Source organism: Antedon bifida, chromosome 5 (genome assembly GCF_963402885.1).
Source record: "Antedon bifida chromosome 5, ecAntBifi1.1, whole genome shotgun sequence".
Taxonomy (NCBI): domain Eukaryota; kingdom Metazoa; phylum Echinodermata; class Crinoidea; order Comatulida; family Antedonidae; genus Antedon; species Antedon bifida.
Window position 1 is genome coordinate 7,036,264 of NC_136230.1, and position 128,943 is coordinate 7,165,206.

Here is a 128,943-nt window from a genome sequence, read left to right on the forward strand (position 1 = left end):
TGTGAAAATAAAATGATACCGAAAACAAAGAACTTGGTAAAATGTATTTTATTACCCGAAATTAAAAGCGGCACAGTACACGGATTTGCAAAGTCGAGTTGAGCCGCCAATATAATGACTAGTGTTTGAAATTTACAATGTTTAATTTGCATAGGACTTGCCTTCGCTTTTTCGTTCCATTAATCAAGGTTTGATTCAATTTTATTTTATTAATTTAAATTGATACACCGTTAATGAGAATTTGGCCTTGATTAGAAAGATAGATCAATATAAGAAAGGAGGTTGCTAAGTATTTAGCTTAACAAAATGGCTTGAAGAAGAGGAGAAATCATCAGAAAGTGGATCTGCTGGTGAGCAAGAAACAGAGATTTGGGCACAAAATGATCACCAACATCATACGGCACATACACATACAGATCATAGACATATAGATACACAGTTAATGAGATACCTTATATGCGTATTTGCTACTAATTTAATACATCACACAAATTGAGTCCGCATCCACAGTAATACAGTTTAAATTCGTGCGTTAATGAACCCGCAAAGTAGGTCTATCACGGACGAATCTTGTATATAATATTGATTAGACAACTCATTAAGAGAACAAATCGAAAAATGCTCATTATCGAAAATAATATTAGTTAAGGAAGCACAAATGCGTAATGGACACACAACAAATTTAAATTCCACTCAATGTCAATTCCAAAACAATTACGTTATAGGACAATGTTTGTAATTACGTATTTTCTTCTGCCAGTGATGATGAGCTTCAAAGCACTGAACAATTCAAAAGCAGTGATTGTGGTCACGTGCTTGTCACCTGATCACCAGCATTTCTCAACTGATCATTTAATCACATGATAATTATTTTTTAATGTTTAAAATAATATGAAATGAATTTGTTCAAAGCCGAACATCGCTCTACTTTTCAAAACAAATGAATAGAAATTAGAACGGTTGTTAATCATCAAGTCTGTACAATATATTTAAACAACTTCAAATTTCTTTTGATCTGCAAAAAAGTGTATGATTCCTCCAATAAAGGACACTTCCAATAAAACACCAGGATTTAACACCTAAAAACGAACGATGGTCTTTAATTGGGAGGTAGAGCGAAATGTGAATACAATGTGAATTAGTTTAGGTAACTGCTTCACAAACAAAAAGCGGTTGGTAGTTCAGGAAATGTTTTCATTGACCAATGTTGATTAGCAATAACTTCAGGCCAATCTGAATTTGGAGAAGGCAACACCTTGTTGTATAACCATTTGATAAATGCGTAGCAATAAGGTAGTATTGTTTGTGTATAATTTGGCTACGTTACACTCGCTGTAACTGGAGGATGATCTTCCATTTATCAATAATGGTTGTTCTTAGCTTCATACACAACAAACCAGGCAACTTGATGTCTCATCATCAACGTCCACATCTTCTTTAAATTAAAACCAATCTATCTTTCTTTATTATTTACCAAATATATTTGGTTTGTGTACCAATTCTTGTGCAACGACATACTGTTTATGAGCAATGTACATGCCAACTACACATTGGAAGAAAGCCAAACTGATAAACTGCGACTTGAAGAAGCGGCTCTTTTCTGACCAGAACTTCATCTGTTTTAGAAAAAGCTCTTTGCTGAACCCAACTTTTGGAATATCCACAGTTTTGTAACGAAGCGCTATTGAAGCGACAAGTGGAATAGATACAAAACAAGGATATAGTAAGCCTATAAATATGACAGAACAAAAAGAATTATAATCATTGAAAGTAATTGTCATTGGCTCTCAATCCATTGTTCAACTACACACCGTATGTTACAGATTTTATTGGGAATGGTACATGTGCGACAAGCACACAATATCAACATTAATACTGTTATAAAAATTTAAAAAGACAATACTAACCAAACGTAACATTCAGAGCAGCCCCACGCATCTGAGCACAAATATCACATGATAAATCACCTTCAACAATTGGTTTAGCAACATACATGGTCCACATAGGAAGAATGCTAATTGCCGGAATAACCACCATTGGAAGACTTGTAATTACCAACAATTTCCGAACCTTCAACATCCGGCGAAAATATGAGTTGGAAACAAGTCCTACCAAGCCTGCATTTATTGAAATTCCCAGTATACCCGTGTTAAATGGCCAACTTTAAAAAACAAAAAAAATTATCCTTTTTTAAAATAGCTGGGTTCTGTTTTAAACAATAAAGGAAATAATTGACGATATTTTTTACGAGACATGCACTTCTTCCACTCAACATATTCAATGTCTTACGATTTTTGGAGTACTGTATGACATATTGTATCTAGACTTTGTCCAACCTGTCTAGACTTTGCCCAACCTCTCTAGACTTGATTGAAGTGTCTTCACTTTGCCCAGTCCCACTGTCAATGGCTTTGCTCAATTTTCATTGGACCTCTGTACAATGTCATTATACTTTGGAATGTCAAAAGACTTCCACATAGTGGCATTATTATACTAAACTGTGCCATTAGAAAGGCTGCATACTGTACACTGTCATTGGTCTTTGTAATGTTATTAAACTTCTACATACAGTATGTACTAATACTACAGTATTTAGTACATAGCTCTGCCATTAGATTTCTGGCAGTGTCCTTATTTCTGGACAGTGATTGGCTATGGACTGTAGACTTACACAGCGCCTGTAGACTTTTACACAGTGTCTCTCTCTGTAGTATTTTCACAGTGACTGTAATATTTGACAGTGTCTGTAATATTTTACAGTGTCTGTAAAATTTAAGTGTCTGTAGACTTTTACAGTGTCTGCAGTCTTAGTGTCTGTAGACTTTGACAGTTTCTGTAGACTTTTACAGTTTCTGTAATATTTTACAGTGTCTGTAATATTTTACAGTGTCTGTAGTATTTAACAGTATCTGTAGACTTTAAAACCATTTCTGTAGACTTTTACAGTGTCTGTAGACTTTTACACAGTGTATGTAGTCTTTTACAGTGTCTGTATACTTTGACTGTAGTCTTTTATAGTGTATGCAAACTTTACATTGTAGACTTTTACAGTGTGCATACTTTTACAGTGTCTGTAGACTTTACAGATGTCTATACTTTTACACACTGTCTGTAGCAGACACTGTCAGTCAATCAATCAATCAAAATAACATTTATTTTCTTCAAATTATAACGGTATACAAAATGGTGTAAAGAAAGGTAATTAAATTGAAGAAGGCATGTTCAAAAAAAGCAAAAAGCTTGTGACAGACATGGCTAAACAAAGATGAGATTTAAAAAACACAGAAAAAAAAATAAAATACAGTAAATAAATAACAAAATATAAATTTACCTAACATTGGTTAAACTGAATAAGAAAATAAATTTAAAAAAATGTTGGTATAAATTAAGAACTGTTGTTAGTAGACTTTTACGGTGTCTGTAGACTTTTACAGTGCCAATGGACAAATACAATTTCTTGAATCTTGAAACTTACTGTTTCCATACTTACAGTGTCTGTACAGTATTTGACAGTGAATGTGGCAGTAGACCTTTGCAGTGTATGTAGAACTCCACAGTGTCTTTTCTTATTGCAGTTCATGGTACAGTATACTGTAGTGCAACAAGTTAAATTGAAAATTAAAAACATGAAATCATACTGTACGTACCCTTTGCCATCTTTTCTTTTTTGAAGTTTAAGAATTATTCGTTCAAAGTTTGGAAGTTCCTTATCTGGCTTTAATGAATCCATCCTAAAAAAGAATTAAGTATGAAAATACAATATTGAATTCTTTTCTGGGTGCCAGTTCCCTTTCGCACCTGCCTGGTATTTTGACTCCAAGTTTGTTTTCAACTACCTTTATCGTGAATACCACACCTCAGAATTAGGCCTCAAGTACTTTTATGAAGGAGAATCAGGGACAAAATATATTGATATTGAAATTGAACACGATTTTCACAAAAAAATGCATTAAATATACCGGGTCCTGGTATGGATTTTTTAGCCCTCTGTTATATTAATTAATATTGCTCTTTTTCATAGAAACAAAAAAAATATTGAACATTGAGTATGCAAATTCGCGAACAGTGTGTGAGAAAACGTCTGTAAAGACATCAATCAAGTTCAATGTCAATGATCAAAATTAGTTAAAATGATTTATTATTTTGTCAATCTTCTTCATAAAAGTACTAATTCTAAGGTGTGGTATTTATAGCATTTAGGATAAAGTTGGTTAACAAATTTGGAGTTAAAATACAAGGCGGGTGCGAAAGGGAACTAGCACCCTTTTCTGTTTATAGGCTTAGCTAGGTAGCCTAATAGTAGACAGGCTAGGCCTAGGCGGCATATTAGCGTTTTGGCGACCACAAACTCAAAATAAAATAGGCCTGGGCCTAGCCCTAGCCGCGCCTGGGACTAGCTAGGTAGCCTAGCCGCTAGCTAGGCTAGATTTAATAAATCACCCAACATTATTATTACATTGTATTATAAAGGCACATTAGCAAGACATGGTTTATGTACTTACTTAATTATTGGGGTTTTTTTTTTTATAAAAACATAATTTTATCTCAGCAACGAGCAACTTCTAATTCCAACGTGACTTTTTTAACAAGGAGCACGCCGCCAATCGGTCAACAGACATAGCAGCTATGTACACGTAAGTCTATTTGGACTCAGTAATATAATAACATTAGTATTCAGAATAAAGTTCCTTGTAAATAGTCACCATAATAATAAATATATGTCGGTCGTCAATCATCAAGAGGAACTCTCGACGCGGCGAAATTTAAAAACGGAGAAAGACAATTTATAATTTATTTGTGAATTCTGTAGGTTTTGTTAAATTAAGATAAATCCACAATCCCTATATGTTATAATATAAATACTCCATCATGTATTTAGGCCCTGCATTAAGCCTAGTAGGCCTATCCTGTCTAGGCTAGGCCTACTAGACTAGATAGAGGCTAGGCCTAGGCAGGCCTAGCTAAAGATAAGCACAGAAACAGGCTAGGCTAGCCTACTTTCTAGCCCTAGTTAGTTAAGGCTTTTTATTTAGTAATTTAGGCCTAGGCTAGGCGGCCTAAATTATAGTATTAGTAGCGACAGACAGGTGTTGCCGGTTGTGGTGGTGATGAGAGGAAGAGGAGGTGATTTGCCCTGCTGACTTATTATTGTAAGGGTAAGGGCCTAACTAAAACTAACCTCTAGCCTGAGCCTAGTCTAGGCCTAGTAGGCTACTCTTTATGCTATTTTGTTTGAAGTCTATGCATAATAGACCTAGGTACTGTAGTTGAGTCCTTTTTTCTTCTTAGGCTTAATCAATATTATTGGTATAGGCCTAATTGTTTTATAATGTTTGTATTGAATTGATGTATTGAATGTAACCATCAATCAATAATATAATGAATTAAATTTTTTTCATGGGGGAATGAAGATGTTATAAAACCAAAAAAAAGTGGATTAAAAACAGATATAATTATTATACACAAAAAGCCTATAAACAAAAGTACTAATTATTGATGATTTGCTACTAATAATGATAATTAAAAAACAGGCTATGATATTAAAATAACAAATGAAACCCCATATTTTTCAATAATAATGGCCATCATTTTGTGCACCATATATTTGTAAGACCGGACCATATTTGGCAGCCAAAAACAGACCGATTTTATCCAGGCCGGACCAGTTTTGGCGACTAAAAATGTCCGGCCGGACCGATTTTGGCAGCCATAAATGGTCCCTCGGACCGATTTTGGCAGCCATAAATGGTACCTCGGACCGATTTTGGCCCGGACCGATTTTGGTGTGACAGGCCTATGTTTGACACTGCTGCTAGCAGCCTAGACCTACTGTATAGTTTAGGCTCTAGCCGGTGAATATAGTAGTAGGGATATTTCTGCATACAATACATGCAAAACCAGGCCTAATTTGATATTTCCTGGTAATATACAAACAATTTTATTTCAAAATTATTTACACAGTTTTACTTTTTTTACAGTTTTTAGAACTAGGCCTAGGCCTAGATTCATTTTCATTCACTAGGCCTAGATTTGTCCAGATTGAAGCTAGTTTGAATGATTATAACTTTTCTGATGTTCTATTAGTCTAGAAACGGAAAGATCATTCAAATTGATACAAGATCTATCACCTTATTAACTGATTTGTTCATGACAGAGTTGACAATGGCCGATGGTGCAATCTTTAAGTTAGATGTCATCTACAACAGTATCAAAGATTCTCAATCCGGTTGGTATTCATAATATATAATGTTGAAAATTATTGACAGTTACTTGAATCATAATTATAACTAATTCCAAGTAAGACCAAATGAAAAAAAAAAGTTTGTTTCACATCCCCTCCCTCATCAAATTTTGGAGCAACATTTATCTTGGTCCTGTTTATCGTGGTTGTCAAACATTTCAAATTGTGTAACACTCTAACAGCAATTGAACTTTTGAACTATCATTCTCTTTTTTTTTTTATTTGACCTATTCAACAGGAAAGATGGTTAAATAATTGTTTGTTATTACTGTTTTTATATGAATAACATTTAAATTTAATTATGTATTCAAAGATATTAGAAAAGATGGTGATAATCAATAAAGCATTAACAAAGTAATTACCATATTTATTGTGTAAGCCCTCTCACAAATAGTACTCTATGAATAAATTGTTTTATCCTATTTATTTGAAAGGTTATTTTAGGGCAAGTTTAGACCATGAATTACTTGACAGTTCACTTATGTTATCAATGCCTATTAATTTACATTGCATTAGTAATTATTGCATTGACTAATAGAGCAGACATGGCAATTCTCCAATCATGGTCTCCCTCTCACTCACCCTCCAACAAGAAGACATCTAAATTCTACATTCTGGAAAAAATAAATTGTTGTCAATAGAACTTTTTTTAAATATCAAAATTATAAATTGTTAAGATTTAATTGTGTGTGGCACCTTAGTCCAATTGTTGTAGAACATCTTCTCTGTGTGGGATTTTTAGTTTTGGTTTTTTTTTTAATATTACAATACACAGATAACAAATTAAATTTGTTTCAAACTATTTAGAAAAAACTCAAAATGAAGAAAGACTCGCTGAAGCAAGAAAAACTCGGTTAAATCTTGAACACCAATTTGAATCTGGTAAGAAAACTACCGACCATATCTACAAATCTAATCAATTTAATTAACTTCTTCCTTCCAGCAAAAATACATAGACAAAATACCTCCTTTTACAAGAAAATTTATTTGATTTAATAATGTAATTTCCATAAATATCTTTCAGTAGGCTTCCAATATTATTGATTGCCTTTTTTTTTTAAGTCTCCTATTCCCAGAGGTCTGAATTTACAATGTGAACGGTTATAGTGTCATAACCATCATCTCAATAAATGAACTATATATTCATGCCCTATAACTGTTATCATACTCTAAGTTATTTCAGAGGTTATTGCAATCAATGCAATGCAATGAAGAATGATTTTTTTGAGTATAAAACACTTTTTTTTTCTGGTTTTATTCAAGTGGCTAGTAAGCATTCTCAACTACAGGAAATTCATAATCAAATGCAGAAAACTTCTAATGTTGGTCAGTATAAAGTCGCACAAACACAGTCTCAAATAGACAGGTATGAACATGTGTAATGATTAAGGTTTTGGATTTAAGAAAAGTTTTGAAATACTACATGAAAAAAGTGGAAAATGTCCAATTTAAAAGGGTGAAAGCGGATGTCCATGCCAACACCCAAACTGAAGTATGCCCTTGAACTGAAATTAGCGCTTGCCAGTTTCTCCATGGCCAACAAAAAATTAAAATAATGGGTCTTAAATAAAGTTTAACAACTTTCATTTTGATGCAAAGACTATAAATGATTAAATTGAAATACTGCACGAAAAAAGGGGAAGAATGTTAAGTTAAAAGGGTAAAAGCAGAAGTCCATGCCAACACCCAAACTGAAGTACGTCCTTGGACTGAGGTTAGCTCTCACCAGTTTTTCTTGGCTAACAAAATTAAATTAATTGGTCTTAAATAAAGTTTAACAACTGTCATTTTGATGCAAAGACAATAAAGGATTGATTATTCAAATTAAAACAATCTTAATGTAACTATTGTACCAACTTTTTAAGTCTCTAATTTATCAGTGGACCAATTTATATTAAATTGTATTGTTTCAAATTGCCAGCATTTTGATGAGATACCTATATTTATTTTAATTTAAAACCTAGATAATAATTTTATTCCTTACAGCAAATTCAATTAACCTGAAGTACTTCAATTAACCTAAAAAGTTTAATCACAAAATTTAAGTACATTTTTAGGCAATGCTTTTGGGCTTTAAGCAACTAGATTTCTTAGAATTTTTTTAGAGTTATCTCCCAACATAATTAGACTAAATTCCATAAGGGGTATTTTCATTTTCTGCTTTACATGGATTGTTATTATATAAAAGATTAAATTCAAAGCTTATTTATAGTATGAAGCCAATATCGGAAAATATGAAATTGGCAATTTTTGAATGAATGTTTATCTCAGTGGGACAAGGTAACCTATATACCTTTATCCTCGTTATTATTCATAATTCTACCCAATGCAATTTACTCTTCTCGTTCCTTGTGGGCTTTTATTCTTGTTATTTCTTTCATTTTACATCTTCTACTCAATATGCAAATTATATGGTAATTATCTATTTGAATTATTTCCTTTGGCATTTGATTGATTAAATCATTTTATATGACATGTCCTATATTTTGCTTTATGTTTGGGATAAGAGGATAAAAGACGTAGTTGAGATATATGGTGACAGCATGCATAATTGTACTTATGGGAGGTATATAAGGCTACTTAGCCTAATTTCTTCCACCCCAGCCTTGTTTCATTCCATTACCCACCCTAAGATTAAAAGAATCTTTGTACACCCATCCTACAGTAAAATTAGAAGCTTTTTGGTGAGCCTTATTAATGAAAAATAGATGATTGAAAGTGTATTTCAGTTTAAAGAAAGAACAAGTAATTAAAGTACTCTTCATTCTCTTATTTTCCACTTTTTAATCAAATTTCTGAAAATATATTTAGTATTCTGACCTCATATCATCTGTACTATGTGCCTGTAAAAGTCTATTTTGGTTTATTGAGATAATTTCCATGTACTTTACTACTCTTTTGTATCAATACTGACAGCCAGGAAGTAATAAATAAAGAGATACAAGATAAGTTGAAGAAACTTGAAAATTTGATTGAGAAAGAGCAGAATAGTCAACAGTTTCAGAGGTACTGTAATGATAACAGCCAATCAACTCCTACCTGTATGAGACTATTACTAACATCATTTTTCTGTGTAATTATAAACACTTTTTGAATAATAGTTCAAGCCTGTGGCTTCGTAGGGCTTGAAAGAACTCCCTTTTCAAACTAGTGACCAGCAGTGAAAGTGCTAGTAAATAGGCCTAACTAGTTTCAATTTTATGGCCAATTCTAAGTAGCCAGCAGGCAAATTATATTCATCTAGTAGGCTAGGCCTAAATCTATCTTTTCTTCAGTTGCTTACGATTGCAATTGTCTGTTTTTATGGAAAAAAATAACCCTTCTGTCAAAATTCTTGTACTGTAGTTCAATCCTCTTGTGTCAGATTCAGGTTCTGAGAAGGCATTATAGATTAGAGAATTCCAGATTCTTCTTTGCATTTTCTAGGGAAGAATATGAAAAGAAGCTCAGTGCAATGGAACAGGTATACCGTGATGCGTATCAAAATTATGTGAGTTTTAGACCTAGTCTACTCTACAAAACTTTTACTCAATTGTTATTTGTTTTCTCCAATTTGCAAACAAAGGTTTGCTAGTGTAGATTTTTTTGGAAACTTGTTTTCTACACTTTGCCAAAGTTTGTTAACTGGAGTCCAGCAAACTTTGGAAACCTTTTTCTTGACTAACTGTAAGTTTGAAAACAAACATTTGCTAGTGTAGACTTCTGTAAAGTTGTTTTCTTCAGTTTGCCAAAGTTTGTCAAATTGTCTGGCAAATTCTATTACAGTAATATTATATATTATAATTATTATGTTATACTCGCAGTTCATTCAGGGTCCCCCATGAGAAATTAAATTTTACATTTCAATGAAAACCTCATAAAAAAGTATTAAGTTTCATGCTAAGTTTATCATGTTTCATTCAAAGTTATGGTAACCATGACTAGTTAAAATCAGTTTAGTGTCAACATTAGTGCTCTTGCGCAACTAGTTCGGTTGAGTTGCGTTGAGTTCCGTGTGGACACAAGTTTACCTTCATTCTGTGTGAAGTGTAAATGCACTGTATCTGCACTGTATTTCAAAGATAAATAAGCATGATACCTATATCGATAATTATGAAAATTATACAAGCCGCCGTAGCATTGATGTGTAAAATACAATAAAACCATTTCCTATGTGTACATAAATCCACTAAAGACATTTTTTATTAATTTCACAGAGAGAAGATTCGTTAGCGTTGGAGATTTCACAGATCTCAAAAAGCAAAGATAATTTGTCTGAGAAAAGTATGTATATTTTTATATTTTATATAGGAACATTGCTGATTGGTTAAAAATAATGTATTGTTCATGTCTTAGTCAATTCAAACCATCTTGTTTTACAAACAATAGTTGATTTATTTTTCAATTTATTTAAATATTGTAAAATAAATATTAAAAATTTAATATTTTAAAATGATGAAATGATGGCAGTTGGTTAATGACGTAAAACCCATCTTGAAAAGACGTAACGTTCGTCTTGGACTTGGAAAGTATGGCTAATGGATGCACATTGAAATGATAATTTTGTTTCCAATAAAATGATTTAAGCCGTTTGTTTTTCCTAGCAATTCTATACATTTACATCCTTTATTTTTATCATACAAAGAAATATTTTCTAATGCATTGTAAGTGAAACTGTATTCTGTTTTAGAATTAATGACAAATTAGTATTTGAATGCCATTGGTCATTTTCATTGAAACCTATGAAGAATTTTATTTGACTAGACTAATTAGTTACGCCAAGCCGTTAATCAAGTTTTTACTGTGCTTCGATTCAGTTTAATTATTTGTCGATAATAGAGATATGAATCAATTTTAATCAAACCCACACACACAAAAGTAATAGCATCAGTAATCAGTAATATTCTCATCAGATAGGAAATATTGATACTGGATTTTAAAATGAAGAATATTGTATACAAATAATGAATGTGTTGAAATATGGAGAATATTTTCACAAGTTGTTGTTCTATGAGACGAAACGAAGAAAATATTCTCCCCATTAAAAAAAAATTTAAAAAAAAACATTCATACAGTTTTAATTAAATTTGTATTCAACTAATCCGCTGCTAACGTTAGTTAGAACCAAAGGCTAGAAAGGAGTTTATTCCATTAAAAAAGGCAGTGCTTTAATTGGGGCGCAAAGAACCGTCATGTTGAGTTTTTGAACATCCAACAGTCACCGGCCTCGCGTAGCAAAAATGTATAGAAATATTCACTAAAAGCTGCCATGTAATAGAACCATTAAATATAACGTTTATTGCACAATAGAACAAATACATTGACAATGACTGGCACTGAAACCATACGAATGACAAGTATTCACCCAAGTGTGTACTGTTATAACAGTTATATAAACATGCTATATTCCAGCAATACTTATACAAGTATTGTTAATATATGATAATGATTAGTATGATTTTAAATGGATAAATATGATGTTACAAGTTGAATGAATAATCAAATGCATTGATCATCTCAACATTTTCAATACATACTAATACAAGGTCATTTATGATTCACTGTCAACTATAACTAATGAATGAAATTTCCAACAAATGCTATTATATACAGATTCAATCTGGGACCCGTGGAATGCCTAGTATAGGTGTGACGCGGTTGATTGATTACACTATGTAATATATATAGTGTAGAGGTGAAACAGAAACTTGAGCTATAAACTAAATTAAAAGACTCATTAATGAAACATTGGTTGATAGTAACACACATTTTATTAGTTAATATGACTAATATCAGTTGGCGAAGAGTGTAAAATATATTATTTGCAATCGTACACAATTAAAATCATCTTCAGGAATGCCCTGTGCGTGAACTGTGAGCCAAGCATGTGTATGTATGCACGGAGTTGGATCTTAAAAGAATCCTAAAGCTCTGTCTACACTGTCAAACTTTATGTGAAAAAAAAAATGTGGTGTGCCCATTATTATATGGACATGATGATGTCATATCACTATCATATTTGGGGATATCACTACCATATTTGGGGATATCACTACCATATTTGGGCACATCACACTTTTTTTGTCAAACTAACACTCCCAAGGGCTATTATTTTCTGTCTTTAATGAAAAACCTCACCCAGTTGATATAAACTTATTCTTACAGATAAAATATATTTATATAATAAACAATACAAAAGGCAAATCAGAACTTGTACAGTAGGCCTATGATGTAGGAAAATAAAATGACTATTTGATGTTGCTTCTTTGCTAAAAATGTTCAGTTTAATGAATATTAGGTAACTGCATTATTTCAATAGAGGTTAACTGGAATTTTTAGTTGATATTCTGGGAAACAAGAAATAACAAAGTACAACTACTGTACAGTATATACTACTATTTTACATAAGTTTTCCAGAATAGTATCTTCGCATACTTAACCAAAATGTCAATACTAAATACCATGTTTATTATTACTAGTTGCGTGGTATCGTACCGTAAGCTGTAATTACTATACGATATTACCCTAGATCACTTTATAATAGAAAACACATGCTTTCCCTAAGGAAAAATCCTATAATTTACATGCTTTAAATTGGTGTACTGATATTTAAACATTCTAGAGAACAATTTCTGTGAGTATGTATAAAGGTATGAACAACAAGACTTAGCCCACGGGAAAAATCAGCAGTGTAGGTTGTGCTGGGTGAATAGGTTGGGAAAGCCTTCTAGTCATGTACTCCTGGATAAACAAAGTACTTTCCACATTTATATGTACATCATGCATGTACAATCTTCAAGGTTACAGATACATCATATTTATACACAAGTTCATGTACATTAATAATCTACACTCAGTTCACCCACCTTTCGTTTTATTACTCACGGAATACCGTATGCGGTGATAAAAGAACTACGAATGTAGTAGTAAAAATGAAAATGTGTTGTGAGCGATAAAATGAAACCAACCAGAAATCAGACTGTGAATGTTTACAGATTCCGTTGGTATTAGCAATCGTAAGAAAGAGAGTTCAGAGACTACATTGTGATACGATAATAAATTTGATGATGAACATAAAGATGAGTGAACCAGAATTTAAGAAGATATGAAGCCGTCTTGGGTATGCTTCATGTCAAAAAATAGAAGCATAAAATGATCTATGAATTTGAAATTTATGATTTTGTTTATTAGAATGAAGAGACTACTTCTCAACTTCTTGTTTAAAAACTTTTAATAAGTTACAGAACTAGTAACTATAATTATTCCATAATAATTTGTATACATTAGTAGTAGTATTAAAGTATTTTAATATTTTTATTTTATATATTATATGTTATAGTAAATTAATTAATGTTCAATTAGACTCACAGAGAGATGTACAATATACAACCTGGGAACTTGGTGCATTAGTTGAAAAACAAAGCTATTATGTTGAAGTGTATTGCAATATTAATGCAATGAATTGATCATTCATGGAAATCGCAGCAAAACACAACATTCATCTTTTCTTTACAGTGATTTTTTTTTTTCGGCAAAGTTTGACAAAGTAAAACATTTGATGTCATTATAATGTGGGTTTTTGGGGGTGTTTTTTCTTCTTTGTAGTTGGTCAAAGTGATACAGAAACAGACGAATTAAGAAAGTTAATTGAGGGACTAAGTTTGAAGGAGGATAAAAATGAAGACCAAGATGACATTGGTGAACAAAAACAGATCCTTTTACAGTAAGTTCTTACACATACAGTAGTCCACATATAATACAGTAGAACCCCTCCTTTGGATACCTCTACGTTCCCATAATACAAACAAGTCACAATACTGTATATGATTTAACATCATGGCCAGCCTCTATTCAGGGTACAGTTTTTTTGGCCCTGAAGGTTCTACTGTATTTGGTTCAGCCAACACTTCTTGATCCATTCTATCCACTTGAGCTACATGGGCTCAGTTTGAAATATCAGGCCCTGTACGCTAGGTCATAAATGGAGCATGGAAGGATCTTTTTAATGGAGAAGGGAATAACATTTTCGGTAGGAATTAAAAAAGCTGATATTTAGTTAGCTCAGTCCCACAATTCCATGTTGTGCTGTTGGATGGTGAAGTAACAAAATTTGGTGCAAAGTTATTTTAGGGGAAATTTTTTTTAGACTTATTTCCTTATGTCAAAATTGCTTGTGTCTATCTTTATATAGCAATATGAAATCCTTTTTTATTATATAGTATATTTACAACAAACTGATAATAACCATACTACCACTAAAATAATTTCTCAGAACCTTATGTACAGCAGCACCTGAAGAATGAAGATAGATTTTTATCACCTTCACAGTCTAGTGTGCAATAAAATATTGAAATTTTAACACAAGTCATTTATTGATGTGTCTAGATGTTTTATTGTATAATTTATCTATCTAGATGTTTTATTATATATTTATTTATATTTTATTTTTTAATAGTTCCATGTTCCAGGCTAATTTAAAATCAAAGAACGAAGAATTGGTGAAAATCCAACAAAACAGACTCAAGATAGAGCAAGAACTTACACAGTAAGTTAAACTTAAGCAGTTTCTATGGCGCTAGTTGCCATAGCTATGTAACAACTGAAAAAAAACCCTAGATGAATTATTTGCCTCATTCATGTTTTGATTCAAGCTATAATTTATTTTCCAAACATGATGAAGTACTCTGCATTTTAATGAAATCTCTTCTATAAATATAATTTCCGAAAATGACTCGTATGCATCATCTGCTTTTGAATTAACATTAATTGTATATTTTTTTGTCTTGAGAAATTTATTGGCACATAATTTTAATTTTATGAGGTTACAAAAGTGGATTAAAGCGAATAGTTGAAGCTACGGAATGTTTTGACATTCCATTGAATTCAACATTGTATTATTTTCATTGTATATTATATTTCTAATTAGAATTATAGATATAATACAGTAGTGTACAATATGTTCTATTAGATATATAAAACACATTCCTTTGTGGTAAATATTTGAACTTGAATGAAGAAGCATTTCATCTGGTTAAAAAGACAATTAAGAATTTTCTTATTTCGTACAAACCTATATAGAAAAAAAGTAGTTTGATTATATTTTAAGATAAATTTATTCTTCATCAACAATGCTATTCAGAATTGTTATGATATTAGTTTTTCATATTTAGTATTTGCTGAAATAAAAAAATGTTTGGCCTTGCTCCTTTTTCACAAATAATTAGGAGAGCTTCTATATTTGTCTTTGCTGATAGCTTTTATCTATTAAACTACCTTTCTTTTCTTTTTTTTCACCCATAATATTTTAGGTTATCTGTATTTAATTTGGGGGTAGGGTTGACAATTGTCATTGCTGTATTTTAGCTTTGATATGTTTTAAACTACCTTTATCTATTTGTTTAACCCATATTTATTTTCAGGTTATCTGAATTGAAGTCCCTGAGAGTGATTGACAGTTGTTTTGGGGGTGGGGGTGTGTTGAGGTTTGGAGGAGTGAGTGTAACAAGTAATGTTGTTGTTGTTCATTGTGTTTGTAATCTACAAACTGATGATGGTGGTTATCTATAGGAAAAATTTAACTTTGCAGATAATTAAAATAAAAACCAAACATCTATTTATTTGTTTTTTATGGGTGATCTCTTCAGTAAAAAAACGGCCCAGTACATCTATCGATCAATCAATATTAATAGGATTGTTTTCTTTTTGGTTTTTTAGCTTATCTGAATGGAAACCCCCTAGTGACCTCATGTTTGTCTTGAAGGAAGATCAACCATCACTACAAGTTTAACTACAAGCTAAGCCAAAAGGTTTCAAAATTGACAAACCAGCTTAAGATTGATGTATTTATGATGATGATTTTTAGTCTCTCTTTATAATTTTATTGTGTGAATTTCAATTTAACTTCTTTTTATATTGCTAATAATGTCTGAATTGGTGCAATATGTTTTGGAGATTTGTAAATTTTATTTATTTTAATCTAACTATTTGTGCAATTTTGTGTCAAGTAACTGATGAGTCCGCAAACTAAGGTCGACGTTTATAAGGTCTTGAAGACTTTGTTCAAAACAAAAAAATCTGTAGTATTCATTGTTGATTGGTTGTGACTTTATAATACCATCTTCATCATATTATTATTATTATTATTGATTGTGACCAAGTGTTACTTTTTTAATTTTAATGACATTCTTATAGTTTTCAGTATTTGAAATGTTATTTTATTTTATTTTAGTTGTATATTTAATGTAAATATTTTTTTCTTGTATTATTTTTTTAAAGACTAAAATAGACCTATACTACGAATTAAAATGTTAAAATATTGAGATTGAAGATGAAAAAATTGATTGTTGACATTTTGCTTATTAATATTATGAAATCATTTTGCATTTCAAATATCACATAGAACATCATACTTGACCTTGTTGTACATAGGGTCAAATCGAGTTATAAACGAGGTGGCTATAATAGATTAAGGTTTTGTTTGATGGATTGAGATGTGTTTTTTTCAAAGCTGTATACCTTTCATTAATTGAACATTCTATACTTCAATAAATCTCATCTCGTTTAAATTTCGTGCCTATCATTTAATTGCTGGATCGATATCTGAATTCAATACACCTTTATTGAACGCTTGCGTAACCTTTGAACTTTGTTAAGCGATTTAGGCTTCTAATTCGATTATCTCGAATTATCGGGCTATTTGAAGTAGGCTACTCGTTGCGTATTAAACGTTATTTACGTTTTCTTATCTTGCGAAAACCATACTTGATATGTTTAATTGATGTTGTGTTACGTATCGTATACAGAATTCGCTTTTAAGTGTAGATAGTATAAAGTTTATTTATCTTTGAGTGCTGCTGTAGGATAGAAAAAATAATAATAATGTATCCTATACATAAACTCTTTGATGTGGCTATATTCAGTAAGCTTTTATAAGATAATATCCAAATAACCATTAAGTTATATTATAAACACACATGTTCGTAATTGTAACTACTACGGAGTATAAAGTCAGATGATTTTCCCTACTCTGACGTAATTGTACCGAATGTTTGGTACATTGTGAGAACACCGTGCAAACAAATCCACAAATAATTCGCGAACCAACGACCTCCAGATCACTATCCTGATCATTGCTTCTAGACCACCAAACTAGAGTTCGATTCGAACCTGGGGGAAGCAGCGGATATGTTTAAATACGAAGCTAGTTATTCATCAATTTTCCAGTTAAAAGTGGCCAATGAATTCTGGTAATTTTCTTTCAATGAATCGTTCAGTCCTAGTTTTATTACCTTGCATTCGTTTTAATTAACAATTTTCTATTGGTAATTCCTTAATCGATCTTATATTCCTTATATCTCAACAAAATAATTATATTTTCACCTTGATCAACATAAGTAGGCCTACTATTATGTTTCTTGTGTAATTGTTAAATTACCTTGCCTGTCTTCAATTGATCCTTAAATCCTACCTAAATTAAACATTTCGTTTTCTGTACAACATTGAGATTATATGTATTATCCGTGGATTACCTATGTATTTATGTTTTAATTAATCAATACTCTGTAGATAACCTTAAAATCCCCTAAACATCTTATGCTTCATCGCTGTCCTTTTTCTTATCTTCGGTTATTCCATTCAATTGATCGTATTTATAAATAATCTTTAAATCCTAACTAACTAAACATTCCATCTTCAACAACATTGAGATTATCCATGGATTACCTATATATTTATGTTTTAATTAATCAATACTCTGTAGATAACCTTAAAATCCACTAAACATCTTATGTTTCATTCGCTGTCTTCTATAGATTGTCGGTTATTTCATTCAATTGATCCTATTTATAAATAATCTTTTTAAAGATTATTTAAAAATCCTAACTAAACTAAACAACATTCCATCTTCAACAACATTGAGATTATCTGGATTATCCGCTAAACGTCTTATATCGTTTCATACGTCTTTTTTAGATCTTCATTGCCTGTATTCTATTCAATTTATCCTTTATAAATAATCTCTAAATCCTAACATTCAATCGATCCCCCATTTAATCTTCAACAACATTGAGATTATCCGTGGATTACTATGTATTTATTTTTAAATTAATCAATGCTCTGCTGTACATAATCACTAAATCCAAGAAACATCTGTTCTTAGTAGTTCACTAGAATTATCAATGGTACAGTATTTCTTTTCCAATGGCTCTATATAAACTAAACGTCTTTAGTAAGCCGGAACACTGTATTATAAATGAAGTAAGGACATAGATAAATAAATGTAGTTTATTTCACGATGGTATTGAAACAGGTTAACAATTCAGAGAAATATTAATCATTACGATGTAGGCCTACAATATTTTGATCGTTTTCTAAATCCGATCTTACATTACTTGACAGTCAACGTTGTATTAACGAAGCATCTTTAAAGTTTATTGAAAGTGGATGAACTTTGCAACTGATAAACACTGATGAAGAATCTGTAGATAATCTCTGAATAATCTTACAAGTTGGATAGGATTATTACTACGAATAAACTGGATTGAATTTCAAAGTAATAATGATGTGTTTATGTTCTGGTAAAAGTTGATCAATTACCATAAATAATTTCTAAATATTAGTTCCTAATTTCTTCGTAATTTAATGACTTCAACTAAAGATGAACTATTTTATTATGTTCAAGATGCTTTCAAGATTAATAAGAAAATTAAATGTTTTGAGGCAGAACACCGATGATAACTATACGTTATATATCATATTTGTTAGATGACCATTCTCACCTCGATCGGTTGGTACAGTAGGCCTACTCAGAATGCGGTGCAGTCCAATGTGTAAAACAAACAAATAAAGAGAGAACAATTTTGAAAAAAAAACACCTTTAAATAATGTTTTAAAAATAGTAAACTGCAATATTTACAAGAGGAAAACATTGGCATTTCTTTAAATCGGATTATTCTTTCATGTAGAGCTTAAAATGACAAAATTTGCGAAGAAGAGTACAGTGTATAGGTCTAAAGCTCTGTCTACACTTTCAAAAAACAATGATGCCTGATGATGATGTCATATCACTACTACATTTGGGTATATCACTATACCATATTTTTCCACATCACTTTTTGTCAAACTAGTTTGATAGTGTAGACAGGGCTTTACAGCGATAACAATGTACATTCATCATTAATATTCAGGATGTTTCCACGTATGTGAAAGTGAACTATTTAAATGTACTTAGCTAAATCAGTTCATGATTTCATGTGTTGGATTAATGCCGACTTGTTTCAGACTATTAATACTTAATTATTCTCCGCGTACAACCAATGTATCTATGACAATTCTCAACACATTGTTTACTCTTAGTTCTACATTCTTGTCATGGTAACACATGGATCCATCAATTTGGTTTGTGATTTGAAATTGCAAAGTGTTCCAAAAAGTATTGCACAGGAAAATTGTCTCGGATAGATGAAAAAGATCAAACTTGAAATGGAATTGTTCTTCATCAGAAAAAAAAATATCTATTGCATGTCCTAAATTGTACGTACAGTATAATGGGACTGTATTAGTTTAAACAGCTCTAGTTTTATACAAACAATTTATTTTAGTTTAAATACTTGTAGGACTATGTTTAGACACTAGAACTTTTCCACTAATCTAAATGCATCTATCACAGTAGCAGGAGGAACCCCCACCACAGCCGCAGGGGATTGAGGACCCCAATGGAAATAAGTTTGTTTTTGATTGAACTTTCTTGGGTTATTCTCAGTTAATATTTTCTTGTACCCTTTTTAATGTATGCTCCTGTTATTTTATAATTGATTGAACTGAAATAAAATGAAGACGCCAGAAAGATGAGCTATAGATGAGATATATCATCATAATACTAGATTATAAAAATGCATTTATGGACCACATACATTTAAGAACCCATCCGATTCTCTGTACTGTATTTATATATCATAAATTATGTAATACAGCGTCACATGTGTATCTTTATGCATATAGTAAGAACCAAGTAAGCATAGTAGACAACAACATTAGTCTTATCTCACAATATATTTACACAATTAAAACGAGTGACATTTACAATACAGATTTTTTGTGTGCTAAACTGTATACATATTCATTAAATTGTTTGTTAAACTTTACTCACAAATTATTATTTATGTATATATTTAGAAATATTTGGCTTTAGGTGGAGAGAGATAATATACCACAACCTTAGTTTTAAAGGTTAAAGTCAAACGATTTAGTCAAGGCACGTTGATGAAGACATCTCATAAGGCTTCTACGAGTGGAGTCTATTATTTTATTTATAAAGTAAAAAATATATTTGACTAATGACATTAAGCTATAAAATATCTTGTAATGTAAAGAAGTGAAATATTATTATTTGGTTCAACACTGGTGCAAGACAAATTCTTTTGGAGTATTGTATGGAGCAAGCCAAATCATGGTACAGTATAAAATATCATTTCTTTAACTGTTAACTTGTTCAAACTACTGTACCGTAAACATTCAATATTGAAGAGTGTCTAATTAGTAATAAATAAAAGCTTTTAGAATACCATGTAAACACAGTCTTAATAAAGACCTCAATTGTTAAGTATGTGTTTAAATCCTTACCCTAGTTAGCGAAAGCTCTGTCTACACTATCAAACTTTATGTGACAAAAAATGTGATGTGCCCATATATGGACATGATGATGTCATATCACTACCACATTTGGGCACATCACTACCATATTTGGGCACTAGTCAAACTAGTTTGATAGTGTAGACAGAGCTTTAGAATGTATGTAAAACATGAGTGGGAGAATATCTACATTATTACACTTTAAGTACACTTTACAGTGCAAATATTGTATTTTGCATTCAAATTTACTAAATCATAAATATTTTTCATTTCAAACAATACAGTATCTATATCAGTAGACAATCAATATTAATGTAATATTTTTGTTACATAGATGAAGACATCAAAATAGTTATTGTGAATTCATAAAAATCACAGTCAATATAATTATTATAATCAAATATTTATAATCCATAGTATATTTTTGGTGTAGAGATGGAGTATTGAATACATTGTGATTTTATTCAATTTTTAGCTCTAGTCGATATAAGACACACTAGGAGACGATGCACAATTACAAGTGAGAATTGATTGATTCAACTGGAGACATTAGCTATTAGAGTACGTGGAAGAGTATTTTATCAGAAAAGATAACCATTAAAATTTGACTAATATGTCTAGATTTCAGCAACTTCTCAAATGCATTCATTCAACAGTAAAATGATAAATTTGTTTCCTGCTTATAAATAAAACATGTGCTAAAAGCACAGAGAATTTTAGTTCGATCGTAAATGGGCATCAACAATAATTAAAATATCTGTTATAAAAGAATATTGGGATAAAACTATAGGAGACAATTAGCACAATTTGTATGCATCTTACCATTGGCTAATACGTAAATCTTATTTGTGTAGATTACAACTTCTACTGCACAACAGAGGGCGACAGATGCTTCTGGGAGGTTACGATACATACTGTCAAGGCATTTTTTTTTAATTAATCACATTTTGTTTGTTTTCTTTGCAAAGAGTGTGTTTAACAATGAGAGAGGCAACAATTGATGGCTCAAAGGTAACAATTGCCATGTAGGCCTAATGTGTGATAAATATAGCAATATTTGACTGCAACAATGGTAAGGAATGGGAGAGCTCATTAAAAATAGTATCATGAAAGTAAATAAAAAATCCCAAGTAATTTTAAGACATATAATAGTTATGCAAATTGTACTTTTAACTTAACACATACACAAGGCTTAGCCAATGAATCAGCCTGCCCAGAATGTCCACCCCAGTTCCCTTAGAAAAGTAAAATATTTACAGGGGACCTTTTTGTATAATAGTTGCACTCTTTATTTACGATTTATATACAGTTCTTTTATATTAAAGTGGTTTATGTATAATAACAAATTTTAAGCCAATTTATAAAAATGTTGTGTTTCTCATGAAATTAATTTATCTTTGTATTATAAACTTTTTCATTGTGTACTATCTGGAAAGATTACTTGAAGAAGAGCAACGTAATTAACGGTCATGACTGAATCTTGTGTGTTGAGTGGTTTCCAGTCTTGATTGAATTTGACAGGGGGCGCTGTGTACTTCATTGCGCTCACCGCATGATCTTGCCAGTTTAAGTATTGCGTGAATGCGTTGAAGTTTACTTGTCCTTGCTCATTCATGTTCATTCTGTAAGAAAATCAAATTGATGAAATAGAAGGAAATGGTCAAGCGTGATGACGTCCCTAAAAATGACGTACCTTAAAATTTGTTACAAAGTGTAAACAAGCGCAATGATTTTATAAATAGCTTTACAACTTTTTTTGCTTATACACGTCAGTACATCAAGAAGGCACTGACGTGTATAAGCAAAAAATGAACGCCCTCAAGCATTTTGTTATGATTTCATACCCTTTCAATTTTCATTTTTTTCTGCATATTAATTAATCAGTCTTGATTGTCCTATTAATGCCAAGAAAGGCGTTTGAACTGTTATTAATTTGTCAGATCTGAAGAACGACTCAAACTCATGCATACATTATGCATGGATTATAATTTATGCGCATATGACAGTTTTCTTACCCGTTTAGAATGAAAAACCTTAAAATATACACATTCATTCAAGAAAATACACATCCTACAGCAAATACTGTATCTCACCAAGGAATGATAAACTGTAACATGCTCACAATAAGTCTTATTTGAGGATAGGGAGTTGAGTCCACCAGTGAATTACAACACTGGCACTAGGTCAGGATTGAACACTAGACCTCAGGAATAAAGGCATGTCAACGTCGTGAGGTGTTTTCCCGATTAATCATACGATTAAAACGGTACTGGGTACCAACTAGCGTTCGTGTTCCCATCTAATCATTCATTCATAGAAGTACTGATAAGAAGTAAATGGACCCGAGACCTGACTAATAATACAGGATTGAAGGCAAGTCTTGTATGTTAACCACCAAGCTACAGCTCCACTACAAACATTCTAGTACTTTCATATTGACTGTTTGTCATTGCACTTTTCCTAATCATTTCTGTACATCATTTTACAAGAGGTAACAGTACTATAAATATCACTTATGATTGATTAATTAGCCCATGGCAGTAATGTATTTTATTATTAATATGAAAACTGTTATCATTATAAGTAAACAAAATGCGCTGTTCAATGGCGGTATACCAGTGAGGTTACGGGTTCATTGAAACCCTCTGCCAAATTCAATAAATGAAATTCTTCAAGCTTTTGATTTTGAGGGCATAAATTTCAAAGAAATTTGATAATGACCCCTGTTCTTGGAAATATTAATGTTAGGATATATAATTAAACAAAGTGCTCCAACCCATAGTTTTTCTAATTTAGGTAAAAATATGGAATTTTACATTTTTTGGATTTCAATAATATTTGGAAGCTAAGATTAAATCTTTCTTGATTAAATTCGGTAGATCCATTCATGGTAATTTAATATCTATGGAATACATACCTTGAAAGCACCGCCCTCAACAGGTCATCAGGGATGGGTACGTGGAAAGCATGACAAGTACTTCTAATTTGATCAGGGTCAATGAACCCTGACCTGTCAGTATCATGATGGATAAATCCTTCAGTCAGTTTAGTGAAGTTCTCAAAGTTGTTCTTTCTCAGTTGCTCCTGAACAATGGACACTAGTGTGTTGAGGTCAATCTTGGTGTCTTGTGTGTCGCAGTAAAAACGAGCTAGAGTCATGATCTCATGCTCAGCAAGCTGGCTGCCACCGAGTTGCACCATTAGATTTCTGAAAGATGAAACAACATCAAACATGAATGATTTTTACTAGTAACACTTTGGAACAGCATCCCTTTGGATATCCGACAGGCTCCTAGTTCTCGTCTTTTTAAGAAACAACTAAAAACGTATTTGTTCTCTAACTAGCATTTTTATTTATTTTTGTGTATGTTGTTTGATATTCTGGAAATGCGCTTTATAAATAATGAATAATAATATGTTGTGACCTTCTGCTTCATCATGAAATGTTGTGACTCGTTAAGTTTAGACAACTACAGTAACACTGTTCGCATTTCCAGCCTGGTTAAACAACTTTACTCATTCTTTCTAATGAATTCCCGTAAAACTCTGTGCAGTAGGTTGAGAAAAAAGAAGTTGCGAAATACTGCTCAAAGTGTCACTTACCTAAATTGATCATAACCTAATTTTCCTGTATTCTGAGGATCGTTGCGATTGAAGAATTCCTTAACACGGTCTTTTTCACGTCCAGCAATACCCTTCAGTTTGGTAATTATTTTTTCAACATCCGATACTGAAAACTGTGAAACAAATGTTTTGATTTATTAATATAATAACTTTATTGTGATTTGGAATATTAAACAAATTTGTTATACATTGGATGGTAGTGGCTAAACTGGAGTTTAGCTTTTGCAACCAAATCTGGATTTAGAATCTAGCATACTACAGTAGTATAGTAAGTAGAGGGTGGGGGGAGGCGGGGAATCAGGGGCAGATTTATACACTTTATGATTTGTAATCTAGGTGGCACATACTGCATTCAATAGATACCTGCAACTCTGCTGAAAATAACTTACATCTTCGTTGTGTTTTTCCATATATCTAAATGCATACTCATCAGCTTCTATCAGTATGAAGAAATGGTTGTGGAAATTCACACGGCTACCAACATACAGATCTGAAGTGGTGTAGTACTCTGACAGATGAGTGCCAAACAGAGGCTGGCCAGGCTTCTTGATTCGGTTACGTTCCAGGAATTTACCACCAATTATGCCTAGGAAGAACAAGATTCATATCAATAACGCTTGTGAAGTTTAAAAATACTTGCATTATTTGTTCTGCACAAGTATCCAACAGGTTAGGAATATCTCATGCATTCTGAACTGACTTAATACAAAGTGGATGTGGCATCATTTGGCCATAAGAAAAACACTGTTGTGAATCAGAACCATGCCTAAAGCTCTATCTACACTATCACAATTAATGTGACAAAAAATGTTATGTGCCCATTTCTGTACACGATGATGTCATATCACTACCATATTTGGTATTCAGATTTGTGTAGGCAGAGCTTAAAACCGACAAGTGGACCCTAAAATTGGCCAATTTGCTTGCTGTTGGTTGTGGTTTTTAAAATAAAGAAATAGTACATGTTGAAAGATTGTGTGACAGAATCAACACTTGCAAAATATATTTCTCTGTTTTAAGAAGGCACTTCAGGTCAATCATTTAATACTTAACTAATCAGTTGTGATTAGCCACTGTAAAGATAATTAAATAATTCAACAATCCTTTATTAATGATGCATTATACAGTGACAACACCAATAAATTACATTATTTTGTAATTAAAATTAATATTCATGAAAAGATTGAAAAAGTATATTGGCACCGAGCCAAGGGCAATTACCCCTTTTAAAGTGAATTATTAATATATTTTATCAATTATTAAAATAGACTATTATTACTCTTTTATTATTAAATCTATCAATTTAAACTTATTCAGCTTTAGTTGGTCAAAATATTCCTAAAAACGAATTGAGAAATTGTATTACAAATTAATTTTGACGAGATATTAGCAGATGAATTATTAATACCTTAATGGTTTTTATATTTATTGTAGAACAATTTAAATGCAAATCTATATTTTATAAACTGTTTTTCTATTTCTGAACCAATCATAGCTCAGGAAATGAGTTTGTCAGATGTTCATGAGCAAATCGAACAGCTCAGCAGCTATTTTTTTCTATGCCAAGACATTGGGCTTCGCACGACTAAATTTGTCTAGTGGAAAACAGGCTTAAAGCAATACCTAGAGCAGGGGTTCTCAACAGTTTTGTAGTGTGGGCCGAAATTGTAATTTATTAATAATCTCGCAGGTCAGATAGAGCGTACTGCAATATTTGAGCAACAGGCCTGTGATGAAGAGAATTTAGTTAAATGACACCCCTAGATGGCTGGAAATGGTACCGTCACACGTAAAATTAATGATAAATGGCACCTTTAGTTGGCCGGAAATGACACTCCCATAGCGCGCTAGCAAACGGCAAAACTTTTTTTCTCGAAGGCACCGACTAAGATAACATTTGCGTTCAATGTGAACGTCAGGAGGAAGGCCAAATTGAAGGTACTGTTTACTTTAATTTCCCGCATCTGGCCCGCAGGCCGGCTGTTAAGAACCGCTGGCCTAGAGCTACCATCATGAGGTGACAATCAAGGATTAATGCTACTGTTGTGCCTTACCTGAGTTTCTCACAGGTGGTTCAAACACAGCAACTGTATCATCTGACAAGAAGTATGAGATGATGAATCGTCGGTCAACATCGATCGGTTTGTTGGTGTCCAACCGAGCAACAAAGCGTAACACATTGCTCTCTAGGCCATGTCTATAAACGAAAGAAGTGGTGTTCAATGTGTAAAACAAATTGGGTTTGCATTCAATTTATTTTAATTGAGCTTGGCAACAGATATAGCTTATATAATCAATCAACAATATCCCTTGTCAGACCATCAGATATCTAGGCTAATGCTATAAAAGCAAAATAATTTACAGGTTTTTTTTAAATACTGTAGTATTAGTTCATTACAAACTAAATACTTTAATAATATATTTTATTTACTTTAATAAATTACTTTGTTTTTCTTTTCCAAAGGTACACATTAGCTTCAAGATATTGAAAACCAATTGAAATGGAATTTAAATTACTGGTTTATGAAAAGAATAGAAGACACTTTGTAATCTGGATTTCTTAGGCCTTTGATTTTATGAGAGTTGAATTACCTGTCTTTCTCCATGAACTTGATAAAGTCTCTCCTTGGAGGCTTAGGTAAAAGACCCATGCATGAACAGAGTGAATCCTCCTCAGATCCAAATCCAGTGTATGGCGGCCATTCATGGTTGATTGGCTCTCCAGAGGACGACTGGTAATTTAATGGTTTGAATGATGCTACAATAAACAGAAAGTCAACCATCAATTCAAGCATAGCAAATGAGATATGAATTCGGCATATAAATGAATCTCACTAGCATGAGAGGCATCGACACCTGCCTGTACCATACTCTTTATATCCTTAAGGGTCTTTTCACACATGTTCCGGCACGGTTCCGATCCGGCGAATCGAACATCAATGTTTCGTTTTCACGACGCTCCACGCGGCTATGCACCAGTTGATATGCGCGTAGCCCAAGAAAACGAAACATTGACGTTCGATTGGATTCTCCGTCGCCGGACCGGAACTGGTGTGAAAGACCCTTTAGACAAGATCTTTACTCTCATTAACTCGTCTTTCAGATGGGATGTCCCACGTACATAATAAAGAATTTGTTTCCAGTTAAACGATGGAGGTTAGGACAGTACATTTACATTATGAATATAAAATAAACATTATTAATTTAATAGCAAATTCAATTCTTCAGTCAAATTCTTGCAATATAACAATATATTGATACTACCGTAGTGTAATGTAATTAATAATATAATAGCAATATTACTGTACTTACTGACACCATATTTAGTGGAATAGTATTGTTTTGTGAAGTCATCACAATCGGTGAGTGTGAGAGTGCGCCCCCACAGGTTGATTTGAGTGCCAATGCAAAGATCACTGTCATGGTAATATTCGCTGTGAACTGCACCTGTCTAATAATAGCAACAAAAAAGAAGAAGACAATCCTCATTAATATTCATATGACAATCTGACACATATTCAGTACAATCAATTGTGAACTATTTAAACTTGTGTTGTTGCAAAAACAATTGCTTGGGCTCCAGCATTTTTATGCCTCGATGAAACATTTCATTAAAAGATAGTGAAAAAGAATGTACAGTACAGGTATGTAATCATTTGAGAATAGTATGTTTTTATCATTTCAAAAAAAAAAAGAAAAATAATAAAAAGGAAGTCTGATACTTTATCAGAACTTTACAGTTTAAATCTTATATAGTTAAGGCCTTTTCAAAGTTCTCTTACCTTTAGACTATCAAGAATATATCTTCCTTTATGTCCCATCGGGCCAAACACATTAAGCACTGTTCGACCTGTGGTCTCTCCAGGCTGTGGCAGAGCTTCTGGCGCAGCCTTCGGAAGACGACCTCTTCTCAGGAACATGGGTGCAGCATCCCTCCCAGCATTCGGGCGAATGATCTCTTTAACTTCAACTGTATCATCAGCCAAGAAATAATGTAAAATCATTTCACGAGCATCTCCAAACATGCTGTCTTTATCGTCCCATAGCCCGAAGAAACGCAAGACTTGACGGTCATGGTCAAGAAACTGTTTCAGGGTGTCAACCTTCTCGTAGGGTCGTAAAGGCTGCTGCGTCTCATCCATCTGAAAGGAAAGACAAATAAAAAAATAATATTTTGTTGTTTCTACACCTAAAGACATCAATAAAATGTAATTATATATTACATATTATAATAAAAACAAAGAAAAGATTGGTCAAAACGGGACATTTTACCCAAATATGGAAGATATTCAAATATCTAATTGATAAGCCTCCTACTTACAGTTTTTCTATGTTCAGTGTGCGGGTCGTTTGGAGTGCCTACAGGTGCCTTGATCCGCACTCCCAGTTTGCGTAGAAAGTTGTATGTGAATTGATCACAGCCTGTGATTTTAAAGGTGCGTCCATACAGTGTGATCTCCTTATCTACATTAAAGTGTTCAACCGTGTAGAACTGGTCATCATTGGGTGGTGGTAGAGGAATACGATGTCGTCGGATCAATGTACCTGAAGAATATAAAACATTAACATACAATATTATCAATTAATATTATTGTGAGCTATATAATATTCTATATTGAATCATTTGTGGAAATAATATCAGAATATGCGCATTTATCATATATATTATAGAATTATTTAAATCAAAAGGAGTGTTTGGTTACATTTAACTGTTTATTTTATTTTATACATTCTGTGTTTTTGGCAAGAGTGAATAATTAATAATTAAAGACCCCTTACCTGCAATTTTGGACGTTTTTTGGAAAATAATACATATATATCACTTTAAAAACATTAAACCATGTCATTCCTTGTCTTAAATGTACGTTTTATGGTAAATTATGATAAAAAGTGAGAAACAATGCACTACCTAAGTAGCTCGCGGCGATCGACCTCTCGTGGACGGTCTTAGGCCTAGCCTAGCTAGGCTTAGTTTTGTAGGCCTAGCTGGTAAACATCGGTAACGTACGAACATCGTACGCTAGCTATATACCTAGCCTGACGTTGTATAGTTGCTGCATTAATTGTCTTTCTATTTTTGCCAGACTCCGTTGATGCAAATTGGGGAAAACCCGGTATTTTCGCTGAAAAGTTAGGAGTCTTCCATTTGTTTTGGCCTCACGATCGATCGAAAAGTGGGCGAATTACAGGTGAAAAACAAAAATATCAATCCGCGCGCAATGCATTTTGGGATTTATAGCGGGCCGCTATAATTATTAGAATCGACTTATTTTTCACATTTTTAACCGTTTAAAGACGAAAAAAGTTATCGCAATAGGACCATATAGTATTATTTTTACATTAAATATATAGTTTGTGATCTTAAATTAGATCTAAAAAACGTAGGGAAGGGGGCTTTAACAAAACTACAAAATGTTTTGGGGGACAAGTGTTGCATAAAAATTCAAATTAGTCAATTTGATTAAAAGTAATCACCTTGTGGTATGCCACTATTATTAACCTGAGGTTCAATTACTTGAATTGAGTCGTCTTCTAAGTAAAAGTAAATCTTGCATTTTCTTATTCGGTACTGCTCTTCTCGTTTCTCATGCACTGCTTCTTGGAAGTAAGCATCGAACCTCATCACTTGACGGTCGAATGCTACCCAGGCTGGGGCTGCATTGCCTTCCCCTTGTGGGATATTGCTGAGCTGTGGCTTAGGTCTTTGCCCAACAAGTCTTTGACCTCCTATTCCAGGTTTATGTTCACCAACGTACATTGAAACATCATTGCGGTTGTCGAACTGATGTGATTTTTTGAAGTTTGTTTTTCCAATCTGAAAGTTAAAATAAAAGGTAAAGCTTGTCAAGAATAAATTAAAAAAATAATTGATGTGTGCCACACACAGCTAAATGAATCTAACTTCAGTGATGTACTGATAATAATAGGCCTAGGCCTACTCTGACACCACCGGTTGAGGCCCGGCGTGGTGGTGGTGGTCAGGTGCGCGGATTTTAACTGATGATGTTGATTTGTGTAGTGGACTGCTTGAATTATTACATCAACACTTATCGACTTACATTTGAATTCAACGAGTTTCCTGGAAGGAATGGAAGTGACATCGTTGTGTTTAAATTGGTAAAATCGCAGGTATTTGTATTTCTTCTCTGTATGTTTTCAACAGCCAGATGTTTGTCTCTACAATTTGTGTTGTGAAAATGCTAGCAGCCGACAGTTTGTTGGTGAGGTTGCCATGCGACAAAGCATGATAATAAAGTAGTAGTATTAATTTATTTTTATTATTAAACCAATTATTCAAAACAATCAAGATTAAATTAATATTACATAATGATTAGTATATTATGCACGATAATATATTAATTATTTATTTTAGATGCACAAGAATAATGTCAAATAAAACTGTTAATGTACAAACATACCTAACAACAGAGGGCAGTATATATCACTTTTTTTTTTATGAAGGTTTTGATTTGACGCCCGACCCCGGCCGGCCCCCACACGTCACACACACACACACCCCGGACGCGATTTTTTTTTCCGTACGAGAGTTCCTCTATCGGTTCGTTTCGGCCTCAATCGACTCTCTTCGGTATTCGGTAAGTCAGCTCACTGATGCGTGACAACATAATACAATTTACAAACCGCGAGCTTACTACTTTCACACACAGGCTCTTAAACAGTAAAATGAATCTACACTACGAACTTTGATTGACATTAATTAATATAAATACTAGGCCTACTTAGTAATTACTTTAAGAACCCAATAGCATTTTAAAGATATTTAGGCCTAGGTCTACGACCCAATAGTAGGCCATATCAGATATTATTTTTTGCAGTTGAACGACCTTTTGTCACGAACGAGAGGCTGTTTTCTTATGGTATTATTTATAGCTAGCCTAGCCAAGCTTGTGTAGGCCTATGCCATGATGATTTGAATTTAAAATTCAAAAGTAGGAATTCCTATGCACAGTGTATGTTTTTTATACATTTTAAAATAATATCATTAACTTAATATTTATATTGTAGGCTGATGGAAATTTTACGTTAAAGATGTATTATCCCCAATCATGAAAAATAAAGATTTCAGACTTTTAATAATAGGCCATTTTAGAGTTTTAATTAAGTTACTCAATTCAATAGAAAAAAAAATGATTTCAATTATAAAAAAAACCCAAAATAAACAGTTAAATCTAACCAAAACCCATTGCCTGACATACAATTTGACTATTTGTTACTTTAAATTATAGTTTTTTTCAGTAAATAGTTTTTTTGCCAATCCAATTTTTGGGAAAAGTGAATAACTATTATGTGACATTAAAATAACATATTCAACAATAAAATGTTTACAAAAATTGGTTTTTTTTTTCAGGATGATAATATATCGTTACAATTAAAAACTTATATTTTCCAAGAGTCTAGATTCAAGAACTTAAAATGGAAATTCATTATATTTATAAGAATAAAACAAATACATAAATTTCAATTAAGTACTTTTCTACGTTGAAAAAAAAAATAACAGAGAGTTTGCAAAATGAACTAATATTTTATTTGGACTTATTTATTTTTCTTATAGATCATGAAGCCATGTATAGATTAACAAATTATAAATTTATACTGTACCACAAAGTAATTAACAATAGACATACAATTAATGAAAACAGCAATGAACAAGAATTCTAAATATTATATCAAATTACGTATGTGTTTAGTGAGTACCTTATTATCTATGTATTAACAATGCAGTATTTTAAATAAATTATAGGCCTATAACTAATATTATTGTTTATGTGTATATGTAATTTGGAAAATCATAAAAAATACATGCAAAGTAAAAACATTCAATTTACGGTACTGACACGACTACAAATACATTTAATAATAACAAATTCTTCAGGAAGCTTATGTGATACTATCATCTTATCATGAAGATCGGTTTTCTGTATTCCATATTCTTGATTTATTTGATCTTTTTTACAAAATGTCAACAATACCAATGGTTTCTGAAATTAATAAAAAAAAAACTTGTTCATTTTAATTCAAAATTTCCACCGGCCAAGATATCAATAATTATTAAATTAACACAATATTAAACGCTTTATATAATAAGCAAGCATGTGTTTCTATACATTACAACTTACAAGAATACATGTTACTAGGCCTATGTATTGTATTTGTTATGTATACATTTTTTTTCAAATGTTTACACTTAAAAACCTGAAGAAAATTGTAATTTTCTTGATAAAAACATCTGTTAGTGTTACTGTACATATAATTTCTAACCTACTACTTCATTTTATTAAAATAAAAAGTAGTACTGTAGATGGAAATGTACTACATTTTGAAGCACACGTACACGTCACGTAGGGCTATACTAGGCTAGCTAGGCCTTGCTTGTGACGACTAACAAAATAAATGCTGCTACTGTGTGTGTGTGTTTTACTGTTTGTGAATCTGATGGTACATACATTGGTTTGTGGCTGCCTATACAGTATTATATTATTAAAATTCTAGGCCTAATATTACAACTATGAGGTTCAGTACTACTATTAATATGTATTATTATATATACAGTGAGTATAGTACTCCATGGTATAGGCCTAGTATGTATAAATCTGTCACTCGTGCAAAAAAGCTGCTCACGTTTTGTCTTTGTGGTTTTTGTCACGCATCGGTGACTTACCGAAGAGTCGATTGAGTCCGAAACGAACCGATGGAGGAACTCTCGTACGGAAAAAAAAATCGCACCCCGGACCATCTCGTAAGTTCTAGAGCTGGCCTAGCCAAAGTCTAAGGCCTAGCTTAAATTGTTTCGTTTTTTTTATACATTCTATATTGATTCAGATTAACATTTCGTATATAAGAAAATAATAAATATAAGTAGTCTAGCTAGGCCTATTATATATGTATTGTATAAAGTTAAGCCAGGCGTCTGACATCGTTTTTTTCGTTTTCGACAGAGAGCGCGCGGAAAGAAGACAATAAACCAGGTACGATCTCTTAGTAAAGTCGATTGGTCCCATAAAATTTGCCTTGAGCCTGGCGCATATTAGTATTATATAAATGGCTTCCTGGACCACCAGCTATTCATTGCATGTTCTTAAGGATTGAAACAGTCCAGGCACTTCATTTATTAAAATATTAGTTTTATGAGTGAGGAGCTGGAGGCTACTTTCGGAACATCAAAAATGTAATTTGTATATAGTTAATATGCGTTTAGTTTAGGCCTAGTTAGACTAGGCCTACCTACAGTATATCAACTGTGCGCCTTTGTTAATTTACTGTACATACATGGCCTAAACTAGCTTGACCATTCTACTACATACTAGCTATACCAGGTTAGGGCAGTTTAATTAAATTTAATTAATAACCTAAAAACATATAGGCATAAAATAATGAAATATTTAATGAAATTATGTATGTTTTATAGTAAAGTTCAAAATGTTTGTATTTGTTCATCCTTGTTACTTGTAGGTACAGTAGAAGTTGATGTAGTATATCGTTTGCAAGATTTTTTTGTTTTGTTTAGAATGCCAAAGAAAGAGAAATGTCTACCAATAGCTTGTGACATCCAGACATGCTTGCAAGGTACTGTAATAATATAAAAAGTATCATCTTTATTATAGAAATAATAAGAATGCAGAGCAACCTTTATTCATACCTTTTCAGACAAAAATCAAAATGTTGATTGATGGACTAACATAAAAAATAAATACAGACTGGGGGAAAGTCTACTATGAACAATCAATCAATCGTTCGATTTATATAGCGCCATTCCAACATTCATTGCTCATGGCGCTGTAGAAAAAATCAGAAAAGGTGAGTTTTGAGTAGTGACTCAATAATGATGTGTGTTTAATGTTCAAGGGTAGGTGGTACACGTACTACCACACACACACAAATAACCTTATACCTACCCTTTAATATCACCAAATGTTCTTGTCTGCACCTACATTACTGTACCCATTTGTACTGAACCCATTTGTACTGACTGTATACATTTTAACGCTGACTGTTTAAGTTGTTGTTAACATTTAAACTATCTTTCACAGCTAATAAATACAAGGAATCTGCTTGCCAGCATATAATTGATGCCCTAATTAAATGTTGTGAAGACCAAGATAAAGATTCTGTTGTCTGTTCTGGATTCAGAAAGAAAAATACAACCAAACAATGAACTGAATATATTGGCAAGCATTAGACATCTAAGGTAATTTCTCATCAAATATAAACTGCTCGGGGGATAACCATAATAGAGTGCTAACTCTATAACATTCCTCATGACGTTGTATAGGCCTAGAGGTGCCAACATAGGACTCTAGTTGGGAATGTACCATCAAGTCTTTTCTCGCATTCAAAATCGACATTTTTGCCCTATTACAAATATTACCTATTTCTACATCCTAAACTCCTTTTTTTCATATTTTACAATTATTTTTCTTTTATTATTTTGCTCCTAATCTATTATACGATATACACAGCTTTACGCATGCACATCGAAATGCAAGCATATCATTCTATACGCAAACCCACTTTTTTAAACCAAACCAAATCATACAACGATAATACATCAACCGATTCAGTTCAAAACCAGTTTAAGGTAAATTTTAATGTATGTATTTTTATTTTTTTATTTATTTTAATTTATGTTCTGTCTACTCTACCATAAAGATATTGTGTAACCACTTTAAGTCAAGTCAATTTTTCACTAATTATTCTTCATATGCTAATCTTTAAAAAAATAAATAGCTTATTGTTTAATTCGATTCATATGAAATTTCTGGTAAAGCAAATTTAAAACTTTTCTTAATAAATAGTCCTTTGAAAAATTGAAGGGTTTTAAGAAATTCTTGATCTGTGTTGTTTTTTGAAAAGTTGTATACATCATTTTAATCCAATTTCTGTTTTATTATTTGTTTAGTTTGAAAATCGTTCAATCATGGATGTTGATCCTACACTTAAACTAGAATGCCGAAGGAATGCGTTTACTATCAGGGAAAAAGAATATTTGGTTGATCTTGTTGAAGAGCATAAGGATCTTCTGGATCCAGTGATACGCTACAACGACTCAATGACTGTGTACAAAAGAAATCAAATCTGGAAAGTAATTGGGGCGCAATACAATGAAAAATTTAAAGAAAACATCCGAGATGTTGAACAATTAAAAAGAATGTGGTCTAAGATTAAGATTCAAATCAAAAAATATATGAAAGTTCCCAGATCCAAAGCTAACATTTGGAATCTAGCAAGGGAAATGTTTAGGCAGTCATCTCAAAACGTTAAAGATGAGAACATGTCAAAAAACATTGAAACGATAGTGGCTAAAATGTCTGTAAGGAAAGATTTGTTGATTCAGACTGAGGTGGACACCAGTGCCTCACGGCACAAAAACAGTCAGTTAAATGCATCATCAGATGATGATTTGATTATTTTAAATATTGCCGAAAACCGATCTACTGGTATGTCTGGTTTGGAAGATGTTGTTGAGGTTGTAGATGACGATAGTGAACAGGTACCAAATGGATTTGGACAAATAGAATACACCACTGACAATCATGAGAAGATTGCTCTTAACGCCATTAATGATCAACCAACAGGCAGACCAACAGATGGTGTCCATGTAATACACATTGAACCAACTCCAATTCACTTCAGCAATGATTATCAAAAAGTGGTTGAACCTAACAGTCTTAGTACCAATCAACACCAAAACCAAGTGATTCTTAAACATGATCAAAACCAAGTGATTCTTAAACATGATCAACACCAAAACCAAGTGATTCTTAAACATGATCAACACCAAAACCAAGTGATTCTTAATCACGATCAACACCAAAACCAAGTAATTCTTAATCACGATCAACACCAAAACCAAGTGATTCTTAATCAGATGATACCAAAAATTGATCATGTTGCGTCATATTATCCAGAACCTACAACCTCTAAGTCCTCAGGAAGCACTGGAGAGTACACTCTCTGGCGAGACATCAACTGTGCTGATGAAGCAGCACCTGAAGCCTCTTCATCAGGTATCAGTGTTGGCAGAGTCAGAGCCTCTAAACGACGTAACTACGGCTCAGAAACAAATCATTCTTTTAACAGAGGTAAAGTTTCAAGAAATCGGCACAATTTTTATAAGAATCGATCTTTAAGAAGAAATTTAAGAAACCGCAACAGATTAAGACAACTTGAAGATTTCTATGAAGAGGAATTTCAAGACGATGATATGTCGATGGATGATAACTTTGTAAGTGAAAGTTCGTACAGGAAACGTATGCTTGAATTGGCCGAAGAAGAGCATGCACAAAAGATGCACCTGTTGAAGTTAAAATGTGAAATGGTTGAGTTGCAGAAACAAGAACTTGTCAGCAAGCTGCAAAGGTGATAGTAGTTGCAAGCTGCAACGGTAACAGAAGTCGCAAGCTGCAACGGTAACAGTAGTTGCAAGCTGCAATGGTAGTGGTTGCAATTACTGTGGTAAATGGTACATCCGAACAAGTCAGTAAAGATTTTGCAGGGATTTTTGCAACAAAAAAATGATTTTAGGTTTGCTATATAATAAAATAGTAGGTATGCATCATTGATTAGAAAAACAATTTAAGGGTGCATACAAAATTTGATATGGTGTATATAGATCAGGGGGATTTTCCAACAAAATCTGTCGGTGCTGATAAAACAAATAGTATGGGGTGTGTTACAAAAAGCTTTGGTGTACAGTTACAGATACAGTATTTTGGGATAAAGTAAGTTCTACTGTATGTTTTAAAGAAGGCTGCAAACAGGTAGGGGTGATTGGAAAATATATTACAGGAGGCTACACTTTTAAACAGTACTGAATACTTATGTGAGCCCAAGGTGAATTTAGGGTTTAATAATAATACATTTTGTATATTGCTTACTGCTGTAATTAATTACATATATTTTAACCATTTTAATTTATACCTTTATATAGTTTACCTTTATAGTAATAATAATATATTGTTTGAAGGTTTGCGTGGCGAAATCAAATGTTGATACTGTATAAAGTTTGCGGTACACCACGTATCTTAGTTCTGAAAAGAACTGTTGAGTGCGGTACACCACGTATCTTAGTTCTGAAAAGAACTGTTGAGTCACATATCTTAGTTCTGAAAAGAACTGTTGAGTTTCTCAACAGTTCTTTTCAGAACTAAGATACATGGTGTACCGCAAACTTTATATCAACAATAATATATTGATGCTAATATTCAGCATTTTGTTTTAAAATGTATCTGAGGAAGTAGGCCTGTATAGAATAATCTAGTAAGAATGTTCTCAATGTTGTTTCTGTATGTGTTACTGTGTTCACATACAGTACTTAATATAGCCATGGAGAAATAAGTTTAGAAACTTGTATGTACCAGGTGGTAACATTTGATTAAAATTGGCATGTCTCATACTGATATGTCCTCAATGTCTTTTTCCATATTATTAGGCCACCATAATAGTCCTTGGGCCAGGTCCAGTTTTTTGCGAAAGCAGTATCAAATTGGAGCAATAATATTAACTTATAACTTTTATTTTTTAACAAAAAAAATACAATAGATCTTATGCCAACTGATGTTTTCATGAACACATAGGAATCCCAAGCAAAACTTTTCATCCTGACAATTTCAGGAGAACCATTATGTATTGATTGTAGTAACTGTTTTCTACCAATCTGTGGGACAACAATTCTATTTTTCCACAAAATACATCCATCTTGTGTAGAGAGTCGGATCCAAAAATGGTTGCAAGTTCTCAATTTTTGGGTTAGTATTGGGCCAACACTTTTCAATGTAGTAAAGAACTCGAGAAAGTGTTGGATCTTTATCCATCCAACCTTTAATATCTGTCGTGGAAACTGGAGATTGGTTCATTGACACCATCAAGAGTACAGTTTCGGCAGGCTGTGGAATCGATTCTGGTTTTCCCGGCAATGGTAATCTGCTTAAAGGCATCCGCATTGGCATGGGACTTCTTATCGGTTTAAATCTTAATGTGTAATTGTATGTACTGGACCTAATTTCAACTCCCAACGTTGGATTCTAGCTGACGCTTGGCTAGGCACAAGTCTGTCCTCATTAATAAGACCCAGCAATGGCTTATGGTCAATGTGAAATGTCTACCATAAATGTAAGAGTAAAATCGGGTTACTCCGAAAACACATGCCAAACCTTCTTTCTCAATTTGCCAATACTTTTGTTCTGCTTCTGCAAGTGTTCTAGATGCGATCTGTCTTTCTGTACCATGCATGACACGATAGTATTTCCTTTTTGAAGTTGAAGTACTCTTTACCCTTACGAAGTAAGGCATATAACGGAGCAAGCGTATTGGATAAGTTTGGTAAAAATTTTCCATAATAAAAAAAAACTGTATGGTACACCCAATAACATAAAAGGCTCGCGTTGTGAGGTGGTGTAGTCTGGCAATACATAATAAATCCTGTGTATTTGCATTGTGCTATTTTTTCTCATATTTTGTCAATTTGTGCAATATTGTTACATTTTTTGGCAACTACTTTCTTGTATATTTTATCATGCTCATACATGTCAAAGGTTATTACTTATTGCATACAATAGAATACATTCAGTCTTGCATTATTAAAAAAATATGAATGAATTTTGTAGGAAGTAGAATTAATTTACAACAACAAACACTTTCAGTAAATTTCTCCAGATTTAAAATAGAATATAGTATACAGGCACTAAATTAACATAGGCCTATATTATATGCATCTCATTTTATTTAATCCATAGGTGTTGAGAATCCCAAAATAGTATGTATTGCTTTTTTATTAAATGGTTTAAACAAGTTTACAACACATTGGCTTTCATTTCTTGAAGTTACAAATTTCATGAAAGTTTAAACAAATTGTCATTTAATCTGTTTAAACACTTGCTATTTTTAACAGTGCAATGTGAAATAGATAGTTTTGTTTTAATATATTCGTTTTCATTTTTTTTTTCAAATGCCTTTTAACTTCTTTTCAGACGGCAGAAAAAAATGGCGTTTTCTATTTATGTATATACAGTATCATTTTATAATGTTCAACATACAGTAGCCGTTGCCACCTGTGGTTAGCTTGGTTTAACCATCAAAATGTAGGTTTTCCTGTGTCAGCTACTGTAATTGCTTATTGAATCGGGCACGTTTCACTCTATCCATTTTGTCAGTGTCTCCTATATATCCACCAAGAAGTCAAAGACATTGAACTGCCTTTTGTGTGGTTATATTACAAATATATTGGGTTTTTAAAAAAATATTATTTTACCTTGTAAGTTAGTGTTGAGGTTAACCTTATGGTGTTAACTTATCTTAGTAAACCACTTGGTAAGGCTACTTCCTGTAATGAGGCCATCTGGAGTTTGCAGACTACTTGATTAACACTTGGAACTAAAGCCATATATACACATGTACATGTTTTTCCACAGTACAATTAATATTATTATCTGACCGACAGAATGCATTGCATTTTGGTTGTGTTTTATAGTCAACGATACCAAATGATTCAAACAGTTTTTAAGCTCAAAATGGCATATAAAATGTATATATCAAATCTAATTTCGAATAAACGTTTATCTGACGTTACGAGGCAGATACCGACCCCTGGGCCCTAGTCCTCTTCATGAATAATCTGTCGATTTTTATTATAATAAATTGTAAAAAAAACTTGGTTGAAATATTTCTCTGTGCATATGCTAATTTGTTTCAACGGGGTAAATCAGGTTTTATGTCCTATTTTGAATTTCATTCTTAATTGTCAACAATTTTTCCTAAAAAAAATGTCATTGTTATACAATTTTCTGGACAAGTTTATTTCAAACTATATATACTTTTGCTAAAATATGGATTGGAATAAAAACAATAAAAAAAATACTATGTATTTAAAATGATATGTAGAGTGCCTTTAATATCTAAACATCCAGTACATGTAAATAAAATAACTGTATTTGCATACATATCATTTGTGATAGCCTCAACATTTCCGTCGGTTAATTAATTCAGAAGGGACTAATTTACTTTCATATTTGCAAGAAAAATATCTTAAAAATCATTTTTTTCTTCAGATTTTAAAATTATAGTTTTCTTTTAATGGATACAGTGAAATAAATTCTACAACTATTATTGTGATTGCAGAGGAAATCACATGACGTGGCATGTTTGTTGAAAAGCTGTCCTTTGACAGTTGGGTACTGTATGTGTTTTTTTTTACGATAAAAGTATGTCACTTTATATGAAATTTATCATGCATTTATCATGCATTGTTTCTTGGAAAATGACAGATATCTAGAGATGACATTTTGTGACATTAATGTTTTTGTTGTTGCATTATGTTAATGATCAAATAAACATCGCAATTGAATTCGCAGTAGCAAAGGCTTTTTTTTACATTTGTCTGTATTTGAATCAATGCTTGTATAAAGCTCTGTTTACACTATCAAAGTTTATGTGACAAAAAATGTGATGTATTAATGGCAAAGAATGTATTATTTCCTTTTTTCATGTCCTGCGCTCCTGAATATTAGACTGGCGGAATTGGCAATGCTCGAGCAAATCGAATGCAATTGATGTTTGGAACCAATTTATTAATAACTAAAAATTAATGTATGTTCTTGGTTCACCTGTACTTTATCTTCCTACATTTGATCAATTTTGTAAAGGCTTCACCAAACGGGCATGGAAAACGAGAAGGAAAAGCAACAATGAAAATGATTAGTTCTTTGTTTTTTAAATCCTATATTACTTGTTATTTTCATATTTTGTACATAATTTAGTTTCCTTGTCAATAGACTTATTAGTGGGAAACGTGCTTTAAAGATGTATTGTCCCCCAAAAACATGAAAAATGAAGATTAATTTAATCAGACTTTGAATATGTTATTTTGTAGTTTTAATAAAGTTAATCACTTCCATAGAAAAAAAAACGAAAAAAAAATGTTTTCACTTATAAAATGACAAAATAAATGGTTAAATTCAAGCAAAAATCCATTGGCTGGCAGCCAATTTGACCATGTTTTGCTTTAAATTAGATTTTTTTCAAGTAAATACATTTTTTTTCGATCCAGTTTTTGGTCAAAGTTGATAACTATTAAGTTACATTAAAGTGGAATATTCAACAACATTTTTTATTTTAAATATTTTTTCAGGGGGACAATACATCTTTAAAGAAATATCGCGATTAAATATTAAGAACACTGAATCTAGGAAGCTGTACATGGAACATTTATTGACCAGGTCATTCTAATGACATTAAAATTCAATAAATTAAGTAGAATAAGAAATATTAATAATGAGATAATTCATGCAAAGTTATGTACACACATTTTACTGTTACTGTCAGCCACAATTAGCACCATTGACATAGGGCTTTAAAATATTAAAATACCACTTATTCACAACTAAACCTACGAAAGCTAAAATCTTATATGTTGTTATATTTTATTACATGATTGGCTAAAAACCACAAAACGTTGGTGGCCCTTAATTGAAGCATGGATAAATATTCTTTACTTCATGATTGGAGGGAGATTTTGGATTTATTTTCCATTTTATTGTTTACTTATAACTCATGGGCTTAAAATAGGTAAATTACTATACCAACATTCAAACTTATACTAAACCTACCAAAACTAAAATCTTATATATTGTATTATATACATAAACAGCTAAAAACCACATTGGCGGTTCTTAATTGGAGGGAGATTTTTAATATCTTTTGCATTTCATTTATTAAGTATAACTACGCCGCCAGGTTTTTCAACTTGTCAAGAGTTGAAACTTACTAATATTTATTATACAAAGCATTTCACATGTAAACTGACTCTAGTTGCTCAACTTCTCAAACCATCTCATACTTGTTCATGTTGATCATACGAGCTAGACAGCATGTCAGAAAAACACCAAAGACCTGTAAAAATAGATAGATACATATTTGTATAATAATTATACTCTACTGTAGCATGACTGGAGTTAATTGCAATAAGAAAATTACTCAACAGTTTTGCACCTTTAAACTTGCCATTGCGTAAGTACTAAAGCTCTGTCTACACTATCAAACGTTATATAAAACTTTTTACAGAAAAAAAATGTATATGCCCATATATGGACATGACGATGTCATATCACTACCATATTTGGGCACATCACACTTTTTTCAAACTAGTTTGATAGTGTAGACAGAGATTAAAATGGAAATTAACTTTCATTTAACATGAATGTCACATAAATTTATATTTTGACATTCCACCTTCCTTGACAGAAAAAAAAAAGATTACAAAAAGATAAGGATATAATGAACAAAAGTAAAAGATAAAGTTTACAGCAACACTTTGTATGAAAGGAAACATGAGATTTGTTGGTTGGTATGATTTCATCTTTTTCAATTTTGAGTAATGCCAATAATCGGAATGATTCACTACAACCAAATAGGCTTTCTCTCACAGAACAGAGTTTATGGAAATATTCCGATTTAAATGAATGGTGTCATACCAGAAATGGTTGTTCGTGTTGCATAAAGTACATATATATATATCATTGTTAGGCATATACTCTGGAAACAACATCAGTAGGCCTACAGTAGGTATGAAAAACAGGGCTGATGTCTTTATAACAATATTTAAAGTTTAAGTTGTGTTTTTTTGTTATGTGTTATACTCACTTGGAAGAAAGCAAATCCAAGAGCGCTACCACCGATGACGGACATGTTATTTCCGAGAAATCCGCTTACCTTTGAATAACAACCCTAAAGAAGAAAAACTCAAAAGTTAGTCGTACAATTAAATTCTACCAATTCTACCTACTGTACCTGTTAAATCATTCAATCATTTCAGATATTTTATATGAATTTTGGTGAAATAAAATACATACATTTATCGTAATATCGAACACTAGTATACTGTAGATCAGGAAAAGTATAAAGTAATTGTTTGCATTAGTCTAATATTTTTAAACTGTTGTTTACACAAATTTAGACATAAAATATCAATCATAGTGTCTAGACAAACAACCCCCATTTATTCCTCATTTGTCTACTGTACAAACTTCAATGCAGATCTACATTTAACTTTAATTTGGTTGTTTTTTTATCAATAAATAAAAATTTCTCAATTTGATGAGGTATTTGTAACCTACATATTACTTCTTGAATGATTTATTTGGTCATTTTTAAATTTTAATCTGTATATCAAATATGTATTATTATTATTTGTAAAATAATTTAATCTCTTCTCTTTAAATTGGCTATTTCAACTTATTTTATCGTCATATAATTATCACTTTAATTGCATTAAATTTATTAAATAAAAATCTATAATTAGTAATTATTACTAAATTATTTTTAATTATAGGTAGGACCTATTACATGCCATAGTAAAAAGCAGTTAGAATGTCTTTGTGTATAGTACTTCATTAGGTAACTATTAGCATCCTATCAACAGGATATTGGCAATTAGAGCACAAATAGACAGAGTATATGTGTTTTTATTCAAATAAGAATTAAACACACCTTCGACTTGTTAAAGCTATGTGAAAAGAACAACGATACTCTGTACTGCAAGACTATATTTTTATTTGATTTGTGTGGATCTTACTATCACACTTTACGGTATTTGCCAAACAAAAGTGGGTTCAGAATTTCTTTAATGGGGGTAGGCAGTAGGCTAATAATAGAGAGTGCATAAGACTAGGCCCCAGGTGTTTCAATGTGCACCCCAACACAGAAGCCCCAGGGATTCAACGGTGTAATAATGATTTGACCATTTTAATTTGATTATTAATTTAAAATATAAATTGTTTAATTATTAGTAAAGTAGTTTGTCAAAAATAAATAATATATATGATATAAAGAGCTGTAACATTGTGAGGCAAGATGGATTCAAGGTCGAGGGGACACCACTAGATTTTCCCCAGCTGAACTCACTGTAATCATCTATCTTAGATCAACAGACTGTGGACATAATAATATTAATATTATTCATTGTTATTCCATTCTAAAAGGACATATTGATTTCAAATGACATTTAAGAAAGTCTCTATTTATATTGATAATATCATATTACCGGTAATGTAGACTTTAATATTTATTTAATTTTTCATGGCTTATCCTCAGAATATATTCTACACTGCAGTCCACTCAGCTGCATCTTTCCTTCACTTATCTATACTGTATTTTTATATTCCTTTCTGAGAATATACGTCCACAATTTACATACACATACAGAAGCATTGATTAAGTTTGTTTAATATGGCTATCCTACTTTATACTATAGAAACAGTACAGGATTCCATTGGAAACAAAAATACTAAATAAAATGTTCAGAAAGAATGCATTATATTGATAACGTAACTGTATACTGAAAAACTAAAATCATAACTTTGTTTGTTGTTTCTTTGGGCGCAGGCAACAACAGTGATTTCTCCCTTGTCCACTTATAAATAAAACATAGTTACATATTTTAAAACCAATGCTTTAAACCCAACCAAACCAAACCAAAAAAAAACTAAAGTGACCAACTGCCATTACCACCAAAGTACTATACCTACATATGTTTTAAATAAGATAAGAGTTGAAGATTAAATACTTTATACTACTGTCTTCTCGGAAAACCATAACCAGTCTACACATTTAGCTCATATGGACTTTAAACATGGAGTAAAGAATATTCTTTACTCCATGCTTTAAAGAACCGTAGTAGTAGTACATTTTTTAGATGAGTAGGGTGTTACCCCGGTGTACTAGTACACATACAGCCACTAATCATAACTGGGCCCTCTGGGAGAACAGTCTTTGACTGAAGAGGCTACCCAGTATAAAGAAATTATAATAATTTAAAAAAAATACCAATAGATGACCTGGGTTTTTTCTCATTTATGATAATAAAACAGGAATTCATGAAAACATACTTTCAAGGTTTACAGCTTTTCACACATAAATAACTCATCATTATTATGACATGCATAGTGAGGTCATCCATGTTAAGCCTCTGTTTGTCGCCCAGCAGGCTCAGCTACAGGAACAAACTGTGCCTTCCGTCTGACCTTTAGGCCTTTCTGAAATTTGCATATCACAGGCCTGCATGCTTTGTTTAAAGACCGCTTGACCAACAATGTGTTAACAATTAATTGTTTTCCTATTTAAAATATATTTTGACTTATAATTTTCTTTTGAAATGCGATTCATAATTAATCACACTTTCGTATTAACACATAATTATAATATCTAACAATATTTTTTGATTAATAAATATAGCAATTTTAATTAATCATTGACGTAAACAAAAATTGTTTTTTACGTGATAAAACTGGACAGTATTTTTTTTTTAAATTAACCAGAGGCCTATTCTCTGGAAGTTCGTTGGTTTTGTGTAAAACTGTTTTAATATTTCAAAGATTTTATTAATCTTTATTTTTAATCTAAAATTGTATTTCTTCCTTATGAAATAAATAAATGTTATTTTGAATTGCATGACGCATAAAAAACTATAATAATTTACTTATTTATTTTTACTCTACTGTATGTTTTCTCTATTCATGATTTCTATGTCATCTCCATTTTCATCTCTCTTGATTTTATTTGAATACATTCTCACTCTTTAATATCTCTTTAACCCATGACATTTGCAAAATCAACTATCAGATAAGTAGACGATACATTAAATATCATCCCTCATTAGCAGATACTAGTATATGATCTCAAAATGCAAATTAACTTTAATAATTACAGTAAATCTGGCTATCGTAGACAATCCGTTCTTTCACGATTTCACAACTTTAATTTCTCTCATTATAAAAAAGTCTGCGACTAAATTTCTAGTTCGCGTCTGATGCAAGACAGTGTATATATCGTATAATGTAACTCTCGGTTTACTAAATCACGTTTTTATTTTACTAACTAAACAATCAATTTTGTTCTGCTTGTCATAATTTGACAGGAACTTTAATTTCTCTCATAGAATATGCCACAAAAAAAGTGCTTGGAATAGCTATGTATAATATGCTTTGCAGTGTATTATACTAAATGTTACTTGAATTCTCCTATTACGAAACCACAGTTTATTTTAGCTATCGTCTTTTAAGCAGAAAATCCATTTTGTTCTGCCATTCATAATTTCACGACTTTAATTTCTTCCATATAGAAAATGCCACGATAGTAATTTTTTGCTCGCTGTAATAACACATTGACGTTTAGTATCCTATAATGCAAATTAAATTCTCGCATTACTAAATCACCTTTTTATTTGGCTATAATCAGACAATCCATTTAAGTTTGCCATTTGCAATTTCACAACTTTCATGCCCATATAGAAAATGCTGTTATCAAAATTGATTGGCTAGAAGACGCATTGCAGTGTGTATAATACTATAATGTTAAGTTGAATTCTTAGATTACCTAATCACCGCAGTTTTATCAGCAAACAGAAATCAATTTTCTTCTGCCAGTCATAATTTCACAGCTTTTCCTTCTCCTTTATTATCATACAATATGCTCAAATAAATTTATTCAAGTTCACTATCTATAACTGAGACACAATTTCTGTCTTTAAAATGTAGTATAAACTTTCAAAGCATTTTACTGTATTTTTATAATTATGAAGAGACATCATTCTTTAATTCTTCAATTTATCATACAAAAATTTGGCAAGAAAACTTGCTTATCAAATGTTCCCTTCATTGAAAATGAAAGACAACATTTTACTGCTGAAATGAAATTGTATATCCTGTACTGTACAGTATTAACCTGTAAAAAATGTAAGTGTCCACTTACATAATTGGTGAACTGGATGTTGGGGTGCTTACGGGACAAATTGAAGGTTGCCCGCAAGTTAATATACTGTACAATGGTTGAGGAAAGATAGGGTGGTGGGGAGGGTGAGAAGGTGGTGATAACAGATGCGCAAAGTATTTGCTGGAAGTCATACATTAGGAGCCAGAAGATTTAGATTTTTTTATCTTTTTAGAAATCCATTAATATTATTATAACAATATATCAACTACAAAATATTATTTCAATTGTTATCAAGATTCAGGCTCATAGAATGTTTTAATCGAAAAATATTTAACTTCAAACAGATCGTTTATTCAACTGAGCACAGTTATCCAATTAAAAATAATGTCTTTCTACTTACCTCTGAGTACATAGTCTTGTTGGCAACATCAATTTCAATTGGTGTGTGATTCTTCTCTCCTTTCTGACATCGTTCTTGATGAACCTCCTCATTACAACAGCTCCATGGTAGAGTAGCGTTGCCGTGCATATCTTCCCATTTAGTTCCATCAACTATCCAATCGGTGTAATTGTTTGTGCCACAACATTTCAACTTCAAAAATGTTACATAATTATTATAATTTTTTTTGCAGTATTATATTTAGTACTTAAATTATTGAAAATTATTGGATGACATGAATTGTTTAATTGTATTATTAATTAATGTTAATTATTGTTCTAGATCTTCCGGTATGGCAAATTGAAATTACAGAAGAATTTATTTTTTAATGAATGTCTGTGTTGACAGAAGTACAATATATGCCAATTTTAAGGAAAGAATGTTTAGTGCCTCAAGTATGGTCAAAATTAGTGCCACTGGTTAGGCTTCAAGAATTAGTGCCCACTTTAGGGTTAAACATAGTAAAGGAAAGAATGTTTAGTGCCTCAAGTATGGTCAAAATTAGTGCCACTGGTTAGGCTTCAAGAATTAGTGCCCACTTTAGGGTTAAACATAGTAAAGGAAAGAATGTTTAGTGCCTCAAGTATGGTCAAAATTAGTGCCACTGGTTAGGCCTCAAGGTTTAGTGCCCACATTAGGGTTATGGTCAGTAATGAAAGGTTACAGCCTCAAGTAGAGTTACATTAGTGCCACTAGTTAAACATCATCATGATGATGCCCAGGCTCTAATTTCTTTAGCTTTTTTTTAATTATCTCTTACCCTTGATTGTAATTTGTCTAAGTAGTGATCATGTTCTGTCTTGTCAGCATAATCTTCAATTGCTGTTTCAAGTCCTTCACGGAAGCTGTCTTGCAGCTATAAACAAAAACATCAGAATATCAAAAAACAATTTTAAATTTTAAAAGGCCATATTTCATGTTGTTGTTCACAGGTTACAATATTGTATAAATGAGCATAAACAATGTTCAAAGTTAAAAATTCTATATAACTTACTGGGCTACGGTATAAAAACCCTGAAATTCCTGCTGATAGTAGCGATACAAACACTATAAAAGTCAGCACACCAAACTGAAAAGGAATACAAAGTTGGATTGTAATTTGTAACCGAATTGCACTTTATAGTACTCTAGTCCTAATCCTATACTTTAACACTTAAGTAGACAAAAGTATGATTACGTTTTCAAGTACTGAAAGTTGACAAAAAAATTGTGATCAGTGTAAAATATCTTCGTTTAGTATGATATTTTACAATAAAATATATTTTGCAGAGATAGTAGGCCGATTCAATATCATTTAAATATACAATGAATTCAACAAAACCTGCCAGAATGGATATTTAAAATACTGTGTAAAATATTCACATTAAGTTATAGTAACCAGTTTATAATACATTTCTGCTTTCAAATTGAATATCATGAGGAAAAAGATACAAAAAAACGAAAACAAATAATGTTTTAAAAAAAAATACAAAATAAATGGTTTAAATTCAGCCAATATTTTTTTTTTCTAATCTTATTTTTGGTCAAAGTTAACTATTATGTGGCATTAAAATGGCATATTCAACAAAAACATTTAAACAAAATTATTTTTTTCAGGGGGCAATACATCTTTGAAATTCACATAACTACAGTTATTTAATACCAACTCAGGAAACTGTGTTTTCCACACTTAATAATATATCGTGACCCAAGATGTCCCCTTTATGTACTATAAAAGAAGCAAAGCTGACAAGGTGTAAACTTGCGCATTATCATATTTCACCAATTAATATGCTAAAAAATGTCCCCTTACTATAGGCTACAAGCTGATGAGGTGCACTTGTACATTATCATATTTCACGAATTAATATGCTAAAAAATGTCCCTTTCCTATAGGCTACAAGCTGATGAGGTGCACTTGTACATTATCATATTTCATGAATTAATATGCTAAAAAATGTCCCCTTACTATAGGCTACAAGCTGATGAGGTGCACTTGTACATTATCATAAACGTCATGACTTATTATGACACACGCATTATTTAACAGCTTTGTGCCTAACATTCTGAACTCTGTGCAGGAAGCAAGCAAGGATTTGAGGAAACAATTAATTGATGGGAAAATGTGTGTGTCACATGTGTGCCTAACCTCACAGTAAAAGAATGGAAAGGACTTTTAAATTTTTAATTTCGTCAATTTTCAGAAAATATTATTTTTCTTATTTTATACTTTCGCTAGTCAAAAATGATACTGTATATAAAAAGGGGACCATAAAAAGTACTTCTCAGAGGCAGATCAAGGTTTATTTTAAAAGGGAGTGGGGCGGGGGAAGAGGTGCTAACAATTAATTTAGTCTGTCAAAAATGTTATTTTTATTAGCTGCTAATATTTAATAAATATAGAATAGTGATTATTTATAAGTACAGCCAATTAACAGTGAAAACAAAACACTGACTTTTAATAATATTACAAAATTTATGAAATACAGAAGTACAGGTTGAATAAAATATACAATGTTTCATTTAGAGGTCTAAGTAATCTTTTGTGCATCATGTGTATTTTTAATAATATATTGTTTGAAGGCATGGTGAAATCAAATGTTGATATAAAGTTCGCGGTACACCACATATATTAATTCCGAGAAGAACTGTTGAGTTTCTTGACGTTTCAATCAATCGTCCTCAGGAGTGATCAAAGCATATTGATTGAAACATTGAGAAACTCAACAGTTCTTCTCAGAACTAATATATGTGGTGTACCGCGACCTTTATATCAAAAATAGTTGTAATAAGCAATACAATAAACAATGAAAAAGATGATAATGTATTATACATATAATATTGTACGTAAAACAGATTGTTTATAAAAAGTTGAGATTATAATTGGCAAAGGCCTATAAAAGAAGCAAAAATTATATATTGATTGATTGAATCAGGCATCACTATAAGCAAGGCTTTAAAATGTGATGTCCTATGTAAGAATTAAAAATTGGAAAAAAAAAATTGACATTAAAAATCTTAATCTATTGTGGTATATTATAATGTTGGCAGCGGCCATAACAAATTGTCTTACAATACAAGATGCCCATAAAACATCCCTATATTCCTATCTAAATAAACAATTTTTATTCTCCACAAACTCAACTTGTTTTTTTTGGTATCAATAAGTTACTCGGTCACAGTACAGTATGTACAATTGAGACAGTGATGACAGAATGTCATTAAATGTATTTTCCATTTTTTCAATTTGAATACATTGTCACCTTTTCACAGGTGAAATCTGTATAAAAGTGCTAAATTTTCTGTAAATAATGTTCATTCTTTGGTTAACATCTCCAATTTTCTAGTTACATCTTCGTTTTTCCTTTCCGGTCACAGGTGAGTGATTTGAGCCATTATTTTATTTTTCTTTTGTCTTAGGCCAATGCCAAGTTTTCAAACTATATCTACTATCACACTGATGATCAACACATTGTCTTTCCTAGGCCTAGTTATAATAACTTATTGATAATTTCCCCTTATTATATTATATTCATCATAACTCGGTCAGAGGTGAATTTTGTAGGCCTACAATGCCAAACTTTGCTCATTTCTTTCATTGCGGTATTCTCAGCTTCTTAATGTGGTTGCAATACGTGTGTCTTACCACCAAGATTTTTCTAGTAATAATTTGTCTGTTTCGCAATCATCCATGTCACAGGATGTGGAATTGGTACCCATCATACCAAAAAACCATTGTTACTAAACTGAATGTTGATTGGTTAGATTTGATCTATGAACTCATCTTCTCAACTCAAGTTACAATGAATCATTATTCTAACATTGGCCTAACATTACAGTATGATGTCTACAAATAAACACTCCACAGTGATGTGATAACACACTTTTGTTTACTGTTTATTTGTGAAAGAAATCCAGAATAAATTGAATTAATTACTGTCACAGGTTCACACACAAAACATCATGAGTAAGTTAATCATGATCAACTCTGAATGTGAAAATGAATATATATCATTCCAAACTCACAGCTGTAAAAATTGGAATAATTATGTAGTTTTATTAAAAACTTTCATTCTTTATTACTATTCAGGAAATTTACATTAGGTCAGCTTCCTTCCTACGTAATTCATGTCAATTCAATGAGGTATATAAGGATACATTACTGTACTAAACTTTTATTAGATAATTTACCAGATACAAAACTTACGTATCTTCATGGTAAAAAGCATTCACTTATTAAATAATCTTAATCTTGTTCGAAAATATTTCTATGTATTTATTTATAGCACACTTTTTTATTTTTGGTGAAATTCAAAAGTTATTGTACAGCTGTGAAAAAGTACATTTTTATTAAATTCATATCATCTTTTTATTAAAGATGTACAGTATTGTCCCCAAAGGCCAAACAGAAAGAAACAATGGAGATTAATAAAATCAGATTTGGAATATATGCCATTCACTTCTGTAGAAAAATTAAAGCGAAACAAAATAATGCATGTCACTTAAAAAGACAAAATAAATGGTTAAATTCAACCAAAAACTTGTTTGTTTTCAATTACAGTTTTTTCAGGTAAACAATTTTTTTTCCATCTTGCTTTTGGTCAAAGTGAACAAATATGTGTCATTAAAACGGCATACAAAAAAAAATAAATTTTAATATTTTTAAAACAATAAACATATATTTTTTTAATGTGTTTCTTACCACTTGCAGCAACCAAGCGTAATTCCTCCATGTAGCGCAGAGACCAATGATTCCTGAGGCGAACATAAAGACGCCGGTACCAATTAAGGCGTACGGAACTTTAGAATAATCTGACGTAGATAACGCCAAGTACATCTTAAGTTCTATTACGCCCCATAGGCCGATTACTAGCATTGTTAATCCCATAATCTGAACAAAGATAAATTATAAATAATGTTTTTAAAAAAATATTATAAAGTCACAGAAATCAGTTTTTGTGTATATTAAGCATTGACAATTGAATTATTCAGAAAAACATTTTATAAATTGAAAACAAGAAATTACATTTAATTCTATTAATTAATGTGATCGTAATTATCATAAGTAATGGTATTATTTGTTCTGAGCAAATCCCTGCTTTTTACAATAAAATTATGTGGTTTATTATTCGACCTCCATCAGTTTAACCTGAGATGCTACGTTGCACAACAAGACGGGAAGCACTCACAAAGTTAAGACAACGTCAACCAACGAACTTAACTCGGATTCGCTTCCGATCCAAAAAAAATTATCATATTTCTTACCATAAAAACTAGTGTAAAGAAAGTCAAGAGCAGCTGCACCAAAGTCATGGTGGCCGTGGTTTGCATTCGCTTCCCCATGGTGTAAAAACTTCTTGGAACAATGGACTTTAAAACTTTAATACAATGAAAAAGCAAACAAAAACCCCGACTTTTCACTCTCCAGTTGTTTGTCACCAATTCTTTTATTTGTTATGCTTGACTGAGTTTGCGTACTTAATAATAGAGGGCGATATACAATTTTCAATTAAACTCTTGACATAATACAGAGGGCGGTATTGCAGATAAATCTATTGGAGATCAGTGAGGCGTGACATGTAGCATGTTTCTTGTACACAGTATTCAATGTGTTATTGTTGTGTTGACTTTTTCACTGTTTGAATCATTATTCAGCCAATATTTGAAGCAAATGTAATGTAAGTATGTCATGTATATATTGAGTGAAAAATTGAATTGTTTTTAACCATAATACTAACAACAAAAATGAAAAATTAGAGACAGTTCTCCAAGGGGGCATACAATTTTAAAAAGTCAGCCAGCAGAATACATCCGTCCAGGGTCCATAAAATGACTAGGTACAGTAGGATAATATATGTTTTATTGCGATATTTTATCTACATAAACACACCAATGAGTCCTTCCAATTCATCGACCTCTGTGCAACTGTTATTGAATTGCAGATGACTTGTAATGTATTTGATAGATTAATTAACCTGTTATTATTGATTGACAGAATTGGACACAGTTGACAATGGGCCATTGTCTTGATGTTTAATCCAGTGTTTATTTTCTAGTTTTCAGTGATCAGTTGTGACAAAGATGAACAATATCTGCAGAACTAGAGTGCTCTCTGCCCTAATCAGCACTTTACATACAACTAAAAATAAACTTGGCAAAGTTTATTTGTCAAGCAGATCTACGCTTAAGTTGACAAATACGAATCTCACCCAGATACATGTTCTTAGACAACATTCTACAGGTTTTAGTGTTGTTAAAGATCAGCTCTGCGCACAACATGAGGATTATCTGGAGCTTCCTGTAGAGGGAACTGTGCCACTAAAGATTCCGTATGTTTGGCTACGAGATCATTGCAGGTACAATTTTTATGACGTCATTTATTATGTTGATATAATAAAGCAAACTTTATATCAAAATTTGATTTCGCCATGCAAACCTTTAAACAATATATCATTTATCTTTTCTAGAATATTTCAGTCATTGTATTTTAAACATTTTATAGATACCGTAAATATTGGATTTTAAAAGATAGTGCTAGGCAGGTCACTATTTTAATATTTAAACCTAATGCAAGATTTAAAAAGAAAATTAGAAATTGTAAAAGTTAGAATTGTAAACAATTGGATTCAATAACAACCATTTATAGTGCAAGCAAAGTCAATAAGTTTATTTAAAATGAGGACTTTAGAAATTTGGTCTGACCACCACCTTAAGCTCTGTCTACACTATCAACCTAGTTTGACAAAAAAGGGGTGATGTGTCAAAATATGGTAGTGATATGACATCATCATGTCCATATATGGGCTATATGGGCACATCACATTTTGATAGTGTAAACAGTGCTTTAGTTGCCCTAATAGTATGAAGCTCAGTTATCAAGTCCTAGTACCTTCAATAATCTTCTAAATGTGTTTTTTATCTTTTTGACTACAGATGTTCAGAATGTTACAATCATAAAACAAATCAACGTCTATTTGATTCATTCATTATTGATGTTGATGAAGCTCCAGTCAGTGTTGAAACTTATGATGGCGAAATAAAAATTACATGTAAGCTTGATACATTTTCCTTAGATTATGTTATTTTAAACAGTGGCAGATCCAGGATTTGAAATAGTGGGAGGGGCATGGCCTAAATGTAGTGAAATGTGCTGAACTTAATTTGATGTCCTATCTTTTTGTATTACAATTTGTGAATTTTAGAGGGGGACCTTCCCCTAATTTGGTTATTATTATAATCAATTTGTAAAAACTAAAACTAACTCAATCAATGACATTTGAGTGTATAAAGGATAGGCTAAAATGTTCTTACAAATGAGATAGCAGCAAACTTAGCAGCTACATAGCTGCATAAATTTAAGCTTCTTCATTTATTTCTTTTCCATTCATGTAGGGAAAGACACCCATGTAACCACCTATAACTTGTCTTGGTTGAAGCAAAATTCACCAGGTTCCAATCTACAAGATAGTGTGAAGAAAATATTATGGAATGGTGAACGAATCCAAAAAGAAATGCCAGACGATGTGCCTTATAAGGACTTTATGAATAATGATGAATCACTTAAAGAAGTGCTCATGAATATTCATAAGTATGGTTTTGGAATTGTTGGAGAGTGCACACCTACTGAGGCAAAAACGGTGGTAAGTATACTTGGAAATATTGAATACCTGTATGGAATAAATTGTCTGAAACTGATAGGTACACTGTAGATGTAGTCTTTTGGTAGGAGGACACATCTTCAAGGTCACACACCTTTCTGAATGGTTATGAAATCTACCACAGCACTGATTTAATTAGTTCGGTTTGTGAGCATGTGCAAGTGCCTGTTCTGCCTCATTGATTTTGTGGTGCCATTTAGTACCATCAAAACCTACTAATTTTAACATGTAGCAATTATACAAATATCATTTAATAGTATTGTACTATCAATCAATTTGTAGGAAGTGTCTGAAAGAATAGGTCATGTCCGGCCTACATTTTTTGGAAAATCATGGGGTTTCACAGATAATGAAGTTTTTGACGATACTGCCTACACAAGTGATGCTATAGGTCCTCACAATGATAATACATATCTGCTAGAAGCTAGTGGGTAAGCATAGAATTTTACTATTATTTGTCTGAGATTCGTTGGTAAATCATATTTTTTCACCATAGATCTATTTTTAAAAAATAGATTATTAACTCCATTGAAATACAAGCTAAAAAAGCAAGCCACCGTGGCAAAGATATCATCGGATATGGCTGTTTCAATCATACATCATTATCTAATCAGACACTGGTGTTTGAAGACACGTCAATGAATTAAGCTCTGTCTACACTATCAAATTAGTTCAACAAAAAAAGTGTGTTATTCCCAAATATGGTAGTGATATGATATTCTGCCTATACATGGGCACATCACCTTTTGTTGTCACATTAACTTTAGTCACAATATGCCTTTATTGCAGCATTATAGCGTATTAACACAAACAAATATGGTGACAATTTTGGAGAGTTCTGCATTTAATTGATTACTAGTAATGGTAGACTCATATGATGAGTCTTGGATGCTTGAAAAGAGGAGAAAAATAAAAACTGTGACAGATCTATGACCTGAACCAGGATGCTGGGAATGGTATATAAGCAAGCTATAGTCGCACAAGATTTAATTTTCAAAAATCTCTGTTTCTGTATTGCAGTATTCAAGTGTTTCATATCCTTCGTCATGATGGGGAAGGAGGTGAAAATCTTCTGGTTGATGGCTTCAATGCTGCCAGCATTCTTAAACTCAAACATCCTGATTATTATGAAGCTTTGGCTCGAATCCCGATACGAGCTGAATATATTGGAGATGGTCATGAAGTTATAAGTATTATTAATCTGATTCAAGAAAATAAAATCACAAAAGAGATTGATGCTTTTCGGTGAGTTAAAATTATGCACATTTACCAAACAAATAGTTTATTAGTGTTTTTTTTTTAAGTGATTGTGTATCGTATTATTTTGTTTCCATTTTAACAATTGAAAGTGTAGTACTGTATTACGTTTTTCATGCTCAGCTTTTTGGGGAAAAAATGGAGAATTTTTTTTGATGCGGTAGGCTAGTGAATATTACGCTTTATTGAGTATAACAGTCAATTACTTCCCATACAACTCATATGTATTCATTGCTTTTATATTAGTAAATGATAATAAATTGAATGACATAGATTTTTACTTGCTTATTTGAAGCTGAGAACCAAAACACTTTTATATTTAATGAAAGTTTCCAGTTACAATAATTCTCCAAAAACAACTCTTCTCCAGTAATCTGAAATGTTGCCCTGCCTTTGCCTAAAGCTCTGTCTACACTATCAAACAAGTTTGATAAAAAAAGTGTAATGTGCCCAAATATGGTAGGGATATTACCTACGTCACATATAGTTTGATAGTGTAGACAGAGCATAATACTGAAATAATAATCTTGGTGCCGACATTCATTTTTGTCCAGGACCCTACACTAGTATATGTACACGGCCCCAGGAAGCACAACCATGAGTTGAACTGGGCCTGAATAAAGTTGAGTTGAATTTATTTTATTTATCTTATAGGTACAACCCTTTTGATCGAGCATTGCTTTCACACACCTCCTTTGAAGACACCAAACTATTCTACAAGGCACTTAAAGCTTTGTCTGCAGACATTAATTCACCACTGAATGAACTGAGGATCAGATTGACACCTGGCCGTGTCTTATTTGTTGACAACTGGAGAGTTCTTCATGGAAGAAATTCCTTCAATGGCAGTCGTGTCTTGGCTGGATGCTACCTTCCAAAAGACCAGTTGAACAGTCGTTTAAGAACTATTGCTGGTTTAAATATTTACTAAGTTTAGCACAATCAAAAAGAAATAATTAGAAGTCTTGCGGTTTGCGATGACCTACGACCTTCTACGTCAAGTTAATTCATTGTACACATGCATGGATGTTGCTTCCTCGCTTTATACCATGGCACAGTTTCTTGATTTTTAGGTCCAGGTGAGGACCGAGAACAATGACACATCAATTGGTGGTCTCTGCTTAAAGTCTATTTTTAGACTTATTTTGACCACCATCCACATTTATACTTAATTATTTATAAAAGAAATGTATTATTTGTGGAAATCAATAAAACAACAACAAACAAACAACAACAATTGACACGACCTAACTAGTTCCTAGGTCGTCTACCGTTGCCAATCAAAATCTCTATTTATTATGACAATATGCTTGATAAAAGAGTACTTCCCAGGTTTTACTATATCTGTTAATATGAAATTATAAAAATAAGAATTTATTTTATTTTGTATATATTCAGTATACAAATACCCATCACAAAGACTAAAATAATTAATAAAAAGATAATTAATCCAATAAAAATTAAATTGATATTACAATTTATTTAAATTTTAATTTTTACCATAAAAAAAAACAAAACACCTGTTGATTTCCAACAACAGTATATTTTTACAATTTACAATTATTTTACACTTGTACAAAATTTTAATTTATGTACTAATTTATAGTAGTTTTATAGTAGATATTCATTTCTAATGAATAATAGATATATATGTATATACAGGATACTGTATCAAGGAATTATTACACTGTTCTTTCCAAAGTTATTATTGTTTGTTATGGTAATACATATAATTCTTGAAAATAGAAAATACTGTATATAATATAATTTTATTTGGTAATTACTTATGTACTATACTACACTTTAATTGGTAATTTTAAATGAATGCACTGGTGACATTAATAATTATAGGCCATATTATTTTTATGATTTGACTATGTTTAATTACAACACAAAACAATTACGATTTAAATTCCTTAGTTGTGTACGACTCAACCACTTTCTGTAGATTTGAATGCATGCATATTTTTAACAATGTTATTAAAAATCGCACTATGGAAAATTGGTTTAATTTACTGAAACAAAATATTTTAGATAATGTAAATAATCAATGGTCAGAGGACATCGCATCTAAATCGTCGCTATCTTTTTATGCAAAGTTAAAATCAAAGCCGGATCTTGAAACAATCTTATACAACTCACAGATAGCATGTAATGTTTTTGTTTTTTTGCGGTATAGAGATCTTTTTATTTTGAGTTTTTAATATTACTATTTTTAAATTTTGGTACAAAATTTTAATTTTTTTTTTTCAGTTACTGTACTACTTAAAAATTGTTTGTATTTCTTTTCTTTTTATTCATTGTATATTGCATAAGTGACGTACGACTACGATAGCGATCGAGTCGGCGGTTGTCTAGTTTTATTTTGTATCTGTTGAATGTCTATCTGTATATAGAACGCGTGTATGAACGGGTGCCACCGTTGTAAAGGTGTAGTTTCAAAAAATTATTATATTATTATTTGACAAATGTATTTGTATACTCTACAATATACAGTTAACTCTCCAGAAATCTGTACTACCTTAAAATTAATTAAAACCCAAACTTTTCCCAACAGTAATACAGTAAGTTATTTCCTACTGTAGTGTAAAAAGCATTCTAAAAACTGTACTTTCCAGAAAGTATTTTGGGCCAACCAAAAGGCGTCTGGAAGAGTTTACTATATACGATGCCAATTATTCTTTAGAGGTTTATATATTTGTGTTCCAAACAAATTTGAAACATGGTCAGTACTATACGGTAAGCATGACGGAATACAATATATTTAAAGACTTTAATAAAGGACAAAATCAAAAAACCGTGTAATATTTTTTTATAATATTTTTGTCTTGTCCGACATAAAACCCACCGATATTTCATAAAAGCATGTACTGTACAATATATTTAATAGAAGACACTTTAGGCGTTCCATATTCACCATCAACTTGTTTTGGTTTGCCGCCCTCTATAATGTGTCGCGAGCAGCAGAGCAAAATAAAATGGAAGAGCGGTTTATATTGGAATGTGGTTAGAGTTTTATTGTTCCAAAATACTGTTTTTATTATGATTTTTAAGATTAGTATACCTAGGTTTGTATAGTTTAATATGGATAGACATCTGTGGGAAAGAGCCGTTAATTTCCATGGGGCAGATCTAAAGGAACTCGTCCAAAAAGAACAAGGAACTTTCCCAGGTCAGCATGAAGAAGGCTCATCATGTGTTGCATTTGTCGGGAAGGAACCGCAACTCCAACCAGCAACAGTTGGCTCATGTGTAGGCCTAGGCCCAAGTTCAGAACCGTCGGCGTCTGACTTAAGTGGAAGGAGTGACGTTTCTGCACGGTAAGTTTAATTACATACCGGAATCTATAGTTTGTTAATAAATTATTTTTTCGTCATAAATTATTTATGAAATGTTGACATTTTTTTTTTTTTTTGCAGAACATTTTCTGAGAAAATGAAATTGTTCATTGCTAAAAAGGCTGATATGCTTTTTAAGAGTGAAGATTTAGTTTGCTGCGAACCATCGAACACAATTTTAGACGACAACCATTACGCAGTTTTACCTCCACTTGAACAATTCATGAAGACTCTGAGTAAAGAAAATCACGAGAGAACTTTCAGTATCATAGCAGTAAATGATGTAATGATTGGCCGCATCTTAACGCTTAAAGAATTTGGCTTATTTGTACGTTTACTTTGCTTTTGCGGTGAAAAGGAAAGATGGTTTGGCAATATCAATGCAGTAGCTTTTCTGCCAGTTGCAGAACTGTGTGATCGTTATTCCAAGAGTGTCAAAGTTGAAGATTTTTCTGTAGGTGACCTGGTCAGATGTCAAGTGTTAAAACTCGTTCCAGATGCAAAGGTCATAGTGAGTTTGAAGACACAGGAAACGACCAACAGTGACCCTGATTTGTTTTTGGTATAACGTTTATATTTTAATTAAATATTGTTTTATGTTGTATTTAGGTTTCCTCCGTTTCCTGCACTTTATTTTATGTTTTATTCATTTCGGCAATAAACATAAAATAATAATTACAAAAACATAGAAATATATATATATATGAAGTACAAGACACGAAGCCAAGGAGAGACAAAAGCATTAAACAAAACGCTGTCACCGGTAAGGTGTGTCTCTCCAAAACAAAAATTACAAATAACAAGAATATATACTAAAATAACATAGACATTGACATTATTGACAAGAAAACATGTACCTTATTATGTGTTATGTTATATAAACATCTACATATTGTTGGAAATAAACATTTATTCAAAAGGTCATCTCAACAAAGAAGCATAACATTTAAAAATTTATATTTAAATTTAAGTATTCAGTTAAAACTCTATGAAAGCGGTATTGTTGAAAGCCCCATAAATTCAGCCCACACTGACAGGGTCACATATACTGAAAATTCAATTAATCGTGGTCCTGAATACCTACCAATTTGAATTGAACAAATACATTACACATTTCCCTGCTATAAACATTGGAAATGAATTGGTTTTAATTTCATACTTTTTGCAGGGTTTGATAGAGGATTCAGATGTTCCCGTCCATTACAGCAAAAGTCTTGAACTGGATGAAAGCTTTGAAAGTTACGACACCATACTATGCAACTCAACAGGATTTGACAACCCATATTCCCTAAACAGTCTTCTTCCTATTCTGGGATTGCAAGGGAATGAGTTCTCATCACTAATGAGAGGGCTACAAAAGTAATTTAGAAAAAGTAGTTTGTTTTAAATACAGTAGAACCCCTCCTTTGATACACCTTTAGGACACTTTTTTGGGTTCCAAAGCTTTCCACCTAATAGAAGTATCGATATTGAAGAGTAATAATATATCTTGTGTACAATTTTTTTAATTAAAAGAATGTCGTCTTTCACAATGAATTACAAAGTTTTGACTGTGTCTGAATTTGATTTTGTAAATAAATATTTCATGACATTATTTTTTCTTTGAGGTCTGCTTATGACAAATCTGAACTAGCAGAAGGATTGAATTCTGTACAGTCAAGTAAATGGTCTATGGAAATGTAAGTAGGCTGTTAAGTTCACATCATATTTCTCGGGTACTCGACATAAACCAAGCAACATTGCAAGGCACAATTACGTCATTTTATTCTCACTTTACAATTGTATTGACAATTCTTAAAGGGCATCAATCTGTTTTATTGTAGTGTTACGAATAATAACCAGTATTTTATTCTGTTTACTAAATTCAGTGTGGCTAAGGGAGTGTTGCTATTCAAATCAGGTGATTACATGCAAGCGGTGTCAAAGTTCGACAAGGCTCTTCAGATGTATCCTAAGAATATAGAGGCACTGGTAGCCAGAGGAGCACTGTAAGTAACACAATATATACAGTCATTATGGTATACATACAGTCCATAATAACATTGAGTTGTTTTTTTTCACAAGCAACTGATATTTATACTGGTATTTATAGTCAACTGCTGTTTACTAGACCATGAAGGTTTTCGTCTCTTTGGAGATGTCACTACATCTCCAGTATCATAGACAACAGCATACACATGTGGCACCTCCATCATGTTTAGTTAGGCGTACGGCCTATGATAAACACATCACATGTGATACCTGTATCACAGAATTTGCCTATGATACTTTACAAATTATATAGTCTCAACAAAATCAGGATGTTTTTAATAGTAAAAAATTAGCCGAGTTACAGCCATTTATTCTTGACATTTTCCCACTTCAGATATGCCAATCGTGGAAGCCTTAATAAAGCAATTGATGACTTTGAGAGCGCCCTTAAGTTAAATCCTGTTCACAGAAATGCTACTAAATACCTGACTGAAACTCTGTTGGAGAATGCTAGAGAGTAAGACATTTAGTTTTATGTAATTCATGGTTTATTCACAGATTATAATTCATATTTAGAAAGCTATCAAGCAAAATAGAGGAAAACTATGGAATCGCTTGCCAAATGAATTAAGAAACTGTGATACAATTATTGAGAATCAAATCTCAAAACAATTTGTCCACATTGTTTGATTATTAACTTTCATATCTTGTATATTGCAGGTGAATGCACTTTTTGTAGTGTTGCAATATATAATATACCGTATTGTAATTATTTACCTTTCTGAGCCATACTTTTGGTTGCTAGTGACGTTTAATGAAGCTTTAAAAAAAATATATTTTCTATGTTACCAGGATTCTTAATATTCTATGTGTGTTGAGAAAATAAAATATTTTGGGAATTTCCAGATACAGTATGCTTCATTTCCTGAGGCACCCCATACTTGTAATGTTGCCATTCATGAAGCTTTAATAAAATATATTTTCCATGTTACCAGGGTTCATAATATTCTATGTGTGTTGAGAAAATAAAATATTTTGGGAAATTCCAAATATGATTCATTTCCTGAGGCACCCCATACTTGTAATGTTGCCATTCAATTCTTCAGACTAGCAAATGACAAGGATACTGATGGGGCAATCAAATGTTACCATAAAGTACTGGCAATAGACGAAAACAACACCGAAGCAAGAATCTGTTTGGAAAGAATACGCATAGACAAGATTAAGGCCTCGGTAAGTATGTAAAACTAATGCAAATGTGCACCTTGTATTGTGTGTTATTTTTTATTTTGACCCAAACGATTATAATCACTCACTGTCTTATAATTAGCATACATTATAGACAAATTTCTGAATCGGTTTTGTTGGTCAAAAGAAGCAAATTCTGACAATCAAGAGTTGAACTAAAGCCCAATGGAGCCCTCTACTGTGTTACAGTAAATTCATTTTATGACTCCTCTATCTTACTGTAACATATATTTTTAAATAAAAATTGCCTATACTTTATTAGTTATTATGAGTTAGTTTAATTTTCCTGAAGTGAGGGCATAGTGGAGATAAATAAAAGTAAACTAGTAAGTTGTTACTGATTTAGCCTTTTTTGTCTTTTTCATGTCAAACTCATTGCTGATATCCTGATGCTGTATAATATAACTACTTGATGGGTATACCAATATTATTTTCTCTGATGTCACCTGTTCTGGATTACAACAATCGTTAATTTCCAACCAATGATGGGTATTGTATTAAATATCAAACTTGCCAATCATTTTTCAAACAAATACATCAATCTACATTTTTAATTTAATATTTTATAATTATTTATTAATAATTTTCTGTCACTATTGTTTACTTTGCTTTTGCAACTCTATGGCATTCTAAACTGATCACTTACCATGTATTTTTATTTTTTTTATTTTACATTTTGACATTTTGCCAAATTACCATTTAAAAAATCAATCGGTTTTCTTCTATATGATAAATAACATTTAATCTTTCAATTCTATATGGGTGTCTGACCTCATACTAATCTTTAAAACATTTATTAATTTCATACTTTTTAACAACATGCTCCTAAACTATTTAAAAACAATGGGTATTCTTATGATGTTCTTTTTCTAAATGAATGTTGTTTTTATGATGTCATTCTTTGCATGTGGGGTAGCAACCAAAATCAGCCAAGTCCCCACCACCAGACACAGTTCTACCAAAGGCTTCCAGTGAGCGGGCTCTACAGAGGTTCATGATGGAGAAGTCGACAGGAGCCCTGAAAGAGTTTCTGAAGCATGATTTATCACAAAAGGACAAGTGAGTATTTCATTTAGTGTACTATAAAGACCTACTGTAAGCAATCTAATGACAGGACACTGAGCTTGCCTTGCCAAATACTACTGTACTACTACTATTTAATAAATATATATATATATCTAAAAGTTGGATACTAATTGGTATTATTTCATTCTCAAACAGGATAAATAAACCAAGAAAAAAGAAAGCCTCTGCAAAAATGAAACGACGTAGTAGATCACCTAAGAATAGTAAAAGAAATAAAGGCAAGAAAAGACGAACAAAAAGATATAGTTCTTCTAGCAGCTCTTCAAGTCCAAAAGGCAGACGAAAGTCAGTAAGATCACGCTCATCAAGTAGTTCAGGGACATCTTCATCGTCATCATCATCATCAAGTGAAAGAAATAGTAGTAGACGAAAGCGATGGAAATCTAAAGAAAAGGAAAAATTATATAGTAGCTCAGAAGATGAAAAACTAGGGCGTAACAGTAGACGGAAATCAAATACCTCAAGAGATGAAGATAGAAAAGGGAGAAGTACTAAACAAGATAGAAGGAGTAACAGTAGGCGACGTTTAAGTAACTTGAGTAATGATAGAGAAGAAGATAGAAAGAGAAGAAATAGTGAAGAAAGAAGGAGTAAAAGTAGACGAAGATCAGATAATTCAAGAAATGAAAATAGAGGGGAAGATAGAAAAAGGAGAAGTAAAGATGAAAGAAGAAAAAGAAGCAGAAGTTCTTCTGGAAAAGAAAAGCGTTTGGGTAGAAAGAGTTATGACAATTCACCAACAATTAAAAAACAAAAGAATTTAAAGGATAAACCAAGGAGAAAATCCAAAGAAATTGCATTTGAATGGGTAGTCAAAAATGATGATGCTGAAAAGAGTTCATCAAAGACCAATGCTAGACCTGCAAGACGAAGCAGATCCCGCTCATCTTCAGTTGAATTTATTTCAGAAATTGTCTTGGGAAAATTGAAGAAAGAAGATCTCGACAAACAGGAAGTAGAGCGAAGAAAAAAACAAATTCTTGAAGACAAACTTGGAGAAGAACAAAGACAAAGAGAGTTATTAGAAAATCTTAACAAACAAGAGCCATCAACATCTGGTAATTTAAATAGAGGTCTTGAAGATGATGATCAGAAAATGGAAAGAACAACAGATGAAAGTATGGGCAATAATATTATAAATATTGTCCCTTACTCAGCAAAGGAAAGTTCTGCATCTGGTCAAGGAAGTACAGATAATCATCAGATAAAAAGACATTGCAGTGGATCCAATTGTGGAACAAGTGATGAGGAAGACGTTGAATTACCAAAATCTAAGAAACAGGTAATGGTAAATGATAACCTTAAGACTAATGGGAAAAGTCGACACTGTAGTGGATCCAATTGTGGAACAAGTGATGAGGAAGATGTTGAATTATCAACATCTAAGAAACAGGAAATTGTAACTAAAAAAATTAAGAATAATAGAGATAAAAGTCAACATTGTAGTGGATCCAATTGCGGAACTAGTGATGAGGATAAGGATGATGGAGTTTGCTTTCAAAAAGCTAAGGAATCAACAAAATTAACTGATGAAATTAACAAAAATAGAAAGAAAAGTCAACCCTGTAGTGGATCCAATTGTGGAACAAGTGATGAGGATAAGGATGATGATGGAGTTTGCTTTCAAAAAGCTAAAAAACCAACACAGTTAACTGATGAAATTAACAAAAATAGAAAGAAAAGTCAACCCTGTAGTGGATCCAATTGTGGAACAAGTGATGAGGATAAGGATGATGATGGAGTTTGCTTTCAAAAAGCTAAAAAACAAACACAGTTAACTGATGAAATTAACAAAAATAGAAAGAAAAGTCAACCCTGTAGTGGATCCAATTGTGGAACAAGTGATGAAGATAAGGATGATGATGGAGTTTGCTTTCAAAAAGCTAAAAAACAAACACAGTTAACTGATGAAATTAACAAAAATAGAAAGAAAAGTCAACCCTGTAGTGGATCCAATTGTGGGACAAGTGATGAAGACAAGGATGATAGAGATATTGAAAAGAAAAGTAAATTGGAAATAAAGAATGAAAATGTAGAAACTGCAAGTAGCCTTTCAACACAAACCAGTAAAGGAAAATCTAAAAAACGACGAGACAGTGCAAGAAACCAGACAGGTGACAGCACCAGTGATGAAGAAGATGTTGATGGAAAGTTAAATCCAACTAAAAGAAGAATGAGTAGTTCCAATGGTAAAGAGGAAAATCAATCAAGTTTTCAGAAAGATGACACAATAAATACTTCACCACCTTCACGATCATGTTCATCTTCATCAAGCTCATCCTCATCTAGTTCATCCTCATCAAATTCCTCTAACTCTGTGTCATCTGAAGAAGAAGAAGATGATGATGATCTTGATGCATACAGAATTGATGATCCTGTTGCAATTAGATCACAAATTCTTGATATGAAGACAATATCTTTCATAGGTAATGATGGTAAAGGGTACAAACCTACAAGCAATACACTTTGTCAGAGAAATCCAGATACAGAATCTGGACTTAAGGTTACATCGACTGAAGGTAATCAAAGACTAGATCCTGATAATAGGCCTCTGTCTGCTGATGGAAGACCCACTCATCAAGATCAAAGTCAGTCTGCTGGTGGATATTCTAGAAACCCAACCCACCATGGGCAAAGTCCTAATAGGCACCAACATCGGTCTACTGGAGGATATTCTAGAAGTCCAACCCACTATGGGCAAAGTCCTAATAAGCACCAACATCAGTCTCCTGGTGGATATTCCAGAAGCCCAACCCACCATGGGCAAAGTCCTAACAGGTACCAACATCAGTCTCCTGGTGGATATTCTAGAAGCCCCACCCACCGTGGGCAAAGTCAGAACAGATACCAACATCAGTCTGCTGGTGGATATTCTAGAAGCCCCACTCACCATGGGCAAAGTCCTAACAGGTACCAACATCAGTCTTCTGGTGGATATTTTAGAAGCCCCACCCACCATAGGCAAAGTCCTAATAGGTACCAACATCAGTCTGCTGGTGGCTATTCTAGAAGCTCCACTCACCATGGGCAAAGTCCTAATAGGCACCAACATCAGTCTGCTGGTGGATATTCTAGAAGCCCCACCCACCATGGGCAAAGTCCTAACAGATACCAACATCAGTCTGCTGGTGGATATTCTAGAAGCCCCACTCACCATGGGCAAAGTCCTAACAGGTACCAACATCAGTCTGCTGGTGGATATTCTAGAAGCCCCACCCACCATGGCCAAAGTCCTAATAGGCACCAACATCAGTCTCCTGGTGGATATTCTAGAAGCCCCACTCACCATGGGCAAAGGCATGGGCACCAGTATCAGTTTGGTAGTGGATCAACGTATGGTCAACATGGTTCAGAAAGACACTCTTCCAGTCCTGGTCCACATAGATCAAGTCCAGATGCTAGGTTCATGTGTACAGGTTCTCAAAGAGATCTTGATAAAAGGCACCAGCATCCTACTTCAGAAGGTCGTGGCAGACAGTCACCAAGAAACGACTACCAAAGTTCTGAGAATTGGAATCGGCAAGGTCCTGATGACTGGTATCGATACCAAGGAGGCCCAAGAGCTGATAGTAGATTTCAATACCAATCAACTAGACATGGTCGATATGGCCAAAGTACTGATTACAGATATCAGCACCATAAATCTAGTTCTCCATTCTCACGACAGAGTCACAGAGATTCAATTCCTTACAATAGACATCAACCTCATAGTCGTAAAGCACCTAACAGTACTAGGTATTCTGAAGGAAATCGTTCTCGTTGGACAGCAAATGACTACATTGAAAGAGATAAAACCTTTTTGCAGTACTACAATACCTTTGACTCAAATCCTTTTGGAGTGAGGTTAGATAAACATGAGATGATAAAGGAAATATATGAGAAAGACTTTAAATCAGCTTCATTTGCTGCCGCAACCAGTAGATTGGGTCTCAAGGAGCCACATAGAAAATGGTGGAAGAGTGAAATTAATTAATTTTTCCAACTGTATATGACCAAGCATAGTACCAAGGAGCTTGTGTAGGAACTTTTTTTTTAAGGTGGGATTAAACTTTCAGTGGATGATTCCCGCTGCTCGCATACAAACTGGGAAGAGTGTGAGGAGCTTATCTGCTGATTATCCTCTCAAAAGAGCCCAGTCGAATACGGCTACGTTAAAAATGGAGTTTACCAAATTACTTATTTATCCTAAATTAAGGGGATTAAACTGTACTCTGTTAAGCTCTGTCTATATTATCAAACTTTATATGACAAAAAAATGTGATGTGCCCACATATGGACATGATGATGTCATATTACTACCATATTTTGGCACATCATTACCATATTTGGGCACATCACACTTTTTTCAAACTGGCTTGATAGTGTAGACAGAGCTTTAAATACAATATGTTGTTTATTTTAGTACACCATCAATTAATTTAGTTTTAGTACAAGTTTTAAGAAATTGGTAGAATTTATTATAGAACATAAATTATTTTTTAAAATCACTTGTACTTACATATAATTTTTAATGAAGTTCAAAAATGTTTTCTGTGAATAAAATATACATAAATGATACTATTTGTTTTAAAATTAACAATGTAATAGGTTTATTTCAGAAAATAGAAATATCTTTTTTTAAATAAAAGATCTAATGAAAATGCAAAATGGCTTATTGTTGTTCTTTTTGATAAAATATACGCAGGTAAAGTTACTAGTCTATAATTTTACTTGACACAGTACTGCATTACTGTATTACTATTATATGAAATAGTCATTGACAGACATGAGAGTAATCCGCCCAGTGATATACTGTACTAAAAATTAATTTTAAAAATATGTGGAGGTGAGAAGAAAATATATGAGAAAACTGACCAAACCGAAAATAAAAATGAACTGAAAAAGGATCCAGAAAACGGTTGTAGCATAACAAGATTTTGTCAACTTTTACTGTGCAGTTGGTCCCTCTCCCATTGTATGTTTATTTCTTTATATCTCCTTATATATGACACTGTTAGCGCTCCATATTCAAAACAGCAAAACAAACTCGAGCGTAAAAACGCGATCGAGGGTTGCCACGTCCATGTTTTTCTGGCCTAGGCCTAGCTTTATATTTTTGACACTTTACTAAGATCATGGTGAGTCTGAAAATACTTTTAACTAGTTGTAAGACTAATAATGTAGCAGTTAGACCCAGGAATACAATACTACTGTACTAGGGTAGGCTAGGCCTAATTCAACAAGTTGACCTGGTGTTCAGTGTGTAGTGAAGCATCTGGAGTTTATGAGGGTGTCATTATGAGGTCGTTTCGACCCGTTCTAACCGGAGTGATTGGAGGCCTATCATGCACAAACGAGAATAGTTTTCTAAATTATTATTGTTGTAATATGAAATGTTAGCTCTCTATATCAGCGTCTTCATTAAAACGAAACATTAACAACATTCAAAAATTTTGTTTTCAACAAACAAATCCACAGGATTTTTCAAAGTTTTTAGATAAAGATTTTGATGCTAAGGAATGGGTAAATGCAGCATTTAAGACCCAGAAGGAAGAGAAGCAGGATAGAGATGTAAGTTTCAGAGAAAGAAAAATGCATGGTATTGCATAAATACTGTACATATAGTCCGTATGTACAATCAATAGATACTAGCCTAGTCTAGCAGCAGTCCTTAGACCTATCATTGTAGTACAGTATATATATTATTGGTACGATGCCAATGACTCAATAAAAGCTCCTTTGACTTCAATGTTATTTTTTCTAACTAAAATATTCCTCTTGTTTTATATAGACATATGCATCTACCTGTGTTTTGAAACTTCAACTGTTCATTCAGGTAAAGTCTCCATCTTCTGGTGGTATCTACATACAGTTTATTTCTTTGTTTAATGAAAGAAAAATAATAGATATGTTTAACTTATTTATGATATACTGTACACCCGACCCCCTTTTTTCCCTTGTATTTAAAGATATTACCTTCGAAATGAGATCTTAATAAAAAAAGATATTATTTTTTTATTTGTTGTTGTTTGCCTTGTCTTCGTTCATACTTTGTCTCTTGCGTAGTGTATGTACCGTCTGTAACCCCTGTTCAAGTCTCTGTCTATGAACATTGATCCAAATTGTTTCCTGGTGGAACCTGTCTTAAAGCTCTTTGAGCTTATTTGAGTTTCTCCAGATACAAGGCATTAACTATTAATTTGATTCATATTTTGTCAACATACTTTGAATTTTGCTTTGTGTAAATAAAATGAATGAATGAATAAAAAAAGAGTCAAACTTTACTGGTCCAACTTTACCAATATACGTAAACATACTGTTCTATACAAATGGATACAAGCTTAGGGCTTAGCCAATGAGGACTCATAGCTATTACACCAACTGATTTATATTATTCTTTGCAGGAGGTAAACAATTCAATTGAGGAAAGCAGCCAGCAGGCTATTTTAAACCTTCCCAGAGTTCTTAGAGATATCGAATCTGTGAAACAGGAAGCCACATTTCTGAAGGAGCAAATGAAACTTGTCAAGTCAGATATTCAAAAGGTAAAATAATTTCACATTGTATGTCAATATATCCCTACTCTGTTAGCAAAAATATGAGAATAATCCCATGCACATGCTGTCTCTTCCCATGGTAAAGCGTATCCTATCACAACCTTCTCATCCCCTCTTTAAAGAATATAATTTTTTCCATCATTAATCCGACTTCAATCCCACCGTGTGCGAGCAACTCGTTATTCCAAATCATTTATCCCTAAGTCAATTACAGTTTTCAACAGCACCGTTACTAGATAATTTTGTTCCCTTAAGTAATTTATTGTGTATAACGTTTATGTGTAATTTTGTATAGTGTGTATAATGTTCTTATATATTTATTCGTTCTTTAAATAGTGTACAAAAAAACGAATTTCCGATATGTTTTATTGGACCAAATAAATGCTGTGAGAGCAGCGCATTATTATTATTATTACATAGTACAGTACTGTTGGTATTTGTCGCAGCCAGACATAAGATCAAAGGACTGTTACGAGTTCCTATCTTGGTAAGGCGAGCTCAGTGTCCTGTTGTTAGATTGCCTTGTTCAGGCTCTAATCGGCTTAGTGTTGAATTATCAACAACCAGTCAAGGTGGGACACACCTGGTTTATTCTTTAAACCAGCTTTTGAAAATTCGGGTCTAATTTCTACGTTTATTTTATTGAAAGGTGGAAGAGGACACATCTCAGTCGATGAAGATGTTACTTGAGATTGACAGTGTCAAGTCAAGAATGCAGGCTGCGTCTGAAGCTCTCCAGCAAGCTGATAACTGGACAACATTGATGGTAGATGTTGATGAAGTCTTTCTATCAAAAGACGTCAATGCCGTAAGCCACATTAGTTAAGACAAGAGGGTTATCTTTTGGTTCTAAAGGTCTATTGAAATGTCAGTGTTCTTTCAGAGTACTGTGTGTTTAATAGATAAATGTATAGTAGGCCTAGTTCACATAAGAATATGATTACTACCCACACAGTTTGGATTGAAAGTCTTTATTTTCCAATAATTTGTTTACATATTTCTATAGATTGCAGGTAAACTGGGTGCTATGCAGCAGAGCTTGGTGGGTAATATTTCTTGTTTATTTAATTGTAATGTTTAAAGTATATTAATCGGGGAAGATTTTCACTCTTCCCTGATTAATACCTATAAAAAGATTTTTGTAGAAAGTTATATAGTCTGATTTAAGCCGCTTCCCACTAGAACACAATGTAAGCCGCAAATGAATTGTCCAAAAAAAGTGATGGATTATTAAAACTGTTGCCTGTGATTGGTCAATTCTCTTGCGTTGCGGTTAACATTCTTGATTTGCATCCTAGTGGGAACCAAGCTTTTTAATGATAATAATGATATGCACTTTGATTTTTGTATTTAATTAAAACCTGTATATAAATATTTTTTATAAGTCTTAACTTTAATTCTTTTGAATACAGAGCATGTTAGCACATTGTGGTGATTATGAAGAACGTTGTCAACATCTAGAGACACTCAAGAACCGTCTAGAGGCCATGTTGAGTCCGCAACTAGTTGGAGCATTCAACACGCATTCACATGGTATGGATGGATCTTATATAGATATAAAGTTGTCGTCAGATTTTGACAAAATAATGTGATGTGCCTATATATGGACATGATGATGTTACATCATTACCATATTTTGATGCACAATTTCTTCATTTGTCTAAAGCTCTGTCTACACTATCAACCTTTGTGACAATGTGTGCCTATCTGTGGACATGATGATATATCACTACCATATTTTGGTATATTACATAGCCTATGTAAATACGTGAACGTGATTGGTTGAAACTGCGTCACGTGACTACCGCTGCGAGGATCGTAAATCGTATATATCCTCGAGAACGATGATATTGACCGATTAATTTTCGCGTAATTATCGTGTCCTCTGTTATTAAACATATACATTCTCGAGTTCGATGATATTGACTGTGTAATTTTCGTGTGGCAACACTCGCGTTCGCCGATAAATAAACAAAAGTCATCTACTGGATTTTAACTCGGGTGGCTCCATCGCAAGACAACGCTTCCATCGCTGCGCCACGCAGCTTGCTTGAAGAAATTATTCATCTAAACTATTTAAACTATGCATACATAGCGCCCTCATTTGTTATTAGTCCTCCCTAAATGTGATGAAACACCGTTTGTGATTGGTCAGTAGTAACCTAGTAACTAGTACGTGCTGAACATCCGGTGATTCGGCTCGCTCCTCGAAGAGAAGACGATGAATTGTTTATTCGGCCTACCTGATTATAATATTATTATTAATAGGCTTATTGATGGAAATTCTTCTGTTAATTTAAACGACCTAGGCCTAAGTGAATATTTTATTGCCAAGGAATCATTAATTAGTAATTATCTGTATATTATTCTTCGCAAGGTAAGGTGTCTAGGCAGGAGGCTTGTTTACATACAATACAAATACTCTAGGCCTACTATAGAATAGGAGGCCTAGCCTGGCTTCACCCAACCCAGCAGACTTGTTCTAATCTTGGCTATATAATATAACAGATATCGCCTTTTATATCGGTAAAATATAAGATTTAACATCCCCTCAGGATGATATTATGTTCTCGGGGAATTATATATCCCTCAGCTGCCGCTTCGGGATATATATATTCCCTCGAACATAATATCATTCCCTCGGGGATGTCAAATCTTATATTTCACCTCTAAGCAGGCAATATCTGTATAATATCACTACCATATTTGGGCACATCACTTTTTTTTTGGTTAAACTAGTTTGATAATGTAGACAGATTTTAAGGAGATTTTATTATTTTTATTTTGTTAATTTTTATTTTTTACAAATAATTCCATTTCAGAAGCAACACAACAATATGTAACTATTTTCAAAGATATGGATCGTCTTCCACAGCTGTACAACTACTACCACAAATGTCATAAGGTATGCTATCAACTATAAATAACACAGGTAGAAATACTGTACATTAATTCATTACATCATCGTAACGATCAATGCTAATCGTATATATACACCATTGTGTATAAAGTTTGACAAAAAAAGTGTGATGTGTCCAAATATGGTAGTGATTCAAATATGGTAGTGATATGACATCATTATGTCCATATATGGGCACATCACATTTTTTTTGTCACGTTGACAAATTTGATAGTGTAGACAGAGCTTTAGACAAAATAAGAAATGGTGCATCAAGGTCTCAGAATCCTGTGCACCTTTTGGAAGAATAGAGGTGTCCATCTCAGCCCATGTGTTTTATGGTAGATGCTTCAGTGTGTGACTTTCGTGGGTCCTTAGAGGACCTGATCCCAATTTTCTTAACTGAATGAATGATATAAACAACACATATAGGTTTAATAAGTCAGTTTAATTGATTTTACTTTTAAAATTATGTGTAATACCACCAAAGTTATGAGAGAATCAATATCATACGTCATTTAATGAAAATCTTAATATTATGTTTTATTAAATGCCTCATGATATTGATTCTCACTTTTAAAATTCTATTCACTTTTATTCCTTCCAAATGTCTAGTCTAATTTACTGCAAGCCTGGAAGAAGCTGCAAGAGGTAAACAGTGCAAAGTCTTTAGTAGAGTGGCTACCAATGTTTTATGACCATCTGATGGCCACCTGGCATTCAGAGGTGCAGTGGTGTGAACAGGTGTTTCCGAACCCTGTTAAGGTTGTTGTTGAACTCCTAACCCAGACATTGAGTAGCCTCAAACCGTCATTACCAGCCTGCATGGAGACTACTCTAGAAGAGGATACCTTATTAAATTTGATTGAATTAAAAAAGGTAAACAACTTTTTCTTTTTTTACATTTATTATATACAGATAGAATCCTTATTAATGGTACACCTTTAGGACCCAACAAAATCTCCCATTAAACAAGGGGAAATATATATGTTTTAACAATAGAGTAACCCCTATTCAAGAATCAATTAATAGATTGACCTTAGAATAGGGTTTGGTCCTATTAAATCAATTGAGTATACCATAAATTAAAAAAATATCATTTAAATTTATTCAATGTTAGTAACCGCACATTATTATTTCGCTAATATATATTTCTTCCATACTTTTTTCAGACTACAGATAGGTTTGCAAAGAACATCGACAGTGCAATAACTACATCCAAGAAAGGTGGGTATTTTAAAGTTATCTTAAGCTCTGTCTACACTATCAAACTAGTTTGACAAAAAAAGTGTGATATGCCCATATAAGGTAGTGATATGCTTAAATATGGTAGTGATATGACATCATCGTGTCCATATATGAGCACATCACATGGTTTTATAAACATAAAGTTTGATAGTGTAGCTTAAGCCCTTAAATAGATTGTGTGAGGCTCTTTTTTCACCTATATATATAAATGTTGTTCTCAATTATCCAGATAATTTTCATTGTCATAGATTCTTGTCTCGGCCTTGAAGAGTTTGAACTTGTGAGGGCGATATATTCACCGTACCTGCCATACTTAGCCCGATATGGTGCACTTGAAGAAGAGTATTTGAGTCAAGAACTTAGTTGTTTGCAGTTGGTAATTAACTTAATTTTTTTTAATAATATAATAATAATATCCTGGATTTAAAAAGCGACCTAATGATCAGTCCAACACACTGCTACCACTATCATTATGCTGATTTGTAGTAAAATCTGTAAACACTTTCTCTTCATTTTCAGGAAAAACGTGATTTGATTGATTGTGCCCAACTTTTATCAAATTCTGTAACCAATATTTTCAAACTGACCAATGATGCGGTTGATAGATGTATGATCTTGACCAATGGCTATGATTCTCTTGGGCTCATTCAAGCTGTTAAGGTCTGAATTAAAATACTTGCTATCTACAAAAACTAGGCATTTTTAGAAGTAGTAATTAATATATACATATCACAGGCACAGAATTAATTCTAAACTGCCCGGTAATATACTGAAAATTTATTAATTTGAAAGATTAGGAATGAGAATGAGAAAAAGTCCCCCCAACCAAGATTCAAACCCGGAACCTTCTGCTTGATATGCAGATATCCTAACCATTAGACCAATGGGACTTTCATGGTATATATATGCAGGAATAATTTTGGATCTGAAAATTTCAACAAATATTTTATTTTTTAACTTTAATTATTGATTTTATTTATATATAGTGTTTGTTTAGTCGTTATTGCAAGTCATTTAATGCATCCATCAGTAACTTACAAAGTGACTTTGAATCAAGTTCTTCTACATCAAGAGAACTTGGAGAAGATTGGACAACTTTCCAGCATGCCCTCAAAGTCATACAAACATGTGGTAAGCTATTTAGCTGATTTTCTTGTAGTTGTATTGTAGGCAAAAATCATGGATGTAAAGCTCAAACTTTATGTGATGTGCCCATATATGCACATGATCATGTCATAACACTACCATATTTGGGCGGGTGCAGGTCAAGTCGGCCCCAAACCGTCTCGGCCAAAGTCAAGTCGGCCCCACGTCAAGTCGGCCTCAAGTCAACTCGGCCTCAAGTCAACTCGGCCTCACGTCAACTCGGCCAAAAACTAATCGGTCAACTCGGCCACAATAAAGTATGGAACGCAAAAAGTGCTTAATATTATTATGATTATTACTATCCACTCTTTAAAAAAAATTAAGAAATAAGAAAAATACTCATACAAAAAAATCATCTCATTGCCGATATGAATAGAAGTACCCGCGTGTTACAAAAACACATGCAGGTACCACATTTTAGTAAATCGAAGACGTAGGCCTACGTTCCACCATGGAGCTAAAAATAGCTCCATGGTTCCACCGTTTGGTCATAGAAAAATGATCGTACATATTGTTTTTGTCCATGATTTGCGTTTTTAAAAAAGGGGAATCCCCCGGTCAGCGAAAACACGTAGCAGTTGTAGATATCGAAATAGCTGCCAAAGGTGCAGGGAGGCGCAGCTACGAATTGGTTTAAGATGTTGTCGCCTAATAAAATGCATACACTGAAGAAATCTACGCGTGATTCAACCATGGAGTTAACATTATACCTCAATGATTCAACCAAACAATCTTATTACACCTAATAAATGTCCTCGCATATCGGACATGTTTATTGAATTTTGACGCACGAACGAACATACGCGCCCACGTACGTTCATCATCATTATTATTGGGCCTACAATGTGTTCCTATTTATTATCCAAATGTTCATATTGTAATCATTAATAATAGTATGAATGCTAGCTTATTAATCAATTGTTTGTTATGCGCAATTTGAACAATTTGTGCAATTTGAATTTTTATTAAGCGTAAATAAAGGAAAGTTGGTGAAATCCTTCTTATTTTTTTTGCTAAATGTATTATTGTCTAAATATTAATATTCATTAAAAGTCAGAATTATTCATAGGTAAAAAAATATAAAGAAATATTATTTTATCAATCCCCTTCCTTTGCACCTTTTGCATTCCATACTTTAACGGGGCCGAGTTGACCGATTATTTTTTGGCCGAGTTGACGTGAGGCCGAGTTGACTTGAGGCCGAGTTGACTTGAGGCCGAGTTGACTTGGGGCCGACTTGACTTGGGGCCGACTTGACTTTGGCCGAGACGGTTTAGGGCCGACTTGGATCGAAATCTATTTGGGCATATCGCTACCATTTTTGGGTACATCACACTTTGTTGTCAAACTAGCTAGTGTAGACAGAGCTTTAATAATATACAAATAATGAATGTTTAATTACATTTCAGGTGAATTGCTTCTTGGAATGGAGGATTTTGAAATTAGTCTGAGTGGGGCTATTCTCTCGTCAACAGCTGCTCATCAGTGTGAAGCATTCTCCCCCACAGCACTACCACAGAAGTCTAGGTATTATTGCTAGTATCTTTTATTTACCTGATGTTTTCTTCTCACAATGAGACCAAGACAGAACCAAGTTCTGCCTTATGTATTCAGTGGCTCCAACACATTTTTAAAATATTTATTTGAGCCAGAATCCCACAATGTTTCAGGTAACTTGTACAAGCAGTTGGTAATAAAAACATACATATTCTTGAAAAAGCCTATCATTTATATAAAGTGGCTAATTAATTTGGTTCCTATTTCTGTAGCCCAGTAATTACCAGTGCGTTCACAGACTACAATTACCTGTTAGAAAACAATCCAACCAAGTACCAGGATTTACTGAGACTCATCCACAATATAAAACAAGGTAAAACTAAACTCATTTTTTTCATTCTTATTTCTCAAAATGGAATGCCTTTGGAATGCCTTGTCAAAAACTAGCCTAGGCAAGTCATAAGTCTTATAGCTGACGATTCCTTTTATACTGTATCTCCTGTGTGAAACATACTTATTTGATGGCATTTTGATTGTCACAATTTTCAAGCATGCATTGTGTGTGTGAACAGATGCTTGCATGAAAGATTTATGTTTCATATTGATATACTAATTTTTTTTAAATACTGTTGCTTTCAGAAAATAGTTCATCAGTTATGGATGATCCAATGAAAGGTCTTAAGAAGGTCAATGAGCATGCTCATAAGTTTGCATTTGAACTAGTGTTTAGGCAACTTGAAAAACAGCTGGTGCAGATTTCATACATGGAGGTACTGTAATAATATCATGTATAATATTGAAATAAACTGAAACTTTACATAAACATAAAAACATTTGGTATAACCACTCATCCCCGCCAATATATTTTCCAAATTCAAAATGTCTTTATTGCTTTTTTTTTAAAGGTTTGGACGTCAGAAGGTGGTGTTCTTTCAGCTGATCTTCCAACATTCAGTTTGTCTCCACAGGAGTACATCACTAAGGTATAGAATGACTAATAATTTTAACAATTGTACTGGTCATTTTATCATCAACAAATGTAAAGGCTAAATTTGCTTACTGTGTGTTGGTTTTTAAAATGTTTAGATTGGACAGTATTTGATGACATTACCTCAACAACTTGAACCATTCACTTCACAAGAGAATCCAGCTTTAGCAAAAGCACTGGAGACTGGGAGGCTACCCTTCCCTCCTGAGCAAGGTAGGCTTTATAAACATTTGTATGTTGTAACATTAGGTATGAGTTTTGCAGTTTTTCATCAGATTTTTATAGCTCTTTTTATAACTCCTATTCAAACATTAACATACTATATAATTCAATACTAATATGTCATTTACATACAGGTGGCCTTGAGGTAGAACATCTGGCCGACTACTGGCTTGGTGCGATTGCACGTGGGGTCATGTATACATACGTAGAAGCCATCTTGAAAATTGACGAGTTGACGGCACATGCAGCGAGGCAACTTGTCACAGATATAGGTGAGTTTATGAAATTAAATGGAAAAGGGGGTTGGGGGTCCGAATGTTGAAATTTGTGTTGTTTTTCGTCCATTGATTAAGTTAGAAATTTGGCAGAATTCCTATGTGCATTTCTTATAATTTTAAAAATACACTAGATATGTTAATACTGTAACTCAGGGTAGAATGCTAGCAACCATATGCAAGTATTGCAATGGGTTCATGCCTACAGTAGTAGTAATATACCATATGTACATAACTACATCTCTCTTGTGCATGTATGATACCATAAAAATAATGAAAATATTTTCCAAACATGAAAAGATTTTGTTTTCATACACGAAAAAAAAGTACTATTAAACGATCGTTTAATAGTGCGTACTATTGCACACCATGTGACCCACATTTGTCCAATCAAATGACAGGAATTTATTTAGGTGTTATATAAAAGCCATTATTAGATATCACATAGATATAGGTATAGGTAGGTATGTTATAAGCTGCTATTACTACCATATACTATATTAAAATCTTGTCTACTTAATATATATTACAGATTATCTGTGCAATGTACTAGATGCATTTGGCCTTCCAGCCTCTACTGATTTAAGACACGTAGAAAAACTGCTTGAAACGCCAGTCTCACAGTAAGTTTTGAAAAAGTCCATATTTCTGATAAAGCCTCATTTATATTATTCATGTGAAAGTCATAAATATGAGCTTTTATGTTCATATAAAGTAGGAAAACAGAAATATTTTATTAATTTAAATTTATTAATTTAAAACTATTTTCATTTATAGGGCACTGTTTTATTATTCTCTTTTATTTTACAGTTATGATGAAATTACTGGAGCGATCCCATCTCGTCTTTGTCATGTAATTTTAAAACTTAAGAAGCACCATGAAGATAGGTAGAAAAGAGAAATAACAATATATATTATATACGACCCGCAAGCGAGTTTCTACTTCGTGTTCAGTGAACAAATCTAGTTCATTTAAAGTGGATGTTCCTAAAACATTATATGTATTGCTATGGTAAATCATATATGTTTTAACAGACTACCATTCCTTCTTTGCCACGTAGGGGCAGATCCAGGAATTCAGGAATTTTTAAACGGAGGAGTGCTATTACATATAATATTAATAGTGAGACACTAGCTTTATCCCATTGTATACCATGCAAGGACAAAATTCAGTCAAACACAAATTCCATTTCTGAGTTTTAATTTACCATACCATTTACCACCAACAAACTATCAGTTTTATAATATACACCTCCTAATATACAATGTAATACTTTGTTTATCAAATATCAATAGAATCTTATCTACTCTACATGGTTATGGGTTAAATCTATTTTTTTTGTACTTATAAATAGATTATAAGTTCTTTTTAAAATTAAATAATATTTATTGCAATTATGTAAACTGTCTATTATTTTATCAGCTATATTTTACATTCCAAAAAACATAATGAAATACATCAACATTGGTATTGTTATATATACACAAATCAAGTACAAAGTACTGTAATGTAAAACTGAATTAATTTCTTTAAAGAAAAAATGTCTTTATTGAGCATTGTTTCGACAGCTTTCTAATTTTGAATATTTCAATATTAATTTCACTATATTGCATAATCTTTAATAATATGGTGGTAGTGCAATTTGAGAGATGCAACATTACAGAACTTTTTACATCATTACTCTTTTATACAATTATCCTAAATTTGCACTCGACACAATTAAACTGCATCAGAATATAACATGCCATTCATTAACAGAACACAACCAATTACAACACATACTTTGGATCTATTATATCAAACCTAAAGCCTTGGTATGGTCATATTTAAATTTAAAATATATGTGGAGTCAAACCAAATACGAGTTCCATTTTCTCAGATCTGCTTAAATATAATATTAAGAGCACAGAAGGTTTTACAACATCTACCAAATACTACTACCAACCATACTGTAGGGTATAAAACAATACTCTCAATATAACTGAAAGCCAAATAGCCGATTATCAATATTTTTATCCAACTGAAAACTGTATTGGAATGTTCGTGAACTATAAATTGCGATATAAATTAATGATTTTTTCAAATTTTTTGTGGTGGTTGGGCGTTTAGAATCTAAAATCAGATTGAAAAGCACCATGCTATTAAATGTAACATTCACAACCAGCAAAATAAATAGTAAATTTTAAAATTAATAGAGAAAATTATTAAACAAACTTTAAATCAATTGACTTCAAGTCAATTTTTAAAAGTAACTATCCCATGTATACAATAAATTAATAATTCATTTTTATTTATTCTGTGTGTGTATACAGGTGTTCTTGCATAATAATTAGGCCATAACCAGAAAAAGATACAATGCAATAGATTCTTTGCCATCAACCTTTTTTTGGCGCCAATCATTACCAAGTGCTGATTTTATTTTTATCCTTAATTCATAAATAAACTGATGCGTGCACTTGAATGTCATTTTTGTGTGTGGGAAAAAAGTAGTGCCCTCTAATTTGATGATTTAAGATGAAAGATGATTTAATCCATCTTTATCCTCTGACTGGTCATTCGGTAAATGATTGTGTCGCCAGGATCCATGTACCACATTCCATATGCTGTAGCATACACCACTAGGACTAGAATTACTGACAACCAGAGGATGATGTTGAATATTGCAGAGAAATCTTCACTCCTCGCAAAGACATTTAGGCTGTCTTTAGTTGGGTTTTCCTGGGTAGGACAGATATAAAAATATTAACATTAATAAATCAAACCATGCCAGGATTATATTTTGTTCAATACTACTCCACTAGGCTAATTATTACCAATGTGCAAAATTGCCAGCCCATCTAATTTACATACAAAAATGGAGATGGAAACCGGTAAAATAAGTTTTAAAACGATCAAGACATACACTAAATAGAACAGGAATGGGTGTATAAATCCAAATAAGTAACTTGATAAATCATAAGGAACAGATGATCACATTGCTTACAATGCGGGTATTTTCTCAAGTTGCGTTTTAGTGGGAACCAAACTGGATTCAGCACATGCAACACAAGTGAATTGACCAATCACACGCAATAGTTTGGGTGATCCTTTGTGTTGTGGAAACTTTAGAGAGTAAAGATCTGTCCACACTATCAAACTTTATGACAAAAAAATGTGCCTATATATGGACATGATGATGTCATATCACTACCATATTTGGGCACATCACACTTTTTTGTCACTAGCAGTAGGCAGAGCTTTAGATGCAATGTAGGTGTAATGGGATGCTACAGTGCAATGGTAACTTACCTCAGTTGCTAGTATAGACCTTCCCATACGATGTTCAAAATGTGGTAGTCTTTGGGTTGTGACAGCCATAACTACAGCATTATTGTCGTATAGTTTCATAAATCCACTTGAAAGCTACACAAATTGGTAAAAAAAATATAACAATAAATAAATATTATCTTTATTATTAGTAGTAATATCTTGATCAGAAGCGAGTATAAGACCATACTCTGGTATAATCCCACCCCAACTTTTGACTAATTTTTATGCAAAATGAGGCACTCTGGTATAAGCCCACCCATTAATTCGAAGATCTACAGTAGGTTCCGTAATACATTAAATATTGAATATTAAAAAATTGAATACACAGTACATATGCTGTTTTTGACGACATGCATTTTTGGATCCTCGGGTATAAGCCCACCCCTCAAACTTGACGTGACTTCATGTTCAAGGGGGGGGTGGGGTGGGATTACACCCGCGTCAGTACGGTATTATTACATAAGGTTGGCTGACAACATATTTTGGTAGTTCAAGTATAAGAATTCTTGCTACTAATAGTTTATTTTATCTAGGCCTATATTAAAGTGAAGTTTTCTTAAGCCCTGTTCCCACTATGGTACAATGCAACAGCATATGATGCCAGATGTCCTAGTGGGAACCAAGCTTTACTCACCTGTGATAAAAATGATTCTAACACAGCACTTGCTTCTTTAGCTTCAGTAGATTTGGGCCCATGTTGTACTTGTATCGCTCTTAACCCGTACAGGGTAAAGGCCATAGAGTCCGGCACGTTATCATCTACCATTGCCTTGTTTTTAGTTAGCTACAAAATTATAAAGGTACTTTAGTAAGTTAGTAAAAGTACACTGGCAGTGCATACTCAAAAATGCTATACCACAGAGGAAGATGTGGATAATTTATCAGATAGTCTATATTGCTTGACAACTTTGTAACATGACCACAGTGCTGATTTTGCTACTTTCCCTGTGAAAACTGTGATAGGCTTCAATAATTCAACATTTAATTACCATCAGGAATAAATTATTATTAGGGAAATGTTACTGCCATGAATACATACTGTAGTACTGTGACTAAGCAAGGATTAGAACCCAGTCTCATAGATATGGAGTGAGTGACCAAGTGGTTAAGAAAGTGGAACCATAATCCATAGCCATAATGTTGGCATGGGTTCGCAACTCACTCGCTCAATAGTTCCTAGTGTACACAAAATGTTCACTTTAAAAACCTAGCCATGGACAGAGGAGAGAGCTCCTTAATTGGACGCACTGACATGAGCCTTGGGAGGAAAACATGTAGTTGAAAAATGTTACATCTAAAGCTCTGTCTACACTTTCAAAGTTATGTGACAAAAAAATGCACATGTATATATAGACATGATGTCATACCACAACCATATTTGGGCATATCAATACCATATTTGGGCACATCACACTTTTTTTATCAAACTAGTTTGATAGTGTAGACAGAGCTGAAGTCCACATCACCGCGAGCAATGATCTATTGTTGGAATGGTGCTATATACAATAATTTATTTTTATGTTCAGATACTGCGTGCCACTATTCTTTAGTTTCATACTTACAGCTTCTAGTGCATTCTGGAGCATCTGTAGTTCACTGAAGAACTGTAAATGTGCAGGCTTTGAGATGTTCAAACTCAGGGCTTCATAGTTATGAATAATTGAATTCTCGCCATGAACAAGACTGGGCAACAAAGCATCTAAACTGTCAGGCATGTTCCCAAATATATTAGGATATTGAGATCCTAAACTGAAAATCTGTAAAAAATATGTGTAATGGTTTCATTTCAATTATTTTGTCTCCATAAAAATATGTGTAATGCTTTCATTTCATTTTCATTTCAATTGTTTTTTCTCCATAAAAATACAATTTACAAAACATGGACAAAGAACAAGAAAAAAACAACACACAAAACAAGGCAGAGACAGGATTCCTAAAAAGCGAACTTAATCACTATCTAGTAGATCTCCTGCTTCTTACTGTAGAAACTTAAATACTGTATAGACTTATGAATGATAAACGATCTGACTTTCCATTGTATTGTACGGACTACTGCAGAGGCAGTAAGTATCAGGTTTTATTTAATAATCCACATAATTTAATACATCTGTATAGACTTATGAATGATAAACAATCTGACTTTCTATTGTAGTACATTGTACAGACTACTGCAGAGGCAGTAAGTACCAGGTTTTATTACATAATGAACATAATTTAAATACTACTGTTATATAATTTAATCACCTTTTTATACATTATGATTTATTATAATTCTCAAAAAGAAAATCTCAGAATTTATAATGTATTAATTTTAATTTGAAAATGAAAGAATTATTTGAAATGAATTGAAAAATGCTAATTACTACTACAGATACAAACGATTTTCTTCAAAGAATTTCACATTCAAATGTCATATATCCTGGTTTGAATATTAAATTGGTTTCTTGAAATTGTCACATGGGTAGTTACTTTTGGGGAGGGGGGTTTGCGCGCCAGAGAAATGTTATTTCTTACCTGTCCATCAATAGAAGCATCAATTAAAATTGGTTCCTGAGTCGGAAATGATGTCGAGATGGAAGACATTAAATAATTTGTTTCTACAAAACCAATAGCTTCCTAAAAGAAATAATTATATTCAAAATAAATAACAATTCAAATTACTATATTTACAATAGATGTGTTGCTAGACACAAGTTAGTGAAACTAGTTATTTAGTTATTAGGTAATATTAAAGTAAATGAATAAGGTGTAGTACTACATTTATATACACCACTATACTCTATATACTTTTTTCTCTTTTGTGGCGTAAACACCACTTTTATTGACATTAATATCATTCCATGTCATCACCATAAAATCATCGTATTATCTTCATTATTATTATTGTTCATTTCTAATGTCATTACAATTTTATCAACTTCAACAGTAACTTTTTTAAATTTTGTAAATTCACTCTATATTCCATATTATTTCCTTTTTTCCCTTAAATTTCTTATATTTTTCTATACTACTATTACAAAAGAAGTTTAAAAAGCAAAACAAATTTAAAAGACAATTATGCATTAACTGCATCGTTAAACATTTTGTTTCCAACACATCGTTATAACATATTTAATTTCCTTATACATGATTATCATATATCCAATTTTCAAATATTTTACACAGAAATAACAATTTTGTTTTGTGAGATTTTCATATATTTTTTTGTCATTGTAGAACTCTTGTTTTACAATTTATATATATACACGATAAAACAAATAAAAACCATAATAAATCAGTACCAGTACTTTCTTTTCTGATACAATAGTATCAGATTAGAATAATCATATTAGCATAATAGTATGCCTTACACCACTATACTTTCATACCACAACAGGGAACATTTTGATTAGCTGATCAATCTGAATTTGGAGAATTTGTATTACATTTTTGTCTATCATGATAATGCGTAGCATTGGTATTGTGTAGCACTTGGCTATGCTACACTCGCGAAATATATACCCTGAATAGAATACACTTTTTTTTGTAGTCACTTACTTTAGCAATTGGGAATGAAGCTAAGTGTTTTGGGTTCAATGCACTTCCTTCATTGCTTTCAATATTAATTAAAACACTGCTTTTAGGGCGTCTGAAAAGATTACCAGCTAATAGACCGCTCCACTTGACATCCTGTAAAAAAATTAACAAATCTTAAGTCAAGAATATGTATTAATTTTTGTATTTATTCAACTTCTCACACATACATTAGTGAAGGATAGGACCAACAAGTGGTAAACACCTCTAAAACGGTCCAGTCCCAATTGTACAGTGGCTATGTGTGTACAAGTACACCGTAACCCCCCTACTCACCTCAAAAGATGTACTAGGTTCTTTAAAGTACACATGAGTTAGATGTGTACACTGGACCTACGGTACGGTTTATAGTCCTTATCCGAGAAGACTTGTTCTACCACCAGAACCAAAGAGCGAGTGAGCCTCGAACTCTTGACGATGTTAGGGCTACATAATTACGGTTCCTCTGTCTTAACCGCTCAGACACTCATTCAAAATATCAATATGTATGAATGATACATTAATACTGTACATAATTTCTAAATGAAAATGTCTTCATCTTCATCATGTTGATAATGACGGAACTAGTAGTCAGTTTGGTGGCAGTCTTCACAGCTGGTTTAGTTTTAATTTTTTTATTCTTATTCTTCTTTTTATTTTTAAACAAAATTATTTATTTTTAAACGGGGAGACTCGAGTTGGTGGGGTGCTTACCTTTGAAGGAGATAGACCCAATGATAGAGTTAAAACATCTTGAATTTCATCTGCATTGATTGGTCCAGCATTAGAGTCAAATTGCACAGACTTAGGTGCATTGAGTACAAACAAGGTATTTTCACATAAACCTGTAAAGTAAAATTTGTTAATATATATTAGTTTACTTCACTTTATCATTTAATCAGTCTTAAATTCCAAACTACTGTGTGTCAGCCGAGTCCAGATTGGTCGATTGAAATAGTTAAGTTTAAACTGATTTGTTTGACCAACTGGTTGGTGCAGCATTGTATTTAGGGATAGAATTTTGAGAGTCATTTTAATATTAATTAGGATAATCTTAAACTAGTTTAGTAACAATATTAAATAATCACAATGTGGTTCATCGGTTCTCCATCATAACATTTCACTTAATGCCCTACTGTAGATAGGCATACAGCTTGCCTACTGTATGCTACTTTGTATAATTAATATAGGGGCTAGGAAATTTAGGACTAGGCCTATCATGGAGTAAAGAATTTTATTCTTTACTCCATGGCTACCTAGGCCTATATAGCCTATAGGCTATATACAAGATTTTTTTTATTTTATTTTTTTTATATTTTAATAATTAATAATATTAATATTCATTAAATTAGAACACTTGTATTGACTAAATAAAACCTCACAAGTTTCTTACATATATCCAAACTAGACATATATATAACCAAACCTACAGACCTAAAGTTGTGTAGGCCTCTTACAATGTACGCCGTGTATACTATGGATCGCAGGAAAACCAATCGCCTCTCGTCGCCACCACTATCCACCATGCAGCACAAACACATAAACACAACCACATCGCCTAGCTAGGCCTAGCCTACACAGTACGTACATCGTATTTCTTTATAATCCATCAGCTTAAACATTATTTTATAAATATAGTATGCACTTCAAAGATAACTAATGTATTTTAATCTCTTAAAAGCTTACCTGAAGATATAAAAATAGCTAAAAACCCGCACACTAGAAATCGGATTTTCGCGACAGCCATTTTTTCTTGGGATTACGATCGGGTCATGTGTGTCATGTGATAATGGTGGTCATGTGATATACAGTACTCGGCGACGACTCGCATGAAAAAAGTAAATAACAAGTTTTGAAATTGAACATTTTTCTTCCGCGAAGACAAGAAATATTACCTTTCATTAATATAAATAATATTATGTCAATATTTCTTAACTTTATTTATGTAACAAGCATTTTATCAAGTTTACTTTGGTTGATAAAATCACCGAAAGCGCACTCTCCGGCCGGCCCCACGAGTCGTGACGACGACGCGTCGACACACCACCGTCGACGACACGCCGTGCGACGCACGCGTAATTAAAGCATTATCACAGTGTGGTGGTGGTGGGTACGGTGGTGGTGTACGTACGACGTGTCCCCCCGCGATTTATTTATAAAAAAGAGCAAGCTTTCTATGAAATTCAGGCTACCATACTACTAGCTAACTAGGTTGGTAAATTTGTCTACATGTTTTTAATTATCGGTTGTGGTAGGCCTATATTATATCAAATCTACAGTAGTGTAGGTAGGGCAATAATGCCTACTACCTAGGAAGTAGGTCCTCCTAGCTAGCTAGCTAGAGAGATCTATCTACAGCTGCTAGGGTGAGGCTAGGTAGGCCTAGGCCTGCTGCTGTGGGCCACCACTATGTTGGCTGGCTATAGGACTAGGCCTAGGCTAGTAATTTAGATTAACAGTACCGTAGGCCTACTCAGTATTGTATTTTTTCAGTAAGTGATTTGCCTAGGCCTAGGTATTCTATTAATAAATATTATAGGCCTATATTATTGGATTTTATAATTAATAATATATATAAAGCCTAAAAAGAAGCAAGATACTGTGCTGACCAATCATTAATCATTATCCAGGCCTAGCTAGGGCCAGTTAATACTATAGTAAATCCTCAATAAAGGGTAGTATCTATCTAGGCCTAATAGGCCTAGGTAGTCAGTTTCTTGTATCACTCACTCATCTTTCTTTTATTAATGTGACTGTGCAGTAACCTAAATTTTTATTTATTTCTCTCTGATATTTTTTTTTTCTCTGCACCAAACTGTGATACATTCATAAAACTGATTTGCGCTCTCTATATTATATAGACAAACTATTAAGCCTATCGCATCGTAAAACATATCCGCGTGATCGGGTGGATAATTTCGATGTCGTCAATAGGCGGCCTATATAAAATTTAATAACATATTATGTAGTAAAATTACATTATTTAGCCGGCCTATTGTTACTTAGCCAAAACGTCCCGTGCGAAAGGCAACGGACCTACACCAATCAATTTTTGAATTGCTTGAGCTGCCTTGAGACGGGGTTTTTTTTTTTATTAGGGCCTATATATAGAAATAATATTTGGAATATTATTAGGCCTGCCACCTAATATTATTATATAAGCTCTACCATGCCAACATCATTAATAATGTACTTTTAATATTGCATATTGCAGTAATGTAGGCCTATGTATAGCCTAGCCCATGACTAAAGTGTGTGATCGGAATTCATTACATTAGTTATACACCAATAATTATAATTCTAGCTAAGGATAGTGACGTAGATACTAATACATTATTTACTGTTTTATATTTGTGATAGTTGTTCTGATTGCGTGATCTAGGTTCGTGTCGTCGTCGTGAGATATGTTAAATACATACTGTAGTTCGAATGAATTACACACAACATCAATAATGTATCTCCGGGATAACAGAGTAGATATTGGATTTCATAATCGTTGATGTTATTTCAGTTTCGATGTTGTGTCTTATTTGTTTTCATAAAGCTTAATCATTGAAATACGAACGATCTGTGTTTTGATGTAATTAGTGCTTTAGTCTAAATGTCTGAACTATATAAAAGATTTATTTATAGCCCTTCCTCCATCATTTAATCAATCGTTGCTTTTATTGTTTTTTTTTGTAGTTTTTAAAATTGAAAACATTGTGAAGTTATTCATGTATAACGCGATCGTTCTAATAATCTGTTGATAAAAAAAACACTGCAAAAATTGTTTTTGTAGTAACTAGAATTATTAATAGATAAAGAGTCACGTGTGAGCTAGGCCTGTATTTTATGTTAATGCGCGTGATGATGAATTAAATGTTTTCTTTTCATTTAGACCTAGGTATCACTTTATTTTACTTCTAAGAAATGTTGGCATGACAATGTATTTTTGTATAGAAATAGGTTTTAGGCCATATGGACTCATAAATGTTTATTGTATCCGTATTATTAAGATAATTATTAATAAAAGAAAGATACACCAGTGTTTAAGCCAATTCTACTTTTATTTTGTATAAAAAGTTTTACCCATGTTGTCCTCCGTGTAAGTGATACTGTGTTTGTGAATTGGCCTTTTTAAAATAAACTATGCGGTCTTACATTGTAAAGTATTACCATTTGACGAAATAAGGAGACTTCATATTCCAGTAGTAGACAGAGTAGAGCTTTAGACATGGCGCGCTCTATTGATTTAGTGCCACTCATTCATTCATGTTGTGGGTCGTGTGTGTGCGTCTTAATTGAGTCTAAAGCTCTGTCTACTAAACTAGTTTGACAAAAAAGTGATGTGTCCAATGGTAGTGATATGCCCAAATATAGTTGACATGACATCATCATGTTCATATATGGGCACATCACATTTTTTGTCACATAAAGTTTGATAGTAGACAGAGCTTAATGAAGAACTCACGTATTATAAAAATGTTCCTCATCAATTTTAGCTGATTTCAAGTTTATTTTTCTTTACAATGATGTAATGTAACCGACAACAATCGTTTTTTTTTTTTGGTGATTACTATTGCAGTATTGTATCTAATATCCATGATTATAAGAGCGCGAAGTATAACCGACCTATGGCGTGGAGACGGCGTCGAAACACAGACGCCATAGATCTTGAACTTAATTGCTAATTAGACAAATCATTTTAATGGACGATTTGTGGCGCGATGTTAACTGTTATTAAGCATCTGAAATTAGCTATTTAGATTTTAGAGTGATAAATATTACATTGTTCGTTTTATTGTGACCGTTACTCACGACTATGCAACGATCGGCATAGAAAAATGCACATCTGATCTGAAAGAAATTAAGCGCTCGGAAACAGTACGAAATAATTGCCAAACAACAGAGGGCGTGCTATTTAATAATTTGGCCCATATTGAAGATACAGAAAACTCGAGATTTTAATAAGTTTTTGCGATGTGTAACAATGTATCGATTCAAATGAAAATCAACAGGTATAGTATATGTTGGTCTTGCAAATTAAAGAAAATTGTGGACGTTCATTGTGTACAATTACATACAAACATTTAAAAAAGCAACTTTGCAAGTATTTTTTTGATATTAGGCCTATATGCTTTTATCAGAGATTTAGTTTATAACTGCACTTGCATATATCAATTAACTTCTTGTTCTCTCCAATGAGAGATTTTATTCAGTATATGCGGGCCACCAGCCCTATAATACAAGTGTTATAAGTTTTACCATGAACATTAGATAGGTGCACGATTAACAAACGCGTGTCAGTGAGTTACCGACAGATGTGTATGCCAAAACCGTGGCTGTTCACGGTCAGTAAATTCCTATCAGTGTTCGTTTTTCGATGTCGGTAGATGTAAAATTTGACACAAAACACAATACCTAGGTCATATTCTGTGCATGAGATTTAATTTAATTATTTGATGATAGCTGTTTGGATCAAAATATAATGTCTACAACAACTCAAAGCAGCCGCGTTGCAAGAACTCTGAAAGGAGACTAAGTTTTAATAAAAGGAATCACGAATGATTTCCACAGATTTCAGTTGACCCGTCAAATAACGGTTTATTATGATTGTTATATTTTCGCGCTGCTTAGACAGTTATATTCGAGAGAACGGAAGCATTAGGAAACAGTTACCATGCGGTATACCGTAGTCAACTATAAGCTATAGCTTAGTTTACTACGGCTAAAAATGGGTATTTGGAAACTCGGACTGGGCATGCGCACACCCCAAAGCACGTCTGGGAAAAGAGAGTCTATGAAAACATTTGCTGATATGGCAAAGTCCGCCAAAATACTAAATCCATGCTCAAACCATTCAAACAACAATTCAGTTTGTCTGACGTAAATCAGTTTGGCTAAATTCCAACAAGCATCATCATTTTTGATATTTTAGATGAACTTTGAAATAAGGTCGCACGGCCAAGAAAACCAAGAATAACAGTTTGTTATAATTCATAAACTCTGTAGACGGTTCAGTTACTTATCAGCTCGTCCTATTTAGGCCTACGAGATAAATCAATTCTGCAACATCATCGGTTTTTTTTTTCAATCTGGTTTTCGTTATATTTTGGAGCGTATTTAATGTTTTACTTTACAGTTATGTGTTTATATGACACTATTTGTTCTTATTGTTTTTTATGCTTGAAAAATACATTTTCTCACGTTGTTTCGAAATTGATATTATTATGAGTGCAAGACACGTCTATCTAGATTATATCCCGTGACATGATTTATGCTAAACGTTTGTCATTTACGTCAAAATTAAGCCAGCATAGATTATCTTGCGTATGCTTAGATTACTCCCGTCACCCGCAAAAACCTAAACAGGCTATTCTCTTATAAATAAGTAAAATAATCATTTCAATAACGAGACATCGAGTAGTCTGGCTTTAATGATTATGCCTTTCTCGAGCGAGCAAAGGCATACAGTATTGTAATCTCTTTTCTCTGCGAAACAAAAAATACATCTTAAAGATGTATTGTCCCCCGGAAAAATAATTTGTTTAAATTTTGTTGTTCAATATACCATTTTAATGTCACCTAATAGTTATTCACTTTGACCAAAAATTGGATGGGTAAACAAATAATTTACCTGAAAAAACTGTAATTTAAAGCAAAAAATAGTCAAATTGGTTTTGGTTGTATTTAACCGTTTAATTCGTCATATTATGAAGTGAAAACATTATTTTTGGGGTTTTTTTTCTACGGAAGTGATTAAGTTTGTTAAAACTACAAAATGGCATATTCCAAGTCTGATTTTATTAATCTTCATTTTTCAAGTTTTTGGGGGACAATACATCTTTAAGCGAACGAAGGCATGTTTGACAAATGATTTACGTTTAGTTACAAAACATAAAAGTGTATAAAGCTCTGTCTCGCTCTCAAACGTTAATTGTTGAATATTACTGGGCACATTGAAGGACAATAAGTTACCATACTAAAGCTCTGTCTACACTACCAAATGTTATGTGACAAAAAAATGTGTGCTCATATTATGGACATGATGATGTCATATCACTACCATATTTTGTCATATCACTACCATATTTGGGCACATCACACTTTTTTTGTCAAACTAGTTTGATAGTGTAGACAGATGAAAATTTTCTCAGACAACGGATGTGGATAGAGGTGCTTGTCACCTGTTCATCCCTTTCTTTTCGCTGCCTTTTATGTTATGTTATGTGCAGTGATAAAGTTTGATAAATAAAACATAAAATAAATACTCTATTTAATTATTACAGTAAATTTGATCACGAATATAGCGCTCACCATTGTTGACGAGTGTCGGAATTGTCATCTATATAAAATAATATGTAGTACTATGTTTTTATAATTTTTGCATCACTGTTAAGATATTTTAGTTTTTAATAGATATCTCTATTAATAGAGATATCTCTATTAATAGAGATATCTCTATTTAAAACTAAGATATCTTAGTTTTAAATAGAGATATCTTAGTTTTTATTAGAGATATCTTAGTTTTTAATAGAGATATCTTAGTTTTAAATAGAGATATCTCTATTAATAAAGATATCTTTCTAAAACTAAGATATCTTAGTTTAAAACTAGGATATCTTTATTTCCGAATAAATGACAGCTTGGCGTGCCATAGTGACGTCATCACTGCATGGCTTATCACCTATTTTTACTTTATTACTTTAGTAGTGCTAGGAGAAACAGTGCAACATCCCGTCAGTAATTGACGCGTTTTTAACGAGTAATACAATCGAAATAATCATTAACTGAACACGCACGCATGCACATTGAATGAAGTCACGTTACGTATTTTACAAAATGCTATTCACAAATTGTGAGTAACATCCTACTGAGTAATACAATTCCGAAATTCTCTGAAATGCACGTTTGTCCTTGTTTGTTATCATTAAATTAAAAATTAATTTTGGTATAATTCTTTAAAATTGAATGTTGTGTGTTTTCGTGAATTTGAATGCGCCCAATAAATTGTGTGATCTCGTGGGGTTTTAGTAAGTCATTATGGCGGTATTTAATATAAGATGTATATTTTTCTTATTTATAGTTTTGTTCCCATAATGCAACGTAATGATGTAAGGGCGCCGCAAACAAGTTGACCAATTATGACGAATGGATTGTCCAAACTGTATAAATTGTGATCAACTCTTGGGTCATGCCTATACGTTGTTGCGCTTGGTCTATCCTTACGTTGAACTCTAAAGATGGTCTAATGTTTGCAACAATAAAATAATCGTACATATTGTTGAATATTCATGTTAATTAGTCTGATCAATACTACGTACATAATGCATTGGTATTGCCATCATTGCTTATGCAAATACGATATAGTATACACCGATTGGCAATAGTATATTAGTCAAAAATTTGATTATTGTTACGAATTGCGCATTTTGCATCGAGATACGTAGACTTGTCCAAAATCTGTATTAGTTATTTTCTTTTGTTAGTCCACCAGCCGGCGTTTCGATTTTTGTCTGAAAATACGAAATTATAAGCTCAAGTATTATACGTATGAAACGCCGTATGTGCCAAAATAGTTATCTTTTTATTATTATTATTTCTGTCTGAACATAGACTACGAGATACGGTATAACAGTAAGCCCGTTAAAAACGGATATTCTGATATAGGCCTAGACTTTACAATTGTTTTATTATGTATTTATTTCAAATTATTCAATTTTGATTAATATCTATTAATAATGTAGGCTATACATCCGGGTATTATGTTTTCTTTTGTCTTATACTGCCAAGTCTCATTTCGATCGGCACCAAGGAAAAATATATCATACTTAAACGATTTTGAGTTCAATTGTGACAATCAAACTACGCGTGTGTAGCCTAGAGTAGGAAAGAATTAGTGACATTCTTATTCGCATCATAATTGTGACAATTAGTAATGGAAAGAGTATAATTGGATAGATAGAACGTCATTTATAAGTCTCTTATTAGTTAAAGCATGGAGGATGCTTAGAGAATGCGTTAGCGCGGTAATTTGCCCGGCAACTTACAAAACAACCCTTTCTCCCCCTTCGGCCCTTCCCAACAAATCTTTCCGATAATCCAAATCCAATAGAATAGGACGACCTTGACTTCAAGCATTTATTCAGATCACTGGTTGTTGACATAAATAAATAATTTATTTTAAAAAGATGATTTTTTAAGTACAATAATGCCAGTGGTGACATATTTCTAGTCTGCCGAATTTGTATAGGATGATTTATAGTTGTAGGCGTCATGATAAAATAAATGCACTGTTCTTATAATAGACAGTTTACTTATTTATTTATTTGAATAAACGCCCCGCGTTGAATATACGCTCCCTCGAATAAACTCGCAACCCCCTACCCCCCCCCCCCCCCCCCACCCACATCTCCATAAAACATCATTTGGAATAAACGCCCCTCGAATAAACGCCCCGGGGCGTTTATTTTTAATAACGCCCGCCACATGCGCATTTAACTGTAAAATCAGCATGAGGTTACTAAGTAAGTTACTAACTAAGTGATTTAATTTAATATAATCATAATAAATTATTTCGTCCGTCAGTCTTCCATTGTTTTCACTTTTGGATTAGCGCCCTCTCTTTTTAAATTATTTATGGGAAATATTTTGTCAAATAAGGTGTGCATATTCGAGACAATTAAATCTGCTGTTATGCTGAAAATACACGTAACTATGATTGGTGAATATACATGGTTTTTATTATATATGGTTGTGCCATATTGATTTATCGGTGGCCATATTGTATCCGACAGAAGTTGACAGTTAGACCAACGCGTTTACATTTTTAAATATATTATTAATTTAATGATTGAATTTAGAATGTACAGTTCGTTGAATAAAACGGATTGTATACATACTTTAATGCACTCTATTAACAAAAACAGTGTCTATGTACACTGTAAAAACAGTGTGGAGCTTTTAAACACGTAGTTACATGTTTAAGCGTGGTTCCCACTAGCGACGCGACGCAAAGGACGTAACGCAACGCAAGTGAATTGACCAATCACAAGCGAATAAGCCATCGCTTGTGATTGGACTAATTGTCTATAACTTCGCTTGTCATTGGTTAAAACGCTTGCGTTGCGTTTAAGTCCTTGCGTTACGTTCTAGTGGGAACCAAGCTTTAGCGTGTTTAAAACATCAACGTGTTTGTAGCTACATGTTGTTTTTCCTCTACTCGTTTAGCAGTCAACATGTTATTATTATGTTCAATTTTCTCCACATGTTTAGCAGTCAACATATTTAGGTACGTGTTTAGCGTTGACTGATTAAGGAGTTGGATACAGACACATGTTTATAACTTAAGGCTAAATGTGTGGGAAAAGTGGGTACAAAATACATGTTTAACATCTAAACACTATTTTTACAGAGTGTAGAATAAAAGGTGAACGAAACACGAAATTCTTGTTCCATCACCAATAGGCCTACTTGTTGTAAGTATGGTGCCGCAAGAAAGGCGGGTTTCGGAGTGGACTTTTGTATGACGACAGAGAGTCTCCCTGATGATTGAGAATAGGTCTAAGCTATCTTTATTATTTGGTTTTATTTTCACATTATGTTAAGATGATGACATGTTGATCTCCGATTCTCTGGAGTATAAAATGTTTGTGTCACGGCTTTAAGTGAAATCAGTTCGTTCCCATTCGCAAAACAGATGCATTTTTTGTTGTAGACTCCGAGGCCTACACAATAATTCGATTGCAACGTGTTGTAATGTTGTAAGTTCCCATACGTTATAATAAAATCGTAACACAGTTAATTATCAATGTAAATAGCACTATCTGTCCTATCTCGCCATATCCATCATGTGGACTTTCCATGACGTAAAACTCACACATTACGTGGCATCACCTGAATACCAAGGCGTTTTAATTAAGGGACTGTATCATAATGCACGGTTCTCAAGCGCGTTGTGCCCAAAGGGCTTTTAACTGAAAACATGGCACAATGTAGGCTAAATTGTGTTTGTTCAATACCGTACTTCATTTAACTATTGAAAACATTAATGTAGTAGGAGCTGAGCTGCATTGAATTTCTTTTATATCATATTTCTCCTTATTTATGATAAATATAATGTAGAATGAAAGAAATCGGAAAGCTCATTCAATTTCCCTTCTCATATAAAATAATAACCGACCTTATTAAATTTCTAGATATTTTGGCATTTCAAAAGACAAATTCCAGACACTCAGAAAGCGTGTTGTCTCCAGGCGCATTGATCGGTTCGTGCCAACTGCTTTGCTTGATTCTAGCACATGTCATGTTAGCCAATATCATAAATATACCGCATAAGCGGTGGTGCTTTATCATAAACGACATGCCTCGCTGATCGCTTCAAATATCAACCGGACTATTGATCACTCAAGTTGCTTAGCAACATCACTTGCTGACGTCATATGAGGAAGCGGGATGCACTCATCAGTTCCGAAACGTTTCGAGATCAGACTATTTATTTATAGGCCTACTCAAATGTGCAAGCTAAAATTTCAATTTCTCAGTCACTACAAAGTTAAATATGTCCAAAAAACTACTAACTTGACTCGTCATATTACCGTGCATAACTTAGGCCTACAAAATACCTGGATGTATATTGTAACGAAAATGTTGGAATTCAATTAGGCCATTGTACCTTATAAACATTAATAATTGGTAGGTTAGACCAAGGCAATCTATCCGAGCTCCGAAGATCAAAAGATTTACCGTGGCTGCGACACGATCAGACCGCGCGCCGCGGAGAATATGTACATAGTACAGTACTGTTGGTATTTTTCGCAGCCAGACATAAGATCAAAGGACTGTTACGAGTTCCTATCTTGGCAAGGCGAGCTTAGCGTCCTGTTGTTAGATTGCCTTGGTTAGACACTGTCTATAGTGTCGGATTTATAATAATTCCCTGACCACAATATAACGCAATTGAATTGTTTTCGATTTTTAATAGTAGGCGTAGGCCTACTGTTTGTTCCAAAACTTACAATAGGCCTATTATAGGTTATTATTAATTCTTGATAATGCGTATTGGAAATAAAACATAATTAACTAATTTCATAATATGACTTAATGGTAGGATGTCCTGTTAGTTCCAGTTTCGCATTTTTGAAAAAAAAAACGTCTATATAATGTGATATTAATTTTATTAAAATATGTTTGGGTTTTCTTTATCAATAAGCAATATTGTAATATATTAGACGGTTATTAGTATATCATTTTGATAGAATGGTTTAACAAAAGATTAGTGGATAAGCCTATTGTAATAGTATTCTGTTTGAATTACATCGCGGTATCTACCAGCAAGTACGGTGAGATCTGCTTAAAATTATTGCGTTATCGGAACTTTTAAGATGGTCCCTGATCAAGCTGTATAGTTGTTGCACAGCCATTTCGTTATGCCTTTGTACACGTCTCTTTTGTAAATTAGACTTTCTGTGTCTGACTATTAAGTTAAGATACTTTATAGGCCTATTATGTAACGTTATGTATTTGTTATCGTCTCCCTTTATAGATGGTGGTTAGGCTATGTTTTATATTCAGCTTGTTTTTAATTTTAACGGATAAATAACAACTTCCACAATTTATAACATTTCAACGCATGAAAACCATTACATGGAACCTTTTTTCGCAGTTATAATATGCCGCGACGTATGCCCGAAATTTGTTTTTCACCACAATGTCCTTAGGCCTATATTTAGAAAGCAAACATATACATAAAAAAAGAAATGCATTTTTTTCTCAGATTGTAGTCTCGTGTAGGCCTACACAATAATTCGATTTCAACGTGTTGTAATGTTCCCATACGTTATAATAAAATCGTAACACAGTTAATTATCAAAGTAAATAACACTATCTGTCCTATCTCGCCAGATCCATCATGTGCACTTTCCATGACGTAGGCCTAAAACATAAAAAAAAAAAGAAATGTTATTTTTTTTTTTTAAATAGAGAGGATCATCCTGTCGCGATATATTTCCCGAAGTAATCTGTAGGTCTACCTCCATATTACCAGTTAGATAGGCACATTCTGTATACAGTGTCACATATGCATCACATGTGGCGCCTTGTTAAGTTTAAGGTTGGTGAATGGCCTATGATACATGTGATACATATGATACTGTGTATCTAGAATTTGCCCATTATACCACCATGAAAGAAAATCACGGCAAAATAATACGGTATTTTGCTAGATTTTTCCGTGTAGGCCTAATTGTGTTAGTGAACCTGTAGTTCAGTACAACATTTTATTTAAAGTCGATTTCCGCTAGTCTCAGATAGGCCTAAATGATAGTATAGGAAGGAAATAGTTAGCACTCCTATCCGTGATAGGTCATGACTATCATAACAAGAACACAAAGAGCTGGGATAAGTAGGCTAGTGCATGAATACCACATCGTCGGTATCAATACAACTAAACTGGATGTGTTGTACTGATGTCGTTCGTAGTATTGTTGGGGAATTACCAACTTATTGTCTTGTAAACCATTACTGAATTTTCCCTTCCCCTTCCCCAAATGTCTTTTCACTCTTAATTAAAGCTATACATTCACTGAGCCCCGATTCGATCCTGTGGCCCATCGTTGCTCTGACTAAGTCTACACTATCAAACAAGTTTGACAAAAAAAGTGTACCCAAATATGGTAGTGATATCCCCAAATATGGTAGTTATGACATCATCATGTTCATATATGGGCACATCACATTTGTTTGTCACATAAAGTTTGATAGTGTAGACAGAGCTTAACGATTACACGTAACCTGTTCTTGCACGTTCATTCCTCCTTAAATGCTACATTATAATGTATACAAACAAAATGTATATGTATATTAAATGTATTCGCCCAATGGATCGGAATTCGAACTCCGTGTGAACGTCCTCTAGAACAAAAACCAAATATCGATCTTAATAAGGGAATAATTATCTCTCATTGTTAATATTGATGTTCCGGGTGTGATAAATGCATTTTTTTTTTTGCATACGCATCCAACAGCAAGTAACTCGCCAATTACAGGATGGATAAACTATTTTATAATTTATCGTGCTTATAAACTAAGTCTCATTTGAGGCTTAGGGAGTGGAGTTGAAAGAGTCGTGAGTTACAACCCTGGCACTAGGTCAGGATTGAACACCGGACCTTGGGATTGGAAGGCAAACACGTTAACCACCAAGTTACAGATCCACTATTCGGACCTGAATACTATAGTTATAAAGAATATATAAATAATAAGGAAATCACTAGCATATGTATGATTCCTTCGATATTGATTATAATGTAAATAATATTGCTGAATAGGCTATATGTGAATAAATAGAATAAGCATCGAAAAATGTATTTTCATTCATTTATTTATCCATTTATTTATCATAGTATATTCGTTCGTTCTCATTCTTTATTATTCATTCACTAATAAAATGTATTTATTCATTCATACCTTCATTCATTATTCAGTGAGTCATCTGTTCGTTCATTCGAACATTCACTAATTCATTTATTTATTTCTGGTTTCGTTTTGTATTCTATAACCACCACACGAACAAAAATAATTAAAGTAGGCCAACTTTCTGCGGGTATGTAAAGCAATCGAGTATAATTGCACACGTGGCGCCTCATAGCAAGTTCAATGTATGTACCTATACCTAGGGATAAACACAATACATTAGTGTAATACCCAGGAAACAGATGATTTGAAATGTATTAGCGTTGCATGTTGAACGTAACCATAATCCAATCAATAACACAAAAAATTCCCTGACTCACCTGAAGCTATGCTGTTTTTTTTTATTCAAAAATTATAATTACTAGAAAAGTATCTGTCTATTTCGGGTTAGGTTAAGTGTTCAATATCCGTGTGATGAATGTTGCGTGTAAATCAATAGACTCACCGCAGCCATGTGTACTGATTATCCGTCTTCGCTTCAATATCGCGGCGATCTCTGATTGGAGTGATGAGTGTGTTTCGGAACCGAACATACAACGGCATTTCGTTACTATGTATTCGAATATTGTTCGTGAAGGTTTTAATGTTGTGTGGGGTGGGGGGGGGGGGGGGGTGGGGGTCGGGTTTAATTGATGGGTCCCTCGTTACTCGAGTTGGCGTAATTTCAAACGATTCCCCATCGGAGAACGTTTGTTTTTGTGGTGCGCATTTATTCGAATAACATACTTTTGTTATAAAAGGTTATTGCAGATATTATTTATAATCGTATTATGAAACCATGGTAAACGTATTACCAGTATTTCAGTGTTAGAATACTAAATTTTACTCTTATTTTTGTACTTTTTTTGGTTTTGGATTGAATTGAGAAACAGCGGTATCGGAGCGTTATTTATAAATGTTGCAATTAGTAATATTCGTCGATGATTTAATAGGCCTACTTGTGTTGCACTCGTTCATCTTTTGAAATCTAGGCCACCATTTTGTTTATTACCCGACTGCCATAAGGCTGCAGCAAATGCATTTAATAAGTGGTATGATAATTAGGCCTATATTGCCGGTATGTTTGTATGGATGAAGCGATTATAACAGTGTGTTTTACGGGTCATACAATCCTCTTAAAACTCCTCTCTAAAACAGATATAACCGTCTAAATCACGCAGAATGATGCTCAATAATTAGGACATTTGCTTGGTGTTGCTTTGTTCCACTGCCGACTTGTGTGAAACTCCCACGTGTCGATAATGTGCAAGCACACGGTAATTTCAGGGCCGAGATCATCGTCACCCGCCTGCACCCGACAGACGTACTATTAGGGCCTACGTTTAATTGTTCAGAGTGATTTTTGTTTAGACTATATAGAGATATCCCATATAAGATAAGGAAAATATTGAAAAGTAAATGATGTATCATATAAAATTACAATTTTTTTATAGATAAATGTACTGTTTTAACATTATTTAGGCTTATAAACTGTATTAATTATACGGTATTAATTATTTATGTTTCATAATAATATGCATTTTTTATTCAAGAAATAAAAGTGAGTAAAATACCTACAAAAAAAAGTATAGGCTATAGAGAGACCTTAAAAAGGTCAAACCAACGCTTCTTCCCCGGGTGGCTTAAGACCTCCGATTCCATATTATCTCAAATTCACCCCTTTTGTATCAAAAATAGCATTTACACACAATGTTGTTTATGGCGTAGGCTATGTTATACCAAAGTGAACTAATAAACGTATTAGATTTGTTTATCTTGTTAATTTCTCTCTGTGACGTCAATCGTCCTTAAAGGCTTCAAATGGGTATTCATTTTTGTAACGCAAACAAAATTCGTTATCACTGTTTAAGTGCAGCTTTACTATATAAATAAACCTAAATACATCTCTATTTTATGTTCCACGTACCACGCCGGGGCTGTTAAAACTAGTCGCTGCCGAACCATTACCATGAAAGCCCAGTGGTCTAATGGTAGGATGTCAATGTCATATCAACAAATATTCCAGGTTCGAATCTTGATTCCAACATTTTAACCTCAATTTCCAGTATACCACCGGGCGTGACTCTATTGTATTGAAAGTTGATGACCCGTTTAGAGTATTTATTGTATTGTTCTACTGCATTTGATTAAGATTGTAATGACAGCGATTAAACGGCGTGTCGGTTACAAGGAATACGTTACGTAACCGATACGTTTGTCGGCTGTGAAATATGAAATAGATTTTTCTATTGATTGGGTTTAGGCTGTGTGGTACAATTTTACCTTTAAGTCACGGTTGACACACTACCACACGGGTTCACATTGACACGTTGTAGTATTTTATTTGTATTTGGCCTTTGTATTTTCCATTTCAAATAATTTTTCCATGACGATTATTATATATTTACCAATTTTTCCAAAATAATAAAGAAGCTTTATTTATAATTATGAAGCGAGTCTAGTTTGAACGGTTTTAAATCGGAGAGATTAAACGATACTTTTAGACTTTTCCAGAATCGTTCGCAATGATAATAATGAAACTTTTATAGATATTCAGAGTCAGACGTGTCATCAAAAAGAGTGATGTACCCAAATATGGCAGTTATATGCCCAAATTAGGTAGTGATATGACATCATGTTCATGAGCGCATCACATTGTTTTGTCACATAAAGTTTGATAGTGTAGACTTAGCTTAAGTATCATCAAATCATTCTCATATTCTTGGGCATCAGTATCACAATGACCGGCCTCTCAATAAATCTCCCGATTTCACATTATATGATAATACAATCCTTTAAACAGTAAGTGTGAAATTCCGATAATTTCAATAGCTCTAAGGCCCATATTAATACAGTTTTTTCTTTGTAATTCACTCCAATCACTCGGATCACCGACGACTTTACCACGCGCCTTGTTTGCTACGTGTGACGTCAATGATTTGCGTAACTGAAATAAGATATATTTGTTTTAACTTGCGATAGTTACGCTAAAATATCTATGAACAGACAAAGGCAATATGTATATTCATTCATTCAATCTTTTATTTCGGAATCTCTGGTCCATAGAAAGTATAATTACCGTTCACACTACAAATAATTTCAACCTTTTGAGAGTTTTGGATTTCAAATAGGCGTCCATATTTTGAGTTCGGTGCTTTTCCCTTTCAGTACCATACAAAGTCTTATTTTATGTACTTTTTTCAAATAATTTCAACCTTTTTAGATTTGAGAGTTTTGTATTTCAAATATGCATCCGTATTTTGAGTACAGTGCTTTTCCCTTTCAGTACCATACAAAGTCCTATATATTTGATGTAGCTTTTTATCTATTGTTTAGAAGCAGTTATTTATGTCACATGCTCTTTTCTGCCGCAGGCCTAACTGTATCTAACAATGTATAAATACACACACCAACAAAAAGCAATGCTTTTATTCTTCCAGTGTAACACTTCAATTGTGTAGTTTTCAGTAGGCGACATTCTGTTTACTGATAATTAGTATTCTAGAAGCGTTCGCTCTCTTGGCGACAATAAATGTATTCATAAAAATGTCGTCGTCATTTCATATATCCACTGTGTCGTTGACGGTATATTGGCGTCTACATCGTAACCCCAACGGCCTCTTTGGAAGGCCGCCGTTAGAATAACGTACCGGTACCAGCACAGTTAAATAATAATTACCACGGTTTATGGAAACGCGCCTAAATGCAATAATGTGACGAAGAATAAAACCGAGACAAAATTGAGAAAATTCTTACTAGATTATGCTATACAGGCCTACATGAGACAGTACTTCCTCAGATACATTTTAAAACAAAACTCGGAATATTGGCATTAATATATTATTACTAGTTACTACTATAAAGGTAAAAAGGTGAAATGGTTAATTAATTACAGCAATAAGTATAATATATACAATGCAATCCTTTATTGACTCTCACTGTACGTTACTGTATTGTTATAGAAAACAAATAGCACAGAACGAAAACAAACTAAATAATGTTTACACAAAAATAAAAAATGTATTATTAAACCCTAATGTCATCATGGGGTCACATAAGAAGCATTCAGTACTGTACTGTTTCGTCAACCTACAGGTCCTGGTTGTAATTATAAATGGAGACGCGAATTAAATTGGGAGCTTTCGATTTGCGATTAAATTGGTCGACGCACCTTGGGCCTATAATTGGCAAAATTGTGTCGAAAAATACAGTGAAAAGGCACGTCCATCCCCGCATGTACACAATGAACTAGAATGACGTGTTTATGTTCTAGGCCTGCGTCGTCGCAAATTGGAAGTTCATAATGGACTATGTTATGGTTATATTATGAAGTTTGAAGTATGACACGAAAAGAGGAAGCAGACGACGGCGGTTTGGGGGTGGGGGGTGGGGGAGGGATGGTTGTGGCTTAAGAAAGGGTATAGGGAAAGGAGAATATGAATGTGTGACGATCAGATTGTGATAATGATTTAGGATGAGACTATCAGACGGACGAGTAAGAAGTTTATGACGTTGTTATCTACTGTGGCGACGCCGAGAACGACGCTGATAAGTAAATTGGGGATGAATATGTGTAAAGGGATGAAAAGGATGACGTAGCTTGGTGGTTAACATGCTTGCCTTCCAATCCCAAGGTCCAGGGTTCAATCCTGACCTAAAGCAGGGTTGTAACTCATGACTCTTTCAACTCTACTCCCTAAGCCTAAAATGAAACTTAGTTTATAAGCATGATAAATTATAAAATAGTTTATGCATCCTCTAATTGACGAGTTACTCGCTCTTGGATGCGTATGAAAAAATAAATAAAAAAATTAATAAATAAATAGATGTGAACGCCGATGATATGATGAAGAGTTTGAGAAAGGATGACGTCAGTATCGTCTGATGACGATGATGCTGGTTAATGGTCATTCGTTTAGTTATAGGATGTGCAATATTGAATAATTAGTTAATATATTTCAGATTTATATATTTATTTGGAAATATCAAAAAAATGTGATCAAAACAGTGCTGTTTGAAGTGTTTCTTTACTTTCACTCCATACCCATCAGAATTAAGTATAAAATAATTTATATACCGGTCGACGCGAAATTTTCCACGCGAGTAAGGCAATCATGCAAATAAAATGGATTTCTTGTTAACGAACGTTACATGAATCTTTTGACCCATAACCGGTAAACATTATTTTTGTTTCTTGCAGTAATTTGTCTAATTAATCTCAAGTACGAAGTTCTGCTGTCATTGTCATCATCCTATGCATATTATAAAGGTAAGGTTCGAGTCACACTCACTGTCTATATTTGAGTGGGCCTACATTATTGTTCACGTACATTTCGGTTATCAATGTTTCAGCGCTTGAGGAATTCATCACACAATACTTCCGACACTGATGCACGAATTGTAGTGTAAAATATGTGAAAGTCGATTTTTTTTGTAATAACGAAGAAAATGAAATACTGGGCCTTATATTTAGTACATTTGTATCACCACCACTTTCAGCGCTTGCGCAAATAATAATCAGACGGACTTTGGTGTAAAGTATGCTGTGAACGTCTACCCTTGAGGCCTAAACGCGTATGCGTTTTTAATAACGAAGAGGACGAAACACAACATGATATTCATGATGACGACATGTTAAACCAATACCGTGCGCGTTTTCGTTGAGTTCAGCCACATCCTATCTGGTATTCGCTTATGAAGATGACGGAATATTCCTACGTCTCACACGCAAGACCTAGTCTAGGTTCCAGACGGTGTTTTTGACTTAATATTAGTAAAAAGATAAATAATTTGGCGCATATGGCGTCTCATACGTATACAATTGACTTGTGTTTCAGTACAAAAATCAACACACCGAATAACAGACAACAATACAGACTTGGGGTAAGTCTAACGCAAGACCGTATCAAAGCTGTATCGCCACGAGCCTTTCCACACATGCGCAGCGTAATATTAATATAACATAAATTTACTTGACATAAACCCATGTATACACATAAATATAATGTAGATACAATGTGCGATTTATTGCGACTCGTCCGTCCACGTCGAAAGTACCTTTATTAGTTTTATAAGGCGCCTGTTTGCAGCTGATTTAACTTTCATATCTAATTATGACATTTATTTCCCGCGGCTGTTTACGAAGATATTTAAAGTAGTTATGACATGATAATGTATTGGGGTTTATTCCAATGACGTCTCAATAACTCATCATAGTTCCCACTAAAGCCATGCGTTTTTATGAGAGATATTTTTGAAGGTGTATATATAGACTGTGTCCAAACGTTCGTTTCCTGCGTCGCGACGCGTCGGAATAAGCGAGTTTTCGTTTAGGAATAACTGACACGAAGGAACGGTAATTACAATAGACCGTGGGCGCTGAACGCTTTTTAAAAAAAAGCGGTTCATCACATAAGCATTGTGCATAGTTTCGTACTGTACGTCTATGACTTGTGTTACATCCTCCTACTCCTCCTAAAAACTAAAGCTTGGCTCCCACTAGGACGTACGTATCCCCAAGCGACAGTTCGAATAATCCATCGCTTGTGATTGGTCAAATTACTTGCGTTGCGCGTACGTCCTTGCGTTACCGGTACGTCCTAGTGGGAACCAAGCTTAATCACGAATGTAAGGAGTAGTGTTAGGCCTACTATTGTAAACATAAACGCACACTTAGCCCGGATTTCGGTCCGGTGGCCGTATAAAAAAGAATCATGGAAATGGGTGAACCTTTCACAAACGCATTCCGAATTCCGTACAACACGTACTGTACGTGTGGTTGATAGGCTAAACGTAACGTAGCACATATGTTGTCCGGCCACCGGTGGAATCGGCTCAGTGTGAACGTAGGTTTAAATGAGTTATGCAATTGTGAGTATAGTCCTACAACCCAAATCAATACAACCGGTCGTTACAAGAAGTAAAAATAAACAAAATATATTTTTAGTCTTATAGTATTTTTGTAACATTTCCACTGGAAGTTTCCAGAACAATCATGTCATCAATCAAACTGAAAATGGATTTTAGTAACTATTACTGTAACTATTATCTATTTTGTTTTTAAATCCATGTTTTCTCTATCTTGTTGAAAATCATTGCTATATTTAGCAGCGATATTTTAAATATTATACAAACAAACTGGGTTTGTTTATACTGTAAGTAAAGATAATATTAAATCTATATTCAGCGAAGTTGACTATCATTTTTTAGTCGAATTTGCAATTCATGGCTGCAATACTTCACACCGTAATTTCAACAGTGCGTAGTCTAGTGACGTCACTCGCACGCCATGGTAAGGTCGGACAAACCGCAAATATAGACATCTGCACTTAGATTCACGTCATGTGCGTAATAATTTCCATGGAGATCCGAGATCAATATTAATAATTTATTGAGGATATAAATTGAGAATAATCCAAAAATGATATAGGAACTCTTTATCTTGTAAATTACGTAACGATGGTAACCGATCATGTAATGATTAGAGTTAACAGTTATTTCTGTATCCGTGGATGATAGATATATTACTGCACAATGAGACACCATTTTGAGAAGTTAATTAGCATACATTTAGTTAAAAACCGTATGATAGGCCTGCTATTAGTATTAGGCCTAGATTCATTGTCTGTCTGTAAAGGTTGGTTCCCACTAGGACGCAATGCAAGTACGTAAGCGCAACGCACAAGCGAGTATTATTATATAACTGTCCGACATTGGTCAACGCACTTGCGTTTATGCTTACGTCATAGCTTTTTATGAAAAAAAATGGAAAAAAAATGAAAAAAATGCCTCAGACATTGGTCAACGCACTTGCGTTTATGCTTACGTCGTTACTTTGTATCCTAGTGGGAGCCAAGCTTAAACGTAGCATGGTATTAATGAAACGCTGTCAATAATTAATATTCATGAATATTAACTTTTTATAAAAGAACTATTAAGAAAATAAACGGACAGACAAATTGGTTCATGTAAGCCAAACATTGGATGTTAAAACTGTCTTATGTTATCTAAACTAATTCCTTCGTGGAATAATACCCTCTGGCCTCCGAACCCAACAATGTGTCTCCTTAATATTAGGGTGTCCCCTGAATAAAGATTGACCGTAGTGTTAGCACACATATTTCCCCTCGTTCACAGAGGGAGAAGTGTCCCTTATAATAATTAGTATGGGTCTCCTAAGGAGGTTTGTACTGTAGGCTAAACCAAAAGGTTTTGTTTAGATCTGTTGTAAATGTTTGTATGCAAGCGATTATCAGTATCCATTCTATTACGTGATTGTACATGTTAAAGACGTCGATTCCAGTATAATCACCATCGCTCATTTCATAGTAACGTGCGAATTAATGCGAACACTCACAAGGCCGATTTTACGTGTTCTTTGCCTGAAACATAATGTTGCTTTTGTTTGAGTGAGTGTTGAGTTGGAATTCATACCATCAACTTTAGGAAATGACGAAAATAATACACATTACTCATTATTTTAATGGTGATGATTCATGACGTCTCGTTAGGGGATGCGCACACGAACACGAGTTGCATCCACAAGTCCGATTTTACGTGTTCTTCATTTACTTCACAGTGGAAGGGAATAATGGGACAGTGGGAAAGTTGAACACGAGTTAAACCCACAAGTCCGAGTTTACGTGTTCTTCATTTACTTCGCAGTGAAATGGAATAATGGGGCAGTGGGAAAATTGAACACGAGTTACACCCACAAGTCCGATTTTACGTGTTCTTTATTTATTTCAAAGTGAAAGGGAATAATGAGACAGTGGGAAAATTGAACTCAATGCCTCTAAGAGCGATTCGTAATGATCCAATTAAGTTTGATCCTGCCGCAGGAGAAGGGAGTTGAAATTAGGCCCACAAGCCTACACTTTGAATAGTAATTTTGTACTGTTGTTGCAATATCAAACCGCTATATATCGTGACCAACGAATTATACACATTATAGGATAGTAGCTATACACCCAATTTAATTTAATTAATAACACGAAAGCTTATGTTTACCAACGGAGATAAAGAGAGTACGTTTACTAGAAAACATCACATCGAACATCACATGAAATATATCAACATTAATAATTGTTAGAATAAAACAGTCGAACTGACAAGGCTATTCTGTCATGGTTAATTAATTGCTGTTACTTAGAATTCACAGTCGTCATACTTACAATATTGTCGACGATCCCTGATTGGTGGGTATCGTCAGGCAATATTGAAATATAATTTCACTGTTTCCTGGTATCGTGAAAATGAATGGCAATTAAGCGGGAACGACGACACTCCCTGGTATAGGATACGTCGTATGTGTATGGGGCGCCAAACTGTCTTTTTTTTGCGGAGATAGAAATGTAACGTTGTATAAATATTGGCGACGATCCCTGATTGGTGGGTATCGTCAGGCAATAGTGAAATATAATTTCAATGTTTCCTGGTATCGTGAAAATGAATGGCAATTAAGCGGGAACGACGACACTCCCTGGTATGGGATACGTCGTATGTGTATGGAGCGCCAAACTGTCATTTAGATGGAGATGTAAATGTATAAATATGTGGTACGCCAACGTTTCTATTTTTTTTAAATAATGCATTATTATAGTGTAATACTTTATTGTGTTTTACAATTAACCCATGAGCTTCTGCAAATTCACATTAATGTATATACACGGTATACAGTACCAGGCATTTTAACATAATCGATATAATGATTCAATATTCAGAATATTGTTACCGCTGCAATTATTTTTTCATAATTGAGATTACTTATTTATATTGTTGTCATATGTTATCACATTGATCCCAATACTGTACATTCGTATTTTTAAAAACGGCATCTCATCCGTTAGGTGCAAAACGGAACAAGCGAATGATGATGATGCGGATGACGATGATGATGCTGTGAAAACAAGTTACACCAAACGTTTAATGTAATTGAATGAACTATTTATAATTATCACATGCCTTATTTAATTACCATGTTTGCGTTTTTAGTCGCGTGTGGACGCGACTCTATAGTTCACTATGTCGGTCGGTCGGTCTGTCTGTCGGCCTGTCTGTCGGTCCGGTATCACTATGCATAGCACGCGACTTAATGGCTCTTGGCCTTGTTCCTTGTGAGTTTTCCCCATAAACTGGATATTATGATTGACGTACTTTTGCCAATTATTTTCGGTATACCGATATACATATACATAAATCCTGGCTGTGTCCATTTTCCAAATACAATTTCTTTTGTTCTCTCTCTCTTTATTTTTAAACGTCTTTTATTTACCTCAAGGACTCCAATAGAAATAAATCTGAGTTATTGGTTTTCTTGGACTATCCTGATCGAAATCACCTTTTCTCACCCTTTTTATCTCTTTTATGAATTTTTAATGGTTTTTAAATATTTAAAAATATTTTAAACATTGTTTTTATACGGTTTTAGATGTTTTAAAATATTGTTATCATTGTTTTATATGTTGTTTTTAATACTGTTTTATTCATAAACCTTTTTACTTGTTTTATGTGATTTTGATCAAATAAATGAATGAATGAATGAATGAGTTTCAGTTATATATAGGCCTAACACACAAAAAGACAAAGAACGTGCAAAAACAGATGTTTATGCATGTAAAAACTTGTTTCCGAAAAAACGTGGTTCAATAAATATCTGAGAGACAAAATTGATGTAAAGTGTTAGGTTTTGAATTGGCCTTTGTAGAAAATGTAATCGGAATATTTCTATCTATTACTGTAATTATTTTTGACATTAATGTATATCATAGATCATCATCATATAGGTGTAGATTAATTTCCGGAGGTGAATTAAGTCACCATTGCGTTCACGTAACGTATTATCTCGTTCGCGAACGCGTTTGCTGAATGGCGAAACCTGCAGGCTCTGTGTATTGCGTGTCATGCACATGGCATTGATGTTGTATAAGAGCATTGTGTCACCATTAATGAAAATCAATAAATTGAATGGCGCCGATGAAACAATATTGGCGTCGTTTAACTAATAATTACTGCGAATTTGATTATCCGCAAATCGTAAGTATCCATACATACTCCTCGGAAATGCCTTCAAATGCAGTTTAAACAAATTAAATTTTCCAGACATTTTATCAGGGATTATCTTTGGTTAAGAGTCATCCAGAAAAAAATCTAGTTTCCCGCGCACTATGCAATTTCGAACAAGATAAACCAGGTTATATTGAGACAATTATTATCGCAAATGTGTTTGGTTCGTGACTATCAGACACGGTTCGTAATTTCACTGCAGCAGCACCACGTAACGGATTCGTATCACGCTAAGTATATAACCGGTCATTGTATGCAAAGTTTTATATCCGTCTGAGAAAAATTGATTTAAAAAATGATTGAAGTTGTTCCTGCGAGTTAAATCCATAATTAGTTAATGGCACTTTTATTTTGTATTAAAAAAAATCTGAATATCTTTAGCGCTTAACTTACAATGAAGTAGTCAGGTCGCTTAATCAAAATCACGCGCATTTAATTGCGTGCGTACGTATGGTGTAAACCTTACCCATAATGCATGTTTGTTAAAGTTAAAGCTTGGTCTCTCTTGACGCAACGCGAGGACGTCAGCGCACCACAATTAATTTAAGACGCGATGGATCATCTGAACTGTCGCTTGTGATTGGTCAACTCACTTGCGTTGCGCTTCGTCCTTGCGTTGTTGCGTCAAGGCAGATTTTAAAAGCTTTAATAATCAAAAATGTTTTTTACCGAACCGGAAACATGGGTCATTAGTTATCTATTAGGTTTTCAATATCATGTATTTATTATACAAAAATACTGTGTAGGCTAATGACATTATATTAAAATACAATTTATCACTCAGTGCAATGGTCGGCGCCTAAAAATAATCAATGTGCTTATGGATGCGAATTATTGCCAATGACGTCACTGATAATGACTTGGTTTATATACCACCGACATAAGTTTACAGAATGATAAATGACGCATACAAAAATAATTAAAAACATACAAAGAGAATTAGATTGTTTGTTTGAAGTATTGGACCGTCGCCATTTTGAAATGTGTTTGTTGGCTTGCCATGGTGAGAACAGATGACACAATTAAATTTAAATGACTATAATCCGCCATTTTTTCTTTGGTATACTCAATCCTGGATACGAGAATTAGATTGTTTATTTGAAGTATTGAACCGTCGCCATTTTGAAATGTGTTTCTTGACTTTCCATAGTGACAACAGATGACACAATTACATTTAAATTACTATAATCCGCCTTTTTTAGTACATTCAATGATGATACAAGAATTAGATTATTTTGAAATTTGTTTGGTTGCGCGCCATGGTGAGAACAGACGACCCAATTATTTAAATGACCGTAATCCGCCATTTTTCTTTGGTATACGCAATCCTCGATACGAAAAAAAGAAATACAAAGAGAAACATAATTATGCATGAAGGCCGAATGCAATAGGCTGAGGAGGTGGAAATAACCATACGTGCGTCATCCAGCGTAATGCAAGGACGTGTAAACGTAATTTGACCATGCGTGCATGACGGGATGGCATGGAACCGAACTGTCGCCCTTGATTGGTCAACTCACTTGCGTTGTACCCTACGAAGTTGCGTTGCGTCCTAGCTTTATTGGGCACGTACGGTATACTTCAATGAATACATCCAATCTACTGTGTAGGTTGACACTTAAAAAAAATTCAACATTGTATTGAAAAACTCCTACTTCTAAATGTACGTCATATATTGAATACCCGTATTTAGACCTAGATCTTGAAAGTTTAAAGTATCTCCTAAAATGTGACAAGTTTAGAAGTACAATGCAGACTTTGTCTTTTTTTTTTCTCTCTTTCAATTCATGTCATGTTATATTTATCTCTTATTTTTTAATAACGATTTTTTCCGACGTTTGATTAAATATTGGATCACCTTCAGTATGAAATTGCGAATATTTCAAACACCTCAATGTTTCCAAGGATACATTAAATAGACACATGATGTTGCTATGGTAACATATACCATGTATGACGATCAAAGAACATGATATTAATACAAAATAGAGAATGTCTGTAACTCAGTCGTCATCGGCGTGTCATAAAACATTATTATTATTATAAAAAAACTCTTTTAGAAAATAAGAATATTGAGTATATTATAGGAAAACTTCGTACAGGGCGGTACGCGCAATCACGATTGACACTGAACCGTCGCGTATGATTGGTTACATTGACTGCGTTGTTGCGTGTACGTCATCATTGTGCTGCTTTAATTATACCAAGCTAAAGGCCAATTCAGACGAGCGGTAACGGTAAGCGGAAAACCGCGTAGCTTGTCCCACGTAGAATCTGTATCTATCTAACCACCCCACCATGGTCATAGTGAATAACATAGATTCTACATTCTTAGGTGTTTTTGTTACCGTTATTGCTCGTCTGTGTAAATTGGCCTTTAGATTGACATAAGTATGGCCTAATTAACACGTTTACAATTAACCTTTTCTATTTGAAGAACTCTTCGTCATGGAGTTTGCCTTGCTGATAGACTAGCTCAAATATGACTATTTATATACTGTACAGTAGTACTGTAGGCAATGTTGGAATTGTTAAACGCTCAATTAAAGATATTATATATATATATTTTGATGGTTAAATCTGTGTTATGAAAGAAAATAATGTTAACTTGATACGGTTTAAAGTATCGTAGAGAATACCAAAATGTTCTATAGAATTCTATAGAACTTTTTTGTAAGGGTAATAGTGTATTTCTAACAATTCCATCATTGTTATCTACTCCACAATGAGTTATATCTAGGTTGTTAATATTGAACCCTCACACCACCCAGATTGCTAGGTTTGTCCTTTTCTGATTTTGACAATTGTGTACTGTTGTAAATTGCAATGGAGCTCATCCCTTGGTCCTGAGGACACTTCTATTAAGGGGACACTTTTCCATTAAAAACGAGTGAGGCATTTGTTTTAACATAGGCCAACCCCTCTCAGAGGACACTGATTGGTTATTTAGGCTTGGTTCTCACTAGGACGCACGCAAGGACGCAACGCAAAGTGGTTTGACCAATCACAAGTGATGGATTATTCAAACAGTCGCGTGTCAACTCGCTTGCGTTGCGTCTACGTTATTGCGTTGCGTCGTATAGTGGGAACCAAACTTTAATAGGGGCCCATCGTACGTATTAGTAGTTGTCCTGTTTCTGCCCAGTAGCAGTAGCAATATGATACAATAACCTTAATATTAATATGATCTAAAACAATATATAACCACAACACACTGTATACTCGCAATGGTGTCAAATCGTGGATGTCGTATGTTTATCTTATTTATATCAACGCTATCTAAATAACAAGATTGAACATTAATAACTTTATAGTTCATATTACAGCGTACCGTATGCAATTTCATTCCAAGTACTAGCAGAGCAAGGATATTCGGTAATGTCCGTGGATATTAAACCGTAAAGAGATGTGAGGACGCGATAAGCACAGATTAAAATACACCGCCTAATGCGACTACGACGTGGATTGATGTACTGTATTTGTTTTTTGCATAAAATTACGTTCATGTTGTGCGCAGCGCGTTCATAATATTAAAGTTGACATAGATACGTCTACTGCCCGGAGACTACGGTCGGCACATTTTGTTGGCTACACTGCGCATTGTTATTTACTGGAAAGATAGCCTTATAAAAGTGGTGTTTCTCACGATGTTCCAAATACAGATATTGTCACCCCTCCAAGGTGACAACCGCACTCTCCATGCATACAATCTAACCTTGTAGGTTATACCTTAAATTAAATATTAACCTGTCATTGCTTGAGGTGTATTATAATACAGTAATATAATAGAAGGCCTATAATTATGGAACGCCATCGACTTTTAGCATTCGGCGCTTTTCTACAGTATTCGGTCCTACTATTACGTTCGGCTCTTTCAGCATTCGGTCCATTTCTATTCGGCCCATTTACCATTACGTTCGACTCTTTTAGCATTCGGCACATTTTTATTCGGCCCATTTTGGCAACGATGGCGTTCCATATATAACCGGTAACATTGATAGTGCATGATTGATATTCACATAATTACGTTTTTATTAGATACGGTAAGGTCCTAAATGCGCTGGTGCAATACTTTAATGATACGTTTTCGACTAAAATCATTGGTTTGGCCAGACAGTGTGAAAGGTTTGGCTTGACGATCATTGAACATTTTGGATTGAGTAATATTGGCGAACTTGGCTTGCCATATACTTTGTATTCTGGTACATTTCTCACGTTTGAATCCAAGGTGCCGAGAAATCGATCTTTTTGAGCATTGCATTTTTTTACAATATTCAAGCGTAAATCACAAGTCCTTCGACAAACAAATTGAAAACTGCGATCAACGTAGTTAACATTATTTTCATTTGTATTGTCCTCGCCACTAATTAGAGCACCATATCGACCAATCAGAAGCGACAATTCGAATAATCCATCGCATGAGATTCGTTAATTCGCTTGCGTGCGGCTTACGGCCTTACGTTGCGTCCTAGTGAGAACCAAGCTTTAGATCACCATATTAGTATTTATACCGCAACAGTAACCATGATGTCATTACATGTGTGTTATTTTCATTGATTTTAATCCGACTGAATATTTATAAAAAAATATTGGCGTCATGGCGGAAAGTGCCTGGTGCGTTAGACTCACGTTCAGAATGTGTCTGTATTTCGCCTTTGTTCATAAGCTTTACAGCTTTCGTTCCATCAAAATAAGAAAATTCCACGCCGTGTTTTATCGATATCACAGCTACTAACTTTCTCACAGCTTGTCTTCTCATTTCAGAAAAGCCTATACTAGATATCTCTATCGTCGTTAGACAGTTAGGAGAAAAATGGCAATATAAGCTCTGGGGGTCTTGTTACAAGAGTTGTCAAAATATAGATTATCTGATAAAACTACTAGAAAGTAGGAATACTTTTGCCATTTTTCCCCTGACTGTAGAGACATAGTGCATATCTATGTGCCATCATTCTTGTTGTGTGACTGTTGTGTCACAAGTGAATCTGTGTAGTTATTTTAAGATCATAACAATACCAATTGATATGTACCTATATATTCAGCATAAATGCTCAGAGCAAATGTTGATGCTCGATGCTATCACCGTGATATAGGGTATTTTATTTTAAACTAAGGCCAAAAAATGTGTAGTTCATTAATTTTGGAGCGCATGCCATTTTTACTTTACTATTTAATTCGTTTAAACAAAAATGGTCGCACTCAGTCAAAACAACTGAAATAATCATTACACTTCCGATCGAAATTGGCATGATTGTCAAAGGCTTTTCGAGGTGTGTAGCCTAAACGCCGACTGAACGTTTTAGACAATCGTTCCGCAGTGATTTGTAGGCCCCACGTATAGCAAATAGATTATGGTAAAGTCTCTTATCAGGGAAGAATAAGATTATTATTACTCATCAAAAATACAGTTTAAATCCCGACGTTTTTTTTTTCCTATATTGAATGTTATCCTTTTGGCGTATGACTAATGTTTAGCAAGTTATCCAGCTAGTTATTGTTCACACATAACGCTTACAACACCTAAACAATGAGCTCTGTAAATTCTGATCTGATTATCCCGAGATTACTTTGTTAATTATCCGATAGGCCTACACCTGTATCATGCACATTCAAACCAGTTCAACACCGTCTGAACGCACATTGTAGGAAGTACGAATACGCTGTATGTTTAAACCAGTGTCCAAGTTCGGACAATGGAATTTATACCCTTTTACTTCATTAATTAGAAATCAATAATTATTACTGGTAAAGAAATTATTATTGGACTATCGTATACGATGTCTCTATAGGATGGGATAACTACTAAGTCCATTTAACTACTCGTCGGGTTATAACTTATAGGCCGAGATATTCCTAATTGGGTAATACATCCTAACAAATCGATTGGTAATGTTAAAGTATAGGCTACGGAAATATACTGGAGAAGAAAGAAAGATCTGAAGAATAGATACAGTGATTTCTGAAATAAAAACAGATCATAACGTGTGCAAAAAGTTACTTCTAAAGCTCTGTCTAGGCCTAACACTATCAAACTTTATGTGACAAAAAAAATGTGATGTGCCCATATATGGACGTATGGATATCATATCACTATACCATATTTAAGCATATTACTTCCATATTTGGGCACATCACATTTGTTTGTCACATAAAGTTTGATAGTGTAGACAGAGCTTAAGACATAATGGTTGACATTTACTCGACTATCAACACATACTGGTACCTTTTAATATTACCGGTAGGCCTACAGTATTAACATCGATATTCAAAACCCAGCACGAAAAATGCTCGACATTTCAGCGCCAATGCATTATAGGCCTACATTATAATTTCAATACAACAATATTAAGAGGATTTACAGTTTGTAGGCCTATAACATTATCTTTATCGAATTTTAAATATAAATATATATGATCCCTCATTCGTTTTACAGAAAGTGTCCCCTGAGTGTCTGAATATTGGGGTGTCCCAAAGGTTTTATACTGTAATTACATCATGACTCCTGTAATCACTTCGACTTTTTACTCCACGTTCTCCAGGCGTTTTTATACTATATTATTACCGTACTCCGCCATTCGTTGTTGGATGCATTTTGGTGTGATTATTTACTAGAAATAGTTATTATTATTATTTAATAGAAATCTATTTATAGAAATACTAGGAATAAATAATTACGACATAATAAGAATAATATAATCTATTACAGCCAAATTTTGGAACCATCATTCATTTTCCCACGGGAATTTAATTGATATTCGTATTCTCCATTATATCGATCGAATGGGATGTTTTGAACAGATAATCAGCAGTAGGCCTATATAAGCTCCTCAAACTCACCGCTGTATGCGAGACGTCCAGTGGGCGTTATAATCACTGTGAATTGCGAGTGACCAGTCGAATACGCCTAGCTTTTACGTATTAAATTTTGACTGGCTTACTCTTAACTCTATCGTAGCGTCAAAAGAAACCCATGTCGCCATACCGTTGTTGATTCGAAAGGGAAACTTTTGTTTGGTTCCGACGAAGGTGCCCCCTCAATAGGGGTTCTACTGTACTGTTGTAGAGGGAATAATCCATCGCCCACATTTTAAATTAAGTATGGAAAATTTCAATTATACTGGTCATGGTCTATACATACCACGAAAATTGGATACCACGAAAATTGGTCATTTTCACATTTTAGTCAAAACGAAAAAAATAACATCATGATTGCATTGTTGAAAACATGTAATTTCCGGGTGTCTCAATTCAATAATTTTGTTTATTATAATTTCTTCCTATTCAGGTATAAGCATTTTATTTCACGTCGAACATTAACATGGGTGTGACACCGTCTGAACGCGCCTTATGAAGTACGGATACACGTCATCACTGTATATTATGTTATGTATGGCACATGGTACAGAGTCCGTGTACGCCGTACAATAATGAAATGTTCACCACCGTCTGAACGCACCTTTATGAAGTACGGATACACGTCATCACTGTATGTATGGCACATGATGCAGAGTCCATGTATACAACTCAATGAAATGTTTAGACCTATATAATATCATTCTTATTTAAGCTAGATTAATTATTCTTTTGTAATAACTGGCGCCCCGGATATTTCTGCACGTGTCGTACAATAAAAGAAACGTTTTTGTCAATTGTTGTGAATCTGAAAAACATTGTTCATCAAAGGGCCTGCGGGTGAAATATGTGTTGTTGCTCTTGTGGCTGTCTAGAAATACATCTTTATAAATGCTATGAAATATAATGCATAAAAATACATGTCGGAACAATGGTATTAAACGAAAACACTCGATTTTGCTGATTCCATGCGTCAGATAAAAAAGACTGCGGCCATTTATACTCTACAGTCTATTTACCACCTTGTCTTTTTATTATTAGTACTAGATACGGTACTCGTTGATCAATTGTAATTAAATGTAATAGGCCAATGTACAAGGAATTAATACGAAACACGCACAAGACTTTGATAATCATATTTGACTAACACGTGACCCATTATGGTAATCTGTCCGTTCCATCCGTGAGCGTTTATATTGACATCATGGTGTTGTTCTTGTGAGAATATTTAACGTTACTGCCAGCGGTTCAGCTGTACCAAGTTAAATTTCTCATGATGGGTTCGTTAGCAATAACCATGTTATTGTGTATAGTGACAATTATGTTTATCATGTCTATGTAATACGGTTAAACTTGGCTAATATACAAAAGCGTATACATCTGACTAACTAATAATTCACAACAAACAAAACTAATATTTTACTGGCAAGATTTACAGGCCTCTTAGTTAGTCATTTACCTGGGTAAGTCTTTGACCACTCACCGCCCATAAGACCAACTTACACGGGTAAATGACTTGAACGGGCTTGTCGGAATACTCGGGTCAATAATTATAACATTTTTAGTGCAGAAAATGTTTTATTTAAAATAAATAATAACTATAGAAACATTTTTCGTTCAATCAAGGGCAAACATTAAAAGCGTTTATTGTAAAAACTGTAAACATTGTTTTTCTGCACGTTCATTGTTTTGCTTATTTTATGTAACGTGATATTAATATGCGGAAATAATGAAATGTGTACGTCTTGTGCCGGAATCGGACCTGGAAATAAGTGCGGTCATGACACTCAAATTTCTTGGGAGGAGATGAATGACGACGCGATATGGACGATGAATGTATAAATGTGTTGGCCGAAATCGGCTCTGTGGGTTTGACCATGGATTAAAGAATAGAAGGATATGCATCGACGGTGACATCAAACGATTTTACAACGCGCTTGCCTATACTAAAGCACTGCTGCCAATCAAACAAACACGCTCATTGAACTCCGTGTCTCTAACCGCGGCCCTCTGTAAAACGCTGCGAATCAACTGTTACCTTTTTTGAGACCAAAACGTAACCATGTAGAAATCGTATGCGCAGTCTGAATGTTCTATTGACATGTCTGCGTCGATGATTAATTGACAACAACAATATATTGCTGAATAATTCTGTTTTAGTTTCATCACAATCGGACTACGAAAAGTTCACTTTCTTACGACTAGTAATTTTAAGTAGTTAGTAATATTAATAAAATATGCAATTTTTATATTTGAATTATCATTATTTGCCTGCCATCTTCTGTCATTAAAAATTGCGTTAATCTATAGAATATTAAATTATGCATTTGACCATGTATGTTGTTAGCGTGGCCGGTGTTCACCCATACAACAATCGTGTTTTTAATATATGGCTAAGCAGTGGTTTCTTCATAAATCTCCTTAATTATCGATGTGATTATATTTAAATTGTAGTGCCTGGTGATTGGCTAGTGGTTATGTCATCCACACCACATCCAATCATCGGGTCTAATTGAATGAAAACAGCGATCCCTGATCCGGGATTGGCTGGCTATGTATAGTTGCGATTCGTTACCTAGCGGTCGTTTTGAAAAGTACACGCAGGGCAAACTTAATCACGAAAAAACGAAGTACCTATTATTATTATATATATAAACTTTATTTAGACACGAGACTGATGTACAGCACAACTCGTTCAATCAACATTGATTGTTTTTACACAAGTTCGTGATACTGTATTACAAAAAAAAACCAACACCATATCAATACGAAAGAAACGAAAAAATTGAAATTGAAAAGAAACAAAATTACAGCAGAATCCCCTTCACCTGACACCTCTATTTAGGGTACACCATACCGGTACTTCCCGTGTAAACGGGAACCCTTATCGAAGTGTATAATTTATGGGGATTCTACTGTAATACGCTAATACTGTAATTCACACAAGAAGTAAGACAACGGTGAGTATATAGATCATGATTACACGTTGTATCTACTACACTTAAGATTAGCCTAGGCCTACCTAGGCAGTATCAATGTCGGCAAATCATATGGTTTACTAGTAAGCCTAGAAGAAAAGGCCTAGGCCTAGTATCCTTGCTGATTTTGTAATTTTACATGTAGGGCTAGGCCGATACAACAATATTGTCTCAGATGTAGGGCTACTACAGGTCATAAAATGCTACTTTAATGTCATAAAAACATTAGCGTAGATCAATCGCGGCAGAAACCTATACTAATTACAATTATAGCATTTACAATTCCTCATCAGAAAGGTTATAACTAAATTTGTCGTATAAATTGTTCGTCGCCGTTGTTGCTAGCGCTAAAACATCATGCCACCAAAGAACGCGCGAAAGAAGCATAGCCAACAAGGTTAGATGTCGTTGCACATGTGCAGTAAACAATATATTAGGCACGCGACCGTTTCGTTGTTACCATGCGGTTAATTAAACTGATAACATTGTGGGCGGTCCGCGGTCTGTCGGCGAGAGTCAAGGAACCCTTGATCTCACGTCGATGCATATCCTTCTATTCTTTAATCCATGGTTTGACGTAGACGTAGTTTGGGCCGGATAATACGGAGCGCCGTTCGGGACATTGCTAATTGCCCAGTAGGATAAAGGCCATCCATAGGTTCACTTTTACCCAGTAAACATTTCGAGAGTTCACACAGCTCCTGTCGAGGGTTTCATGTTTTACTACAAAATATTCCCGTAGATTTCCACTGCTGAATATTACTTTAACCGTTAACTAGGACGAAATAACCAAAGTTACGTGATTATACGAAATCAACCAACGACAATAATTATATTTTTAAACGATATATTTATGCGCGTGCATAAATGTTGCATCGATGATTATTTTACCAGATTATAGAGTTCATTATATTATTATTATTAAACCAAATAGAATAGTAGGCCTATTACGCGGTATAATAATATTTCCATTACCAGCGAAGAATAACAAGTTTCTACATGAGTGATTTATAGTTCCTTGTTTTGATATGCTCTGTCGGCAATTCCAGTACAATTGTATTCTAGCCAATTTAGCCTCCAGTATTGGTAATTTTCGGTTCGATAGTTCGAATTTTACATGATTGAGTTTAACAGTGCGCAAATCGCATCGTCGCCTCACTAACCCATTATGTTCTATCGTCAGATTCTATACTCTTTATGCAGGTTTTGTGTTTTTAACAAAAATAATTTAAATATATACATTTCGTTTCTTCCGGAGCTAGAGAAGCCAAATCCCCAATACATGAGTTGATGGTTATGTAATGACGATCGACCAAATCGGTATGTCGATCAGGTTCGGCTCAAATCAATATTTAAATCGGTTTGTTCATGTTCACCGTTTCTCTCACAGTATATGACTATGACATTCTGTACCGGTACATTATTACATGTTGTGGCGCCTGTAATTTTATTGCATAACACACAGGCGTCATATGTGATGCATGTGTGACACTGTATTACAGCATTTACCAGTGATATCAATAAACAAATTAATCAGAACAGAAAATTCGTCTCATTTGGGACGCTATTTTTCAGAGTCTTGTTTTGTCATGGATACTTAATTCACCATACACTAGTTTGGTCACGTCAGCATTCGCAGACTTTCGTACAATAAGCCATCACAAGCATCTCAATTGACTCTGCATATAAACGCCGTTTATAATTATAATAATTGCAGAGGCCTAGCCATTGTCGACCCAGATTAACCTACCGATTAATGTAGCCATTTTTAACCTACTTTACGAACATCCTATGAATTTAAGGGGCTGTAAAATGCAATGTATGCCTTTTCTTAAGACATTTGGCGAAAGAATAAACTTCTGCGAATTTAACATGCGTTACGTGAGCGAAATTGAGATTCATGGATTCGGATTAACTATTTATTTGCAATGTTGTTGCGAGTCGAGTACATCATTCCGGCTATTCTCCATACCCTCATCATATTTAATCTGAGTCATTTTACAAACGTGGCTAACATAGTTAATATAAACGGCATGCGTGCGCTTGTTTTTTTTAAATATGAAATGTGTTACTGGTTGTTTCTGTGCTTAAACCTATAGGCCTACTTAGCATTGAAGTAAATAAAATTGCATTAGGCCTATATAACAATTTTACCACGGAAGCTTAGTGTGTGGAAACCTGGACAATTTAACAACATCAAAGCCCATTAAAAGCTTGGAAATTGCTTTGTCTAGTTTTACATCGCTCGAATGCGGGCGATATCCTTTGCTGGGCCACGAAGCGTTACCCTTTCCATAATCTGCCCGAGGCACTGGGTGCTTTAAAACTGGCAATTATATCAGTACAGTGCTGTTTTATGTTTTGTTTTATGTGTAAACTAAACCGAATTCATCATTGATACGTTGTATGATATAAAATACATATTTTAACTGATCTCCGTCCTTCCCGACTTTGACGATTTCAGATCCCGTCCCCTGAGGCTGGTGTCTTCGGTTAAAAAATCCCCATGCCTTGATAAGTGAAGGTGTTTTTGACACGGAAAAGACACAAACTTTCCGATTTCTCATATCATCGCATCGTATGTTTACCCGTCTTGGAGCTCAATTTTCAGGTGATATTGCGATGACTGCTGTTTATAGGTCTAGTGCTGTGCTGCAGTAATTGAATATATTTCACCCGCAATCTTTGTACTCTATCACCATGTACATATGTTTCGTACCTGTACCACCATTACACCATCTATTATCTATTTTTATGATGCTGCAATTTATGCTGTTATCATAGGCAAATTGTGCAATCACATGTGGCGCCTGTATTATGTTATGGTAAGGTTTGGCATTATAGGCCTACAGGCTTTACATGTGATTCAATGGGACACTGTATCCCGGAACTTGCCTTATGATACTATATTATAGAGTTGAGTACTGAAATCGAACGATTGTACACAGTCAAAAAAAAAGTATTGATGTCGTCATCGCATATCAAATATTATAACAAGGGCGGAAGAAATGAGACCAACGGATTCCAAATGACGTAAAAAAGTAGAATTATCGCAAAATGATCTCATTCAATTCAAATGGGATAATAGCGGTAACCGATTGATTTCCACCCCATGGCAATACGATAAGTGTGACCTTTGACCACATTACGTGGTAATCAAAATGGTACGCAAAAACAACGCCGCGGCAGTCAACAACGGGCCGCGCTGATTAATCTGTCTCCGTCAGCATTTACTGCGGTGCATCATGATAGGGATAGATAGTTAGTTACTCCATGTGTTTAATTGACTTAAAGCTAAATTTAAATATACCCTCCCAAATAGGCACCATAAGGGCCAACAGCGCAGCAAACGTGTAAGAACGCAATAGAATAAATGCCGCAGTAAAAGTGAAGCAGGCAGCAACGAATCTCAGAAAATGTTCATTCAGGCCTACACAGTATAATTTGAATAATTTCATGCGCGTGCGAACCAACACGTTTGTGAATATCACGGATGTTTGTATCTTTGAATGCACGTACTCAGTTAGTTACTGCCGTGAATGTGCCTAGCAATTATTGCGATTAATCAAACGGTTTAGACAAACGTCGTACGTAGGAACATTAGATTGCATATCATGACGAGATAATTAATGTTTAGTAGCAGATGGCCATGGTTTTGTATTTATTTGCTTTTGTCGCGCGCGTAACTTTTGTCTTAAATTATAAGCAAGGCCGGTGATAATATGAGTTGGTTTCAAATGTAGGCCTACAGTTATCGCTAAAATTGGTGGGTAAGGAATCGATTTACCAGTGTAAATACAGTAACTAAGTGTCCACAAAGAGGATACGAGTTACTGTGATATAATATGATTACTGTACATCGCCTTAAATCACATACGACCAACAATCTAAAAATAACACAATATTATTATAATATAATAATTATGCGGAAATAGTTTACAAGGCCTATAGGATTACTGTAGGCCTTATATTTTTATTATATTATGTTTATCTGTAACATAATAGATGGGTTAAGAATGTTGCAAAGGCCTCGACATTCTAGTGTCAGCCTCATGTTTACGGAATGTAGAATTCCTTCTTTTTATATGAATTGTTAAGAAAATCGATATGGCCTGATGTGTAGACTCAATTCAAGTGAAAATGTTTTAGTCTCAACGATTATAGGCAACGTCTTATATAAGTCAAAGATGCTCTCCAGGTGGAATGCCATCCTGAGATGAGTAGTAGTAATTAGTAGGCCTATACGTACAGTCTTCTTTATTTTTATTTCATTTATAATATGTAATTTTACTTTCTATGGACCAGAGATTATTCCGAAATGAAAGATTGAATGAATGATGTCAACATTATTCTACTGCAGTATGCAGTTACTGCTGTTTTACTCCAATAACGTCGGGCCAATTTTTCAGTTGATGCAATTAAGCATATGCCTTGTCTCTTACGATTATGTTATGTCACTGTCAGTAGAGCCAGGTGTCGAGTTGAAAATATACGTCTACAAACTACGTCAAACCATAACGAACGAATGCAATCCTTACGATTGAAGAAAAATGGAATAGCAGGAAATGACAATATTGTAAGAAACACAAAGTTGCACGCTTCAGGGGTCTTCTCATCAAAATGGCATTAATGTGAATTAATGATTACCTTACCGATATATTTTCTTGTTTTCAACATTTTCTATTTTTGTTTTTTACATTGTCCATTGATACGTATAGTACTCTATATTTTTCAGTTGATAATGGAATAGTGTTTCAACGATAACGCCCCTGTCAGAGAGCAAAGTGTGGCGTTGAAAATTATACTTTTATAAACTACGTCAACTAACCATAACAAATAAATAAAGTAAATACAAATCAATTTAAATAAATAATAATAATATATTTATTTCGTCCAAAATACACAAAATGATAAAATGATGAATATATAAACAATATACACTGGAGGAGGGCAGACAACCGAAGAAGAAACTATACTTCTGATGTTGATTTTATCAAATTTATTTGATGTATTAATTAAGAATTGAATTATTAGGCCTACCTAAAATGCTTTGACTGCCCTTTGATATAACTTATAAACTGTAGGCCTACTTTGAAAGAATACTGACAGAAATGTATAAGTTGCTAATTTAACGATAACAATTACATAAAACATAATAATATGTTGGTCTGCTGTCCTTTGTCTGTTGCACTTGCATGTAGTGGTGTGAGGATCGAGCTAAGTTTGTTGTTGAGAGAAAAGCATAATTATACAATTTACATACGTAAATAATGTTAAGCTCTACACTATCAGAAGTTATGTGACAAACAAAATGTGATGTGCTCATATATGGACATGATGATGTCATATTACTACCATATTTAAGCATATCACTACCATATTTGAGCTCATGAAACTTATTTTGTCAAACTAGTTTGATAGTAGTGTGTGCATTTTTTTAAATGCTTGTTTTATTGAGTCATATTGCAATGAAGGCTGTTTACAAACCGTAATCAATTTTGTTTTAATTTTCTTCTGGACCCCCCGTCGAGACATTCGCGTTTAGCGTGCCATATACAGTATACTGTTTAGGAAGGTTTATCGCAGTATAATTTCTGTTTAGTTGTCTTAATTATTTTGCCAGTTAGTCAATCAGAGTTATTAATAGATTCCGATGACTCACTCTTCCCTGGCCATATCAAATATTTTTGTGACGCCATCGTCTTTTGTTTTTAATTGTTCACGCTTCCGTGAGATTATTTGAATTCAGTCGTGTGAGGAGTCTGATGCATTCCCCCACCTCACCCCCTCCCCTCATAGTATAGTTTTTACACTTTTTAAAATCCCAATTGACTGAAAATAACCGTTAATGATTATATTATAGGATAGTGAAGTGAAAAAAACTGAACTGTAGGCCTAATCTTATAGTTTTTTCTCTCTCTCTCTCTTTTGTGGCGTAAACACCACTTTTATTCACATAATATCATCTTTCATGATGTCATCACCATCATCGTATTATCTTCATTATTATCACATTTTTTTCAATTTCAATTTGATAAACTTCTTCAGTAACATTTTTAAATCTAATGTAAATTCACTTTGTATTCCATATTACCTCACTTTTTCATTAATTTTCTTATATTTTTTTATACTTACACTTACAAAAGAAGTTTAAAAAGTTAACACAAAGACGATATGCCTAAATAACTGCATCATTAACCTTTTTGTTTCCAAACAACGTTATAACATACATATACATTTTTATTGTCATATATCTACATCAGCGTTGGTGCAAATTGTTTTTTTTAAGGATATTGTAGGTTGGTTTTGTGGAAGTTGCTTAGGCCTATATTGTTAATTTTCTGGTGTAATTGTTTCTCTTCTTGTTTGTTTTTGTTTGTATGATTTGTTTATGGATGTACTATCCGAAAAAAAGAAATGAATGAATATCTCATTTTAAAATATTTTACACAGAAATAATCTTATTAAAATTCTTATACTTATTAATGCTGGATTTAAAATTACTCAACTCCTGTTTTATGAGACATTCGCGGGACGAGTCCCTTTAATAGAGGTTGCCCATGTGTTATACATTCATTTCCCTCATTCATTATCATGGCGCCAAAGTCCCCTTCATTTTCTCCCCATTCTGCACAATGTAAATGGAGAATTGTTTTCCAACCATTTTCTTATGAGGAGTTCTCTAATAACATGCGGGCAGGTTCTTTGTTCACCGACGTAGCATGGCCGGCTGGTCCTGTTCTCAATTAATGATTGATATGCCGTTTATAAATTCTACTGGTATTTGCGTTTAATCTTCGATCGTTTTAATATGGACACTCCTCTAAGGCTCTGTTCACACTCAGGAGTGGATTCGGCCGGAGAAAACTTCACGTTTTTCGATCACGCAGGTATGCGTTTTGAACGGAATCCGGAGTGTGAGTGTAGACAAACACTACACGTAGTTTTCACGACTTTTTATCCGTCCACTGGACTGGAGTCCGAGTTATTTATTTATTTATTTATTTATTCAATTTCCAGGTATACAAACAGAAAGAAACCAACATTAACAAACGAAGTGTGGATGGAGTACCCTGAGGATTGCCAACAGTGCAAGCACTATCAAAGTGGCTCTCCAATACTCCAAACCACATACATAAATCACATATAAATTGAAAACACACATTAACTTTAAAATATATAAAATACAGATCAAAAGATTATAAATAAGAAAACTACAGAATAACATAAATAGTAAAAATTCAAAATAAAAAAGGCACATACAAATTGAGCTATCAACAATTATAAGAAATAATTGTAATTACACAAAGATAATGTACAATTTAAAGTTCAGTTAGGCTATAGTTGAATGAAGAGAATTTTTTTTTTATTGTGACCTTAAACAATACCTAGAACATATGGAGTATATAGGTAAATAGGATTGTATATAATAAGATTCAAGTATAATATTCAACTATTCTATTGTATTTTAAAAAGCGAGTTAAACTTTGTATTGCATATTGTATAATTTATTCACGGTACATTTTTTCGTCTTTAATTGAATTTTGTTTACATCGTGTTTAATAAAAGAGATTTGTTGTCTTTATGTGAACTTCTATGCGTTTACACAGTGCTTATTATGTAATTATGCTTCTTTGTTGCTTTTTTTGTTTTTAAATTTTATTTTTAAAAAAATGTATTTTATCTGTGTGCACGCACCATTATCGTGTGCCACTGTTATAAAAGTGAACTTTTAAATTTAAATTGTGTTATTATATTAAAACCGTGACACGGAGT

The 128,943-nt window shown here is 33.4% G+C and overlaps 9 protein-coding genes across 13 annotated transcripts; 5 read left to right on the forward strand and 4 right to left on the reverse strand.

The window, feature by feature from the left end:
- Nucleotides 1-461: 461 nt before the first annotated feature.
- LOC144842953 (transmembrane protein 126A-like) lies at nucleotides 462-4,617 on the reverse strand. The gene is made up of 4 exons (XM_078699578.1): nucleotides 4,503-4,617; nucleotides 3,648-3,731; nucleotides 1,908-2,161; nucleotides 462-1,729 (listed from the first exon to the last, which is right to left on the reverse strand). Exons 2-4 carry the CDS (start codon nucleotides 3,728-3,730, stop codon nucleotides 1,467-1,469), a joined length of 600 nt encoding a protein of 199 aa, XP_078555704.1. The 5' UTR covers nucleotide 3,731; nucleotides 4,503-4,617; the 3' UTR covers nucleotides 462-1,466.
- Nucleotides 4,618-4,656: 39 nt separating this feature from the next.
- LOC144842949 (synaptonemal complex central element protein 1-like) lies at nucleotides 4,657-16,785 on the forward strand. 2 transcript variants are annotated; one of them, XM_078699572.1, is made up of 10 exons: nucleotides 4,657-4,806; nucleotides 6,085-6,226; nucleotides 7,049-7,123; nucleotides 7,505-7,607; nucleotides 9,158-9,247; nucleotides 9,668-9,731; nucleotides 10,438-10,504; nucleotides 13,826-13,943; nucleotides 14,676-14,765; nucleotides 15,935-16,785. In XM_078699572.1, exons 2-10 carry the CDS (start codon nucleotides 6,148-6,150, stop codon nucleotides 16,005-16,007), a joined length of 759 nt encoding a protein of 252 aa, XP_078555698.1. In that variant the 5' UTR covers nucleotides 4,657-4,806; nucleotides 6,085-6,147; the 3' UTR covers nucleotides 16,008-16,785. The 2 variants fall into 2 exon arrangements, with proteins under 2 accessions (XP_078555698.1, XP_078555699.1); XM_078699573.1 differs by having other exon boundaries at nucleotides 4,693-4,806; nucleotides 6,155-6,226.
- Nucleotides 16,786-20,250: 3,465 nt separating this feature from the next.
- LOC144842935 (EF-hand domain-containing family member C2-like) lies at nucleotides 20,251-30,649 on the reverse strand. Of its 2 annotated transcripts, XR_013612201.1 has the most exons (12): nucleotides 30,532-30,649; nucleotides 29,948-30,287; nucleotides 28,794-29,017; nucleotides 28,255-28,614; nucleotides 27,785-27,923; nucleotides 27,065-27,230; nucleotides 26,527-26,669; nucleotides 24,862-25,058; nucleotides 24,452-24,585; nucleotides 23,766-24,056; nucleotides 21,019-22,470; nucleotides 20,251-20,865 (listed from the first exon to the last, which is right to left on the reverse strand). XR_013612201.1 is itself a non-coding variant. In XM_078699550.1 (11 exons), exons 1-11 carry the CDS (start codon nucleotides 30,571-30,573, stop codon nucleotides 22,263-22,265), a joined length of 2,244 nt encoding a protein of 747 aa, XP_078555676.1. In that variant the 5' UTR covers nucleotides 30,574-30,649; the 3' UTR covers nucleotides 20,251-22,262. The 2 variants fall into 2 exon arrangements, 1 of the variants encoding a protein (XP_078555676.1); XM_078699550.1 differs by having other exon boundaries at nucleotides 20,251-22,470.
- Nucleotides 30,650-34,540: 3,891 nt separating this feature from the next.
- On the forward strand, nucleotides 34,541-37,136 carry LOC144842943 (uncharacterized). 3 transcript variants are annotated; one of them, XM_078699564.1, is made up of 3 exons: nucleotides 34,661-34,679; nucleotides 34,951-35,069; nucleotides 35,391-37,136. In XM_078699564.1, the coding sequence occupies exons 2-3, from the start codon at nucleotides 34,959-34,961 to the stop codon at nucleotides 36,852-36,854; spliced, it is 1,575 nt and encodes a 524-aa protein (XP_078555690.1). In that variant the 5' UTR covers nucleotides 34,661-34,679; nucleotides 34,951-34,958; the 3' UTR covers nucleotides 36,855-37,136. The 3 variants fall into 3 exon arrangements, with proteins under 3 accessions (XP_078555691.1, XP_078555690.1, XP_078555689.1); XM_078699565.1 differs by lacking the exon at nucleotides 34,951-35,069 and having other exon boundaries at nucleotides 34,541-34,679; XM_078699563.1 differs by lacking the exon at nucleotides 34,661-34,679 and having other exon boundaries at nucleotides 34,955-35,081.
- Nucleotides 37,137-41,670: 4,534 nt separating this feature from the next.
- On the reverse strand, nucleotides 41,671-53,064 carry LOC144842948 (tetraspanin-7-like). The gene is made up of 7 exons (XM_078699571.1): nucleotides 52,875-53,064; nucleotides 52,312-52,500; nucleotides 48,625-48,699; nucleotides 48,391-48,486; nucleotides 47,592-47,783; nucleotides 43,127-43,210; nucleotides 41,671-42,376 (listed from the first exon to the last, which is right to left on the reverse strand). The coding sequence occupies exons 1-7, from the start codon at nucleotides 52,950-52,952 to the stop codon at nucleotides 42,308-42,310; spliced, it is 783 nt and encodes a 260-aa protein (XP_078555697.1). The 5' UTR covers nucleotides 52,953-53,064; the 3' UTR covers nucleotides 41,671-42,307.
- Nucleotides 53,065-53,211: 147 nt separating this feature from the next.
- On the forward strand, nucleotides 53,212-58,097 carry LOC144842945 (trimethyllysine dioxygenase, mitochondrial-like). Its single transcript, XM_078699567.1, has 7 exons — nucleotides 53,212-53,287; nucleotides 53,666-53,965; nucleotides 54,543-54,658; nucleotides 55,002-55,249; nucleotides 55,550-55,698; nucleotides 56,288-56,512; nucleotides 57,179-58,097. Exons 2-7 carry the CDS (start codon nucleotides 53,691-53,693, stop codon nucleotides 57,453-57,455), a joined length of 1,290 nt encoding a protein of 429 aa, XP_078555693.1. The 5' UTR covers nucleotides 53,212-53,287; nucleotides 53,666-53,690; the 3' UTR covers nucleotides 57,456-58,097.
- A 1,401-nt stretch (nucleotides 58,098-59,498) lies between these two features.
- On the forward strand, nucleotides 59,499-68,804 carry LOC144842927 (uncharacterized). Its single transcript, XM_078699532.1, has 9 exons — nucleotides 59,499-59,844; nucleotides 59,944-60,424; nucleotides 61,031-61,221; nucleotides 61,470-61,541; nucleotides 61,731-61,850; nucleotides 62,228-62,350; nucleotides 62,940-63,066; nucleotides 63,998-64,140; nucleotides 64,303-68,804. Exons 1-9 carry the CDS (start codon nucleotides 59,609-59,611, stop codon nucleotides 68,138-68,140), a joined length of 5,331 nt encoding a protein of 1,776 aa, XP_078555658.1. The 5' UTR covers nucleotides 59,499-59,608; the 3' UTR covers nucleotides 68,141-68,804.
- A 382-nt stretch (nucleotides 68,805-69,186) lies between these two features.
- Nucleotides 69,187-80,239, forward strand: LOC144842934 (conserved oligomeric Golgi complex subunit 7-like). Its single transcript, XM_078699549.1, has 21 exons — nucleotides 69,187-69,284; nucleotides 69,625-69,717; nucleotides 69,938-69,982; nucleotides 70,551-70,691; nucleotides 71,353-71,511; nucleotides 71,710-71,745; nucleotides 72,116-72,236; nucleotides 73,526-73,608; nucleotides 74,218-74,481; nucleotides 74,775-74,829; nucleotides 75,099-75,226; nucleotides 75,370-75,510; nucleotides 75,837-75,981; nucleotides 77,406-77,523; nucleotides 77,766-77,866; nucleotides 78,133-78,263; nucleotides 78,399-78,476; nucleotides 78,580-78,694; nucleotides 78,838-78,975; nucleotides 79,511-79,601; nucleotides 79,789-80,239. Exons 1-21 carry the CDS (start codon nucleotides 69,282-69,284, stop codon nucleotides 79,868-79,870), a joined length of 2,268 nt encoding a protein of 755 aa, XP_078555675.1. The 5' UTR covers nucleotides 69,187-69,281; the 3' UTR covers nucleotides 79,871-80,239.
- On the reverse strand, nucleotides 80,163-87,626 carry LOC144842946 (renin receptor-like). Its single transcript, XM_078699568.1, has 8 exons — nucleotides 87,527-87,626; nucleotides 86,555-86,685; nucleotides 85,826-85,957; nucleotides 84,803-84,904; nucleotides 83,851-84,045; nucleotides 82,923-83,072; nucleotides 82,268-82,381; nucleotides 80,163-81,697 (listed from the first exon to the last, which is right to left on the reverse strand). Exons 1-8 carry the CDS (start codon nucleotides 87,585-87,587, stop codon nucleotides 81,506-81,508), a joined length of 1,077 nt encoding a protein of 358 aa, XP_078555694.1. The 5' UTR covers nucleotides 87,588-87,626; the 3' UTR covers nucleotides 80,163-81,505.
- Nucleotides 87,627-128,943: the final 41,317 nt, after the last annotated feature.

Excerpts from the sequence above, each read along its gene's own strand:
- LOC144842953 (XM_078699578.1), bottom strand. The coding sequence starts at position 3,730 with ATGGATTCATTAAAGCCAGATAAGGAACTTCCAAACTTTGAACGAATA. Across the intron at positions 2,162-3,647 it reads AAAAGAAAAGATGGCAAAGG|TTGGCCATTTAACACGGGTA; the intron begins GTACGTACAGTA and ends TGTTTTTTAAAG. Across the intron at positions 1,730-1,907 it reads TGCTCTGAATGTTACGTTTG|GCTTACTATATCCTTGTTTT; the intron begins GTTAGTATTGTC and ends TCATATTTATAG.
- LOC144842949 (XM_078699572.1), top strand. The coding sequence starts at position 6,148 with ATGACAGAGTTGACAATGGCCGATGGTGCAATCTTTAAGTTAGATGTC. Across the intron at positions 9,248-9,667 it reads AATAGTCAACAGTTTCAGAG|GGAAGAATATGAAAAGAAGC; the intron begins GTACTGTAATGA and ends TGCATTTTCTAG. Across the intron at positions 13,944-14,675 it reads CAAAAACAGATCCTTTTACA|TTCCATGTTCCAGGCTAATT; the intron begins GTAAGTTCTTAC and ends ATTTTTTAATAG.
- LOC144842935 (XM_078699550.1), bottom strand. The coding sequence starts at position 30,573 with ATGTCACTTCCATTCCTTCCAGGAAACTCGTTGAATTCAAAT. Across the intron at positions 28,615-28,793 it reads ACACTGAACATAGAAAAACT|ATGGATGAGACGCAGCAGCC; the intron begins GTAAGTAGGAGG and ends CTTTCCTTTCAG. Across the intron at positions 24,057-24,451 it reads TTAGGTTATGATCAATTTAG|AAATCTAATGGTGCAACTCG; the intron begins GTAAGTGACACT and ends TTCATCTTTCAG.
- LOC144842943 (XM_078699563.1), top strand. The coding sequence starts at position 34,959 with ATGCACATCGAAATGCAAGCATATCATTCTATACGCAAACCCACTTTT. Across the intron at positions 35,082-35,390 it reads AGTTTAAGGTAAATTTTAAT|TTTGAAAATCGTTCAATCAT; the intron begins GTATGTATTTTT and ends TTATTTGTTTAG.
- LOC144842948 (XM_078699571.1), bottom strand. The coding sequence starts at position 52,952 with ATGGGGAAGCGAATGCAAACCACGGCCACCATGACTTTGGTGCAGCTG. Across the intron at positions 48,700-52,311 it reads ACGCTTGGTTGCTGCAAGTG|TTTGGTGTGCTGACTTTTAT; the intron begins GTAAGAAACACA and ends ATTCCTTTTCAG. Across the intron at positions 43,211-47,591 it reads ACAAGACTATGTACTCAGAG|GGTTGTTATTCAAAGGTAAG; the intron begins GTAAGTAGAAAG and ends TTTCTTCTTTAG.
- LOC144842945 (XM_078699567.1), top strand. The coding sequence starts at position 53,691 with ATGAACAATATCTGCAGAACTAGAGTGCTCTCTGCCCTAATCAGCACT. Across the intron at positions 53,966-54,542 it reads TGGCTACGAGATCATTGCAG|ATGTTCAGAATGTTACAATC; the intron begins GTACAATTTTTA and ends TTTTGACTACAG. Across the intron at positions 56,513-57,178 it reads AAAGAGATTGATGCTTTTCG|GTACAACCCTTTTGATCGAG; the intron begins GTGAGTTAAAAT and ends TTTATCTTATAG.
- LOC144842927 (XM_078699532.1), top strand. The coding sequence starts at position 59,609 with ATGGATAGACATCTGTGGGAAAGAGCCGTTAATTTCCATGGGGCAGAT. Across the intron at positions 59,845-59,943 it reads AGGAGTGACGTTTCTGCACG|AACATTTTCTGAGAAAATGA; the intron begins GTAAGTTTAATT and ends TTTTTTTTGCAG. Across the intron at positions 60,425-61,030 it reads GTGACCCTGATTTGTTTTTG|GGTTTGATAGAGGATTCAGA; the intron begins GTATAACGTTTA and ends TACTTTTTGCAG.
- LOC144842934 (XM_078699549.1), top strand. Across the intron at positions 74,482-74,774 it reads ATTTGATTGAATTAAAAAAG|ACTACAGATAGGTTTGCAAA; the intron begins GTAAACAACTTT and ends TACTTTTTTCAG. Across the intron at positions 78,264-78,398 it reads TGCAGATTTCATACATGGAG|GTTTGGACGTCAGAAGGTGG; the intron begins GTACTGTAATAA and ends TTTTTTTTAAAG.
- LOC144842946 (XM_078699568.1), bottom strand. The coding sequence starts at position 87,587 with ATGGCTGTCGCGAAAATCCGATTTCTAGTGTGCGGGTTTTTAGCTATT. Across the intron at positions 84,905-85,825 it reads CTTCATTCCCAATTGCTAAA|GAAGCTATTGGTTTTGTAGA; the intron begins GTAAGTGACTAC and ends TATTTCTTTTAG. Across the intron at positions 82,382-82,922 it reads TAGAATCATTTTTATCACAG|CTTTCAAGTGGATTTATGAA; the intron begins GTGAGTAAAGCT and ends CAATTTGTGTAG.